At 38.6% G+C, this 136905-nt stretch overlaps 10 protein-coding genes, 3 long non-coding RNA genes and 4 pseudogenes across 17 annotated transcripts; 12 read left to right on the top strand and 5 right to left on the bottom strand.

Annotated features, from left to right (window-relative positions):
* Positions 1-1187: 1187 nt before the first annotated feature.
* Positions 1188-2926, top strand: LOC137709893 (high-affinity nitrate transporter 3.2-like). Its single transcript, XM_068448873.1, has 2 exons — positions 1188-1417; positions 2315-2926. The coding sequence occupies exons 1-2, from the start codon at positions 1285-1287 to the stop codon at positions 2794-2796; spliced, it is 615 nt and encodes a 204-aa protein (XP_068304974.1). The 5' UTR covers positions 1188-1284; the 3' UTR covers positions 2797-2926.
* Positions 2927-3360: 434 nt separating this feature from the next.
* On the bottom strand, positions 3361-11262 carry LOC137709892 (quinolinate synthase, chloroplastic). 2 transcript variants are annotated; one of them, XM_068448871.1, is made up of 8 exons: positions 10275-11262; positions 9682-9966; positions 9244-9462; positions 8941-9120; positions 8329-8829; positions 7843-8007; positions 7655-7752; positions 3361-4094 (listed from the first exon to the last, which is right to left on the bottom strand). In XM_068448871.1, the coding sequence occupies exons 1-7, from the start codon at positions 11058-11060 to the stop codon at positions 7672-7674; spliced, it is 2217 nt and encodes a 738-aa protein (XP_068304972.1). In that variant the 5' UTR covers positions 11061-11262; the 3' UTR covers positions 3361-4094; positions 7655-7671. The 2 variants fall into 2 exon arrangements, with proteins under 2 accessions (XP_068304972.1, XP_068304971.1); XM_068448870.1 differs by lacking the exon at positions 3361-4094 and having other exon boundaries at positions 7529-7752.
* Positions 11263-20703: 9441 nt separating this feature from the next.
* LOC137710486 (serine/threonine-protein kinase AFC2-like) lies at positions 20704-24286 on the bottom strand. Of its 3 annotated transcripts, XM_068449520.1 has the most exons (11): positions 24073-24286; positions 23088-23280; positions 22701-22881; positions 22536-22584; positions 22325-22439; positions 21979-22073; positions 21695-21851; positions 21544-21608; positions 21357-21454; positions 21161-21263; positions 20704-21044 (listed from the first exon to the last, which is right to left on the bottom strand). In XM_068449520.1, the coding sequence occupies exons 1-11, from the start codon at positions 24169-24171 to the stop codon at positions 20898-20900; spliced, it is 1302 nt and encodes a 433-aa protein (XP_068305621.1). In that variant the 5' UTR covers positions 24172-24286; the 3' UTR covers positions 20704-20897. The 3 variants fall into 3 exon arrangements, with proteins under 3 accessions (XP_068305621.1, XP_068305622.1, XP_068305623.1); XM_068449521.1 differs by lacking the exon at positions 23088-23280 and having other exon boundaries at positions 24073-24222; XM_068449522.1 differs by lacking the exons at positions 22325-22439; positions 22536-22584; positions 23088-23280; positions 24073-24286 and having other exon boundaries at positions 22701-22852.
* A 2091-nt stretch (positions 24287-26377) lies between these two features.
* LOC137710169 (cytochrome P450 736A117-like) lies at positions 26378-29167 on the top strand (annotated as a pseudogene).
* A 4467-nt stretch (positions 29168-33634) lies between these two features.
* On the top strand, positions 33635-35814 carry LOC137711285 (cytochrome P450 736A117-like). The gene is made up of 2 exons (XM_068450517.1): positions 33635-34664; positions 34954-35814. Exons 1-2 carry the CDS (start codon positions 33744-33746, stop codon positions 35560-35562), a joined length of 1530 nt encoding a protein of 509 aa, XP_068306618.1. The 5' UTR covers positions 33635-33743; the 3' UTR covers positions 35563-35814.
* Positions 35815-36091: 277 nt separating this feature from the next.
* On the top strand, positions 36092-38395 carry LOC137710981 (cytochrome P450 736A117-like). Its single transcript, XM_068450164.1, has 2 exons — positions 36092-37354; positions 37631-38395. The coding sequence occupies exons 1-2, from the start codon at positions 36362-36364 to the stop codon at positions 38240-38242; spliced, it is 1605 nt and encodes a 534-aa protein (XP_068306265.1). The 5' UTR covers positions 36092-36361; the 3' UTR covers positions 38243-38395.
* Positions 38396-46057: 7662 nt separating this feature from the next.
* On the bottom strand, positions 46058-46681 carry LOC137710168 (uncharacterized). Its single transcript, XM_068449116.1, has one exon. It carries the CDS (start codon positions 46679-46681, stop codon positions 46058-46060), a length of 624 nt encoding a protein of 207 aa, XP_068305217.1.
* Positions 46682-47385: 704 nt separating this feature from the next.
* LOC137710167 (cytochrome P450 736A117-like) lies at positions 47386-50258 on the top strand (annotated as a pseudogene).
* Positions 50259-52461: 2203 nt separating this feature from the next.
* On the top strand, positions 52462-54591 carry LOC137709862 (uncharacterized). Its single transcript, XR_011064943.1, has 3 exons — positions 52462-52621; positions 53131-53193; positions 53877-54591. It is a non-coding gene; the product is annotated as an uncharacterized lncRNA (long non-coding RNA).
* Positions 54592-58175: 3584 nt separating this feature from the next.
* LOC137709861 (uncharacterized) lies at positions 58176-59900 on the top strand. Its single transcript, XR_011064942.1, has 3 exons — positions 58176-58334; positions 58844-58906; positions 59590-59900. It is a non-coding gene; the product is annotated as an uncharacterized lncRNA (long non-coding RNA).
* Positions 59901-62293: 2393 nt separating this feature from the next.
* Positions 62294-64251, top strand: LOC137711153 (cytochrome P450 736A117-like). The gene is made up of 2 exons (XM_068450361.1): positions 62294-63367; positions 63554-64251. The coding sequence occupies exons 1-2, from the start codon at positions 62384-62386 to the stop codon at positions 64166-64168; spliced, it is 1599 nt and encodes a 532-aa protein (XP_068306462.1). The 5' UTR covers positions 62294-62383; the 3' UTR covers positions 64169-64251.
* Positions 64252-69276: 5025 nt separating this feature from the next.
* On the top strand, positions 69277-71323 carry LOC137711226 (cytochrome P450 736A117-like). The gene is made up of 2 exons (XM_068450452.1): positions 69277-70314; positions 70501-71323. The coding sequence occupies exons 1-2, from the start codon at positions 69331-69333 to the stop codon at positions 71113-71115; spliced, it is 1599 nt and encodes a 532-aa protein (XP_068306553.1). The 5' UTR covers positions 69277-69330; the 3' UTR covers positions 71116-71323.
* A 1644-nt stretch (positions 71324-72967) lies between these two features.
* Positions 72968-73953, bottom strand: LOC137710512 (uncharacterized). The gene is made up of 4 exons (XR_011064980.1): positions 73854-73953; positions 73685-73752; positions 73452-73524; positions 72968-73354 (listed from the first exon to the last, which is right to left on the bottom strand). It is a non-coding gene; the product is annotated as an uncharacterized lncRNA (long non-coding RNA).
* Positions 73954-75468: 1515 nt separating this feature from the next.
* LOC137710511 (rhodanese-like domain-containing protein 11, chloroplastic) lies at positions 75469-78731 on the bottom strand. 2 transcript variants are annotated; one of them, XM_068449553.1, is made up of 10 exons: positions 78423-78731; positions 78100-78195; positions 77662-77769; positions 77476-77572; positions 77198-77237; positions 77040-77114; positions 76332-76419; positions 76163-76219; positions 75930-76002; positions 75469-75832 (listed from the first exon to the last, which is right to left on the bottom strand). In XM_068449553.1, the coding sequence occupies exons 1-10, from the start codon at positions 78582-78584 to the stop codon at positions 75729-75731; spliced, it is 900 nt and encodes a 299-aa protein (XP_068305654.1). In that variant the 5' UTR covers positions 78585-78731; the 3' UTR covers positions 75469-75728. The 2 variants fall into 2 exon arrangements, with proteins under 2 accessions (XP_068305654.1, XP_068305655.1); XM_068449554.1 differs by having other exon boundaries at positions 75473-75832; positions 76163-76230; positions 78423-78729.
* Positions 78732-93736: 15005 nt separating this feature from the next.
* LOC137710302 (cytochrome P450 71A9-like) lies at positions 93737-95470 on the top strand (annotated as a pseudogene).
* Positions 95471-105997: 10527 nt separating this feature from the next.
* Positions 105998-107759, top strand: LOC137709894 (cytochrome P450 71A9-like). The gene is made up of 2 exons (XM_068448874.1): positions 105998-106888; positions 107148-107759. The coding sequence occupies exons 1-2, from the start codon at positions 105998-106000 to the stop codon at positions 107757-107759; spliced, it is 1503 nt and encodes a 500-aa protein (XP_068304975.1).
* A 20365-nt stretch (positions 107760-128124) lies between these two features.
* On the top strand, positions 128125-134320 carry LOC137710166 (cytochrome P450 71A9-like; annotated as a pseudogene).
* The last annotated feature ends 2585 nt before the right edge of the window (positions 134321-136905 follow it).

Raw genomic sequence — 136905 nt, 5'->3', positions numbered from 1 at the left:
GACTTCACACGTGGGCCAACTTGCTCTTGTACTATAAAGAAGTTGATGGCCCATCATAAAACCAATTGCTTATATGAAGAATAGCTCACCTACTTATAAGCACGTGCAAAGTCTCAACTCTTATCAATGTGAGATTTATTCTCAATATAATTCTATTTATTTCTTAAATTTAATTGCATATATCAACCAAAAGTAACAAAATTAAGTAGAAAAATGTGGATTTATCATTTCTTAATAGTAATGCTACATTTACCACATATTTATGCAGTCATTCATATCATCTCTCTAATAAAAATAAGATCCATCAATATATATGTGACTCATCTTTATTAAAAACATAGTATAAAAGATGATACAAATATATTGTAAGAGTACATTTTTTATTTATGAATCTCAACTCTTGTCTCCCACTTACATGGTGACTCGTACTGTTTGCCCTTTACAAGACATAAAGGACAAACAAAGAATGAACACATTAGGCCACCATGTTTTGCATATCTTTTCTTCTCACCTCTTCCCCCACCCCGCCCAACACCCGCACAACTAGGAACACATTAAAAAATGCAACCCGCATAAAGTCAACCAATAAACAAGGAGTAAAGCTAAAGACACCAAATTTTTTAAATTAAATTTACAAATTAAAAAATGTGGTTACAGATAATTGTATTATTAATTAAGTATCGATTAACGTGTTTATTTCTTATTGGTGACTCATCATTTAGTTTGCAACTTGATTTAAAAAATTTGATCTCCCTAACATTACTCATAAAGAAAAACCATACACATCCAGCACAGAAACCTTGAATTTTTAATACTTCTAACACCAAAATATTGGTTCTTATTACTACTGTCTAGTGATATTTTTCTTCGCTTGTACCTAAGAGTTCTTAGATTCGATCATTGCCAAAAACGAATTTGAACCACATTATTAATACCTTATTATGAACACTCTTTCATGCTCTTGGTATAGATAATATTTTTTTTTTTCAGAAGAAAAAAAAATTATACATGAAAACTCATAACCCCACCCTTTCGGTGCACTTTAGGGCCACTTAAACACTCCAATCAAATATTAAACTATTTTTTAACTAAGTTATCTGCATGTTTTGAATCCCTAATTTGGCCCTTTTGACCTCTTCTGCAAAAACCCAAATTTGAATTTTGGGACTTGTGTATAAAGGGCAGCAAATGCCAGTTCATAGCATCACCTCCAGAATCAGATTCTAAAGTGTTTCTCTCTCTAAAGTTTCAATCTTTTGGGGATTTGCAAGTAAAACTTCCGAGATGGCATCGCATGGGATTTTGTTGGCTTCACTTCTTGTGCTCTCTTGCTTATCCCAAACCTCCTATGGGATTGTCCTCTTTTCTTCTCTCAAGGATAGTCTATTTGTCACTGCTTCACACACAGAAAACCAGGGTAAATACAGACATTTAACTTAAAACTTTTTCCAACTTTCTAGTTCAATATCTTGATTCCTCATTTGGGTTTCTTTATAGTTTCATGGTAAGTCACGAATTTTACAGTTTTCGAATTAGGGAAGATAAACAAAATTTGATAGGAATATGATTTTCGCATTTCTTTCTCTCTTTTGCACTTTGTTCTTATCTTTGATTTGTTCAATCAAAATACGAAATAAGAGGGCAAGAGATGAAAATGCTAGTTTGAAAATTTCTTTCTCAATTCCGTATTTTGCAACAAGGTTTCCTATATTAATTTTCTGTCAAAACCCTTTTTTCTCTTTTTCAATTGGGTTTTTTTAATCTTTTCATTGCAAATTATCAATTTTTTTTTTGTTTCTATATATTTTTTTTAAAAGATAACAGAAATATGAAAGAAAAATGATTTCTACACTCTTTTTTCTAATCACACTCATTTCTTGCACTTTTTTCTATCCACCTGTATAAAGAAAACGGAAGCGTCAAAATTATTACTGAAAATCTCCAACTTTTTAATCCGGGCTAATATTAAGGAAACTAAATTTGTAAATAAAGTTTTGAAAACTAACGAACATAGAAGTTGATGAATGATTTATTACTTAAACGTTAATAAACGTGTTTATTCTTATTGGTGACACATCATTATCCTTCTTCAAATTTTGCAAATTTTTCCATTTTCTAGTCCAAAATCTTCATTTTTCCAATTTACTTAATGAAATTTACACTTCCCAAAGCTCACATAAACACATACACAAAAAGTCTCTAACTTTCGACTCCAAAACCCTAACTTCCCAACTGGGTTTTCTTTAATTTCTTATTTTAATTAACAAGGTAATCTAAAATTAGATTCTTAATCCTTGATAATTTTTTTTTGCAGTTCTGAAAGCAGGTATAGACAAGCTCACCGTTTCATGGGGTCTAAACCAGAGCTACGAAGCCGGCACCGACTCAACCTTCAAGACCATCAAGGTCAAGTTATGCTTCGCGCCGGTGAGCCAAGTCGACCGCGGGTGGCGGAAGACCGTCGACAAGCTCGCCATGGACAAGACATGCCTGTTCAAGATCGTTGAAAGGCCGTACACCAGCAACAAGTCCAACGACAGCTTCGACTGGATCATCGAGCGCGACGTGCCGGGCGCCACCTACTTCGTACGCGCCTACGCTTTCAACGCCGCGGGTCAGGAGGTGGCGTACGGTCAGACTACCGACGCTAAAAAGACCGCCAACTTGTTTGTGGTCGAGGGAATCACCGGGCGCCACCTGTCGCTTGACATTGCGTCGGTTGTCTTCAGTGCTTTCTCGGTTTTGTCCCTGGCTGGTTTCTTTATTGCTGAGAAGAGAAGGGCAAAGTCGTCATAAAAATAATATGCAGTGGTCAAGTTGGTCAAATGCTGGATTATAATTTGCATGTTTTTGAGTTTATTTTCTCTTTATTTTTTTTATTTAAAGAAAAAAAAGTATGTTAGAGTGAAAATAGTAAAGTTTACTTGAAAAAAATGTGATTGTACGTTTTGATGCAAACGCTATAAGATTCCGAACGTTAGAGTAAATGCGTAAGACTGGTGCTAAAGTTAATATTCTTAAACAATTGAGTTACAAGTCTTTTTTTTTTTTTTATCAAAACTGACTAAAATCGTGAATGCTATGATCTTTGACGTGTGTTAGTCTCACTATGAGATTCTCATACATTAATGGTTAAAAAAATTATGAACCATCGAAATTGCAGTCAGATTAGTTGTTCGATACTCGTTTGCGAAGTGTGCAAGATCGGACGTGCCTATCAACCTGCACTTTCTATGTCTACTTGGAATGGATGAACATAGTGAAAACTAGTATGAAATTATTTAGTCAAAGGTCAGCTAGAAGAAATTTGTGTTAAGAGTATTTGTCTTTACACCCGAGAGATGAGACCGAGGTCCTATGTTCGATTCACCTCTCCCACAACATAGCTTGTATCAAAATTACAACAAAAGTTCAGCTGGTTTTCAGGGAACAGACCAAGTTTTTGCAGAGCACGAATGCAAAGCAACAACACAGGTAATGACAGTCAAATAGTGAATTTGTATATAACGTTCCCCATAGGAGTACAGATTACAGAACATGATATGCTTGCCTACTCTCCCAAAACAATGCAGCGGGAAGAGAACTATTTAACAACGAGCCCTTTCGAGCTTTATGCGTAACTATTGTCGATAATCACACATCTCCAAATAACATACACAAAATTCAGAAGAAATAGTTACTAACTTCTTGATGCCGTTTATCTTGTACGTCTGTTTGAGGAATGAATTGCATGTCTGTGCTCGCCATTCGGTCAGTACCAGTAAGTGAAAGCTTACCATCATAAACATCTACGTATCCATAAGCATTTGTCCCGGGGATGGAGATTTAGAAGGCAAGACTCGGGAAGAATCTCAAATTCCTTGATCGCGGGATTGAATATAAAAATCGATGGTTATTATAACTTCCATTCCTATAGATCTCTAAACTCTGAACTATGCTGTGTGTAATTAAACCAGTTAAACTGCAAGACTGTCACGTATGAAAAGGAAATTGAGGAAATGATGCAACAAAGGTTTGGAAACGAATACTTTGCTTGAAGAAAAAGCCTCCCTCAGGATTCAGAATCTTGCTTGCAGTCCAAGGTTGCTATCATTATCTATTCTAAAATTGAGGAGGAATTGACTGTTCATTCAGCTACAGTCAATTGTTTGCCCCATGATTTCATCTCATTTACAATAAAACCATGAGATTTGGGCTGGGTTTGAAGGTTATTTATTTGAACTTGGAAGGGTAATTTTGTCCGGAGGGTTTAGGACTGATTACCCCTTGATTTCACCTTATTTGCAAGAAACCCATAAGATTTGGGTTGGGTTGGAAGGGAAATTTTGTCCTCTCGGTTTTGAGAGAATTTGGGGTTGCTGTGTAGGTTTTCATTTGTTGTCCTTCAATGAGGGTTTCGGGGGGATGGAGGCTCTGACAAAGAGAGGAAGAAAGATAGAGAGAGAGAGAGAGAGAGAGAGAGAGAGAGATAGATGGCGATGGAAAGAGAGTGAGGGGGAGGGGTATGGGTGATGGATTTCAAAAGTGGGAGAGTGGGGATGGTCAGAGAAAACCATACGGGTCGTCCGGATCTGCCTCTGCATGCCTGGATTTCCAAAGATAAGTTCATTTTTTTACTGTTAGCTTAGATTGTCATAATTTCTGCCTTTTTATTGTGGATTATTTTCGAATTTTTTAGTGTGTTAGGTTAGGTTTTGGGGGATTCATCAGAGATATTAATTTCCCTTATTTGTTTTGTTTTCTCTCATTTTAGACATTCATCTCTCTTTCTGTCTGTTTTTTCTCTGTTTTAAGGTCGGTTATTGGGGTTTTTCGTGTGGCTTTTTATTTATTTTTCCAGGTTATAGATCTGATGGTTTTTTGTATACCAATCTTGGTTTTGTTTTTCCTGGAAAATTGTTTTTATCTGATTGTGGGTTCGTGGGTTTTAATTTCTTTCGTTCGTTTCAGGTTGCAAAGTAGGAGGTTTTGACCTAAGGGTTCAGTTCAAGGTACTGTTATTATTATTTTTAGTTCTTATAGTTTAATGTTTCGAACTGATGTGATGATTTGGTTGTGAAATGTGGGATTTCTGTTCGGCTTATGTTGCCTATGTGATGTTCTCTGTTTTTATTGCTGGGTAGAGATTCCATATATTCTAGGTCTCTAGAAAACACCTCTTTAGTTCTACGAGAGGAACTAATTAACACATTTTTCCTGAATCCCATAAGCCTGCAAGAAGCAAAACAAGCTAAGAGTCATTTATACAATATAAATGCATGAACTCTGTTTGAATTCTTACTCTTATTCTCTCTATTTTTTGGCTGTTTATTTTGGACTCCCACGCAGCGTCATCATTTTGGTATGCTTATGTGGTTCTTGGTTTGAAGAACAAAAGTTACCCTTGTTTTGAAATTGCAATTTAGTTGCTGTTTGTGTCTGGTTGCTCCTTAGGGAGTGAGTGAGGGCACACAGTAAGCAATCATGGGACACACTCCATGCTGTTCTAGGAGAAATGAGAAAAGGGTTTTATTTTCTTTGCCAAGGAGAAATGAGAAAAGGGTTTTATTTTCTTTGCCAATCTCTGCAAGAGTTCTCAACTTTATTAATTTTTCTACACTTTGTGGGTTTGAGGTAGTGCGGGAAGAGGCCAAACATCAAACATGGAAGCTTCATTGAAGAGGAAGACAACATTATCTGCAGCCTCTACAACCAGATAGGAAGCCGACAAGTGAACAAATTTAAATGGTTATTTTTTTTAATTTCTTAATTTATAATCTGCAACATTTAATCCCTTTACATGATTTTGTCTAGAATTCGTTTAAAGATTTAAAATTTCTCTCCACTCTGTTAATGGGTTTGATTTTTCCCCATTTGTTTTGCATTTTGAGTCTATTGAGTTCTGTGGATTCACTCAATTGCAATCATCTCTTCTGCAATTAATCTCTACCTTCATTGTTAGATGTGTTAATACTTGGAATGTGGTTGATCATAATGCCATCTATTTTGCAGTTGGATGTATTAATACTTGGAATGTGTGTGATCATATTGCCAGTGTTTGCTTATTTTTTTACAGCACTTGCACTGTGAAGTCAATGAAATCGGGTTCCTTTTGTCCAGTTTATAAAATTTCATATCGGCGCAGAAGTATGAATCATGATAATTTTATGTTTGTGCTGGACTGTTAGAGGCTACAATTGTTTTATGTGAAATCATTTACTTTCATCATAATGAGTTTACTTCTAGGACAATGCAACCTTTAAAGAGAAAGGATATGTTCATTCCAACAAAAAAAAAAAAGAAAAAGGGAAGGGATACATCCATTCTTTTGTTTAAGATCAAAACTATTTGTGAGTCATATTTATAAGCAAGTGTTTATATTAGGAGGTGGTATGTTGACTTAGCTTTTCAGTTAGAAGGTGGAGGTGTCTTTGAGGTTTAATACAGTACATAGGTGGATTCTTTAATATTAGATTAGATTTTCAAAATTTTTAGTACGTTAGGTCTGGTTTTGGGGGATTCATCTCTCTCTTTATTCCCTTATTTGTTTCATTTTCTATTATTGTGGGGATTCACTCTCTATTTGTTCTTTGTTTTAAGGTCAGCTGCTTCTTTTTTTTGTGGGTTTTCAATTTGTTAATTTGTTTAGTTGTGGTTAATTTTACAGTTTAATTGTTTCCTCTAATCTGGATTGTTAATTTTTGGACGGTTTTTTTTCCCAAAATTCACATGAACTGAGCTTTAGTGCTTAAAGGAGACCTGTGTTTTATTCTGTGCTGGAGTTTATAATGTATTTAGATTGGGAACACAATCTTTGTTGAATTCTAAGTTTTTATCCACTTTTGCATTTTTCCCCTTCAATGGTTTCAATTAATTGTTGTTTTAGTATAACTATTGCTCTCTAAGCTGCGAAATTAGGTGTAAGAAAATCTTTTGTGTACTGATATGGAATTGTTGATTTCCATGGAAGCTAAGGATGTGTATAATTGTATTGTGGGCTTTTGGATCTGTTGGCTTTTATGTTTTGATCAAAATTGTTGATGTCTTGTGGAATTGAGTTTTGGCCTTGAATCGGAGACATGGGTGCTTGAGAACGTTTAATTTTTACATGCATTGTAAAGTGTTTGTAATTGTAAACATGTTTGAATCTTATACTTTCTATTTTTTTTTTCTTTTTTTGTTTGCATTTTTTAGGCAAGCAAAATGATGTAAACTAGCGATTTACGGTGGCTTTGAAACAGTGACTTGCTCTTATAAAGTTTTGAAAGATAAACTGCTTTAGAGCCAGAAGCACTCAGTAACCAGAACAACGACCTTTCTCTCCCTTATCGAAAAATGGGTGCTTTCAAGGTGAACCGCAATGCTCTTAATTTCAAGTAATGGGTTTTTGTTACTATGCAGATCTGCCGAACTTCGCATTTAGTTTCTTGGAATTGTTATTTTTTTTTTCAATTATATATTTTAGTGCTATTATGTTTGTCGTTCAGTGCTGGAAAATTAGAAAGCTCTGGAAACAATATAGTTTTTGAGCTAATGTGAAGATTTTGGGTTGAATACTTTGATTCCGTCTTTCTATTTGCACTTGGAAAAACAGAGGATTGTGGTTAATTATTGTGAAGTGAAGATTATTAATGGTTTGAAAACCCGCAGCAAAGCGCGGGCATTCTTGCTAGTTTGGGCTAAAGCTTTCACTTAATTCAACAGCATAGAGTTTCCGTCACCAGACGGATGAATGATCTGGGAAATAAGCTTCTCCGGCAGCTTTTTAGAGGCCTGCAAAGGATATCCACAAAAAGATGAATCCAAAATCTCAAGAAGCTACTTATGTATAGTGTAAGATGTTTACTATCCTGAGAAACTAACCTGGAAGTGCCTCATGTGCAGTATTGGTTCGCACCCAACATCCGCAACTGACTTTCCATTCGGAGTTTGCAGTTTGAAACGGCCTGCTTCATATGCGGAAAGGGTATTATTTGTCTCATCGGGCAGGTGGTGGCAAACTTTCAGGAGGGAGGTGAGAGAATTCATCTGGCATTTTACATTAAGGACTGCGTGAGAAACCTTAGCTCAAGCATGTCCTAATCACCAACTTGAATATATTTAATTATCTCTACTGATTTAATTTGTAATAAGAATCGCCAAGACAAACTATTACAGAAGAAAACCTGGTATAAACTATTCTTGCAACCATTAAGGGTGAAACTAACGATTTAGGTACTTTTCTAAGAATATCCTTGATTCGTACTTATACTTTCCAAAATTATTATCAGATATCATGCTCGAAAACATTTGGTATGTGTTAAACCTATGTAAATTATCAAAATCAAACCCAAAAAAGGAAACGCTGACCTTCATGTATGGACAGGATGCACAGCCGCCGTTGATGGAACATCCCTCCCCACTGGAAACTCCAGGTATGACAGGTAGTACAACATCACCTACTTTTACAGAGTCAAGGCCAGGGGAAGAACTTGACGTTGTCACTGAGTCTGATGAAACTGGAAATACAATTTCTACATTAATTTCTGCTCCTCCAGACCTCGCAGAACCTAACAAACTACGAACTGCTGCTACAATTGAAGTCACCATTCCAGATTCCGTTCCTAACACAAACTGAAGGTGCTCATTGACATTTCTATCCAAAGCCTCCTGAATTCTCTGTTTTATGAAATCTAGTATGTTCTGGGTAGAACCCACAACCCCCATTCCTCTTCTCTTTGCTTCCATTGCCAAAGAAAACATTTCTCCGGGGACCTCAAAATGAGCAGTTAGATAAGCGTCGCAGTACATTTCTTTTATCCTGTCGACAACTTCATTTCCAAATAAATGGTGTACTATGCATGTCCCATCCTGATACAAGAAATTTGCATCATCAGCGATAAATAAGCAGCAAGAGGACGACAATCAGAAAATGCAAGGAAAACTGCAGAAAGAAAATTTCTGATTCTATCCTTGAGTTACCTGAAAATAATGAAGGCGAGGTAGCAAAGATATGATTGAGTCTCTATTATGTTTTGGATGTATCTCAGCAATTTCTTCATCAGTCATCTTAGTCATCTGCTGAAGTAATTCTCGAATATTTGCACCCATGTAAGAATCAGGCCCGTACCATATGTTTGCATCTGGAACTTGAACAAAAGCCTGTATAAGACGAGGAACTAGACGTTATTACAATAGCCAGAAGAAAGAAAATGAGTACCAGTTGATTTTGTGGACATTGCGGAATTTCAATACGATTAAGATAAAGGTTTTAATTCCGGTAACCTGCAAAATGGTTTGGACAACATTTGAAGATGTACATGTAATTGTCGGCACAATCTCATGGGCGTATGCTTTTGTCTCTAGAGAAGTATTAATGTACACAACATGCAACGAATGAGGAGACCTAGAAGCTGCCTCAAGATAGCCCATATACGAAGGGCTAGATGCAGCATCTGCCAAAGAACATCCAATTCGTTCATTTGACATCCTGTACACACCAACCTGCAATCAAAGTATATGCAAAAATGAATATATTATCAACTGCTTCACCAGTTTGCGGCACCAAACCAACATCTCATTAACTCTACTATAATAATTTTCCAACGAACCTTTGAGATATCAAGCCATTCAATCATAAACGCCCTAGTCAAAACCAACTTAACAAGTGCAACATATATTTCGCATTTCTTACTAAAACCGGAATGGAAGCAAAGCAGCTACCTTTTCAAATCCAGCCTGATCAAGTATAGCTCGGACATTTTCCGACATAAAATCAACACCCAAGACTGTAATGTATTGGCAACCAGCTTTCGCCATGTTCACAGCAGAATCCGCCATGACTAAAGAATCAGATATATGGATGTGAGGCCAATGTTTCTGTGCAGCAGTTAAAATACCTTGAACCTCTGGGTCCATGTAAAAATGCGCAACAACCCCAATTTTCTTTTCCTTCAACACATTAAGAAGTTCCCCAACCTTCGATTCATCAGGAGACAAGTACCTCGCCTGCAATTTAATATATAAATCAAACTTGGAATCTAATACAAATGATTGAGGGCCTCTTTTGAACTGCTTTCCGAACTGCTAAAAGTGATTTATGACAACCAAAAACGCTTCTGACTACATTTAGCAATTGGGTCATAGAACCATTTTCTACATAAGCACTTTGAAGTGGTTTTGAGGAAGCACTTTGAAGTGCTTTTACAGGAAGCATTTAATATTTTAACACCAATTTCGAAACTTTTCTAATAAAGCACTTCTAACAGGCAATATAATCATATAAATCAACCAGAAACACAATCCATTATGCTAACCTGGGCCTCAGCGAAGCTGCCTTTTGCCTGAATTCCCTCGGCGGTGACGACGAGCGACGGGAAAGGCTCGAACGGCGGCGTACCATGCCGCTGGGCTACCAAAGCCTTAGTCTTTTTCTGCATACTGACCAGCACATTATGCCACGTGTTAATCCTAGACCTCTGCGCGCCTGGCAATCCCACATTGAGTGACGACAAGTCGTCGGTCTTGACCCGCAACACCTCCTCCGGCGACGTGCCGTCGAGCACCGAAACCAGGCAGGAGCAGAAGCCCCTGGTGATCTCGGAATCGCTGTCAGCCGCGAATCTCATCTTGCCCTCCTCGTCCATCTCGGCCTGCAGCCACACCCGGGCCGTGCAGCCCATGACCCGGTTCGAATCAACCCGACCCGAATCATCAAACGGAGGGAGGAGAGCCGCGTAGTGCAACAGGCGTTTAACTCTGTCGATCGGCTCAAGGAGAGATTGGAACTCGGAGATCAAAGTTTGGAGCTTTAAGGGGACGAGCTCGGAGGTTTGGGAGGAGAGGGTGAGGGCGGAGCAGGAGAAGGGGGAGGCTGAGCCAGGGTTTTGGGGAGGCGGCGGCGGATGCTTTAATGGGTTGGGATTGGAAGACGGCGGCGTTTGGATGCATTTGAGGGATTTGAAGGGTGTGGGCTGGGGAGGTGGCCGGAAAGTGCTGAACTTGAAAGGGAGTGATTTGTTGGGCTTGAAAGAAGAATAGGAGGCGGAGGAAGAGGAGGAGGAGACTCTGAGCGCCATGGTTGTTGTAGAGGAAGCATCCATTGGGGAGGGAAGAGAGAGAGAGAGAGAGAGAGAGCGAGAGGAGGGGTTAAAAGTGGAGGCTTTGATTGAGTGGTGAAGGCAGAGGGGCAGAAAGCTGAGGCTTTAAATGGATTTTGCTGCTCCAATGAACTTTGCCATAAAATTGAAAATTTAAGTGAAAAGGGGAATTTAGGCAACCAAGGTCCAAGAAGGCAAGAACCCAGCAAGTTCCTACCAATATATATGAAACTACGCGCCAATTATTAAAATAAGGATAAATAATACCATATAGCAGCCCATCCTCTCTTGAGCTCAGAAATTTGAGTCTCCTAATAAAATATCACACGGGTTGTTAAATTTTTATCTAATAACTGAAATTATTATAATTTTAAAGAGATTTTCTGTTTGTAGTCGTTTGATCAGAATTCAATTGTTCATGTGATTTGATCAGGAGATTCAGATTTCTAAATTCAGGAAAAAATCCAAATCCGCCCATCCTTTCACAATATTGGGCCCACAACATCTCCGTGGACGACAATTCAGGAGTTGGTAAGTGGACTCATCGGTTTCAGAATGACCAATTAAAGGGTATCCGCCTAGAAGGCTACTTTCATAAAACGATAATACTGTTATTGTAACGTTATATACTAATAATACATGTTAAGTATGATTATGTTTCATGCCATGTGGTATATGTAGCTTTTATATGAAATATGTATTATTAGTACAAAACACTACGATGACAAAATGTACTTGTGCTATAAAAGTTTCTCGCCAGTAAGGTAGGTCTCACGAAGTGGATCTGCAGGTGGTGTTCGGAAAACGGCCTGTTCTTTTCATTGTGTTTTTTTCCCCTTCTTATGGTGTTTGGATTTAATAATATCACTGAGAATTGAAAGGCAAAACAAATAATAGGAGTGCTTAAAAAGACAACAAGAGTGAAAATAATTTATTTGTTTGACGAGTTGTATCATTTCGTGTTCAAGTTCAAACATAAGATTGACTTTTACACTTCTTTTTTAGATTTTTCTTGTTTTTATGTTCTTTTTTGTGTTATGTTTTTTAGATATTTTCTTATTTTTATGTTTTTTGTGATACAAATTTCGATCAATTTTGACGAATTAATCAATACTAACGTGTATCTAATATAATATTTATCTCACGATCAAATTAAGATTGTGCAACCGATATTGTCCACATGTGTTTGATGACTTGAATACGAGTTTATCCGATATACAGATGGACATATCGACCCTTAAAACTAGTTAGATAAACATCAATCCTAAAACTAGTTAGATAAACATCAATCCAAAAGAATATGGGTAGCGTCAAGTCACGCTCGACAATTACCTGATTGGTACGATCTCCACACCGATGAATGTCTCTTTTTTTTTTTTTTTTTTTTTTTTTTAAAGGATAAATTATGACCACAAAAAAAAAAAGAAAATTAAAAAAAAAATCTAAGTGAGAGTCTCTACGAATTTTGTGTCGCTTTACAGTTTAATATTAATTTTCGTATCAATATCATATAAAAAATATAAGAGCATCTCTAAAAAAAATGTCAAAACTGACATATAGACATATAGTTATAAAAAATCGCACCAAACTTTGTCCAACTAAACCTTTTTTAGGTCATGCTAAGTCAATTAAAGGCAAAGCCTTCTGCCCTAAAAAAAAAAGGGAGCAATAGATCGTGAATTGAAGAGCCAGGTGAGTAAACTTATATTGATCATCGATTCGACAAGATGGACTCCAATGTGACAACAGTGTCAAATTTATTTATTGAAATTTTTAATGAATGTGATACAATATATAATAAATGTTATTTCGTATTTAAATATTTGGAGCAAAAAATTATACAAAATGTCAAATTGCAACATAAGTTATCAAATGTCATTTTGATGTTTTAAATTTGACATCTTCTTTTAAGATGCTCTTAATCATAAAATCTCACTTTAAGGCATCTTTTTATCATTTCTTAGAAAAAATAAAAATAATACAGGTTGATGCACTTTTTTTCCCAATTGTCGTGGTGTAAATGATGCAACATTTCCTATCATTGACCACCAAATCATGAATAATTTCGACCGGATTTGGATCCTCTCCTAAGCAGAGGATTTGAATCCTGCTGATCAAGAAACACGGACCGTTGGATGAAAATCCAACATTTATAATTATTATAATTTTTAAAATGTTTTTCTGTTTATAGCCGTTGGATTTTGATTCAACGGTTCGTGTTCCTTAATTAGCAGGATTCAGACCCTCTGCTCAGGAGAGGGTAGAAATTTTTTGTGACAATTATTCTTCCTTCCACTACAAAATCGAAGAATTATGTGGCTTGTATGCAATTTCTTGGCTCTTTGCACACAAGAAAAGTAGGAAAGTATAGTGTACATGTAGCCATGTAGCCAAGGGTGGAAGAAGTGGAAAAGTTCGTGATGTACAAGTAACGAAAGTCACATCGTGCCCCACATCAAATGCACTTTTCTTACCCTTTTTATTTTGAAAAGGATCATCTTCGAATCCATTTTGTAGAGATCTTAAAAATCTTCATATTCTAACCGTTTATCGTATATTGTGCGGTCAATTTTCGTTGGATACTATTTCTGTTTAATTTTAAATAAAAGAAGTCAAATAATTTATAACAACACGATACAGGATAAATGACTAAGATGTAGGGATCTAAGTGGATCCGACTGAGATGCAATTCCTTTTATTTTAGGAAAACTAATGAAAATGACTTGAAAACTTTGAGTTTCAATCAAAATGACAAAAATGTGTTATAAGTGAATAATACCAAGAGTGACTTTTTAGATTAAAAATGTCATTTTCATTAAAAATAAATAGTACCAAAAGTGTTTCGTTAAAACTGATTTGGGCTCTTCCTCTTTTAGTATAAAGGACCAAATAGGAAAAATTCTTGTATACACTTGCGGCTGTGCTGCGGCAGGTCCGACGCGAAGGGTAAGTGGTAATTAACTATGATTGTGGCATTGTGCAAAAATGGACAAGGCCAAGTCCAAGTGAATTCTTCTTGTGCATGGTGTAATTTGGTTAGGAATTGTGGAATGCTTAAGGATCCTTTAGATTATTGGGGAATTATGGAGAAGGCCAAGTCCAAGTGATTAACTATGATCCCTTCAAATTATTGAAGCACTAAAGGATTCTTTGACCAATTTGTCTCCGAGTGGACTAATTGTGGAGGATACAAAAGCTTTGCTTTCAATTACAGTTGAGGTTAGTTGTACTTGTGTCCGCCGCCAAGCTAATGGCATCGCTCATCGCCTAGCCCGTTATGGTTCCTCTGTCGAACTTCCTCGTGCTTGATTGGATTCTCCACCAAATTTTATTCTAGATTTACTCTTTATGGACTGTAACTCGACCTAAGCCGGCTTATGCCCCCATTTTGTGTATTTTTTCTTCTATGGTTGAACGAAAGTAGAGATGCTTGAGTTTTATTTTATTAGAAGTGTTAAAATTGTTATTATGTTTCGTTGTATGACATGCATCGGAATTTAATGATAACATATCCAATAACCAAAGATCTCGATGCCTACAATATTGTGGTGCTACTAGAAAATCTATAAAGTATATTATCAATCTATAATTTAGTTAGAATTGTTGTCACTATGTTGCTTTGTCTGTCTTCATTCGTTGGTTTTATTTTAATTGCATGTATCTAGACAATTGAATTTTGGTCAATTTGCGAATCGTTATGATGGTATTTTCAAAAGTGAAGATTGTCATGTTTACCGAAATGATGGTGGATTCCATTTCTCACTTGCCTTTAATTCATTTGTTACGCTAATCATTGACTATTTGGAAGATAACAATATTCCTCTTCATTTTTATATTCGGAAAGAGATTATAAGAAAAGAGATTTTAAGAAAGGCCTAAAAAAGACTCGAAAAAAAACGTTAAAAAAAGACACGAAGTACTTTGAGGTTTTAGGCCGGTTGGAGAAAACAGTTCACGAGTCCTCATAACCTCTGTGGCAAATTCTGAAGACGAAACCACATGAGTCGGAGCATGGCAGCAGAGGGCCATATTTTCCAGAGACAGCTCGAAGAGAGCGGTAGGGTTGTGTGTCTTGCTGGTAAAGGTTCCCAATTACCGGAAGCTTTGGCGGGGATGAGGATAAGTGAAGTTTGCCACCTGATTTAGTGAATGTCAACAAAACAAATGTGGTACCAATACGCCTGTTTCCTCTGCTTCTGATTAACAACAATTCGGTCCATTGCCGCTGAATTCGACATTTTTTAGTAAAAGAAGAGAAAACAGGAAGAAGAAAATAATAATATTTGTTAAAACTGCATGAAAGAGATGAGAGAGACGTTGACAAATGACAATGTATCATTTTATAAGGTTTTGTTTTATTGACATAGAAGGACTACAGTCTACGGGTAGCAAAATATGGTGTAGAGGAGGAGAGGAAGGAGGCTCGAGGTGTTTACTGTTTTTTTTTTGTTATTTTTATTTATTTTAAATATATTTATAGTAAGGAGAGATAAAATAAATTGGTATGGAACTTGTTATTTATAATATTCGATTTTAAAATTTCTCACTTATAAGGAAAAAGAATAGCATTATTTATATAGATGTAGTATTAAGTGTCGGAGGTGCTTGTATACTATTGATCAGTGGCTTTTGCGCTAGGAGATCATCAGCTTATGGCCTATGGCTTTAGACAGCACTCTGGTGGGACAAGTTAGTTATCATTTTGGTGAAACTGAAGTGAGTGAAGTGATATAACGTAGACTTACACAATTGTAAGATTGCTTAGGTAGTTTAGGGAATTGAGTTCACAATAGGTTTGCCAATCTACTAGTGAAGATAAGGGCACATTCTCAGAAAGAAACTCTAGCTCGACAAAGGGCCATAGAAGTGCGCTTAGCGCATTAATCAGGCTGTAAAGTAAGGTATTCCTATGATTTGTCTTGAAAAGCCAACAAGCAGCCCTCTTTATGTTGGTCTCGATTTAGCATCATATATCAATATGGAGAACATTTTTATTTGTTGTAGTGTGGATTAAAGAGTCCGCCCAAAAAGTTCAATGTTTTTTCTTGGTTGGACTAGCCAAACCGGCAATTTCCGTCTTCCTGAACTAGGAGAGCAGAGACAAGTAAGTCTCTCTTCTTTTTCACCGTTTTCTTTGTCTGTTAAGCTTCACTGCTATGCGACTTCCTAAAGAAAATTGCAATCGTAGTTTTTCAACCACTTACAAGACCAACGAGATCTTCGACTTTAAGCATACACCAGTGTATACATTAAAGTTTGTTTTGGTTCCAATTTGCTCTCAAGTTTGAATTTTCATGGAGAAGGGGGATGCATTTAATGTAGATTATCGTTGATGAAAAGGAATGCAAAAAAGAGCATATTAAATTAGTATGGAGGAGGGGGATGCATTGTCATGACTAGCCGGCTTCCAATCAAACCAGTATACAAAAGGTTGGCTTGGAAAGGCAATCGCATATATATTCAACTGCTGGAAACCCAAAGTTGAATGCAGCAGGGCAACAAATGGGACGTTAAATTCAAAGTCCTGGCCATTGATCCATTTTTTTTTTTTTTTTTTCGGTTCTTAAACCTAGTTCCGTCACCATTTCATGTTCGTCATTTCTAGCTTTAGGTATAACTTCCAGCACGATACCATGCCCTTAAATGACGCAAAAACGCGTCATAATACTTGATTTATGGCTTTTTTTTTTTGTGTGTCAATTATTATCTGTTTTTTGCATCATGATACTTAAACTATAAATCTTTTTCTCGTCATAAACTTTATCACACCTTCATCTACAAGGTTATTAACAAACTTGAACCGTTTCAACCTAGCTACTACATACGACAGTCCGCATACAAGAATCTCTCCATAAAACACTAATCCTGTTTCTCGATAGAATAATCACATTTTACGGGAACGCGTTTGTAGTACTCAGATTGGGGGTTCCCCCTTTTTCTATTAGGTTACAAATAGTGTATCCATTATATGGTAATGTGCACTTGTATAGTGCAGCAGTGATTTGAAGGAAAACCTGTTTTCTCCCATAACTTGAACTCATCCAAGGTTCGGCCACAGATAGTCAAGATATATTGTTTGGTCAACAAGTTAGCCTAGGATATATGGTGGCATTGGCAAAGTGTTAGTTGAAATGCATCAAAGAGTCTAGGCAAACAAGCAACTGCTACAATTTATACTTTGAGACCATATCATTAAGGAAGAAGATGGAGTATCATTCAATCATTATAGCAGAAAACACTGCAAAGAACTCAGTGACTATCCATTCCTTGACACCAAAGGATTGAAACCTACGAGAGAAAAACATTGCAAAGAAAACAGAAATCCATTAATTCAAAATATATCTGGGACCCTTATTATATCACGTAAACCACAAAGGGTGAAAAGAAACAGATACTCTAAAAAATGACTTGGAAATAGATGTTGAATATGACTGTGATGGATCGATCAGTCCACAACAACGAGACTTTGATACTCTTTGCCGGAGATGGCTGCTTCCATGACATGGTTCTGCCGGTCAACTTTCCAACCTTTTTCCCTGTCCCAAATATCCTTGAACGAAACTTGTCCTTTCTCCTCCTTAACCTCCCGGCTCTTCCAGCCGTTGTAGCCACTACAGGAGTACTTGTATAAGGGAGCCAAAACCTCTTTCCTCAGCCGGTCTACAACTCTGCTCTCGTAGTCTTCCTTGTATTCCTCCGCATATGTTGCTGGTGGGAAAACCTTCCGCGCAACGCTTTCCCACAGCAAAGTGGCCCGTGGAGCACGGGATTCATCATGGTTTCCGGTAAGGAAGCAGTCTGCAGCATGGGTTACCTCGGCATATTTCTGATCATCATCACCATCACTATCATCATCGATGTCTTCACGCACATAATATTTAAGGTAATCATGCTTGAATTGTCCCTTCAATTTTTGAATATCTGACTCCAAGCGCTTCACAAAAACATCGGTAACATGGTCATGTAACAACTTATAATCGGGGTCACCCTCGTACATCTCTACAGCCTTCTTGGTCAGTTTCCCGAGGGGCTGTACTCTCCCCCATCTACCGTCTTGGCCTTGTAGGAGGCGGTGCAGAATCTCTGCAAGGCTATGCAAGCACATATTCCCAAAAGACGCAACGTTGCACAACAGGGTCTTGGGGTGGTTTTGGTGGAGCCAAACCGCGGCCGTGTAGAACGCTTGTTCATAGGATTTTCCATTAAAGTCATTTAGGTGACATATGAGTTTGAGGGTGGTCAGGGGATTGTCGGACCATGCCAGCGGCAGCAGTTGCCTGAGATATTCACAGGAGGCCTCCACCTCCGCCTTTATGGCTGGCGGATGCCTTTTGATCGATCCAGTTGCAAACACGTAGTGCCCGTAGTTTACATAGTCAGCTGGTTCGACGATGTTGAAAAATATATCAAGGCAGGGGTCGGCCGAGGAGAGTTGGAAGGTAGATTCAGTAGTACTGAATCTCATTGCCATTAGAGGGGTTCTGCTCCTACTCCTACTAGTGCTCATTGCTGTTCTCTTGGCTGGAGCTGTCCCATTCTCGAATTTCGGAACCATCAGAGAGAGTGATCTGCCGGGAATTTTAAGGTTCGGAGGAACGACAAGAGCCGAAGAGTTCGGATAAGCCGTCAACCTCATTGCAAATTGTGAAATTTTGTGGGCTAGGTTTGTGTTTGCTGCTTTCATATAACTGACGGGAGGTTTTCAGTCTTTTTTTTTTACGGGAGAAGAGAATATTTGGGCAGAAGGTAAAAGCTGTTTACTTGGGTACCAAGGAATTTTGCAAACCCTAATCAATTAGGCCATATTTACTTATTTTTTTTATTTCAACGATTTCCTTCCATATATGTAAACTTTCAATACTTCATATCGTTCATTGCACTATTCCAAAATATTGCATCATTATCAACCGTAGGATGTTGCTAATCAAATCTATATTAATTATATACTGATAATTTAAACCAGCAAATTAAAGTAACTAACTATGGTTAACCTGCATGGCACATGTCAATCTCTTCATGTGGTGTAATGCTCACCACTAAGAGCAAATTCGGATTCGAATTCAGGATAAGAATTCAATTCCATCCAATGTTTGTATAGCAGAAACGGACTTGTAGTACTTAGATTGTCGAGTTCACCCTTCTTCTACTTCGGATTAGTGTTTCTATTAAACGGAAAGGCAGATACAAATTCTTTTTGAACAAAAACAACAGAACAACTAGATTAAGTGAAAATTAAGCACGAAATCTCTGGATGCCGGGATCAAGGAGAGTAGGCTACCGGCTCAAGAACCAGATGTGCTTTCTTACGGACTGTGAGCCCATAAACTTCAGTCATGTCCAAGGCCGGCCGCGGGCAATTCACTACCACTAGTACTAGGCAATTTCCAATCAAACCGGTACAGAATGTTGTTTGGCCGAAACAACCCCAAAGGCGATTCTCAGGCACCCCTTCTCCCAGAACCGAACGGGATGAGTTGGAAGTCCTGGCCTTTGAAATCAATGTAGCTGTCCTCGAACCTCTCCAGGAGAAACTCCTCCGGCCTGTCCCATACTTTGGGGTCCTTCTGTATGGAAAATGCACCGACCATCACTCTTGTTTTCGTGGGGATATCGTAGCCTCCCAGTTTTACGTCCGCGGTTGATTCATGAGGAATTAAAAGTGGAGCCGGAGGATGGAGTCTTAGGTTTTCTTTGATGACACATTTCATGATTTAATGCGGATCTGAAAGTCGCTCACAGCAACAAAAACAAGGTAGTGAACTAGTGTTTGTCAGCTCTTGGGAATGTCCTAGCGCGAGCAAGTGTCTAGTACTACATGTGGCGGTGTCATGATATAATATGGATATGAAAAAAGCTCACATCAACAAAAAAACAAGGTAGTGAACTAGTGTTGTCAGCTCTGGGGAATGTGCTAGCATGAGCATGTATTTGGTACTATATATGGCGGTATCACGATTTAAAGTGGATCTCAAAAGCGCTCACATCGACAAAAACAAGGTAATGAACTAGTGTTGTGAACTCTTGAGAATATGCTAGCATGGGCACGTGTCTAGTAGTACATGTGGCGGTGTCACGATATAATGCGGATTTGACAAGCGCCCACATCAACAAAAACATAGTAAACTTGTGTTGTCAACTCTTGAGAATGTGCTAGCATGGCATGTGTCTAGTACTATACGTGATGGTGTCACGATTTAATGCGGAAGTGAAAAGCTCACATCAACAAAAACGAGGTAGTGAACAGTGTTGTCAACTCTTGATGAGCATCTGCCTAGTAAAACTTGACATGTGTGGGCCAGAACATAAAATACTGCACACATTATTGTCCCTGGTTCACATGCTCGCACATCGGTGGCCCAAGAAGTAAGTTTGGTGGTGGTCCAAGATTCTTAAAAACAATTTTTCGCACAAGGGCCGATCAAATCGAAGAAACCCACCGTGGCGGACCGGCTGGTCTAGCTTAAGAGTGAAATTACAGTACTGTAGCTCATTTAACTTGAAGAACAAGGAAATGACCATTTAACTTGAACAAGTGATTCATTGGGGAGCAAGTGGTAAGAAGGTCATTACTTGGGTACTAAGGAAAGTCCATGTGCAAAGCAAGCAATCAAGAACCGTAATTGGACCAAAACTTGAAGACGCAGGATGATGATGAATTTATTTCTTACAAAATGTAGAAATGTCATTTCTGTACAATGCAGACTTTGGTTAGCAGACTTTTACACTACATAAATCGGCCGCGTGCAGTTCAACTGGAATAGCCGGTGTGTCCACCCCTCGCTCAGTAATAGTATATACAATGTACACTTCACTCGGCAGAACGCAAAAACGAGAATAAACTCATCTCCTTAGACTGTCCTTGGTGAAAAAAGAATGTCGGAGGGCTTCACGAGCTGAAAGCCTATCTGAGGGGTCGTACCTAAGCAGACCCTGCAGGAGGTGAATAAGGTCCCCGGCGGAATGGTCTACGTGCTGCATTATGAGATTCTGCAAAACAAAAAATGAGAAACAAGTTAGGACATTTAGGTATAAACATGACGTGGAGTTGGCTCCAACAGTACCAAGTAGGCAACAGAAATTCGGAAGGGCAGTAAACCACAAACCTGAAGCCGAGGAAGCTTCTGAACAGCTCTGATACTCTCTCTAGAAGCTGCACCCTCTGGCCAATCTAATCTACCCCTCCTAACATACTTCTCAGCATGTCGGCTGTAAATTTCGAGGTGCAAAGGTTACGTAAGAAAAACTTAGCAACTTCATGCTTCAAAAAAATTATGAACAAATGTTATTATCATCACATACTCTGCTCTCTTCAACATGTGCTGGGGAAGGGGACCAAGTACCCGTTCCATCATGGCAAGGTGCTCCAAATTCTCATGAGTCTGAAACAAGGCTTCACCCTACACCAAGCAGCACAAGCATCATAAATATGGCTTACATTATTAAAACAAGATATTGATAATCAAAAGCATATAGTTAGCAGACAAACCGTGCACAACTCCACCAGGATACAACCAATGCTCCATACATCGCAAGGGTAGGTCCATCCCAGCCCTACAAAACCATCATAAATAATTAAATATTATGTCTACCTACAGGCTTACAGCACAAAGACATCAGTACACAGTGAGTTCACTCACCGAGAATAACCTCTGGTGCACGATAATGCCGTGTTGATACAATATAGGTTTGATCTTGACGCTCATAAGTTGTGCTACCAAAATCAATAACCTTAATAGCACTCGACTTTGGTATTCTCTTAAAATAGGAGCTATCTTTGGGTGATCGAGATGAGCTCTGCAGCAGCAATTGATAGAACGTTACAGAAATTTCCACAAGTACAAGAGAAAGGAGGAGAGAATGCTCGAAAATCAAATAATCAAAAGACAAAATAAAGAAACTGAGAAAAGAAATCGGCAACCACCTTATTGTAATCAGGAACTTTAACATAATCCTGAGAAACAAGGAGTATATTCTCTGGCTTCAAGTCGGTATGAATAAGACGAAGATCATGCATAACTGCATAGAAATGAGAATATCAACAGAAAGCAGGACCACAATAAATAAAAAAATTGAATTAAGTCAACAAATCCTAACTTGATTGGTATGAAAAGAGCATATCTCTGCCCATACAATGTGTTTTAATAAAGTTTTAATAACAGTGAAAAAATCGTAGATATTGATATATCCCTCTTGACAAGGTAAGAAAAATATGAAGAGAAGCAATATATATTTGATAGAAAGGGACTAGCTTAGGTATTACTACACACATGCTACACATTCCAAGAGTTGTCTGCCAATCTCACGGACAAGGTCAATGGGAAATGAGCGGTAATTGTTTTTCTTGAGAAAATCGTATAAGCTTGGTCCAAGCTTCTCAAATACCTGTTAAAACCATTTGAATTTCACGAACAAGTTTTAACCCCCAAATTATTTGTGAATTGGGGAAATCAATCCATCACAAACTAATCTAATACTTACAATACAGATATGGTTACGATAGTCAAACCAGTTCCGTAATTGCACACAACTGCAAGGAATGAACCCATTTAACAATGCAAACAAGTAATGCAAAAAAGTTCAAGAAAAAGCTTATTCAAACACTCCTGGTCAGTAAAAAGTTGAAAATTAGCAACTACTACTTACCGGTTGCCACCTTTATCATGTTTACCAAGCTGTTGCAGCACTTCAATTTCAATCATTGCTGCTTCACGATATTTCTTAATGCCGCGAACAATTTTTATTGCAACCATTTCCTTTCTTTCTCTGTCCCAGCATTCCAACACCTGGCCAAAGGTACCTTCACCCATTTTGCTCTGAATTTTGTCTGGAAGAAGTGAAAACAACAATTAAACTCCACAACTTAAATTGTAAAGTTCACAAATTCCAATATAAAAAACGTATAAAGAATTGAGTTAGAAAACTGGCCAGCACTAAAATTCCTTGAAACATCAGAAACTAGAGGATTAAATAACCAGAAAAAAAATTGCAATCTAAAATGAACATAAGTTAATGTGTTGATTGTGTAATTACAGCGAGATGTTAAATTTTCTCCAAGCGAAAACATGTAATGTCCATCTTTGTCATCCTCTCTCCATGGGGGGGAACCATTTCGAGCCACTTCCTTATCAAATAGAGAAATAGTAGTGGGCTCTGAGGGTGCCACGAATGATGCAAAGCTTGTCACATTCCCAAGCTCTTGCCCACAAAATATTCCTACCTGAGCCTACACACATCCATCCATTCATGACAATTTAACATATTAATTCAAAATTCTGCCCACCCCAATACTGCATCCCAGTCCATACCCCTCAAGTCCAATCAGAATCTCATATAAATCATAACCAAAGCTAATAAATTACGAGGAAGACTAGAGAACAAACATTACAGGCAAATATAAATTTAAAACATTAAAGAATATAACCAACCGTTCCCAACAACAATATGCACATATATCAATATCTTCCTTCAAGAAATTCTCAAATATAAAATTACATAACACAACAATAAAAATCTTCAATAAATCAAGCTAATTACCTCTATATCAACTTACCATAACTTATCTAACCAAAAGGGTTTCTACGGATTCGCTTGTTTTACTGACAATACCAGATAAAAAGTACAGATTAATCCCTAATATTTTAAAATCCATGCTTCCTAAGATCATATTAGTAGCCTTTTGAAAATATTGAATGAAAATTTTCCTAAATTTACAAATAAGTTCCTAAATAGATAGATTTTCTCTAAATCGACCTAAAAAAACTGAAAACTCATAAATCACATATATTCAATCAGTATATCCACGCTCCGATCCAAAATCTGGAAATTTACATATAACCTTCCAACAAATTTCCCAATTTTGATATATTTTGAAACTTTAATATCAGATCTAGAACAATAAAATACATAAAATCTTTAAATCATCAAATATAATAGCATAAACCAGAAAATCAATTCATCAGATAAAACCCACAAATGTTTTGAATCGGACCGAAAAGTTGAAGAACAAAGATACTACCTTTGGGGCCTGAGGAACATCCCAGCCCAAACGCGCCCTCTTTCGAGGGCGGCGATCCAAGTGAGCGAAAGGAAACTCCGTCACGCGCTCAGTCTCCATGTTCACAGATCGGGAAATAAAAGATCTTCCAACAAAATTGACGAGAAATCGGATGAATTCGAGGGATTGGGGAAGAAAAGGTTTGGGATGCGTTAGCGAGAGGCCACCAGCTAACCCTAATTTTAACCTAACAAATAATGCGTAACACGGTTCGGTTGAGATCTGACCGTCCACGTGTTGCTTTCTTGTCCATATGTCTGACCGATCCTTTTGTTATCCCAGCTCATCGAGGGTTTTGTTTTGACCGTGGTTAGATTTTTGGGTTGAGATTTAACTGTGGTTAAGTTAGCTTTATTCTTCCGCGGAATATTATTTGGGGGGAGTTGGATATACCCGAGAAAACGAATCATAATATAATGGGTAAAAGACTTAATATTGGGCCTCAAACAATCAAGTAGGTGGCCCATTTGCCTCTTTTATTTTAAGATAGCGTTATTCAAACACTCATTTTCACTTGTCACGCTCTTGATTAATTTTCAGTTGTACGATCAAATGAATTGAAGAAGATCAATAACAAAAAAATTAACAGAGATTGTCAGAAATAAGTGTGTGAATTGCACTATCCTTATTTTTATGATACAGATGATGAGATAAGGGGAATTTTTTACTTTATTTTTTATTAAACGCAGTAATACTGCTATAAGGAATTTGAACTCGATACACAATGAGTTGAAAATAATAAAATTCCGCCACTTGACCCTGCATCTATTATGATCGGTATAGGTGATATAATAGGAAGGGAGATTATATTTACACATCCCAAATTACTTCTCTCACACCTTTTTAATTTTTTTAATATTGTTTCTATCAAGTGTTAGTTGTGTGTAGAAAATATTAAAAATTTAAAAAGGTGTGAGAGAAGTAATTTAAGATGTGTGAATATAATATCTGGGAAAGTCAACAAGCCAAAATTGCAATGTTTATAAATCTCATAAAAAGAATATTATATAAGGCACCAAGTCCTTGGCATCTTCCCTTTGATTATATTTATCTCCATCATGTTTATCGTGAAGTCAATTTTTTGGATGATTTTGTAGCTGTTAAAGGTCACTTAGTGGATAATGCTCATGCTTGTTCTGCTACTCGTGAAGTCTCCACAACAGTTGTATGTTGGTTGAGGTTGTCTTACATGATTTGTTCTGTAATGTTATGTTCCTTATGGAATAAGTGAGGAGCATTCAAACTCGAGACTTATTTAATATTAAAAAAGAGGTATTACTAAATGAAGAGCTAGTTGAAATCAACTCACATAGATTGAGTGTCTATCCATAATTTATGCTCTTTTGGAGCAAAAAAATTACATGAAATAAATGCATGTAATTTTCTATACTAGATTAAACAAATCTTCAACTTGATTTCTCGCGGTCTCCCTAGAAGGTGCGTAAAGCTTCGGCTCGAGTGTTTACGCCACCACCTCCTTCTTTCTCTTTGCTTTCGTTGGCACTAGCATTTGCGGGTTGGTTCTTCCCGCATGTTTCTTTCGATTTGTGGTGGAGATTTTAGTGCTGCTCTTTGGAGGATGTAAGTGTTTCTTCTTCATCCAATTTGGGGACCATGCTTGGCCTGATCTCATGCAATTGTTGGGGGCGACGGTCTAAGAAGGTGGGTAGGAAGCGGTCTGGCAACGATGGAAATTACAACTTGTTAGGGTTTGTTTCATTTTTTTGGTGTTGGGCCCAAAACCTGGTTTATGGATATTGTAATTGGACATTTCTCTTCTAATTATGTTGTCTTGGTAATGAACTAATCTTTTATCAAAAAAAAAAAATCTCAGTTCTCCAAGATCACATGCCATATGATATGACATAAACATGCTGAATAAATCATGTTTTGGTTTTTATAATATTTTTAATGGCTCGGTTTTTTTTTGTCACTTAGTACTGTAGTTTCGTGATATACTTTTTTTTGTAAGTAAAATATTTTAGATTCGATTTTCGTCAAAGTTAAATTTTAACCACAATATTATGGCTAGTCTAATGTAAAACTAAGTTCACTCTTCTACTCTTTTAATGTATATAATATCTTTTGTTAAAAGAAAAGGTTTTGATCTTTTTCTTTAAAGTTTTTTTTTTTGAGTAAGTTATATGATATGACATCAACGTGGTGAATAATATCATGTTTTGGTTTTTTCTTTTTAATATTCTAATGTCGTGGTCTTTTTTTTATTAATTATTTCTGGGGAAGTTCCATGCCATATGACATAAACATGCTGTTGCTTAATCGGCTGGTACGAAATATAAATTTTGAATCATCTTTGGATCTTAGTGTTTGAATTCTGACGACTAGAAAATTCGAACTTTTGGTTTGTATGAAAGAGAGATTGGAACTCTTGATTTATGTGAGGTAGGTTAGCTGAATGAATTAATAAGAACGGTCGGATTCAATTTAAATAGTAGTTTCAAATATAATATCATGGAGACGAAACTTCGATCGCTGCGAAAATTTTTCATAGCGCAAACGAAGGACCAAAATCTCACATGGCTCCGTTCCTAACTCTATTTTCTAATGCTACATTTTCAGGTGGCTGTACCCCGCACTACTTACATGGTAGGATACGCATCCCATGGATGTTCCCAAATAATAGTTGTGTTTGAAGACTGGCACTGTATTATCCGTTTTCAACTTATAATACTTCCATGACATCAATGTGTCCTCGTGTTTTGTGAGGAAATGAGTTGAAAGTTTGAAACATGAGAGAATTAAAAAAAAAAGTAATGTTATTTATATCATATTTTTGTATCACATTTTCATACCATTTTAGGTGGCATTTGACGTGGATAACACATCATTTGAATTAATCAGATTTTTAAATTTAGTTCATTATTTAATAAACTAATAATTAAGAAAAACTAATTAATTATATGATGATTGTGGTATACGAGAAGTCTTTTTCATTCATTTCCTTGGGTTTTGCAAATTTTTCAAATGACGTAGTTGTCCACATCAGATGTCACTAAGATGATATAGAAATATGGTATAAAAATTTAGTATGAATAACATTATTCTAAAAAAAATCTTACATTATAAGAATTAGACTATTCTCCTATTGCCGATTGGCTCACTTCAGATTAACAGAAGCAAAAAACACCTATATAGATGAATATGATTAGCATGACCAAATATTATAAAATGCAAATCAAACATTTGCACTGAGATCTTAGTTAGTGAGCAAACACTAGATATGTTGCACCCATTTCTAACTGTCCTTCCCTTCCTGATTTTCACAATCTACGGCTTTAGAGCACTACAATTTCACTGAAACACTTGCTTCCTTCACCACCAAGGCTCCCAATACTCGGAAACCTCCACCAACTAGGCACGTACCCTCACCGATCCCTACAACGACTAGCTCAGCGCTATGGCGAGCTCAAGGTACTTCATTTTGGAGCGAGACCAGTTCTCATCGTTTCATCTGCAGACGCCGCTCGTGAGATCATGAAAACAAATGATAGCATTTTCGCCAACAGACCAAGATCAACAATTGCCGATAGACTTCTCTATGACGCTACGAGTGTGTCCTCAGCTCCTTACGGTGAGCATTGGAGGCAAATTAGAAGCATCTGCGTGGTGCAGCTTTTAAATAGCACAAGGATTCAGTCTTTTCGAGCAGTACGAGAAGAAGAACTAGCCTTGCTGACTAAGAATGTGAAACAGTCTTCTATGTCGTCGTTGCCTGTGAATTTAAGTGAATTGTTTATTTCACTTACTAATGATGTGACATGTCGGGTGGCTTTCGGGAAAAAGTATAGTGGAGGCGAAGCTGCAAGGAAGTTCAAGAAGTTGCTTGGGGAGTTTGTGATCTTGTTGGGTGGTTTTTATGTGGGGGATTTTATTCCACGGCTCGGTTGGATTAGTCGCGTTAATGGGTTAGACACGAGTGAAGAAGGTCGCTAGAGAATTTAATGAGTTTCTGGATTCTGTAGTTGAAGAGCATATGTGTAGTGTTGACGCGAAAGGCAAAAACTGCGATAATAATTCGAGCGTTGAAGGTGAAGATAAGAAGGATCTTGTGGATGTCCTGCTCCAAATTCAAAAGCCAAACACGGCTGGCTTTTCCATTGATAGAGATAGCATCAAAGGCATCATCTTGGTAAGCCTCTTCCCTGTCTCCACAACTCCTTGCTAGCAAGAAACCTCCGTAACTTCACTTGTTTAAGGTACTTGCATCATGAACTTATTCTCTCCTTTTCTCCTTCTGCACTTATCACCTTGTTTTTGTCCCTTGATTTTCGTTTGATATATTCAATCCAAAGGCAAGAAAAAAGGGTGAGTGCACGGGGGACAAAAGGAGAGTGCGAAAATCAGTGAACTGTATAAATTGTATCTCTCCATCCATCGCTAATCGATTTTGGGTGAACTAAGGTCTTTTTCTTGTTTCTTGCAGGATATTTTTGATGGCGGAACTGACACTAGCTACACGGTTCTAGAGTGGGCAATGACCGAACTCTTAAGGCATCCAAGAGTGTTGGAGAAACTGCAAAATGAGGTGATGGGAGTTGCTAATGGAAAACCAGACATAACAGAAGGTGATTTAGATAAAACTCCCTACTTAAAAGACGTGATCAAAGAGACACTTCAGTTGCATCCTCCAATACCGTTACTAGTTCCTCGCGAATCAACTCAAGCAGCTGAAATAAGGGGCTACGACATAGCAGCAAGAACAATGGTCATAATCAATGCTTGGACAATTGGAAGAGACCGGTCACTGTGGGATGAGCCAGAGGAGTTTAAACCGGAGAGGTTTCTGAATTCTTCGGTGGATTTCAAAGGGCATGACTTCGAATTAATCCCATTTGGAGCTGGAAGAAGGGGTTGCCCTGGATCCTTGTTTGCCATGGCTACCAATGAGATTGTGTTAGCAAATCTTGTGCACAAATTTGACTGGACATTGCCCGACGGAGCAAGAGCAGAAGATCTAAGCATGACCGAATTTACCGGTCTTGTCATCCGTCGAAAAGTTCCCCTTGTAGTTATGGCAACACCAAGGTTTTCGTAGAACTTTCGTTTTCCCATTTTGTGGTCCTGTGAAGATTTACATGGTTAAGTATCTGAAATGTTTCTTTATATTTATTGTAGGAATAAACTTGTACGAATTTTTTTTTCTAGAAAATTTTGGCAGTACGAGCGGAATTTTGTTGATAACGAAAAATGAAGTTACAAGTAGTTCGTAGGGGGGAGGGTGGGAACATGAACCAGGAAAAATAGTAGACGCCTTGTGAAAGATAGGTAGGATCCCCAAATAAGAGATGATGAGTGTTGAAACTTTTAGAGTAACCAGGAATAAACTTCCTACCATAAATGATTCCAGAATTGATAGACATGCAAGATGATGAAAATGGATTGGCCAACCCTAAAAAAGAAACTTATTACGAGCTTTCCAAGCCTAAATAGTTGAAAGACGAGTGAAATTTAGAGATTGTTCAACTGTTGAGAAAAAGGCTTACATACGTAGATATCCAAAAAATAAAAATAGCCAAAGTATCTAAAAGAGGCAAGTAGGTACCAAACTGACATGCTAACCACCTCCAAATCTTCTTAGATATTCGACAACAAAAGAAAAGATTAGCAGTAGATTCCTCAGAATTATGATAGAACAAATGGATGCCAAAGAAATATCACAACGTTGGAGTGTACCTCGATGGGAAGTCTATCATGACAAAGCTACATGCCAAAATTGATAGGTGAGGCGGAATAAAATGTCGCCAAATAACCTTAATCCAAGCACAATCACTATGTTTCCTTTGAATAAGATGCTAATCAGAAGACAAGGAAAAGTTCCTAGTAGGTGAGGGCTCCCAAATCAAATTTTCATCCTCTACATTTAAAGCCAAAGGTAGACGTAATATTTGTTGCACCACATAAGGGAACAAAATTATAAATAATGAGCTTCAATAGCATCTAAATTCCGAGGAAGAACCTGAGGTGAAATGACAAAAGATAAATGCGTCATCCAACCGTTGTTGAACAGAAGGAAATTGACATTCCATCACCAATAATTCAACAACTATTATTATTTAGAATAGGCAAAGCACGCTTCAAACCATGCCACACATAGAACTGTAAATAGATATTTTATTTTTTGTAAGGCTAAAGAGGAGAATGCTGACGAGCAAAAGAACCCCATAAAGAAGAGCATAGCCGTCAAGTTTAAAGAAACTAAATCATGAAGACCAAGCCCACCATCATGTTTAGGTCCACAGCCCATACTCCAATCAATAGTTACCAACTCTCGGGAAGCCAAGTCCCCTCACCAAATAAAATGTTGGAGAGTTGACATTTTGTAATTAGTTTAGTTACCTATTTGAGTTCTTGTAATCAAATTGTAATTAGGTTATTTGATGTTTCTTTCCTTGTAAATCACTCTTGTACATTATATATTTTCCTCCTTGGTGAGAAGAATGATATCAGAAAATTAAACCCCAAAATAAGCTCTAATTAGCATAAAATTCCTTGCGCAAGTAGAAAGATGCTCTAAAAGTCAAGCTGACAATTGACAAAATGATAAACTCTGGATAAAACAAGCTTTGATAAACAGACTGTACCAATTTAAGTTGTCCAGCCATGGGGACCCCAAGATAAGTCAAAGGAGTAGCACCTAAAGGAAGGCCAAGATGTCTTGAGACATGCTCTCTAGGATGGGCAAAAAGTACTCTTAGTTGCATTTAACAAATTGTCCAGATGCACAATCATACTCATTCAAGAAATTTCGAAGAGAACGAAATTATGTTACCATACTCAGATAAAACGTTTTTGTCAATAGAACTTGGTGTTAGATTGAATTTTGATTTTTGTTGCAACACCAATGAGCTACTGAACTTCAAACTCAAAAGTTAAATGCTCTGGTTCCTAAAGCACTTCAAAATAACTCATTGAGTCCACCAACCCTCATGTGGCTCCAAATTGCTCTAATTATGTACTTGGGTGGTCCGGCTCCAAAATATATTTCATGATCCCAACCGTTTAATTTTTTAGTAATTATTTATAGATCATCCTTATAGTATTTCACTCAAATAGTAATTGTTTAGCCTTTTAGTTATTGTTGTGAAAATTTCATTGTTTAATGACAACACTATGTTCGTCTATTTGATATCTGATTTGGATATGCTCTTAGGTTTTCATGTCCCCCTCCCCTCTCTTTTTTTTTTTTTTTTTTTTAATATCATTCTTGTTTTCGGTTCTAGAGGTTAATGTTTATGTCCCCCTTCTTTTTCATGTATTCTCTTTTGTTTTTTTTTTTTTTTGTTGTATCAGGGGTGAGGTTTATGTCTATCCTGATTAGATGTGACTTCTTTTCCATTATCAATAAAATTTTCCTTGTATCGTCAAAGTAAAATATTGTTTCATACATCTTGTCATTCTCTTCTCGAAGAGGTATCATGGATCAAAAAAGGGACACCAAGAAGCCCAGAAGAAACACCAAAATTAATTTACAACATACCCTTCGAGCTTCCGCTAACATGATAGTATTATACACGTATCTCATTGCTTAATCAATATATAATTCACCGTCATGTAGCCTACCACATACTTGATTATTCGATATATGGCTCCATTTCTAATCACGACCAAGGGCAGAAACTTCTGCGGCTGCGAAAATTTCCCCGAGCGCAAACAGAAAATCACCATCATACGTGTCTCCATTTCTAACTTTTTTTTAGTAATGGCACGTAGGCTAAATTTGCAAATCAAATTATGTGTCGTCAATAAAGAATAAACATATTAATCTTAAGTAATAATCCAATCATACATTATTTAGTTTATAAAATTTTGTCCACAAATTTAGTCTTCCTTGCATTACCTTTGACTGTTTGTATGTTTTCTAGCCACTACATTTTTAGGTAGCTAGTCTGAACCAACTGGATTTATCTTTTGTTATATAAACTCCCAATATATATATTGAGAAACGTGGCATTTGTTTGTATTTTTTGTATCATTTTATTTTCTTAAGCATAACATAATATAGTGTATTCGTATTTTCATAAGAGGTATTAGCCAATTTTCGCTGAAGTTGTAAGGGCTGCCAATCTCTTCATTGGACATTAATTTTAGGGCTAGTTTGGAGATGCTTTGCTATGAAAATAATGCGTTGTTTTCAGAAACAGGGGTAGAGCTCTTCTACTTTCTACAGCAACCTCGCAGTAAACCCTAATCCATGATGCTACAAATTCTGTCACAGTAAACGTCCCTAGTATACCAATACTATATCATGGAGACTAACCTGCACTCGAAGACATTCATATGCAGCAGCAAGTTCGTCTTCTCTCCTCTTGTACTAACAGCAAGGTTTTCCAGACAACAATGGGGCAAGCACTCTAAAACCAGTATATATGTACCGGGAAGAGGGACCAACTTCTTTCTATGTTTTGCTAACTGCCTCCTCTCATTAGAGGGTAGTGGCCTTCAATTTGTCACCAAGTTAGCTGCTCCCTTAATTACAAATTAGCATATGCCTACACACCTTTTTGTTTTTATTTTTAAAATGGAAAGAAGGGAGGGAAAGACAACGTGGGTGGGGAGTGAGTGGGAGGTTTTTGTTTTTTTATTTTATTTTATTTTATTTTAATATTAATATATCTTAACATCACTTGTAAGTGAGGTTTCAATAAAAAACAGTAAAATTGAGATCTATGAAATTGCATTACTGGCTATTATTTTTTTGTGTGATAAAAGACTAAATAATCTTTTCGCCTTCTTTTAATTGACAAAAATAGTTTTATTAATAAGTAGTTTAGATATAGCTTTAATGACTTTTCCCTCTAATATGGTTTATTTTTTCCGGACATTAAAACCCTAATAAAGTCCAACTCTTCCTACAACTCAATTTACTTAGCTCTTGCACCTTTATAGTGTTTGATGAACTCACATAAGGAACTCTTACAGTGCCTGCAATTTTCTATACTAAATTGAACAAGCTGCCAAAATTTCCCCGAGTGCCAACGAAAGATCACCATCACACATGGCTCCATTTCCAACTTTTAGCCATATTGTATTTTTTATACAACATTTTCAAGTGGCTGTACCACGCACTAATTAACAAATTAACTCTTATTAGGTGGTGTGAGATAGTAGGCCGGATACGTTTCGTATGGATGTGACCAAATAATATTTGTGCATTGAAGGCCGGCACTATATTATTCCTTTTTTTTTTTTTTTACTTAATCTATATATATAAAAGGAGAAGGCAAAAAAGACGAAGCTTTCATAATACTCAAATTGTCCTTCTTAAGTGCCTTTTATCATAGTGATGGAAATGTGTTGACAAAAAAAAAAAAAAATTGCCTCTCTTTCATTAGAATTTCATCTATATATAGAGGGAGAAGATACAATAGGTGAAGCTTTCGTAGTACTCAAATTTCCCCTCTCCCATTAAAATTTCAACAGAAAAAAAAGATTATAAATACGTGTGGCAAGAGACTAGTATATAATAATTCAGAGACGGCCGCACCTCCTCCCACCCCATCAATGTGTTGTCCTCGTGACCTATATATGAATATGATTAGCACGACCAAATAACGTACAAGGAAAATCAAACATTTGACATTGAGATCATAGTCAGTGAGCAACCACTAGCTATGTTGCACCTGTTTCTAATTGTCCTTCCCTTCCTGATTTTCACAATCTTCATCATCAAACGGCTTTGGAGCACTACAATTTCACTGAAACACTTGCCTCCTTCACCGCCAAGGCTCCCAATACTTGGAAACCTCCACCAACTAGGCACGTACCCTCACCGATCCCTACAACGATTAGCTCAGCGCTATGGCGAGCTCATGGTGCTTCATTTTGGTGCGAGACCAGTTCTCATCATTTCATCTGCCGACGCTGCTCGTGAGATCATGAAAACGAATGACAGCATTTTTGCCAACAGACCAAGATCAACAATTGCCGATAGACTTCTCTACGGATCTAAGAGTGTGTCCTCAGCTCCTTACGGTGAGTATTGGAGGCAAATGAGAAGCATCTGTGTGCTGCAGCTTTTAACAAGCAAAAGGGTTCAGTCTTTTCGCGCAGTACGAGAAGAAGAACTAGCCTTGCTGACTAAGAATGTGAAACAGTCTTCAATGTCGTCTTTGCCTGTGAATTTAAGTGAATTGTTTATTTCACTTACTAATGATGTGATCTGTCGGGTGGCTTTCGGGAAAAAGTATAGTGGAGGTGAAGCTGCAAGGAAGTTCAAGAAATTGCTTGAGGAGTTTATGATCTTGTTGGGTGGTTTTTATGTGGGGGATTTTATTCCACTACTCGGTTGGGTTAGTCGCGTTAACGGGTTAGACACAAGAGTGGAGAAGGTTGCTAGAGAGTTTGATGAGTTTCTGGATTCTGTAGTTGAAGAGCATATGTGTAGTCTTGACACAAAAGGCGGAAACTGCGGTAATAATTCGAGTGTTGAAGGTGAAGATAAGAAGGATCTTGTGGATGTCCTGCTCCAAATTCAAAAGCAAAACACGGCTGGCTTTTCCTTTGATAGAGATAGCATCAAAGGTATCATCTTGGTAAGTCTCTTTTCTGTCTCCACAACTCCTAGCTAGCAAGAAACCTCCATAACTTCAATTGTTTAAGAACTTGTATCATAACTTTATACTCTATTTTTTCTCCTTCTGCACTTATCACCTTGTTTTTGTCCCTTGATTCTCCGTTGTTGTAATAAAAAGGCTAGAAAAAAGGGGAGAGTGCACGGGAACAAAAGGGGAGTGCAAAAATCTCTTCCTGTGAAAAATCTACCTCTCCATCCATTGCAAATTGATTTTGGGTGAACTAAGGTCTTTTTCTTGTTTCTTGCAGGATATTTTTGGTGGCGGAACTGATACTAGCTACACGGTTCTAGAGTGGGCAATGACCGAACTAATAAGGCATCCAAGAGTGTTGGAAAAACTGCAAAATGAGTTGATGGGAATTGCTACTGGAAAACCAGACATAACAGAAAGTGATTTAGATAAAACTCCCTACTTAAAAGCCGTGATCAAAGAGACACTTCGGTTGTATCCTCCAATACCGTTACTAGTTCCTCGTGAATCAACCCAAGCAACTAAAATAAGGGGCTATGACGTAGCAGCAAGAACAATGGTCATAATCAATGCTTGGACAATTGGAAGAGACCCCTCATTGTGGGATGAACCAGGGGAGTTTAAACCAGATAGGTTTCTGAATTCTTCGGTGGATTTCAAAGGGAATGACTTCGAATTAATCCCATTTGGAGCTGGAAGAAGGGGTTGCCCTGGATCCTTGTTTGCCATGGCCACCAATGAGATTGTGTTAGCAAATCTTGTGCACAAATTTGACTGGACATTGCCCGACGGAGCAAGAGCAAAAGATTTAAGCATGGTAGAATGCACCGGTCTTGTCATCCATCGAAAAGCTCCCCTTGTAGTTATGGCAATACCAAGGTTCTAGTGGAACTTTTATTTTTCCATTTTGTGTTCATGTGAAGATTTACATGGTTAAAGTATCTAAAATGTTTATATTCATTTGTAGGAATAATCTTGTACGAAATTAGATTGTCATCCTCATATAAAACGTTTGTCAATAGAACTTGGTGTTAGATTGGATTTTGTTTTTTCTTGCAACTCCATCGAGCTACTAAACTTCAAAGTCAAAAGTTAAACGCTCTACTTTCCTAAAGCACTTCAAAAGTTTCTTGTCTTTCTCCACAAGAAAATTTAACTAGTCGACCAAACACATCCTCTGAAGAAAAAAGAGAACAAGTTAAAAATCGTGTGTCCGTTTCACTGAGCGGACAAGAAAGAAAAGGCACCTCCGAGTATGGTGGGACTGGTAAGACCTTTATACTGTCTGAGAATTTCTTTAAGTCCACATGCTGGAAGATAAACAAAAGAAACAAACTCATTGAGTCCACCAACTCTTATGTGGCTCCAAATTGCTCTAATAATGTACTTGGTTGGTCCAGCTCCAGAATATATCCAATGATCCAAACCATTGAGTTTTTAGGTAATCATTCGTAAATCATTCTTGTACAAGTTCACTCAAATCGGAAATCGTTTAGCCCTTTAGTTAATGTTGTGAATATTTCATTGTTTATTGACTACATTATGTTCGTCTATTTGTCATCACTCATAAATCATGAAAAATATTTTAAAGTAGATCTAGATGAGTGATTACTGCGGCATTTAAGTTACTAGCGAGTTAGTACATCGGCACTCTTTGATATATATGTAAGCTTGTGAAATCATGGATGACCTATACCTTATATAAATACACAAGCGCCGCAAACACACCCACACTACGGGCCATAAATTTTCTTCTCCCAAATAGGACTATGATGCTGGAGAATGAAACCTCCTCCTTTCTGCAACCTTTGGCCTTCACAATGCTGGCCATTTTCATCATCCTCATATACAGATGGTACTCCTCCACCACAACCACCAACAAAACCTCATCACCACCTTCTCCACCGAAGCTCCCTATCATCGGAAACTTTCACCAAATAGGCTTGGACCCTCATCGCTCACTGCAAAAATTATCTCAACGCCATGGCCCTCTCATGCTTCTTCACTTCGGACGTGTCCCGGTCCTTGTTGTCTCTTCGGCTCAGGCAGCTCAGGAGATCATGAAAACCCATGACCACACATTTTCTGATCGACCCAGGTCCACCAACTTTGAGAAGCTTCTCTACAACTGTAAAGACGTTGCATCTGCTCCTTATGGTGAGTATTGGAGGAAGGTGAAAAGTATATGTGTCATACATCTTTTGAGCAACAAAAGGGTTCGCTCTTTTCGCTTTGTGAGAGAAGAGGAAACCAAATCCATGATCAGCGACATAATGAAATCATCACCATCAGTTTTGAATTTAAGCGAAATGTTTCTGAGGCTTTCCAATGATGTTATATCTAGAGTGGCTCTGGGGAGGAAGTACAGTGGTGAAGGTGGGATGAAGTTTGAGGGACTTTTGCGGGAGTTCTTTGAGTTATTGGGAACTACTAAAATTGGGGACTATATCCCATGGCTTTCTTGGTTGAGCAGTGTCAACGGTTTGGAAGCCAAGTTCGACAAGGTGGCTAAGAAGTTTGATGACTTTTTAGATAAAGTGGTCCAAGAGCATATGGATCAGAGTCCAAAGACTGGAGACGATGACCAAGCGGATTTTGTCGATGTTTTGCTTGCAATTCAGAAAGAAAACTTGCCTGGTTTTTCTATTGATAGAGTTACTATAAAAGCTCTCATCTTGGTAATCATCTCTCTCTCTCTCCCTGTGTTTCTGTTAGAAAGTTATTTAACAGACTGATTAGTACATATATAAGATATTAGATAGCTGAAAAACAAGAACTTCAGTGATATATAAACCACATTAGCATTGTATACTGTTATAAGTTAAGAAGTAAATCAAATCGGATACGTTGTCGTGCTTCCCACTGCTATTTTTCCGTTAAAACTGACTACAATTCTCCCTCCATGTAATAATATGTATTTGTAATACTTTAATTAATAATATAACCTGTTGCAGGATATGTTTACTGCTGGCACTCATACAGCATCTACAGTCCTAGAGTGGGCAATGACCGAGCTTTTAAGGCATCCTAGGGTCATGAAAAAGTTGCAGAATGAGGTACGTGAAATAGTCCGAAAGGAAGAACTCATAACAGAAGATGATTCGATTGAAATGCACTACTTGAAGGCGGTGATAACGGAGACTCTTCGCTTACATCCACCAGTTCCACTACTGTTGCCCAGGATTGCGACCCAAGATGCGGAAATAGGTGGATACAAAATTAAAGCCAAGACACACGTTATGGTCAATGCATGGCAAATTGGAAGAGATCCCAAACTATATGAAAATCCAGAGGAGTTCGAGCCAGAAAGGTTCTTGAATAGTGAGGTAGATTATAAAGGGAATGACTTTCGGTTAATTCCATTTGGTGCTGGTAGGAGGGTCTGTCCTGGAATTCAGTTTGGCATGACTGTTAATGAGATTGCCTTGGCAAATATCGTGCACAAGTTCGACTGGGAGTTGCCTGGTGGAGCAAGTGGGGAGGATTTAGATACGACTGAATCTACGGGTATAACAGTACACAGAAAATATCCTCTCAGAGCTGTTGCTATTCCATATTTATGTTGAAAGATAGAGGCCTTATCCTCTAATGTACGTGTATTGGCCTTTGTATTTTATGTCTAAGGCTCTAAGCCTTCTATCGTCACCTATTATGTTCGCTCTGCCCGTCGCTGCCAAACTAGCATAGCACAACATGCGTGCCATTATCATGAGTGTGAATTTTATGTGTTGTGTTGGGAATTTTTTAATTCATGGTATTTCCTTCAAGGGTCTGTTATCCCTCCAACAGGATCCTCTCTGGATTTTTTGATAAGGATTCTGAAAATTCGTAGATTGTATTTATTTATTGTACATTATGGGATTAATTTTTATCAATCACTATTTGTATTTAATTTTAAATAAAAATATTTAACATAATTTCTGATCGTATATATAATTTACAGATCTTTATAACCCTCACCAAGACAATCCTGATTCGTTATTCATCGTCCATGGCGGCGCGTTTTGTTGAAAAGTCTAAGAGAGAGAAATTCAGAAGATTGTGGAAGATAATCTGGGTAGGGACCGTAGGGTTAGGTTTTGAGCGCTTTCAATGGAAGTCTAAGTTCAGAAGATTGTGGGGTACCTGCAGTAACAATAATGGTATCACCTTTCCTAAATTTTTAGACAGTCAAACTAAAAATCTAAACCACCGAAAGCTGTTGGTTGATTGGTATTTCTTTTGAAAATTTTAAATAGGTCCAATTTTATAGATCATTTTTGAAATAAGTTTAATTTTCAGTGATTTTTAACTTTTGAAATAAGTTCAATTTTTAGTTACTTTGTACCCATATCAAAAAACATCTTTCTCTTTTCAACAATGTTGAAAGAAAGTTTCAAACTGGAATCTCTCAGTCTCATACCTCTTAGATTTAGGCTATAGCTTATATCATAAATGTACCTGTGTATTTTGTTTCAGATTTGGATCCCAGATCCAAGTTGTGAGGATTTTCAACTGTTTATCGTACATTTTATGATCATAAATTATTTTAAATTTATTTATTTAAAATTAAATATAAATAAAACAGATCGTACAAGGTATTATAAATGGCCAAAATTTAAGAATTCTTAGAATTTTCATAAAAAAAATCTGGAAAGGATCCTCATCCTTTTGTTTCTATATAGGCTATAGCCTGTATCAAACAATTGATCAAATCATTTGTCTATTCCATAGCTGTACCATTCAAAAAAGACAGCTGCGGTATCTAAGGTATCGTTTGGTATGCAGACGGGACGGGACAGGACGGAAAGGAATGGAGCGGGAGCAAAGATGCCCTCTGATGGAAACAAGGAGGAAGAAGAAGGAGACGGATAGGTTATAATTTTGTGTTCCACGGATGTGGAACGAGTCGTTCCAGGGAGGTGAGGTGGAACGAAAATTCACCCAAAACTCGTCCCGTGGAATAGCTCGTTCCACCCGTTTTAGGTGCACCAAACGTGGGACGGAACGCCTTATCCCACTTTGTTCCGTCCCGTCCCACGTACCAAACGGTACCTAAGGGAAAAATCTAGAGTAAGGAAGGTACTTAATTTAGACAAGGGATAGGCTTTGATTTCATTTAATGCAGGAGAAATGCTAAAAAGACTATTTTAAAATAGAATTTTCTAGTACTTCATAATTTAATATTAATTTTTATGCTAACATTATAAATCGTTGTACCAAAAATATATATTTTTTTTTTTTTTTTTAATTTGGCCACAAATTCCGTCCCACTCCAGCATTGCTATCATGGGAAGAGATCTTAAGGAGAATTTATTGATAAACAAGAAAAATACAATATGTCAGGGGGGGGACATGAGGCTAAACCCAGACTATTAAATAATTCATAACAACAATTGAAAACCTCTTTTAGCAAAACTTATAACAAAGAGGCTTAGAAAGGTTCTGAGAATAAGTATCTGCATCACAAGGAGGGCATGAATCCCACCAATGGACACCAGGGTGCTCAACACCATAATTGGCTAAACAATTAGTAACTTGATTACCCTCTCTAAAAATATGAGAAATTTGAACCTGCATGGAGGATATTAAAACTCGACAGTTATGCCAACTGACCAAAAGCCTGCATGGGATAGATGTCAAGGAAGGTGAGGATGAAGAGAGAAGATGAACAACCAGTGAGGAGTCACATTCAATCCATAAGGAATGCCAACCTTTATCCCAAGCTAAAGATACAGCATGAATAACAGCATGTAGTTCGGCATCCAAAGAAGTGGTCAAGCCTATTGAACTCGCAAAACAACCAAGAGAATTACCCGTAAAATCTCGAAAGATACCACCAAATGCAGCCACACCAGGGGAACCTTTTGCAACACCATCAGTATTCACTTTGATCCAAGACTGAGAAGGCGGACGCCACAACACCTCAATAATTTTTGGAGCCTTAGCAGGACGTCCACGAACACTAATAGAATGAAGAATGCAAAGCTTTTCCACATAATTCTTCATACAGCCGGAATTGAGAAAATCAATTTCAAGGAGTTGACATTTAATAGACCTTACAACATAATTGATGGAAACAACCTCCTTATGAAAACGAACAGCGTTGCGAGCATGCCAAATAGAATAAAAACCAACTCCAATCATACCCCACCAAAGCAGTTGCACTTGGGTACCAAAACCTTGTTGTAAAGGATAATGGAAAAAGCTAAAAATATCTTGAAATAAATATTGAACTCTGAATAATTCCAAAGCAGAAGACCAAATTTTACATGCAAAAGAGCACTCAAAGAAAATATGTGAAGTAGTTTCCATACCTTCACAATAAAGAGAGCACATAAATGTTATAGCAAAACCTCTTTGCTGCAAGAGATCATCAATTAACATCTTACCATGTAAATACTTCCACAATGTAACCGAATTACGAGGGCGAAAGCAAGATTGCCAAACCCATTGATCCCATTGAACCACTGGTTGTTTATTATGTTTAAAATCATAAGCCAAAGACAAAAAAAAGGTCACCATTTGAAGCAGACAACCAAACTATTTTGTCATCAATCCCATTCTTTGAAGGAAGCCCAATAGAAGAAATATCATCCCAAATGGGCACTAGCGATGAATGTAGAGTAGGTGGGGGAATCCAACAACCATCCACAATAAAATCAGAAACTTTAGCTTGAAAAGCCTTACATAAATTTGGTGGCATACCAAGCCTATCAACTATTGGAAAATCTAACCATCTCGCATGCCAAAAATTAATATTTTGACCATTACCTATCACCCATTTTGATCCATGAAAAATATCTGAAAAAAGAGGACGTAAACCAGGCCAAATGGAGGAACTCTTGTATGTAGAAGACAGTTGTCCAAGACAATTAAAAAACCAACCTTGAAAAAACCGTGAAGCCATAGATGAGGTAACCAAAATGTCACATCCCGGCCCGGGGTAGATCACTTCCCGGGCCCGCTCCACCACCGTAGCACGATATTGTCCGCTTTGGGCTTACCATTCCCTCACGGTTTTGTTTTTGGGAACTCACGAGCAACTTCCCAGTGGGTCACCCGTCATGGGATTGCTCTAACCCCCTTATCGCTTAACTTCGGAGTTCCAACGGAACCCGAAGCTAGTGAGCTCCCAAAAGGCCTCGAGCTAGGTAGGGATGAGAATATACATATAAACTCCCCTGGGTGATGTGGGATGTTACAATCCACCCCCTTAGGGGCCCGACGTCCTCGTCGGCACACACGCGACCAGGGTTAGGCTCTGATACCAAATTGTCACATCCCGGCCCGAGGTAGATCACTTCTCGGGCCCGCTCCACCACCGTACCACGATATTGTCCGCTTTGGGCTTACCATTCCCTCACGGTTTTGTTTTTGGGAACTCACGAGCAACTTCCTAGTGGGTCACCCATCATGGGATTGCTCTAGCCCCCTTCTCGCTTAACTTCGGAGTTCCAACGGAACCCGAAGCCAGTGAGCTCCCAAAAGGTCTCGTGCTAGGTAGGGATGGGAATATACATATAAACTCCCCTGGGCGATGTGGGATGTTACAAAAATATCCCAAAACTTTTTCAATAAAAATGCCTTATTTAAAGCTGAAAAATTACGAATGCCAAGACCTCCTTCATTTAAGGGAACACAACATTTTTTCCATGCCACAATAGCAAATCCCCAAGAATCAGCACATCCAGTCCAAATGAAATTTCAATTCCAACTACGAACATGTTTTAATATCGTAGGTGGCCAAGAATAAACCGAGAAAGTATGAGACAACATGCTTACCACAATTGACTTGACCAAAGTAACTCGACCAGCCATTGAGAGAGAGCGACCTTGCCATTGAGAAAGACGAGAACGTATTTTATCTGCTAATGCTTGAAAATATGCCCTCTTAGGTTTGCCTTTAAAAATAGGAACCCCTAAATAAGTAAATGGAAGCTCACCTTCAGAGACATTGAGCCAGGATAAAATATGCAATCGACGCGCAGAAGCCGATTTCCCAATATAAATACGAGATTTACCTTTACTAATACATTGACTAGAATTCACACCATATTCTTCAATTAAATGCATAAGGTTCATAAGGCTGTGCTTGTCGCCTTTGCAAAAAACCATTATGTCATCCGCATAGAGAATATGAGAAGGAGTAGTCACTCCCCGAGGAGAAGAAATGGGTTTAACCTTTCCAGAATTTACAAGATCTACTAGACTTCGACTAAAAACATCTTCAGCAAGACAAAAAAGGAGAGGGGATAGAGGATCCCCCGTTGTTCCAAAAATATGAGACGACAGAAAATTCAACTTTTGAAAAATTCTTGTTAGCATTTCTCTTACTCCAAAATTAAGTCAAAGAAAGATAAGTTAAAAAACAAAAAATAAAGAAGAAGAAATCATTGCCATATATTTTACTCAGTTAATTGTGCTTAAACTTGTAGATAGGAAATGAAAGAAATTGATGGTTCACCATAAAAGTAAGAGAGAGGATCTTTGCTGGATCCTGAGGATTCCGGAGATCCTTCAATTATATTCGTTCATCATATATTGTACGGTCAGTACCGCACAATATACGATGAACGAATGTGATTGAAAGATCCTTAAGATCCTCTTCGTAAAAGTAATTGGTGATATGGAGAGAATAGTACCTTAACTTCATATTAGCGACATTCTTTAGCTTTCTTCTCGTAAGCTTTAGATGCCAACTGATGGAGGAAAGAGTCAAACCCTAATCAAGAGGAGTTTCTGAACATCCCTTAACCCGAGTTTATCTTGTGTTATGTGTTTGTTCTCGAATTAGAACCAAAGGTATGTACTACCTGAACTGCCGTGAAAGGTACGAGTTCACATGGATCGGTGTAACCACGTACACCTTCGAATAGTTTTCAGTTCATCAAACTACGGGATTAGCACTACTTGGATCTTCAGATAAACCCTTTTATATACTTTCCACTTATAGTTTGGAAGGTTGGGCGTTTGAAACTGCCATGGAGGGCGTTTATGTGCTCTAAAGTTCCATAACATAAGCGCAGTTAGGGAGACACAAGATCGTGACTGTTTGCAAACATACTCCAGCTCCAAATTTTGTTTTGTTTTCTCCCCAAGAAGATTAAAACAGGTGGAGTAGCTAACTAATCTCTTGCAGAAAGTGAAAGAAAATTTTAAAATTAGTGTTTGTTTCTTTAGCTGACAAGAATCTGCAGGCCGGAGCTCGACTATGGTGAACCATGCACACTAGCTAGTGGACTAGCTAACTAATCTCTCTAGTGGACTAGCTAACTAATCTCTTGAAGAAGACAAATTTAAAATTAGTGTTTGTTTCTTTAGCTGACAGAATCTGCAGGCCGGAGCTTGACTATGGTGAACCAGGAAGATTTTGCCGATGTTTACCAAATTTCTTTGAACTGACGTGTTGCTAAAAAGAATTGAGTCCTCTAACTTGTATGTGGATCCAACTTTGCTCTGACTATGCAAAGTAGCAAAAATTGTCGTTAATTTTTCGTTTCTAGTTGGTGAAGGTTATGTGCACACACGTAGATGATAATGTTATCTAATTTCAGATTTTATTCGCCTCGCGACTAGTGTAAAAAGGAGATATGCAAATAGTTCGGTACTATCCAACCGAATTTTAAATCATATTCGGCAGATGATTGCTGAACAGGTAGGAAAACATAAGCACTCTCATTGGCAGAGGAAGATAGCAATTCTGTATAAGGCCTAAACAAGCAGTCTTCTGGTTTGCCAAAAAAAAAAAAAAAAAAACCAGCAGCCTTCTGAGAAACAGCAATTAGACTTTGAAACATTTCGTTCCCATCAACAGCTTTAGGATTCAACTCTGTGTTCTTAGATATCTAGCCAGCCATGGATGTGGAATTCTGATTTAGGCAAAACACAAAATATCATGGATTTTCTATAACCTACAAGTTGACGCGTGTGCTGCTAGTGGTGGGGTGGTTGGGCAACCTGACCCCTGTAAATTTTTATTAAACATTTATCATTTTTTAAGTTTTGATTCTCAAATACGAATTTAAATTACATTATTGCTGGATCAGTATGATGTTTAGCCATTCCCCTACTTCCTTAGTGTAGATATATCGTTTGCTCAAAAAAAAAAAAAAAACAAACCTTAAACGGTGTTTGTACGTTTAAAATCAAAGATAATACATATACACAAACATACTAATATTATAGGTTTTTTTTTTTTGGTTAAATTAAACGTAGCTGAAGCTCATTGGTATATTTGAAACCAAATGCATGTCTTCATATATAAAAAAGGGAATACGATTCTCTCATCTCTTTTTTTCTTTTTCTTTTTCTCTCCTCTTATTTGAATGGTTACGGTTAAATCGTGTCAACATCTTATATTAATTTTTATAGAAAGAGAAAAACAAAATAAAGAATGTGAGAGGAGGGGATGAAAGGAAATAGAAAGAGGAAATGAGAGAATCCTAATCCATAAAAAAAGTACCCATCTAGTCAGTTATAAATAGAGTAAATTGTAGCTATGATCTCTTAATTTTAACTCAATTGGAGCAATGATCCCTTAACTAAAAATCCATTACAATTGGTCTCTCAACTCATCAAAATGTGTAGTTATGGTCCCTTAACTAAAAATTCATTACCATTGATCCCTCAAGTTTAATTCAACTAGAGAAATGATCCCTTAACTTTAACCCAATTGTAGTAATGATCCTTTCAACATAACTCGTTTTGACAACATTTTTGACGTAGCTGACGAAAATGACCATAATTACACACTTTGATGTGTTGATGGATCCTTATTATATAAATGGTTATTCTAACATAACTTATTTTGACAAAATTTTGACGAAATTAATGAAAAAGACTATAGTTACACATTTTGATAAGTTGAGAGACCAATGGTAATGAATTTTTAGTTGAGGAACCATTACTCCAATTTAATTAAAGTTAAGGAACAATTACTACGATTTATTCTTATAAATATACAAATCGAAGGTCATTTATCAAACACACTCATATAACCAACATACAATTACACGTACTCATAGTTTGTACAAAAAGAAAGATACTTGTACTATTAATGGCTTTTTTTTGCTTAAAAAAATAGAGGAGCAATTCAATAGCTACAACGATCATAACCAACAAAAGTGCGAATAAAATAGATGTTAGCATCATGTACACTATATATATTGAAAGAACAAAAAAAACTGAGCAAATTAAACCTCATTTGAAGATTGAACACATAAGGATCGACTGAAATAGTCTGAATTAATGGTGTATGGTAGAAATAGGAGGAAGAAAGAAAGATGGAATGACATTAGAGGCGTTCACCTTCAGTATCTACAATCAATTAGGATAGTAATACAAAAATTTATCTCCGATTATTTATTTATTTATTTATTTTTGTCAAATAGCAAACTTTATTAAATTTGGATTGGAATGTTTACATCTTTAGCAAGAACATTAAATACAAACTCCGGACCAATAGTATTCCAATGGAAGACACCTTCATGTGAGGCAACATATGAGGCTACAACATGCACAGCGGCATTTCCTTTCCACTTGACAAACCCAAACCTCACCCCTTGTAATTGAGATACTAACTGACCAATATCATGAATATAGCATTCCAAAGTCGCATCCACCCCATATTTCCCATTAAGCATTGTAATTATCACCTGAGAATCCGACTCAATCTCCACATCCACATAACCCAACTCCAAACAAACCAATAAAGCCGCACGAATAGCTGCAGCTTCCGCCATTGCCGCCGTATTGAAAAACAGTCCACCCTCTCCCCCAGCCACTTGCAACAACCCAGCAAAATCCCGCATAATCCATCCATAACCACCTTTGCATGTCTTAGCACACCATGCACCATCACAGTTGACCTTCATCACCCAAAAAACTGGCCGCTTCCAGCGTACAGGCTGCCCATCAAACACAGCCCCACCCACGGCCCCATTCCCCCCAGATTCTTTATTTGCCGCAGAGGTGTAGACTTTAAATTCCAATAGTTGCTTCCTTACCAAGTGAACCATCTCCATTGGATCATGTGAAACTTCACGAAAAAGATACCATATAGAGAAATAGATAGTGGCAGACAGAGAAGAGTAGGGAGAAGCCGTTTGTATTACAAATGAATTTCTTGGATGAGATCCATAAAACCTCCATAATTTGAATCCGGATGAGATCCAAATACAATTTTCATCACTTGGATGCGAGTCAATGGACTGGCCATCAATCATCATATTTATCCTGATTTGTTTATTCATCAAAATAAAACTACAAATACTTGTAAGTTAAACTATTAAACACTACATGCTAATATACATTGTTGATCGTTTTTTACCGGACCTTCTTTATAAGTGATTCTGAGTTTGATCCTTGTTTCCCACTTCTTTGTTAGTTATTAGGGTGCAGGGTGGGGCTACACCTATATGTTCCTCTCTCTCTCTCTCTCTCTCTCTCTCGCTCTCTCTAGAGAAATATCATGAACATTAAAAAAAATTAAAAACAAGGAAAGAAAGAGAAAGTCATCACCTTTGCAATGGTTGACTATAATATGGTTAGGGGAATCAACTGGTATGGTTCTCCATGGCAAATTTTGTGCATCCTCGTATATATCTAGAATTGGTCAGGTATCAAGGATTGGATTAAGATAGATAACTTTTAAAATTCCACGTGCATTAAGGGTAGAGAAAAATGATTTTTATTTTCTTATTTGGAAGGGATTGCAGACGGAGTAGACATGAAAGAAACCTTCACCTTTCTCACCCTTCCATTTTACGAAGAATTGAATAGGTAAGTATTTTTTATTAATCCATCTCCTACCCACAAGTTGGCTTAATTTTTGTTTTTCTTTCCTTTAACAAACCATGAAAATAGTGACCTATTTGTTTCAATCCAATCCATTACACCAAACGGGACCCCAGCTAACATATCTAACGCAAAGTAGAAACTTCAATTTTATGTGGCTTCTAATTTGTAATGGAAACTGCAACATGTTAAGCAGAAAATGTAGACACCTCCAACATATGAAGCAGAAAATGCAGACACATGGCCTATTTAAGACAAAATTTTTATAAAAGTTTTAGGACGTCATATGTTGCAATCACCGATTTCCGGGCGGTGGTTTCATTTTTTATGATACATTGGTGCATGAAGATGTTTATTTAAACAAGCTTCACAGAAGGAGATGCGCACACATTTTCTTTTGCTAATATTGCTAGAGTGATGGATAAAACCTCCTTGTTTTTGCTACCTTCGACCATCACACTGTTGGCCATTCCTCATCCTCCTACACAGATGGCACAACTCCGCGTCAACCACCAACAAATCCCCCTCACCCCCTTCGCCATCAAAGCTCCCTATCATCGGCAACTTTCATCAACTAGGGTTCCACCCTCATCGCTCACTTCACGCCTTATCTCAACGCCATGGCCCTCTCATGCTTCTCCACTTTGGACGTGTCCCGGTCCTTGTAGTCTCTTCATCTGAGGCTGCCCGCGAGATCATGAAAACCCATGATCTCACATTTTCTGACCGACCCAAGTCCACCAGCGCTGAGAAACTCTTCTACAACTGCAACGATGTTGCATTTGCTCCTTATGGAGAATACTGGAGGCAGGTGAAAAGTGTATGTGTCCTAAATCTTTTGAGCAACAAAAGGGTTCGCTCTTTTTGCCCGGTGAGGGAAGAGGAAACCAAATCCATGATCAGCCACATAGAGCAATCATCATCATCAGTTTTGAATTTAAGTGAAATGTTTGTGCGGCTTACTAATGACGTGGTATGTAGAGTGGCTCTGGGGAGGAAGTACAGTGGCAGAGATGGTGAGAGGACGTTTAAGCAGCTTTTGGGGGAGTTTGGAGAGTTAGTGGGGACTATCGATTTCGGGGACTATGTTCCATGGCTTTCTTGGTTGAGTCATGTCAACGGTTCAAAGCAAAGTTGGACAAGGTGGCTAAGCAGCGGGATGACTTTATAGACGGAGTTATTCAAGAACACATGAACTATAGTTCAAAGAGTGGAGATGATGAGCAAAAGGATTTTGTGGACGTTTTGCTTGGGATTCAGAAAGGAAACTTGACTGGTTTCCCGATTGATACAGTTACTATAAGGGCTCTCATCCTGGTAACTCTGTATCTCTCTCTCTTATATATATAATTATATATATTATGTTAGAGGTTTATATATATATATATATATATATATATATGTATGTCAGAGGTTAATATCTTAATCAACATAAATCATTCATGTAGGATATGTTTGCTGTTGGCACTGATACAACATATACAGCCCTAGAGTGGGCATGACTGAGCTTTTAAGGCACCCAAGGGTCCTGGACAAATTACAGACTGAGGTACGAGGAATAGTCGGTAATGGAGCACACATAACAGAGGATGATTTGGTAGAAATGCACTACCTGAAAGCGGTGATTAAGGAGACTCTTCGCTTACATCCACCAGTTCCATTACTAGTGCCCAGGGTGTCGACCCAAGACGTGGAAATAAGTGGTTACAACATTGGAGCCAAGACGCAAGTTTTGATTGTAGGAATCCTTATTGGACTCAACTAGTATTGATAATAATGAGTCAACATATTTGAAATTATAAGTCAGTTGGGGTTTTTTAAATACGTGGAAAAACCATAGCCCATAATTGAGGAGCTTCATCCATAGTGCTTGCGGTTTGAAGCACGTATCAGGTCCACTACATGCACGATGGAATTAGAGGCAACGGTGGAATAACCATGTTCCACGATAGATGGAAGTTGGGGAACACTAACTCTATAAAAAGGATTCCCTGCTCACAGAGAATTTCTTCTTCGATTTGGGACTATCACCATAAGAATATTCAGATCTCTAGTGAGTAGAAGAGTCTCTTTGAAACACGACCATGTCTTCTGCAGGTTATCTTCATCTATGTAATTAAAAACTATGATGTGTTCGAAAATATTTGATTTATTCCAACATTTGGTATCAGAGCACACTAAAAAGACCTGGAACCAATATGTTTGTGTTTAATTTTTTCTGTATGATGAGTTCTGCAATTTTAAATTAATATCATCATGCACTTTTTGCATTATTTAAGTTGTTTAAATTATATATGTCATTCTCTGGTGATGAGATTCATGCAACGTCCACATTTTTCTCAAAAGAAAGTATGTATGAGCAGGCAAGATATTTAAATCACGCATGGTGTCTTTGTTCAGCATAAACTCTTGTCCAAAGGCCTGAGATATGAGTATGAAAAGATTATCCTTTAATGGCAGTCTGTACCTCTTGCTCATAAGTGTGGTACAAACATGCATTGGTTAGTTACTAACAATAATTAGATGTCTTCTGCAGCCATGAATTTCTCTTCGATTGAGCCTTTAAGTGGAGGAAATTTCAAGAAATGGAAGCAAGACATCGAGATTGTCCTGGGCCTGATCGACCTCGAGATTGTCCTGTGCACCAACTGTCAAAAGTAGAAAACCAGAAAGGACAATTAATGGACTATAAGAGCATTATCATATTGCTTTATTAATTTGTCATGATGTTGAATTTTACAGACAGAACCAAATGTATTTATTCTGATGTGGCTATATATCGATGAACGTTGAATCGTTCAAATCTTGCACTACCGATAAATGTTGAATACTTTGTTTCCGTATTAGTATTCCATAAGGGTAATGATCCTCGAGTTTCTTTCTGTGGAGCTCGATAATAGTTCTGCATGTTTCTCTATCTCTCACTTATTTTTGGGACCACAGCGTGTATCATCATCCGTTACTACACGGCCAACCAGAAAAGAAGATGAGGATTTGCCTGGCATATTTCTGTTAGTAAAACAAGGTGGAAAATCTGAATGGTACAAAGTAATTGAGGTGGCTTCCTTGCCGATTGACGACTAGTAGGTGCCACCGAAACCAAATCTCAGTATATTGAAATTGATTACGACAACTAGGGGTGCCATACCAGAAACTCCGATGCACTGAATTTTGGTTTCCAATGGCTCTACTTCAATTGCTAAAGGAACACTCTTTGCTTCTTGCATTCAGTTTCCTCATATTGTTGCTCAAGTTTATCTTTGAGGATAAGTGACGGAAAAGAAAACTCAAACTTCCACCAAGCCCTCCAAAGCTACCTGTCGTTGGTAACCTTCACCAGCTGGGAAAAAACCCCTCACCTATCTCTTTGCGGATTGGCAGAGAAGTATGGCCATGTTAGAGAAGAAGTTGCTCGTCTGGTTTGTCGGGTTGCAGAGTCTTATCCTGGCACCACCAATCTGACCAAGATATGCTTGCTGTATTACGTTCAGAACAGCAACCTTTGAGCTTGCTCCAGCTCAACTTCTGCATAGCTTGGATTGGGAGCTTCCTCCGGGTATACAGCTAAAGATTTGGACCTGGAAGAAATTTTTGGTATCACAATGCACAGGATAGCCAATCGGAATGTCGTTACCAGACTGCGGTTTCCGTGAGACGAGAAGACTCACGCATTGCCTTTTGCCTATATCTCAGAAGCAGACTCACGCATTGCTCGTCTGGTTTGTCGGGTTGCAGAGTCTTATCCTGGCACCACCAATCTGACCAAGATATGCTTGCTGTATTACGTTCAGAACAGCAACCTTTGAGCTTGCTCCAGCTCAACTTCTGCATAGCTTGGATTGGGAGCTTCCTCCAGGTATACAGCTAAAGATTTGGACCTGGAAGAAATTTTTGGTATCACAATGCACAGGATAGCCAATCGGAATGTCGTTGCCAGACCGCGGTTTCGGTGAGACAAGAAGACTCACGCATTGCCTTTTGCCTATATCTCAGAAGCAGACTCCTAAAGTAAATGGAAGAAAGAACAAGATGATTCCCCGCTTGCCACGGCATGCGTAAGAAGTTATTCAAGTTCTGCGCAATATATAATGATTGATAAAAGAAAATTACTTATAGCAGAATTCACAGGACAAATACATTGCTAGGCCAAAAAACCGCTATGAGAGAAAAAGAAGAGAAAAAACTAGTACTAGACTAGAACGTGTTTTACTAGGCATAACTGTCCAACAAATTTTGCTGGCTCAGTGGCTCATCTTGTTTGGGTTAATATTTGAACATTGGGCTGCAAATATGAGAAAGCCCAGAGATGCCAATTAAAAGAAAACTTGCCTGAAGCCTAGCACCAGGTCCAGAGACAAATTGGCGCCTCCCCATTAATGCATAGACCATGTACCTATGATTTAATGACAAGTGATGGAGACTAACTCACAATCAGCCAAAAAACACTTTTTAGTGGCAATAAAAGTAAAAAGCTGATGACTACCCTTTAGATGCTTTCAGGCAAGAACAAAGTTGCAGCAGTCGGGCTAATTGGCCTATCAAAGCAGCAAGAGGCCTCAGAGACAATGTGTAAGAACCCGTCCCGGGTTTTATGTAAGAAAATGGGTATTTTTGTATTTTCACTAAGTTTGGGAGATACCTTCCTTTTTAAAATTGTTTTTGAACCTTAATTGGTGAGCCCAAGGGGCCCACCCCCTGTTTTGTCCCCCGTTCCCTCTCCCTTTTCTTTTCTTTTTCTGAAAAGTCTCTCTCTTCTCCCTCACTCTCTCTTCCCGTGCTCTCTCTCCTTTCCCCTCCTCTCGGTGCTCCTTCCTCCGACAAGAACACACACACACACACCCATGCCCACACCTATAACTCTTTTCTAACCCCGTGGCTGTGTTTTAGACGTCAAACCACGAAGAAATCACCTCGAAGACATTTCCCATTTTTCCGGCGAGAACCGTCCCTTTCGAGGAGATTTTCGGCCAAACCACGGCGAGTTGGCCGGCGTGCAAGGTATCAATCTCTTCGTCTCGCTGAGTACTACAACTTTCCTTTTTGTTTCATCTAATTTCATTGAGTATTGAAGAAGTTATACTCATTTGAATCTTACCCAGTTCCGGCGGACACCCGTGGCTTCCAGGCTGTTTTCCGGCCAACTCCGACCACGATGACGGGAACCAAGGGTATATTTCGATTCCTTACCTTCGGGGCTTCAATTTGGTATATTGAATGACATGTTTTGGTTGAGTTTTGAGCTCCAACGGAGCTTGGGAAATCTCCGGCCGAAGTCCGGCCTTCTCCCTCCTTGGAATCCGGCGAACACCCAAGGCCTTTGGGCCTTTCCTGCCAAGCCCAAACCCATTACCCTTTTTTTTATTAGGCCTTTGGGCCATGAGGTTTCAAACCCAAACCCACTTTCCTTTTAACCCAAACCCACTTTCCTTTTAACCCAAACCCAATTACCCTAACCCAAAACCCTAAAGCCCAAACCCGTGACCCGTTGACCCGTGACCCGTTGACTTTGACTTTGACTTTGACCGGTCAACGTTGACTTTGACCGTTAATTTTATGGATTTTCGTGTGGGACCCCTTCTGGGCTAATTTCGACGTTCTGAACCCGTTTCCTATGTCCGTTTTCCCAAATTCAATCGTTTGAGTAGAGTTTGACTAAATGTACCGTTTATGTGCTTAGGGGCGATTATCTGTGGCGTTTCCTTCTTCGCTAGATGGCGTGGCTTTTCGAAGGCAAAGTACTGTGAGTGGACCCCTTCTAAAAATGCATGTTTTAATGGTAGAATTGCATACATAGAAAAGCATGATTTTACGATTATGTTTTATGAAACGTTTTGAGATAACATGCTTACTAAGGCTAGTTTGAAGTATTACTATTTTTCCTATAACCCATGTTCTTATAGAATATCTGATGGATGACGATATGATATTTAGAACATGTTTAGAACACTTCTTTATAGTATAGATGATGGATGACTTTATACTATGAAGTTGATTTTCAAGATATGTATGTTCACTGGTTTTATACTTACCTAGTGGTCCTTTCCGCTACGGGACGAAGGGATAGATCCGGTCCGTCCCGGGCGACGGTTTGGTGTTGGCATAGGGCCTGGAGTGTGTTTTCCTCTGACTGTCTGCTCAGAGACGGGGAGCCGGCAAGGGGCCTGAAGTGCATTTTCCTCTGACTGTGTGCTCAGAGACGGGGAGCTGGCAAAGGGCCTGAAGTGTTATATTGGACATTCACTAGTGATTATTATTGTTTATGAGAATGATGATTTGAGACATTGCACGACATGCTAGATTTCGGAAAACCTATGTTTCTCATTATACTTGTGTTTTCATAAAAACTGGGGGTTAGTATGTTGATAACTATTTTATTATATATATCAACTTGGTCCACTCATGTTTGTTTTGCGCCCCCTTCAGGACTTAGAATCGAGGCATACAATCCCGACGTCCAGGCACTTCCGCATCGGCATCTTCGAGTCCTCTCGGTGTAGGACCCACTCCTTTGTTTCATTCAATTTTATATTATTTTCTTTTAGTGTTCTAGATTAGAGGTGTGCTCTGAACACGGTCCTTATTTGCATATTCATTATTCTTTTATATTTATAAGCCTTATTTATCCCTTGTTTTCAGCATTTGCACTCAATAAATGGCTTTCGTCACCCTCGGGTGTCGGCCAGCACGTGCCTATCCTGGTATTCGGGGAATATCGGGGTCGGGGCGTGTCAGATTGGTATCAGAGCGTGGTTTTGTTCAGAGCATACTTAGGACTTTCTGTTACTGTAGTAGTGTGTCTGTCATGACATCATTTGGATGTCACGACTTTCGAATTTGGTGTCACTTGGCATAGTTGTGCAAACCTTTCTCTGTTTGAATTTTCACCTTCTGGTTGAAATACAAGAATTCGTGTCGGGATTGTGCCTCAGTGGTGATGAAGTGGATTGTTGGATGACTTTCGACATCGGATCGATACTCTACATCGTGCATTCCCTGGGAATTTCGGACATAATTGGATCTACCTAGGAGTGTTGAGAAATGGAAAAACCCTAAGTGAGTTGAATTTGGAAGATATGAAGCGGTTTTGTACTTTACGACGTGCATTCTCAGGGAATGGCGGGCACAGTTAGTGTTACTTGGAAGCGACGTGTTCTAGAAATCTCAGTTTAAGGAAGTCTGGTTGAGACCAGCTGTAGATACGAAATGGCGATGCCACTCTGCGACATGCGTTCCCTAGGAATGGCGGGCAGAGTCGGCTCTACATCGAAATATCGAGAAACGGAAAAATCTTAACGGTACGAGTTGGTTGAGATCAACTAGAACCCTGAAATGATGACATCACTCTGCAACATGTGTTCCCTAGGAATGGCGGGCAGAGTCATATTGTAGTGGCAACTACTTGAAATATTCGAAGTGCGTGTTTGAGAAAGCAAGTAAGCGCTAGTGGTGATGACGATTAGTAAGTGGTAGTTGACGAGAGCAAATCAATGTTCTCAGGCTCATTACCATTGAAGAAACTCGTGTGAACCGATAGAATGAATCTTCGATGATTGTTCTATCAGTAACCTTCTTGCTTACCTCAACGGCGAAGTCAAGCTCCTTAACCTTTGACTGTTAGCTCTATACCAAATTCTTCGGGCGTTGACTTCATTTAAATTAGTTAATTTCTTAAGTGACTCTTCGGTAGCAGACGTTATTCCCACCAATTTTCCAAAAGGAGTTGCAATTCTTTTTGTTGTTGTAGCTGGATTTGGTTGATGAAGATCCATACTTGTTTGGATAAACAGACTTCTTGAACTTCACCTGGATTTGGCACTAGATGGTAAGTCCTAGCACCTTGTCCACATACTTTCGGTGGAGGTGAACTTAGCCTCTTGCGTGTAGCCCAACTGACCAGTGCCCTTATCCACTAACTGTTCAGCTTTGTAATTTTTCAATGTAATGGCTTGAGATTACCATATTCATCATTGTACGAAGATCGAGCTTTACTTTGAACTTCTCTGGACTCATTGAACTTTGGTTTGCTCAAGGGCATCACTTTAAGTTAGCCAATCGTGTCACTGCATGCTTACACAGACTGCTTTGTATATTTCTTCTTCGTCATTCTGTTGGTTTAGAGGTTCTATGTTTAATTTTTGAACTTTGATACAGCTTATAACGTGTTGTGAATTTCGAAATGTCTTTGACCTCGTCTAATCTTATTAATAGTTCTTGACTATTCTCGAGCTTATACCTATTTCCTTTTGGGCTAAGGAACCAGTCAACCTTACAGTGTTGATTAACCAAATAATCATAAAAAGTGATTTCTATTTCTGCATCTTTACCTTCTTTCGCTCGTTTGTTCTTGGCATGATTTCTCTCTCATCCAGATATCTTGTACTTTAGTTTTAATAAACTTGTTTTGATCCTCAAATTCTTGAGTGTTCTTTTAGCCTTCTTTACATGGTTTCTCGCTCAATCAGTGACGAATTCACGATCGATCAATTCGGTGGAAGTATGCGCCCAATTCTTATCTTTTCAGACAGAAATGTTGGGAGCATAATCTTTTCACAAGCTTACCCTACTTACCAGAAAGAGTTCCACGTGGGTGTGAAGTTGGAGTCGTCTTGTGGTAGGAGGTTGGTGAAGATTGTGGTGCAGGTAAGCAGCAGATTGCATCATTATCTTCACGCTGAATTGAATGGTCACCATTCATTATCTTGCTACAATTCATAACCATCATATCGTACTTTGGTAGACCTTTTCGATGATGTGATGTGTTCGCCTCAACGTAGCTTTCCACTACTTTGGCATTAGGATTCTTCGGTTTGTGAGCACGTGAGCGTGATGTTTGTGCGATCTTTTAGTAAGAGTTGGATGAAGGTTTGAGTACAGAAGGTCAGCGGATTGTATCACCATCTTACTATAATTCATAGGCATCACGTCGGTTCTTTTCCAATGTTATGTGCCGTCTCAACTCATCTTTTCATTGTTTCGCTTCAAGACTCTGTTGTTGTGAGTACGTGGTTATTGAAACACTTCTAGCAGATCTGTTTAGTGTACTCTGGGTTGGCACCTCAGCGCGGTCGAGGTGAGAATCAGAAAATCTTTACACTTCTCTCGAAAGGTGTGTACTCTCATTTATTTTTCGGTTTATCACTTGAGATGTCCTTCTTTCCATCAACGTTGACCTGGTTTCACTAGAAATCTGCAACTAAGCAAAATTGGAGAGGTGGTTTGAGCACTACAATGATTCCCAAGAGATACTGCTTGTTGGGAAATGTGACTTCTCGTTTTCTGCTTGCTTGGCTCAAGCTTTTGGGTCTACTATTAACATGATAGCCACTTCCTTTGAATTCCAAGGTACAGTTTTCAAATGGGTTATTTGTTGGCAAAACACTGGAGTAGTTGGTCACATTTGGAAGAACTGAGGATGATAGTATGCTTGATACTGGATAGAGTTTTATGACGACAGTTTCTGTTTTGTTCGGTTTGAGTACGCCATTTTTTGCGGCATGGTACGAAAGTTCTACAGGCAATACTGGTTAGCAGAGGAGTATTGTGAACTGGTATTCGAAAGATTGAATTTTCGACGCGTGAAATTGTGCACCCTCAGCAAATTATCGCTTGCTTATCGAGACAACAAATGTGTGATCGATATCACGGGCGGCCGACTGTGGTATTGAAAACTTATTCGTTGGATTCGTTAAGCAAGTGGGTAGGAAGATTCGTCTTTAGCAGTTGGCACAGATTTGCTATTGTTAGGACTTGACCTAGAGACGCATCTTTTCTCGGAGTACGTGACGTTCGTATGCTTAGGCGAGACCCACTCTCATTTTTTTTCAGCTTTGAGTTTCAGTTTTGATTTTCAGTAAGTATTTTAACTTCATTTTCTTTAATTATTTGTTTTCGACGTTACAAACGTTTTGGGGGAAGTATTTCTATTTTCAGTTTAAGTTAAGCGTGAGTTTTCGACCTATATGTTAGTACATATCTATTTTGACTATTTTAACGCTATAGTATTTTGCGTACTTATTTTTGAACTTACGTCTATATATGTTTTGGACTTATTATCTTATTAAAGTATGTTTCTACTTTTACACTGATGGGGAAGAAAGTAAGAGTTTGGAGGCATGATAGAGGATTTGGCAACCCGCTCGCGACGGTGTGGCATATTCTCTTTGATGCACCCACTCTGACTTGAATTCTCTTTATACATATATTCTTCTTCCTATTTTCGAGCATTTTGGTTTAAGTTGTGATTTTAAATTTCGGGACGAAATTCTTTTAAGGGGGGTAGATTGTAAGAACCCGTCCCGGGTTTTATGTAAGAAAATGGGTATTTTTGTATTTTCACTAAGTTTGGGAGATACCTTCCTTTTTAAAATTGTTTTTGAACCTTAATTGGTGAGCCCAAGGGGCCCACCCCCTGTTTTGTCCCCCGTTCCCTCTCCCTTTTCTTTTCTTTTTCTGAAAAGTCTCTCTCTTCTCCCTCACTCTCTCTTCCCGTGCTCTCTCTCCTTTCCCCTCCTCTCGGTGCTCCTTCCTCCGACAAGAACACACACACACACACCCATGCCCACACCTATAACTCTTTTCTAACCCCGTGGCTGTGTTTTAGACGTCAAACCACGAAGAAATCACCTCGAAGACATTTCCCATTTTTCCGGCGAGAACCGTCCCTTTCGAGGAGATTTTCGGCCAAACCACGGCGAGTTGGCCGGCGTGCAAGGTATCAATCTCTTCGTCTCGCTGAGTACTACAACTTTCCTTTTTGTTTCATCTAATTTCATTGAGTATTGAAGAAGTTATACTCATTTGAATCTTACCCAGTTCCGGCGGACACCCGTGGCTTCCAGGCTGTTTTCCGGCCAACTCCGACCACGATGACGGGAACCAAGGGTATATTTCGATTCCTTACCTTCGGGGCTTCAATTTGGTATATTGAATGACATGTTTTGGTTGAGTTTTGAGCTCCAACGGAGCTTGGGAAATCTCCGGCCGAAGTCCGGCCTTCTCCCTCCTTGGAATCCGGCGAACACCCAAGGCCTTTGGGCCTTTCCTGCCAAGCCCAAACCCATTACCCTTTTTTTTATTAGGCCTTTGGGCCATGAGGTTTCAAACCCAAACCCACTTTCCTTTTAACCCAAACCCACTTTCCTTTTAACCCAAACCCAATTACCCTAACCCAAAACCCTAAAGCCCAAACCCGTGACCCGTTGACCCGTGACCCGTTGACTTTGACTTTGACTTTGACCGGTCAACGTTGACTTTGACCGTTGACTTTTTGGATTTTCGTGTGGGACCCCTTCTAGGCTAATTTCGACGTTCTGAACCCGTTTCCTATGTCCGTTTTCCCAAATTCAATCGTTTGAGTAGAGTTTGACTAAATGTACCGTTTATGTGCTTAGGGGCGATTATCTGTGGCGTTTCCTTCTTCGCTAGATGGCGTGGCTTTTCGAAGGCAAAGTACTGTGAGTGGACCCCTTCTAAAAATGCATGTTTTAATGGTAGAATTGCATACATAGAAAAGCATGATTTTACGATTATGTTTTATGAAACGTTTTGAGATAACATGCTTACTAAGGCTAGTTTGAAGTATTACTATTTTTCCTATAACCCATGTTCTTATAGAATATCTGATGGATGACGATATGATATTTAGAACATGTTTAGAACACTTCTTTATAGTATAGATGATGGATGACTTTATACTATGAAGTTGATTTTCAAGATATGTATGTTCACTGGTTTTATACTTACCTAGTGGTCCTTTCCGCTACGGGACGAAGGGATAGATCCGGTCCGTCCCGGGCGACGGTTTGGTGTTGGCATAGGGCCTGGAGTGTGTTTTCCTCTGACTGTCTGCTCAGAGACGGGGAGCCGGCAAGGGGCCTGAAGTGCATTTTCCTCTGACTGTGTGCTCAGAGACGGGGAGCTGGCAAAGGGCCTGAAGTGTTATATTGGACATTCACTAGTGATTATTATTGTTTATGAGAATGATGATTTGAGACATTGCACGACATGCTAGATTTCGGAAAACCTATGTTTCTCATTATACTTGTGTTTTCATAAAAACTGGGGGTTAGTATGTTGATAACTATTTTATTATATATATCAACTTGGTCCACTCATGTTTGTTTTGCGCCCCCTTCAGGACTTAGAATCGAGGCATACAATCCCGACGTCCAGGCACTTCCGCATCGGCATCTTCGAGTCCTCTCGGTGTAGGACCCACTCCTTTGTTTCATTCAATTTTATATTATTTTCTTTTAGTGTTCTAGATTAGAGGTGTGCTCTGAACACGGTCCTTATTTGCATATTCATTATTCTTTTATATTTATAAGCCTTATTTATCCCTTGTTTTCAGCATTTGCACTCAATAAATGGCTTTCGTCACCCTCGGGTGTCGGCCAGCACGTGCCTATCCTGGTATTCGGGGAATATCGGGGTCGGGGCGTGTCACAATGACATTCAACCAATCAAACAAACAAACATATAAACTCTGCTCTCAAGCCAGATTTGCATCCAAAAGCTGAAATCAACCTAGATTCAGTCGTTTTTAGGACAAGCTATCTGTCTCTCTAGTTTAAAAGCTCTGCTATCTCCTTCAGTGGCATAGTATCGATTCCCTTGTGTAAACTTGTTTACCATCCATCACTTTCTAGCATACAAACCCCTATAATCACAAAGAGAAGTGACTGCAAGAAGTTCAACCTTGACAGACAAAGTGAAATCTTGCCTGAAGCTCTTTTTTTGTTCTCTAAATTTGGGTAACGCATTCTCCAATATGTATTCAAGTCATATTCACCTGTTTTCCTACTTTAAGAGTCTCATTTGCATCTGGATATGGTTAGTTTAATGGATATGATATCATTAAAATCAATCAAGAACCAAGCAAACGACTAAATGGCTTAAAGGGGATCTGGATTCACTTCATTCGAACATACAAGACTATGAACTAAAAGTCCTTGTTTACAAGGCAAGAAAAAGAACTTAATGTGAACTTAACCCATCCACGACAATCCTTTGATAACAAGAAGTCTGAGTAACTTGGGGCGCAAATAATCGACTTAAAACACACTTGTTCTACATCTGCTATACTGAGATAGCAGTGGCACGCCTAGCACTCAGTTAGTTTTGATTGCGAGCCTCAAGGCCTACACCTAAGGCCCCACAAAGGCACCTTTCAAAACTAACTCTGTCATCTTCTTGTAGCACATCAGCAAGCAAGAGCCTGACTACACATCTAAAGTGCCAATCCCTAGGGGAGATGTGCTGAGGTGCTGAGGATCCTTCCCCACGGAAATGTTCATCACCAACAGATCTACTTCTCATACAGAGCACGCACGCAATCTTCTTTTTGAGGTACTCTGGCTTCCAAAATTATTATCCTTGGCAAATCTATTCTCTGGTGAACCAGTACTGCAAAATGTTGTACCTTGATATTCAATCACGTACTTCAAGCACAAGTGTTTAACCTCAGAGCGACCATATATCCTGAAGATAATGTCCGAATTGCTGAGCACCAAGAAACAAGGCATCATGAACAAGTTAATCAACACATTATATGTTAAAGGTTAACATGTTAATCAACACATATCATGAACAAGTTGCAGACTGAGGTACGAGGAATAGTCGGTAACGGAGCACACATAACAGAGGATGATTTGGTAGAAATGCACTACTTAAAGGCGGTGGTTAAGGAGACTTTTCGCTTGCATACACCAGTTCCATTACTGGTGCCTAGGTTGTCGACCCAAGATGTGGAAATAGGTGGTTACAAAATCAAATCCAAGACATAAGTGGTGATCAATGCATGGGAAATAGCAAGAGATCCCGAGTTATACAAAAAACCAGAGGAGTTCGAGCTAGAAAGGTTCCTGAATAGAGGGATAGATTATAAAGGGAATGACTTTCAGTTGATTCCGTTTGGAGCTGGTAGGAGGGTCTGCCCAGAAATTCAGTTTGCCATAGCTGTTAATGAGATTGCCTTAACAAGTAACGTGCACAAGTTCCATTGGAAACTGCATGGTGGAGCGAGCGGGGAGGATTAACTGCTTAAAAGTTAAGTGCACTGCTAAAAATTGGAGGCACATTCTTGTAAATTTTCGACGCCAACTGCTGAGCAAAGACAAAGTCAAATCTTGTGTGCGCGCGCGCGAGCTTGCTCTTGTGACATAAACATAAACATTATGTCTCCATAAAAATTAGGGTGTGATATCCATACACCCCTTTTCACTTCTTACACATCTTGAGTTAATTTTTGTCCTTGGATCTTCTTCAATTTATCCGATTTGACAGCTGAAAATTGGAAGGGAGTGCATGGATATTACATCCCTAAAAAATATCATCAGAGGTGTTATTTTTTAAATTTAAGCTTGATGATATCACCTTCAGATACGAGTTTACATCAAATAGCTTTTCTCTGATCAAACTACAGGATTCGTATGCGTTCCAGTTTTAGTTGGAAGGCTGGGCGTGTGAAGATGTCGATGATATCTGCTGCCGAGGACGACATCTGTTTTATCTATAGTTTCATTACGTAAGCAAAAACACGAAGATATGTAAAGATCATGAAATCTGTGACCTACTTAAGAATATCCAAAAGATCTTTGTATATTTACAAATCCAAGCAAAAATAAAAGTCCAAGTTTCATAAAATTCGTCGACATCTGATTTTTCTACAATCTTGTGAGGTGAATCCAAGATCTCTGTCACAAATAATGTAGTTACAAGGTCAATGTCAGCAAGTTGGAAAAGCTTTCTAGTTGTATAGAATTGGTGTGGTCTACATACGGACAATTCAGCCTTTACGTTGTTTGCTTTTGGGATGATCCTATTCCGCACGATACCAAGACCTAAGATCTGTATTTAAACAACAAACAGACACAATTTCCTTCAGTTTCCTAATTAAAACACTTGTTACTGATTCAAAAAGAAGAATTAAGATGCTAAGACATCTCTTACAAATGCTACAACTACTTGGAACCTCCGACTTGTTGCAGCCTGTTTCCTTCGCGCTTGTGGCCATTTTCCTAATCCTCCTATACAAATGGTCATCTGCTAGTGCAACCACCGCCAACAACTCCTTACCGCCATCTCCACCAAAGCTCCCCATCATTGGAAACTTTCACCAATTAGGCTTGCACCCACATCGCTCACTTCTAGCCTTATCCAAACGCCATGGCCCTCTTATGCTTCTCCACTTCGGAAGTGTCCCAGTCCTTGTTGTCTCTTCGGCAGAGGCTGCCCGTGAGATCATGAAAACCCATGACATCGCATTTTCCGACCGACCCAAGTCCACCATCTATGAGAAGCTTGCCTACAACTACAAAGACATCGCAACAGCCCCTTATGGTGAGTACTGGAGGCAGATGAAAAGTTTATGTGTTTCAAATCTTTTGAGCAACAAAAGGGTTCGCTCTTTTCATGCTGTGAGAGAAGAGGAAACCCAGCGCATGATCAACAAAATAAAGGACTCTTGTTCTATATTATCCTCTTCCTCCTCATCATCATCAGTTTTGAATTTAAGCGAAATGTTTTTGACGCTTACCAACGATGTGATATGTAGAGTGGCTCTAGGGAGGAAGTACAGTGGTGACGAAGGTGGGAAGATGTCTAAGGAGATTATAAAGGGGTTCGTAGAGTTATTGGGAACTATGGATATCGGGGACTATATCCCATGGCTTTTTTGGTTGAGCCATGTCAATGGTTTGCATGCCAAGATAGACAAGGTTGCTAAGCAATTTGACGACTTTCTAGAGAGTGTGGTTCAAGAGCATATCGATCAGACGTCCAAGAGTGATAATGATGACCGCGTTCATGTCGAGAACAAGGAACAAAAGGATTTCGTGGATATTTTGCTTGGGATTCAGGAAGGAAGCTTGGCTGGTTTTTCTCTTGATAGAGTTGGCATAAAGGCTCTTATCTTAGTAAGTCTCTATATTTGCATCTGATTTGCATATGCATGTGACATTTACATATAATTGGAACTAGAAAGTTTACTATAACTGCTTGTAAACGTTGACAAAATGACGGAACAAAAAATGAGCTACTGAATCACAAGACTTTTGGATGATTTTACCTGATCAGCCTAAGTTTGGTAATTGTTCATGTAGGATATGTTTCTTGGAGGCTCTCATACCACATATGCAGTGCTAGAGTGGGCAATGACTGAGCTTTTGAGGCATCCGAGGATCATGAGAAAATTGCAGAATGAGGTACGGGGAATAGTCGGAAACATAACAGACATAATTACAGAGGATGATTTGGTAGGCATGCACTACTTGAAGGCAGTGATCAAGGAGACTCTTCGCTTACATACTCCTGCTCCATTACTAGTTCCCAGGGTGTCGACGCAAGATGTGAAAATAAATGATTATGACATTAAGGCCAAGACACTTGTTATGATCAACGCGTGGGGAATCGGAAGAGATTCTGAAATGTATGAAAACCCAGAGGAGTACGAGCCAGAAAGGTTCTTGAATAACAGTCTAGACTATAAAGGGAATGACTTCCAGTTCATTCCATTTGGAGCTGGCAGGAGGATCTGCCCGGGAATTCAGTTTGCAATATCTATAGATGAGATTGTTCTGGCGAATATCGTGCACAAGTTCAACTGGGCATTGCCCGGTGAAGCAAGTGGCGAGGGTTTTGACCTGACTGAATCAAATGGTGTAACTGTAAACCTAAAGTATCCTCTCAAAGCTGTTGCTCTTCCTTATTTAGGTTGAAAGATAGAGGCTACATTGTCTATGTACGCGTATTGGCCTTTGTATTTTATGTCTAACGTAAGGTTCTAAGCCTTCTACCGTCACCTATTATGTTCGCCTTGTCTGTCGCTATTGCCAAAATAACTAGCACATGCAGTGCCAAAGTATTATGTGTGTGAATGTATGCTTTTTTTTTTTTTTTTTTTTCTTAAACAAACGATATTATTTACACTAAAGGAGTGGGGGAGTAGACTAAGCCTCACGCTGACCATAATAATGCGGTTCAAATTTGTCTTTGACGATAATTGAACCTAAGACTTTTCACTTACAAGTGAAGAGGAATACCACCAGACCGTTCTAAGTGGCGTGTAACTGAAAGAATTTAAGAAACCACTTACAGTTTATATTGGAGAGGGAAAGCTCCCTTGTTGATACAAATTGACAGCACGTAGGGTGGGACGAAAATCCATTATTCCGAACCCTGATTGTCGTCTCTTGTGCACCAATTGTCAAAAGTAGAAAACCAGAAAGGACAATTAATGGACTATAAGAGCATTGTCATATTGCTTTATTAATTTGTCATGATGTTGAATTTTACAGACAGAACCAAATGTATTTATTCTGATGTGGCTATATATCGATGAACGTTGACTCGTTCAAATCTCGCACTACCGATGAATGTTGAATACTTTGTTTCCGTGTTACTATTCCATAAGGGTAATGATCCTCGAGTTTCTTTCTGTGGAGCTCGATAATAGTTCTGCATGTTTCTCTATCTGTCACTTATTTTCGGGACCACAGCGTGTATCATCATCCGTTACTACACGGCCAACCAGAAAAGAAGATGAGGATTTGTCTGGCATATTTCTGTTAGTAAAACAAGGTGGAAAATCTGAATGGTACAAAGTAATTGAGGTGGCTTCCTTGCCGATTGACGACTAGTAGGTGCCACCGAAACCAAATCTCAGTATATTGAAATTGATTACGACAACTAGGGGCGCCAAACCAGAAACTCCGAGGCACTGAATTTTGGTTTCCAATGGCTCTACTTCAATTGCTAAAGGAACCCTCTTTGCTTCTTGCATTCAGTTTTCGCATATTGTTGCTCAAGTTTATCTTTGAGGATAAGTGACGGAAAAGAAAACTCAAACTTCCACCAAGCCCTCCGAAGCTACCTGTCATTGGTAACCTTCACCAGCTGGGAAACAACCCCTCACCTATCTCTTCGCGGATTAGCAGAGAAGTATGGCCATGTTAGGAAGAAGTTGCTCGTCTGGTTTGTCGGGTTGCAGAGTCTTATCCTGGCACCACCAATCTGACCAAGATATGCTTGCTGTATTACGTTCAGAACAGCAACCTTTGAGCTTGCTCTAGCTCAACTTCTGCATAGCTTGGATTGGGAGCTTCCTCCGGGTATACAGCCAAAGATTTAGACCTGGAAGAAATTTTTGGTATCACAATGCACAGGATAGCCAATCTGATTGTCGTTGCCAGACCGCAGTTTCCGTGAGACGAGAAGACTCACGCATTGCCTTTTGCCTGTATCTCAGAAGCAGACTCCTAAAGTAAATGGAAGAAAGAACAAGATGATTCCCTGCTTGCCACGGCATGCGTAAGAAGTTATTCAAGTTCTGCGCAATATATAATGATTGATAAAAGAAAATTATTAATAGCAGAATTCACAGGACAAATACATTGCTAGGCCAAAAAACCGCTACGAGAGAAAAAGAAGAGAAAAAACTAGTACTAGACTAGAACGTGTTTTACAAGGCATAACTATCCGACAAATTTTGCTAGCTATCTTGTTTGGGTTAATATTTGAACATTAGGCTATAAGTGTGAGAAAGCCCAGAGATGCCAATTAGAAGAAGACTTGCTTGAAGCCTAGCACCAGGTCCAGAGACAAATTGGTGTCTCCCCATTAATGCATAGACCATATGCCTATGATTTAAATGACAAGTGATGGAGACTAACTCACAATTAGCCAAAAATCACTTTTCAGTGGCAATACAATTAAAACGTTGATGACTCAATACCTTTCAGATGCTTTCGGGCAAGAACAAAGTTGTAACAGTCGGGCTAATTGGCCTATAAAAGGAGGAAGAGGCCCCAGAGATAAGGACACTCAACCAATCAAACAAACAAACATACAAACTCTGCTCTCAAGCCAGATTTGCATTCAAAAGCTGAAATCAACCCAAATGCAGTCCTTTTTAGGACAAGCTATCTTTTTCTTTAGTTTAAAAGCTCTACTATCTCCTTCAGTGGTGTAGTATCGATTCCTTTATGTAAACTTGTTTACCATCCATCCCTTTCTAGCCTACAAACCCCTGTAATCACAAAGAGAAGTGACTGTAAGAAGTTCAACCTTGACAGACAGTGAAATCTTGCCCGAAGCTCTTTGTTTGTTCTCTAAATTTGTAGATCTATTACGTAATGCATTCTCCAATATGTATTCAAGTCATATTCACCTGTTTTCCTACTTTAAGAGTCTCATTTGCATCTGAATCTGGTTAGTTTAATGGATATGATATCATTAAAATCAATCAAGAACCAAGCAAACGGCTAAATGGCTTAAAGGGGATCTGGACTCCCTTCATTCGAACATACAAGACTATGAACTAAAAGTCCTTGTTTACAAGGCAAGAAAAAGAACATAATGTGGACTTTTATCCACGACAATCCTTTGATAACAAAAAGTCCGAGTAACTTAGGGCGCAAGTAATTGACTTAAAACACACTTGTTCTACATCTGCTATATTGAGATAACAGTGACACACCTAGCACTCAGTTAGTTTTGATTGCGAGTATCAAGGCCTACACTTAAAGCCCCACAAAGGTACCTTTCAGAACTAACTTTGTCCTCTTTTTGTAGCACATCAACAAGTAAGAGCCTAACTACACATCCAAAGTGTCTTCGGGAGCTGTGCTGAGATGCCGAGGACCCTTCTCCACGGAAATCTTCGCCACCAACAAATCTACTTCTCATACAGAGCACGCACGCAATCTTCTTTTCGAGGCACTCTGGCTTCCAAAATTGTTATCCTTGGCAAATCTATTCTCTGGTGAACCAATACTGCAAAACGTTGTACATTGATATTCAATCACGTGCTTCAAGCACAAGTGTTTAACCTCAGTGCGACCTTATATCCTGAAGATAATGTCCGAATTGCTGAGCACCAAGAAACAAGGCATCATGAACAAGTTAATCAACACATTATATGTTAAAGGTTAACATGTTAATCAACACATATCATGAAAAAGTTGCAGACTGAGGTACGAGGAATAGTCGGTAACGGAGCACACATAACAGAGGATGATTTGGTAGAAATACACTACTTAAAGGCGGTGGTTAAGGAGACTTTTTGCTTGCATACACCAGTTCCAATACTGGTGCCTAGGCTGTCGACCCAAGATGTGGAAATAGGTGGTTACAAAATCAAATCAAAGACATAAGTGGTGATCAATGCATGGGAAATAGCAAGTGATCCCGAGTTACACAAAAAACCAGAGGAGTTCGAGCCAGAAAGGTTCCCGAATAGAGGGATAGATTATAAAGGGAATGACTTTTAGTTGATTCCGTTCGGAGCTGGTAGGGGGGTCTGTTGGGGAAGAAGTTAGAGTACACAACTCTAATATAAGTGTTGGAGAGACAACACAAGTAAACAAATTACTTGTATTACACACACAAAATATTACAACACACAAACTCTCAAGAACACTCATTGAAGCTATGACACTCACTCTTTCTAGAGACAAACTCTAGACCACTCACACTCCTCACAAGACTACTCCTACTTCTCACTCTCACTTAGTCTTCTTAATTGATTGATTTATTGTTGATACAAATGGTGTGGATGCCTTCCTTTTATAGGCATGGATGGAACCTTGGAGAAGTATGGACACATCATGCTAGAGATATCTAGATAATTCCACTAACTTCCTAAGCTAGAATTATCATCTTGCATGTTGGTGGAAACCTCATCATTCTTCTATACTCTTCCACCAACTTAAGAACAACATTCTAGTCATTTCTACAAAGGACTACTTTAACTTGGATAATCTAGCTAACTAAGTTTAGTGAATGTTCTAGAATTCTTTATTCTAGATTTGTGTAGGTCTGTCAATGAGATGGGGTTGATTTCTTTAACAGGGTCTGCCCAGAAATTCAGTTTGCCATAGCTGTTAATGAGATTGCCTTAACAAGTAACGTGCACAAGTTCCATTGGAAATTGCATGGTGGAGCGAGCGGGGAGGATTAACTGCTTAAAAGTTAAGTGCACTGCTAAAAATTGGAGGCACATTCTTGTAAATTTTCGACGCCAACTGATGCGCAAAGACAGAGTCAAATCTTGTGTGCGCGCGCGAGCGTGCTCTTGTGACATAAACATAAACATTATGTCTCCATAAAAATCAAGGTGTGAAATGCACACACCATTTTTTACTTCTCACACATCTCGAGTTAATTTTTATCCTTCAATCTTCTTCAATTCATCCGATTCGATGGTTGAAAATTGGAAGGGGTGTGAGAAGTAAAAAGGGTTTATGGATATTTCACCCCTAAAAATATCATCAGAGGTGGTATTTTTCTACATTTAAGCTTGATGATATCACCTTCAGATACGAGTTTACATCAAATAGCTTTTCTCTGATCAAACTACAGGATTCGTATGCGTTCCATTTTTAGTTGGAAGGCTGGGCGTGTGAAGATGTCGATGATATCTGCTGCGGAGGACGACGTCTGTTTTATCTATAGTTTCATTACGTAAGCATATCCATTACGTAAACACGAAGATATGTAAAGATCATGAAATCTGTGACCTACTTAAGAATATCCAAAAGATCTTTGTATATTTACAAATCCAAGCAAAAATAAAAAGTCCAAGTTTCATAAAATTTGTCGACATCTGATTTTTCTACAATCTTGTGAGATGAATCCAAGATCTCTGTCACAAATAATGGAGTTACAAGGTCAATGTCAGCAAGTTGGAAAAGCTTTCAAGTTGTCTAGAATTGGTGTGGTCTGCATACGGACTATTCAGCCTTTACGTTGTTTGCTTTTGGGATGATCCTATTCCACACGATACCAAGACCTAAGATCTGTATTTAAACAACAAACAGACACAATTTCCTTCAGTTTCCTAATTAAAACACTGGTTACTGATTCAAAAAGAAGAATTAAGATGCTAAGACATCTCTTACAAATGCCACAACTGCTTGGAACCTCCGACTTGTTGCAGCCTGTTTCCTTCGCGCTTGTGGCCATTTTCCTAATCCTCCTATACAAATGGTCCTCTGCTAGTGCAACCACCGCCAACAACTCCTTACCGCCATCTCCACCAAAGCTCCCCATCATTGGAAACTTTCACCAATTAGGCTTGCACCCACATCGCTCACTTCTAGCCTTATCTAAACGCCATGGCCCTCTTATGCTTCTCCACTTCGGAAGTGTCCCAGTCCTTGTTGTCTCTTCGGCAGAGGCTGCCCGTGAGATCATGAAAACCCATGACATCACATTTTCCAACCGACCCAAGTCCACCATCTATGAGAAGCTTGCCTACAACTACAAAGACATCGCAACAGCCCCTTATGGTGAGTACTGGAGGCAGATGAGAAGTTTATGTGTTTCAAATCTTTTGAGCAACAAAATGGTTCGCTCTTTTCGTGCTGTGAGAGAAGAGGAAACCCAGCACATGATCAACAAAATAAAGGACTCTTGTTCTATATTATCCTCTTCCTCCTCATCATCATCAGTTCTGAATTTACGCGAAATGTTTGTGACGCTTACCAACGATGTGATGTGTAGAGTGGCTCTAGGGAGTAAGTACAGTGGTGAAGAAGGTGGGAAGATGTCTAAGGAGATTATAAAGGAGTTCGTAGAGTTATTGGGAACTACGGATATCGGGGACTATATCCCATGGCTTTCCTGGTTGAGCCATGTCAATGGTTTGCATGCCAAGATAGACAAGGTTGCTAAGCAATTTGACGACTTTCTAGAGAGTGTGGTTCAAGAGCATATCGATCACATGTCCAAGAGTGGAAATGATGAACGTGTTCATGTCGAGAACAAGGAACAAAAGGATTTCGTGGATATTTTGCTTGGGATTCAGGAAGGAAGCTTGGCTGGTTTTTCTCTTGATAGAGTTGGCATAAAGGCTCTCATCTTAGTAAGTTTCTCTATTTGCATCTGATTTGCATATGCATGTGACATTTACATATAATTGGAACTACAAAGTTTACTATAACTGCTTGTAAAAGTCGACAAAGTGACGGAACAAAAAATGAGCTACTGAATCATAAGACTTTTGGATGATTTTACCTGATCAGCCTAAGTTTGGTCATTGTTCATGCAGGATATGTTTATTGCAGGCACTCATACCACATATGCAGTGCTAGAGTGGGCAATGACTGAGCTTTTGAGGCATCCGAGGATCATGAGCAAATTGCAGAATGAGGTACGGGGAATGGTCGGAAACATAACAGACATAATTACAGAGGATGATTTGGTAGGCATGCACTACTTGAAGGCAGTGATCAAGGAGACTCTTCGCTTACATACTCCAGGACCATTACTACTTCCCAGGGTGTCGACACAGGATGTGAAAATAAATGACTACGACATTAAGGCCAAGACACTTGTTATGATCAACGCGTGGGGAATCGGAAGAGATCCTGAAACGTATGAAAACCCAGAGGAGTACGAGCCAGAAAGGTTCTTGAATAACGGTCTAGACTATAAAGGGAATGACTTCCAGTTCATTCCATTTGGAGCTGGCAGGAGGATCTGCCCGGGAATTCAGTTTGCAATATCTATAGATGAGATTGTTCTGGCGAATATCGTGCACAAGTTCAACTGGGCATTGCCCGGTGGAGCAAGTGGCGAGGGTTTTGACATGACTGAATCAAATGGCACAACTGTAATCCTAAAGTATCCTCTCAAAGCTGTTGCTCTTCCATATTTAGGTTGAAAGATAGAGGCGACATTGTCGTATTGGCCTTTGTATTTTATGTCTAACCTAAGGCTCTAAGCCTTCTACCGTCACCTATTATGTTCGCTTTGTCTGTCGCTATTGCCAAAATAATGTAGCACATGCAGTGCCAAAGTATTGTGTGTTCTTTCACCAAAAAAATAAAATAAAAAGTATTATGTGTGTGAATTTATGTTTTTTTTTTTTAACAAACGATATTATCTATACTAAAGGGGTGGAGAGTAGACTAAGCTTCACACTGAGCAAGCCATAATAATGTAATTCAAATTCGTCTGTGGCAAGAATCGAACTTAAGATATTTTACTTACAAGTGGAGATGAATACCACTAGACCGTAGTACTAAGTGGCATGTAACTGAAAGAATTTAAGAAACCACTTACAGTTAATGTTGGAGAGGGAAAGCTCCCTTCCCTCCCTTGTTGATACAAATTGACTGCACGTAGGGTGGGACGAAAATCCATTATTCCGAACCCTGATCGTCGTCTCTTGTGGACAATTAATGGACCGTAAGAGCATTGCCATATTGCTCTATTAATTTGTCATGATGTTGAATTTTACAGACAGAACCAACTATATTTATTCTGATGTGGCTATATATCGATGAACGTTGAATCGTTCAAATCTGGCACTATCGATGAATGTTGAATACTACTTTGTTTCTATATTACCATTCCATAAGGATAATGATCCTCGAGTTTCTTTCTGTGGAGCTCAATAATAGTTCTTTCGATGAATGTTGAATACTACTTTGTCTGGCATATTTCTGTTAGTAAAACAAGGTGGACAATGGTACAAAGTAATTGAGGTGGCTTCCTTGCCGATTGACGACTATTAGCTATTGGATTTTTGGATCAGCGGGTTCGATGGGCTCCACTTTAACGGCGTCGATATTGTTCTTAACTTTACCACCTGCCCAATCTATCATATATAGGATTTTACCACAAAAGGCCTCGGTATGAGTTAGAGTAGGGTAATCATTTTTAAGCCACCTTTGTTGACTTCCCCCACCGATGTGGGACTGCTAAGACGCCCCCTCACGTGTAATCCCATTTAGTGGTTTACATGTGAAGATCCACACATCGACAATTGAAACTCAGAAGTCAGCTCTAATGAAGTTCAGCCTTGTTTTCAACCTTTTCAAGAAGTGACTCTTAAGAACTCAGATGCTGACTCTATGTTAAGAGTCCAAACTTATTTCCAAGCCCACACTTTCTGGTGACAAGCCTTTGGTTTGCACAAGCCCATAATCGTGGACTCTGATACCATGTCGAAATTTATTTTAGATCGATAAGCCCAGGGGGCCCACTCTAACAACACCAATATTGTCCCCAACTTTACTACCTGCCCAATTCGTCAGGTGTGAGATTTTACCACAAAAGGCCTCAGTTTTAGTTAGAGTAGGGTAACCATATTTAAAGCCACCCTTGTTGACTTCTCACACCAATGTGTGAAGCCAAATGACCACACGCTCTCCACATAATTCCGTTGTGTTGTTTACGTGTTAGGCTCAAAAATTTTCCACATGTGAGGGAGTGTGTTGAGAGTGAGTCCCACATTTGATGGAATGATGAACTTGCATGAGTTTATAAGAGGTTAGACTATTCCTCATATTGCTAATTGGTTTTACGGTAGAATCCAACTTTCTTCATTAGATGCCACCAAAAGCAAGTCTCAGTCAATTGAAATTGATTACGACAACTGGGGGGCCGTACCAGAAACTCCGAGGCACTGAATTTTCGGGTTTAGGCAACGCAAGGAAGAACAAGATGATTCCCTGCTTGCCACGGCATGCGTAAGAAGTTGTTCAAGTTCTGCGCAATATATAATGATGGATAAAAGAAAATTATTAACAGCAGAATTCACAGGACAAATAAATAATGAGAGAAAAAGAAGAGAAAAAACTAGTACTACTGTACTAGACTAGAACGTGTTTTACAAGGCGTAACTGTCCGAAAAAATTTGCTGGCTCAGTCACTGATCTACTTCTCATAGAAAGCACACACGCAATCTTCTTTTTGAGGCACTCTGGCTTCCAAAATTGTTGTCCTTGGCAAATCTATTCTCTGGTGAACCAGTACTGCAAAATGTTGTACCTTGATATTCAATCACGTACTTCAAGCACAAGTGTTTAACCTCAGTGCGACCTTATATCCTGAAGATAATGTCCGAATTGCTGAGCACCAAAAAACAAGGCATCGGCAAGGACAATGACTCCGACCTGTGCCAAAACATCGTTCAAATTGAGATTAGACGCTTGAAAGTGAGGTGACTAAAAACCAGACCACTTTAGCAAACATGTTGAAGAGAATAAGTACCAGCCGGGCAGAGAACACTAATTGGTAACTCCAACCTTCTTTGGCAGCTGCAGCTCTTTGCTGATCTGTCCAACTGTGGATTGGGGATTGAGAAATAAATGCACTTACTGATAAATTTGTATAAGAACTGTCTTAAAATTGTATTTTAATATGCATCAGAATCAAAAGTTAGTGCTCATCACTAGAACGTAGATACCAATTATAGCAAAAAGTGAGCAAGACCAGATAGTTACCCGAGGAATTCTGAAACCCCACCAATTCCAGCAAACTTCAATGGCTGAGGTCCTTCTCTGACAAGATCCTGCTCCCACATAAGATTCGCACCAAAAGCACCGAAAAAGAAAATCTATGTAGAAATGATAGGTAAAAAAAGAATACCCAAACACTAAAAACCACAACTACCTCTTCTTCAGCAGCCTCTAAACCTCCTTGAACCCAGAAAAGGTTTTTGTAGCCTGCGTTGTACAACTGCTCACAAGCGGCCAGAGATCTGCCATGAAAGTATTGTGTGTGCTTTCACCAAAAAAAATAAAAATAAAAAGTATTATGTGTGTGAATATATGTTTTTTTTTTTTTAACAAACGATATTATCTATACTAAAGGGGTGGAGAGTAGACTAAGCTTCACACTGAGCAAGCCATAATAATGTAATTCAAATTCGTCTGTGGCAAGAATCGAACTTAAGATATTTTACTTACAAGTGGAGATGAATACCACTAGACCGTAGTACTAAGTGGCATGTAACTGAAAGAATTTAAGAAACCACTTACAGTTAATGTTGGAGAGGGAAAGCTCCCTTCCCTCCCTTGTTGATACAAATTGACTGCACGTAGGGTGGGACGAAAATCCATTATTCCGAACCCTGACGTCGTCTCTTGTGGACAATTAATAGACCATAAGAGCATTGCCATATTGCTCTATTAATTTGTCATGATGTTGAATTTTACAGACAGAACCAACTATATTTATTCTGATGTGGCTATATATCGATGAACGTTGAATCGTTCAAATCTAGCACTATCGATGAATGTTGAATACTACTTTGTTTCCGTATTACTATTCCATAAGGATAATGATCCTCGAGTTTCTTTCTGTGGAGCTCAATAATAGTTCTTTCGATGAATGTTGAATACTACTTTGTCTGGCATATTTCTGTTAGTAAAACAAGGTGGACAATGGTACAAAGTAATTGAGGTGGCTTCCTTGCCGATTGACGACTACTAGCTGTTGGATTTTTGGATCAGCGGGTTCAATGGGCTCCACTCTAACGGCATCGATACTGTTCCGAACTTTACCACCTGCCCAATCTATCATATATAGGGTTTTACCACAAAAGGCTTCGGTATTAGTTAGAGTAGGGTAATCATTTTTAAGCCACCTTTGTTGACTTCCCCACCGATGTGGGACTACTAACACGCCCCCTCACGTGTAATCCCATTTAGTAGTGCACATGTGAAGATCCACACATCGACAATTGAAACTCAGAAGTCAGCTCCAATGAAGTTCAGACTTGTTTTCAATCTTTTCAAGAAGTGTGTAACAACTTGTCCCGGGATTTATGGAAGAAAATGGGTATTTTTGTATTTTTACTAAGTTTGGGAGATACTTTTTTTTTTTTTAAATTGTTTTTGAGCCTTAATTGGTGAGCCCAAGGGGCCCACCCCCTGTTTTGTTCCACGGTTCCTTTCCCTTTCCCTTTTCTTTTATTTTTTTTTTCTGAAAAGTCTCTCTCTTCTCCCTCACTCTCTCTTCTCTACCCATGCTCTCTCATTTCCCCCCTCTCGGTGCTCTTTTCTCGGACAAGAACACACACACACACACCCATGCCCACACCTATAGCTCTTTTCTAACCCCGTCGTGTTTTGGACGTCAAATCACGAAGAAACCACCTCGGATACATTTCCCAGTTTTCCGGCGAGCACCGCCCTTTTCGAGGAAATTTCCGGCAAAACCACAGCGAGTTGGCCGGCGTGCAAGGTATCAATCTCTTCGTCTCGCTGAGTACTACAACTTTCCTTTTTGTTTCACCCAATTTCATTGAGTATTGAAGAAGTTATACTCATTTGAATCTTACCCAGTTATACTAGAACGTGTTTTACAAGGCGTAACTGTCTGAAAAAATTTGCTGGCTCAGTCATTGATCTACTTCTCATAGAGAGCACACACGCAATCTTCTTTTTGAGGCACTCTGGCTTCCAAAATTGTTGTCCTTGGCAAATCTATTCTCTGGTGAACCAGTACTGCAAAATGTTGTACCTTGATATTCAATCACGTACTTCAAGCACAAGTGTTTAACCTCAGTGCGACCTTATATCCTGAAGATAATGTCCGAATTGCTGAGCACCAAAAAACAAGGCATCGGCAAGGACAATGACTCCGACCTGTGCCAAAACATCGTTCAAATTGAGATTAGACGCTTGAAAGTGAGGTGACTAAAAACCAGGCCACTTTAGCAAACATGTTGAAGAGAATAAGTACCAGCCGGGCAGAGAACACTAATCGGTAACTCCAACCTTCTTTGGCAGCTGCAGCTCTTTGCTGATCCGTCCAACTGTGGATTGGGGATTGAGAAATAAATGCACTTACTGATAAATTTGTATAAGAACTGTCTTAAAATTGTATTTTAATATGCATCAGAAACAAAAGTTAGTGTTCATCACTAGAACGTAGATACCAATTATAGCAAAAAGTGAGCAAGACCAGATAGTTACCCGAGGAATTCTGAAACCCCACCAATTCCAGCAAACTTCAATGGCTGAGGTCCTTCTCTGACAAGATCCTGCTCCCACATAAGATTCGCACCAAAAGCACCGAGAAAGAAAATTTATGTAGAAATGCTAAGTAAAAAAAGAATATCCAAACACTAAAAACCACAACTACCTCTTCTTCAGCAGCCTCTAAACCTCCTTGAACCCAGAAAAGGTTTTTGTAGCCTGCGTTGTACAACTGCTCACAAGCGGCCAGAGATCTGCCATGAAAGGTGACGGTGATGAAATTTGTGATTGATTCATTCCAATGCAAGTGATTCTCATTGCCTTCTTTTCCTTCATGTATTTAGATCATAGTATGCGGTAGAACTAAAAGTTACAAACTACTCTTCTCCATTCGAGCTGGAGGCAAAAAATTCAACCTGGACCAAAAACATGGGTCCGATGTCTAGAACTTCGCAAAAGAAATCAACGGGTGAACTACGATTTCTCCCTTTTAACCCTTTGACAGTCTCCTCCTAATTTATGTTATCACTTTGTGAGGAGAAGATAGCAAATGATTGGTATAATCTTCATAATTTTGGGAAAACATCTTCATTATAGTTTTCTAAAAGTCTTCCAGTCTTCGAGTCTACTGTTAGCCAATTATGAAAGCGAGGAGACCCATGTATGGATTTGCTACGCACGCTAAATATAGCATGATATAACTACATAATAATTGCAATTACAACCTCAATCCTATGAATTATATGAAAACCAAAATAGAATTACGTCATACAAGAACTTCCAAATGTCTCATTATAAACAAGTTATAACTGCCAAATGTCTCATTATAAACCAGTTATAACTGAAACTACAATCTTTGTAACATACAAAGTACCTCAATCCCTTCTGACATGCAACAATAAGATCTGTATCTTCTGGAAACTTCTCACTAACTTTGTCCACGAACTGGCTGGTGAAAAAACAAGCAATCAATATGAAATTTATCACATGAACAAAGCAAATCACAAGAATAATATGGTTTTTCTGACATACGTGTTATACGACAACATAGGAACGCCACTCCACCAACCCCCTACACAAAATATTATGTCATTTAGGAGTTTAACCACCACCAGGTTCAAAGCAATAAGAGGTTACAGTTCAAACGTCATTTAAGTAGTTTCCCTACAACATATTACAAATATCCTACTATGCTTTGACTATTGATTGAAAACCTATTAATTTGTTAAATTGTATCCAAGAACAAAAATAAAAAGCACATTAGCAATGCATAAGTTAAGAAAGACAGGATAGCAAGAGTTGTCTGATACCCATTGTGAAATTCATGAACTTTCTGGAAAGAGTTCCAGCGTCGAATTCATTACCAACGTCAAATATCGGAATCCAGGTTGATCCTTTAACCCATGCCTATAAAACAAGGGGAAATAAGAGATTAATTCAAGAATCATAACAAAGAATACTACAGAGAAGGGGAAAAAAAACATTAAGCTGTGTACCTTTTTGTGTTCTGTAGAGGGACGAACATCAAGAAGGGTTTTGTTAGATAGCTGAATTGCATAGCCGGCTTCCCTTGGTGTTAAAGCTTTAACCTTTCCTTCCCTAACCTGTCCTAACCGGTTAAAACTCCAAATGAACCACAGTTTAACATATCCTAATGAATCAATAAAATTAACAAATCCCAAGTTCAAATCCCTCTATCGTAGTTTAGGTTACTTTCGTGTAGACTATTGCTCGAACAAACAATAACAAATCCCAGTAAGTTCAAACTTAGCATATGCGGAACAAATCATAAAACCTCTACAAACAAAATGGTTGAACTAAAAGAATGTTACTTCTCTTCTTAATTGCCCATTAAGTAGCACACTTAAACAGATTTACACAAAAACTCATTTTGTTTTTTGGTCTTCGAATTCCGAAGGAATCGAGAAACATACCAGAGCTTCCCATCTCTTTTTGGCTGCAGCCATATCCCTCATTTGCTTCAACTCGTAATCTTCACTGTCAGCTTGCATCCGAGTGGCACTCCTCCGCTGAATCAAAAAAGAGAACAAGAATAACCCACATTACAAAACAATCAAAAACAAGAAAATTAAAACAAACCCAAATATTAAAACATGAAAAAGGTGCAGAATTCACATACAAAATGGTAAGTTAACATCAAGGACAAGAACAACCCACATTAGAAAATATACTCAAAACATGAAAATTACCATAAACCCAATAGTTAGAACATGAAAAAGGTGGAGAATTTACATACAAAATTGTAACTTCTGTGAGAGGGTGTGAGTTTTAGGGAAGATGGAGGTGAAATGCTTGAAAAATGTGTTCTTTGACATGGTGGTTTGGTGGCTCTTCGTTTCTGAGAACTGGAGCACGAAATTCTGTGAGTATTGAGAGAAGGAAATCCCAGAGCTTCCATTGCCAAAGAGCTCTACGAAACTGAGTTAGGAACCGATGAGAAAATTGGATAAAGTTTTCGGATTTGTGGTATCTTGTCTTCTGCTGCGATTCGTTTGTTGCCAGTCACAGTCCACCACTGGTATGAAACACTGCGTTTCAAGGACAGAAATAAGTGAAAGTTTTGGATATGGGGTTTTTTTCTTTATTAACATGTATTAATACAATCATCCTCGAGAGTTAGATGTTATTTTATTATATTTATTTATTTTTTGAATAAATGATACTATCTTTATTAAATGAATTTATAATGAGTTGAACTTCACAATGGATTAGTAATAATATGATTCAAATTTACCTTTAATGATAATACAATCTAAGATCTCTCACTTATAAGCGGAGAGAAATATATTTAAATAATAACCATACATGCAAGTATTATATTCAATATTGAGATATGAGGAATGCTAAGGGGACTCTTCATGGACTCTTTGTCACCTAACAATTGAGATTACAAACATTATGGAGAGTTCCACTTTTAAAACAATCAATTCTCGTGCTAACATTATAAAATATTAGGTAAAAAAACATGAGATTACAAAGAATCTATGAAGAGTCTCACTTTTAACTTAAAGAGAGTCACTTACCATTTCTCATTGAGATATATATTGACAATAATTTATTTCTGGAAAGTGTTATCAACACTTCAAAAACCTAATTCTACGCTTAAACTTTTTATACTTAAAAAGAAAAATGCTCTTATGAGCAATGCACAATTAGAATTTTGGAATGTTAATTCTAAAATAACCAACTATAAAAAAGAAGTTCACATTATGTAGTTTTACAAACTGATAGCGTTATTGAGTTAAATAGTTAGTTGTTAGAAGTGGAATTGATAGTTATTTTCTGCAACTGCGGTAAAGCGCCATCTACTATATTATATAATTGTTTAAAAATACTCTCTTGTAATGTAACAAAGATAATTCAAATTTTTATGTTTATCTTTTATTATTATCATTGGCAATTATTAAATGAGTTTCCATGCAAATTTGTTTTGAATGCAACAATATGAGCAAATTTTGGTAGGGGTGGGTTCTGTTCCGTTCGGTTCGGTTTTTTGCGAAAACCGGAAACCGAACCGAAATTACTGTTCGGTTCGGTTTTCTATCGGTTTGTGTTCGGTTCGGTTTGTATTCGGTTCGGTTTTCTCGGTTCGGTTTCGGCCCGGTTCGGTTTTTTTTTTTTTTTTTTTTTTTTTTTTTTTTTACTCTATACTCGCAAGACTGATAATAAGGAAAAAGTAAACACAACTTCTAATTTTCAGAAGCAGGAAATGCAAAGAAATATATAGCCAGTTGAACCTTGTGACCTTTCACCAAGTATTTCAACTAAACTCCCAAACCATCTGTTGAAAAACAAGAATCTATGAAAACAATCAATGCTTACGGAGATTATTCAGGCTTCTCAAATTCATAACCAAGACATATAAAAAAGCTTACCGCATCAACGTGATTGAAGCAACCCAGCAGAACAACATTACTTTTACTAATTCAATGATTTATGTCAAGAATAACAATAATTTACCTTCCCGAGGCATAGGCATAATGCAACCCTCTGCAACTCTCCACCAGAGAGATTCAGAACTTCTTGATCCATTAATTGTTCAATAAGAAGAGGCTTCATCACATCTGACATGAATTGGGGATGAGTATATGAATCACGAATTTTTGAATGTAACAAGGCTCTGACAGTGGATGGAAACTTTGGACTGATTTTCTGGGGCTTGTAAGAAACATTGAATTCAGGTATCTCCACATCAGAATCTTCTACAGAATCAGGTTTCAATAGACCAGCCTGAAAATTGGGCAATATGCTAACTCAACATCTGAAGCTGCAAAGTAACTATGACTGAAGAAAAAGAAGATGAAAAATAAAGAATACCAGCATACGGATGAATGTTGTCTTCCCTGTTCCATTCTCTCCCAGCATTACAATAATCTGAGAATCAGTAAATTCACCTTCAACCGCATGAAGCCTGAAGTTTCCCTGAGTTTTAGTCATTGATGGGTATTTATATCGTGCATATGTCTCAATTTCCTCAGCACTTTCCTGTGAAGTCTTACACCGGCGGCTTTAGTTACAGGGTTGTTATTTGTTAAGGCTTAAGGGTTTTGTTAAAAAGATTAAAAAATTAAAAATAACCTCACAAATCCTGGAGGCATGAGGGTTCGAACCCATGCCTCCATCTTGTAAAGTTTCATTGAAACCAACTTGGCAACAAGTTCTGTTTTGTTATGATTGTATGACTTAAACTATTTATAAATATTCAAAAAAATTATATATATATATATATATCGGTTCGGTTCGGTTCGGTTTCCGAGCCTCAAAAACCGAAACCGAACTGGTCAGATTCGGTTCGGTTCGGTTTGATAATTTCGGTTCGGTTTTTTTACGGTTCGGTTTTTTTCGGCCTCGGTCCGGTTCGGTTGTCGGTTTTTTTCGGTTTTCGATTTTTTGAACCCACCCCTAAATTTTGGTTTTTCAATCTCTTTTATTGACAATAAGATGAAAAAGGATATGAATAAAAAAAAGAGGCATAGTTTCAAGGGAGGCCTAAGATACGTCCTCCTTCGCCTTTAGGCCAGCTTGAAATAAGTTTGATTTCGGTGTGACCAAACTTGTTTTTCTTCTCCTACCCATCACATCAGCCACTAAATTCCGGTTCTAGCAATTCTATTAGGACTTTTCCACTTGATCTTAATGGATTGGGATCAAATAATCAATTATCATATCTGTGGAGTAAAAAATAATCACAACATGATACGTGGATTTTTAGATAAAAGAGGATAAAAATATCCTTGAGGCATACCAGAATTCCTACGCGCGAGCAGCAGGCAATCATCACTCAGCCAAGTCAAAAGTGCCCAAACTAGGTAACAATTCAAAACTTATTTCATCCATGCTCATCCAATCTTCTCCACAAGGTAAACTCCCGAACCTTCCCTTTTTTATTATATTGATTAGCTAATCAATTAGGTAATTATTATATTAATTAGCTAATTGATTAGGTAATTATTCCATAACTCCCAATTTAACACAAATCAAGAACCTAGCCCACAAAGGGAGCTAGATGGCCGGTCCTTTCTCATCCAAGGAGCCTGGCCACTCTCCTATTTAAACCCCATCATTCTCCTCAAAGTTCACTTCCAATTCTCTTGCAAAAATACTACAAAATTCTCCAAACACTTTTCCCTCAAAATTCTAACTTTGGCATCGGAGGTTATTCGTCCAAAGCCGTCCCCTCCGCCCCCCCCCTCCCCCCCCAAAATTCATCATGGGCGCGTAAGGCTTTTGGCCTTGACCTTAGGTGTGATTTGTTTTGTAGGTGCAATTTTGTCCAAGATCAAGGAGGAAGAAATTTGCATCCACAAATTGGTGCTTTCATTGAGAGTTGAGTCCCACACTCGTAGAAGACTCTCGCATCCAAGGTTTTTCTATTTTCTTGTCCATTTGTAGATTTTTCGTACGTTTTTATTATTAGAATTTTTTTTATTTGCAAAAATTCTTTGATAAAACGTAAAAGAGAAGTATAATGGCTAGAAATTTAGAAAATTTAACAAGTGAAAATTCCAATATTCAAGAGATGGGACCGCGGCGATCCACGAGGCTAAATGTGATAATAAGTGGAGTGGCACCACCACCACGAGTTTCCACCATGGGAACCCCTGCGGTGGCTACCATGGTGGCCACCTGCAGCGAGGTCCATGGTGTCACCACCACGGACCGAGCCATGCCATCTAAGCAAGCCCAAGTCGTGCCATCTAAGGCCCACGGCCCAAGCATGTCACTCCAAGCCCAACGCGAGCCCAACGCGTTGCCAAGCTGAGCCCTAGCCTCGCACCCACATGCGCCATACACTGAGCAGCCCACTCCCGTGGCCCAGTGATAGGAGCATATTTAGGTGACTTAGTTAGCTTGTTTTCTTACATTTATGTTGTTAGTTCTTAGTTATTTTAGTATTTTAAGTTATTTTCGTGTGTTTGTAGATCCAATTGGTTAAAGTGGCAAGAAAATACAATTTGGAGCAGTTTTGGGCTTGGAATGGTTAGCACATGCTTGGAGCAAGGTGGATGGACGAAATTGAAGACCAAAGGAGGCTAGGAATCTGCTAAAGAGATGGAAGAAATTAATTCAAGACTTGGAAGAAAAGGAATCAACCACAAAGAAGGAAACATGAGTCAAACTTCCTTGTTTTGACTTAGTCAATCCTAATCTTTTCCTACTTATGTTCCAGCTATCAAAGGGGTTCCTAATCAATTTAGGACACCTAAATATAAGTTCTAGAAGCCTTAATCTCAGCCAAAGAGGTATGCCACACCTCATTGTCCTTTCTCCCTTCCTTGCCGTGCAAGGGAAACACTTTTCCTATTTCCTAGTCCTTATCGCAAGTTTCCTATCCCTTTTCCCTTGGGATTCTGATTTTAATTCTCCTTTTCCTTGTGGATTTGGGTTCCAATTCTTTCCTAAAACAATTAATTAAAGTCATGATCCTTGCCCTAAAATATATACACTTTGTCGCACTCATACACACATCCATTCATTCATATACACAATTCAGCCATCATTCATCTTTACACACCCCCATCCGCAGCCTTCATCACCCTTCATACACAATTCCGCACTCTATCCTCCATCATACTTCCCTACCATTCATCAATCCTTCACCATAACGCACCACAACCCAATTTCACACCATTACTCCCTTGTGTCGTAGCCTAGCAAGGAAGAAGGAGAGGAGAAGCAACCTTGGACGTTTTTCCATTCAAGTTGGATTGTTGGAACGTTTTTTAGGTGTAATCTATCTTTTGTTTTCAATGTTTAATTTAAATTCTCTTGGTTTTGCTGTGAACATGAGAGGCTAAACTTGTTTTAGCTAGAGGAGATTTTGAAACCATGATTATATTTGCGATATGAATTGATTAATTCCAGTTGTGATTTCATAAATTGTGAATGCAATTTACTTAACCGTTTGATTAAGAACTTATTCTTGTATGTTGATTAAGGAGGCCTACTTAGTTTGCATACATGACTTTGATGCTAGAATATGAGGGAGTTTCACATAATCGTTACAAACTTATATTCACAAGTAGTAAAGGTTGCTTATCACAATCATGTTAAGTTATATTCCTAGCATGAGTATCATGATGTCATAGTTACGAATGCCTTGTCAATGCTTATGATTTTCACGAAGCTTAATGATTTTTGCTTGTGTTTTTATTATGCAGTTCATGTAGAGAACTTGGGAAGAATAATTTGGTTGCCGATGCGTTGTCCATCCAATTCAATGACTTAAGGAAAATCTGAGGGTTAATTAGTGATGTCACGGTTAATCTGGGGTGTTGAGGTTCATGGTTTATTGAAAAAGCAACTGGAAATCAATTTGTATGCAAGTATGTCATGTGTGGAAAAAGACCCTTTAGCTAGCTTATCACCCATCCATTCACCCAATTTTGTGCCAAATTTGGTTTAAGTCTTTAAGTTATTTGTCTTTACTTTAAATTCGTCCAAAACCCAATCCCCTTTACTTTGTTGTGTCAAACTAGTTAGAATCTGTCCTAATTTGTGTTTTTAAGTGCTTTGAGTCAAAACCAATTCAATTTTCGTCCAAAGTAAGTCCTAGAGTCTATTTTGAGTCTATTTGACTGTTTTGTGCTGTTTTGAGTCATATAAGTTTAGTTAAGTGTTTTCAATCTTAGTTTTGTGTTTTAAAGTCAGTTTTAAGAAGATTAGCAATCCCTCCTAATCCCCGGCCTAGAACGATCCCTACTTACATCTTCACTACATTGTCAATAAGAGGGTTTAATTTGAGTGTTATTATATTTCACATCACCCAACCTGCTCCCGCCGAGCAACCCACTCTCGTGGCCCAGCCTGCTCCTGCTAAATAGCCCATTCCCTTGGCCTAGCTTGCTTTCGCAGCCTAGCTTGCTCCCGTAGCCCAACCTGTTCCCATAGCCCAACCTGTTCCCGTGGCCCAGTCTGCTTATAGCCTTCCAAGTAGCCAGACCGACGATCGATCCGAGAGCATTTTCACCATATTTTTTTGTGGATTTGACATTTTCCAACTCAAATCTCGCGCCCGAAGTCTACCACACTTCCACTGCTCAATAAGACTCATTCCTTCCAAATTATTCCAACCCAAATGGAGAACACGTGTCTCGATAAGTCATAGAGTTAACGAACGCCTTCACACATCAGATGACCTTGGTGAACTAGCTCTTGCAGCACACCAAGATACAATGTGCCCCAGACGAGGTGTCCTGAACTAGAACAAGGGCAGACAAAGAACCTCTCCAATAACATCCCAGTAAGCAGCTACTCGACCAGCCATGAACCGAATGTTCGGGTAATGTACACTCACGATTGGGGTCACACTCTGATAGTCAACATGAGCAACCTTCCAGGCAAAGTGTTGGAGCATCTTCCACCTCACATCGGAGTAAGCAGCATGACGTACGAAGAGAAGCCGGCTCAAGTTCAACGGCAGCCTGCAAAGAACTCGCTCATCTGCTAAGAATGCACCACAAACACCATATTCGCAGCATATACGAGCCAAACATATGGAAGAGCAGCCTAGACCAACAAGTCACGGCTTAGGGCAACCGAGAACTCTGTTACCCCCAACAAAGGCAAATTCAGGAAGAAGTAGAGAGACTCTTAACAAAACGATTGCGTAATTTCCAACACAACGAGGTCACTGACGAGGCACTATGACGGAACATAGCCAACATAAGTAGGTCACCCTTCACGGACAAGATCGAGCAGGCAGAGCCTCTATGCGAGTTTAGCATGCCACATTTCACATATTTCAAAGGGGATGGAGACCCGAAGAGACACTTAAACCACTACCGAAGCGCAATGATCCTTTATCGAAACAACGACGATCTTATGTGCAAGATATTTGCCACCACTCTACAAGGTGAGGCGTAAAATTGGTTCTACACCATGCTGCCATAATCCATCCAAAGTTTCGATGAACTTTCTTTGGTTTTCACCAAAGAATATTCATCCTATCGCTCGATCAAAAAAAAGTTCGACCATTTGTTCAACGTCAAGAAAAACCCAGAGGAATCGCTTTGCGACTATGTGAAGAGGTTTAAAGCAAAAAAGGTAAGGTTAGTCGGATGCAACGACTCGAGCCTTCAAAAAATGACTTCCAGCAGACCACCTGCTAGCAAGGACCTGAAGAAGTACCCGACATCACCTCCCTAATATCCAAACCGGAAGCAGTGGAGGACTTATTCGCATATTTGACGGCATCTAAAGCAGCAATAAGCTCTACCATCATACGAGAAGAGCTGAGGGCCCGACTACTGATAGGAGCATATTTAGGCGACTTACTTAGCTTGTTTTCGTGCATCTATGTTGTTAATTCATAATTGTTTTAGTAGTTTAAGCCATTTTCGTGTGTTTTTAGGTTCATATGGCTAAGGAAGCAAAAAGATGCATTTTGGAGCATTTTGGAGCAAAATTGGGCTTGGAATGGATAGCATATGCTTGGAGCCAAAGTGTTGGACGAATTTGAAAGCCTTGTATGCACTTTGGACATAAAACAAAGGGCCTAGCCCAATCAAACAATCCTTTGAGCCATGCAAAACCTCTAGCCCAATCAACAACCCTTAGCCACATGCATTCACATGCATCACAACCCCAAAACCATCAAGAAACACCATTCACACACACATGCACTTAATCCTTCATCATTACACCACCTTCTCCATCTTTATTCCACATGCATTCATCATAATTCACCCTAGCTACCACCATTCACACACACATGCACTTATTCTTTCATCATTGCACCACCATTCACACACACATGCACTTACTCTTTCATCATTGCACCACCAATTCAACACATGCATTTCCACCTTCCTACTTCATCATTTCATCCACATGCATTCTCAATCATAACAACCACATTCACTCTTAAACAATCACCCACATATTCTCCCATTCCCCCTATAAAAACCCATGCATTCATACACAAAAATCTCATCTCATTTTCATACACAAGACACCACAAACACATCCAATCTTCCCCTTTGCCGCAAATCCCCTTCCATTTCTACACAATCTCTTCTTGGCTTCATTCCATTCCATACACTCTCCCATTCGCAGAAACCATTCAACCTTAGCCGCTCCACCTTCATTTACAACACACTTGGAGCACCAACACCGAAGGCAACTCTTAAGGGATTTCGACATCAGTTTTGCTTCAAGGGTTCTTTCTTCTTAATCCTATGTTCACTCATGTTATATATTTTTATGTCAAACCTTTTGTAAACATGAAGTGTAACTAATCTCTCTCTAGGGATTCGATGTAGCCTTGCAAGATTGCCATGTAGTTAATTCAGAATTCTCATTTAATCTATCTATTTCTTGTTTCATTCTTCGTTTTAATTGTGACTTAGTGTGTTGATTTTAATGCTTGATCATCATTTGAATTAACCACAGGTTGTTTAGCCAAGATTAAAGCACACATCATGCATAATCTTGGTGGATATGTGAATGAATGAAGGGAATGTTTTGCAAACATCCTGCCGAGTGTTCCCTTTGGTTTTGTGAAAGTTTCTTGTGCACTATATATTCTTGATTAGGAACCAAAGTTGCACATCACAATTAGGCTCATGATTAGAGACATTTGATCAAATCCACACATCATATGGTTGATCATATCTAAGTGAAACAAACTCAAGAAATAGGTAGATGGATGAGTATAATCTGATTCAATAAGCATGGCCTTGGGTTAGCAATGGTAAAATCGAATCCCTAGCTTCATCTCCATTGGTACTATCTCATTTTATTAGCTGTTGATTCATTCATTTTGTGTTTACTTCATTTCCTTATGCTTTCAAGTTACAACAACAAATTTGCCTACATTGATTAGTTTTATTTCTCTAGTAAAGAGTTCTTGCAAAACAAGTGATTATATAGGTCCAATTAGTCCCTGTGGATTCGACACCCTTACTTGTGCCATTATACTAAACATATTCTAGCATGAAGAAGGAAAACAACAATCAACTACCTATATTCCACGGTTCAAAAGCTCTCCTTGATGCTATCTGAAATTCAAAAGCTAACTTTAGCGATAGTTGTTGCAACCCAGAAGCTCAAGTTTTACCTTCAAACGCACACAGTCATCCTCATGATGCACTATTCCGCCCAATCTAGAAGCGTGATGATAAAGGCGTAGACTTTGGCGAATGCAAAGTTTTTTGACAAACGCAACAACTCAGCCCAAAAAAACACGCCAAAGGCAAATGAACACTGGAATGACACACTCGGAACCAAGTTTTGTCATCGTCGCCCCAAAAGATTCTACATAGGAGCAACATGTACTAGCAGTTAAGCACCACCCTCTGCTGCACGTGGTCTAGAGTGGTCCAATACCGGTAGTTGAGCATTTCCTACTATATGTAACATGGCCCCAGCTCCACGACTCCCTACCACACATTCACGACGCAACAAAGCAGCCCAAAGACGCCCCGAAGGTAGACGAGCACGCCCTAGCCGCGCATGCTCCACCGAATGGAGATTTCTGGCATTTGCAGGTCGACGACGCATCTAACTACAAAGGTTCGAGAGCATGCGTAGTCCTTATCACCCCAAACGATTCGATACCCAAACAGGCGATCACTCTAGGCTTTAAAGCATCCAACAACAAAGCAGAGTACTAGACCCTACTAGCAGGCCTCCGAATAGCAAAAGACTTGGCAGTGAAAAAGCTCACAATTCATTCTGATTCCCAGCTAATCACTAGCCAGACTACTTGAGGCGTTTCAGACTTACACCCTCACTTAAGTTCCACAGGCAGATAACGCTCACGTGGATGCACTAGCCGGCCTAGGCTCCGCCCTCAACCACCAACTTAAAAGCTCTATTCCGGTGGAGCATCTAGATGAGCCAAGCATAAAGGTGAAGCCAGCAGCCGAGGTGTCACAGGTTAGTATAACTTCAAACTGATAAGATTCCATTGTAAACTACCTGGTCAATGACACATTCCTCATGAAAAGATTGGAGTCTAGGAAGCTCCAAACCAAGGCAGCACGCTAGAACATGTGGAGCGGCATTCTCATCTGAAAATCCTACATCGGATCACATCTCCGCTGCCTAGCGCCTCCAGATGACTTAAAGGTTCTAAGCTCAATCCACGAAGGCATTTATAAAAATCACTCCAAAGGTCGATCCTTAGCATCGAAAGCTCTTAACACATGCTACTGCTAGCCTACCATGAACCGAGATGCTAAGGAGTTAGTACAAGAGTACGACCATTACCAACGCTACAAGTTTGTACCATCATTGCCTGCCAGAGAGCTACACTTGTAAACGAATCTTTGACCATTCAAGCAGTGGGCAAACGACCTAATATGACCTATGCCGCCTGCTACTGGGGGCAAAGGCATGATGATTGTGGCAACCGATTACTTCACTAAATGGGTAGAAACAGAGCCCAAGACGACCACGACTCAGAATGACATAGAGCACTTCATATGGAAGAACATTATTTGCCAATTTGGCATCCCTCAATCCATCGTCACCGACAACGGCCCGCAATTCGTGGGCAAAAATATGGCGAAGTTCTTCCAAAAGTATGGCATCAAGCAGCACATGTCCAGGCCGAGATATCATCAAGGTAATAGGCGGGCTGAAGCATCCAACAAGATGATCCTTGACTGCCTCAAGAAATCCCTCACCAACAAGAAGGGAAAATGGCCAGACGAACTATCCATATATCTATGGGCATATCGCACCACCAAAAGACGAGCAACTGGTGAGACTCCTTTCTCTTTGGCATTTGGCTTAGAAGCAATCATTCATTCCAATGTCATCAAGCCAAGTATCATCGCTCTAGTACCAAGCATTGAGCAGAATAGTAAGAAGATGGCCACAAGCTTAGATCTGGCAGAGGAAAAGCACGAGCAGACCATCACCCACGTCGTAGCCTACCAGTAACAGCTCTTCTCCAGCTACAACAAAAAGGCCAAGATTCGGCAGTTTCTGCCCAAAGATCTATTCCTAAGAAAAGCCTTCATCACTGCCCGCAGAGAAGGCTAAAAAAAGATGGATCCGATCTGGGAAAGTTCGTACAAGATCACCAGAGTAGGAGGCAATAGTAATTACACATTTGCCACCATGAAACGACAAAAAGATCAAAAAACAGTGGAGCGCCTACAATCTAAGGAAGTACCATGTGTGACCTGCCACTACATTAAAACCCGAATACTCAAGCAGCTCGACGGGCACAACTTCACAAGTCGAGGATTATCCAGTTGTTATGCAGTTCTTATCTTACAGCTAAGTTCTCGTTCGTTTCCCTTGTTTTTCAATGAGGAATTTAGAAGTAATCACAAGTTGGCTCGGCTGCATGCTTAGAACAATTGATCACTCCTACACTTCAAAAGAATATCGTGCCCTTCTTAGAAACTCATTGTAGGAATTGCGCCTCCCGAATGACCAACCATGCTCTCCAGTGTGAGAGGGTAAACCAATTCCCCGACACCCACATGGGTCAGCTCTCCAAGACGGGAGGATAAACTCTACACTCCGAATATCCAGATGTGGATGAGCCTGGCTACCTTAGTATAACTAGATGCACGATGGCTTGCTCTGGGATTTCTAGAAGTAGCCACAATGGTCTTTTTCAAGGCTTAGCTAACTAAAGGATTTTTGGTCTCTTAGCTTAATCCACGGGGAACCGGGCCCTAGAGACGGAGGGGGCACATTGCGCAGTACGCCCTACAGACGGCTACCCTGGAACCCTAAAGCTGCTACCGAGTGCACTAAGATAGCCTACGGTTTCCGGAAGACTGCCTACGGCTTGCCCTTCAAGCAGTAAAGCTGCGCTAAACTTATACAACTGCATATTCTTGTGAAAGGTTAAACAAGCTAGCATACATATATGAAGCTTTATCCACTGTCGACATGCTACGTAGTCGATAAGCTTCACCTCTGCCAAGCGCAGAGCAACCTACACCAAGTTCTAAAATGTTGTGATACTTGCTACGTAACCTACGGAATTAAAGAAAGCCAAGGTTAATAGCCTAGTAGTTACGCGGACTTGTCTGCTTCTATAAGTAAGGCATCTAGTTGCCAACCCTATGACTAACAACTTTGCAAAGTTCTACACCAACATCTATGGTTGTATAGGCTACGTGGGCATGTCTGCTTATAGAAAAGTAGCATGTCTACCACTGGTCTATAAAGTCTAAAGGTTAGGGTATTAACAAAAGAAGCGAAGATGGAGAAAAACGAAGGAAACAAGTTTATTAAATTTTCTAGCAAAATTGATAAGCAACTAGCAAAGACCGAACGAGTTCAAACAAAGCAAAAGCAATAAGGAACTCAAAGAAAATCCTAAAAACTACCTAGAAGACTACTCCTTGACAACCTAGACACTCCATGACTACTCAGTCGCCACACCTTCAACAGCCGCGACATTCTCAACAGCGGCATCATCTGGTGCTTCACCTCTGGCTACTATAGCCTAGGCACCAATCTCTCCGACTACTTCACCAATAGAAGCCTCAAAAGTAAAGGCAATCAAGCCTTTTGGAAAAATCAAACGTCCAAATCTTCAAGCAAATCTGGTTTCAAAAGCGCACAGATCTCAGCAGGCGAATCAATCTCAGCAGCAGAAGAAGTGGGCCTTAACGCCACTTTAGCAACAGAGTCAAACTTATTGCTTTTCATAATAGCAAGCCTCTCCAAAGGTGAATCAGACTTAGCTCCTAACGGATATTTTGGTACAAACTTCGACACTGGGGACATGACAGAACCTCTACGTTGATCAATCATATCAGTAATTGCATTAGCCATTCTCGACATGGTATGAGCCACAAGCTTAGATCTAGCAGCCTCATTTTTCTTCTTATTGAAAGAAGTCATGTTAATCACAGGCCTCTCTGCAGCAGGCGGACCCTCACGAACATCGGAGGAAGGCTTCAGTTTTTTCTCGACCGACATCTCTTGAGCAGGCGGGGAAGATCTCTTTTTTCCACCTTCATTCATAGTAGGCTCAACGACAGTGATCAAACGAGCCAATGCATCTGCCTTGATCGTCTTTACCTAATCTTTTAGGAATAGCCCACTTTTCTCCCAACGAAGAGAACTAAGCAGCCAATGTCATTCATGGTACTCAGTAGGGGAGCTCAACCCATACTAACTTTTCCTTTGTTTTTTCTCTCGGACTAACAGGTGGGAAACCTGCATGCCCAGCATTCTGGTAGCCCATGAAGCTCGCGACCTCTTCATTTCTCTCAATAGTCGGCCTAGCCCGCGTCAGGTATAAAAGCCCAAAAGACATAAACCATGCGGCTCGTCTAGCATTGCGCCCCAACGCCTCAATCCGCAGCCCCAGCAGCACAAGCGACCCTTGGCTTTAGCCAAGCCATGTAGCCCAAGCAGTGGTCCTTGCCACAACAATTCCTCAGCCCATGTCGAGCCGACTCCTGGCCCCTGCCAGCTGACGTGCCGCACCACCCCGACAGTTGCCCCGCGACAGCATTAACCAAGAAGAAGACAAAAAAATTAAATTTTTCTTACCTCGGTGCGGCGAGGAGAAGACAAAGCAAGCAACGAAAGGCGATCCTCTGCACGGGTAAGATGTAGAAGATTGCTAAAGAAGGGGGAACAAATATCTTCTAAGCTTTCTCTCTCTTGTAGGGTAGAATAAATTGCTTTCCAAAGTTGATTTAGTAATCCACTTAAGATGAACTTAAATAAGTTTTGAGAGAAATTTATTTCCCTTTCCTAGAAGGATCCAATTTCTAATTAAAGAGGGAATCAACATCAAAATAAGAAACAATCCAAAGTTGCCACAAGCAAGAAAATCTCTAAACCTGTTGGCCTTTTCTGCGAGCAGCTCAACAGGTGTGAGGGCATTTATGAAGCCAAAAATAATCACAGGATGACACGTGGATTTTTGGGTAAAAGAGGACAAAAATACCCTTGAGGCATACCAAGATTCTTATGCGCGAGCAGCGGGCAATCATCACTCAACCAAGTCAAAAGTGCCCAAAATAGGTAACAATTCAAAACCTATTTCATCCATCCTCATCCAATCTTCTCCACAAGGTAAACTCCCAAATCTTCCCTTTTTTTTTTATTATATTGATTAGCTAATCAATTAGGCAATTATTCTATTAATTAGCCAATTGATTAGGTAATTATTCTATAACTACCAATTTAACACAAATCAAGAACCTAGCCCACAAAGGGAGCTAGATGGTCGGTCCTCTCTCATCCAAGGAGCCTGGCCACTCTCCTATTTAAACCCCATCATTCTCCCCAAAGTTCACTTCCAATTCTTTTGCAAAAATACTACAAAATTCTCCAAACACTTTTCCCTCAAAATTCTAACTGTGGCATCAAAAGTTCTTCGGCCAAAGAGCGCCCCGCGCCGCCGCCCCCCCCCCCCCCCCCCACCCCCCAAAAAAATTCAACATGGGCGCGTGAGGCTTTTGACCTTGACCTTGGGTGTGATTTGTTTTGTAGGTGCAATTTTGTCCAAAATCAAGGAGGAAGAAATTTGCATCCATAATATCATAAGAAGAGCAATAATGAGTTTTGTTTTTCACAAACGATAAGATAATCTAATAAATTGTGATGAAAGAGTTTCTCGGGTACATAATGAATACTCTTAGCCAACTGAATTATATATAAACCACTTACGTGCAGTGTTTTTTAAAAAGTGATATTAGAAAATAGAGATTTAGGCTAAGCTATACAACAGGAAATACCTTCCACTTATATGAGTCAAACTTAAAACCTTATACTTACAAGATGAATACAAAAGTCATCCACCTATGTACTAAGAAGGTGGATAGCACCTCTCAAAGAGAAATGTGTGACACTTGCGGGAAACTAACGTGCAAATCTTTTTATAGGATTCTGTTTATAAGGATTATGTTAATATGAGGTAGTGAGTGACATGCATCCCATTTGAAGTCGTTGACCTTTTTCCCATCAACAATTATACAAATTCCGGTTGATCTCAGTGACTTCCATGCGTAATATTTTAATATTTCCACAATGGTCAACTTGCCATTTATATAGACAATATAACTACTTATACCTACTAGTATCCCACTTTCCATCATCAGAAACTTAGCCATGGCGTCTCAACTCCTCCTCCTCTTTGTTTTCCTCATACCCGTTATTTTCTTGCTGTTGATCAAACACAGAAAGAAAAGTATTGCTTCTCATGCAAAGAGACTGCCTCCTAGTCCTAGGAGGCTGCCTCTCATTGGCAACCTTCACAAGCTTTCCGGTGGGGGCTTACCCCATCACGTCCTTGAGCGCCTAGCCGCCAAATATGGAGATCTCATGTTTTTACAACTAGGCTCAGTATCCACTCTAGTGGTCTACTCATCTTATAGCAAGAGACATCTTCAAAACACATGACCTCATTTTTTCAGGTAGGCCGGCCTTGTATATTGCAAAGAAGTTTAGCTAACTATGTTAATCTGACATTTACTCCCTATGGGGAGCATTGGAGGGAGGTCAGAAAGATTGTGATCTTGGAACTGCTTAGTGCGGTTCAAATGTTTCAGTCTGTGAGGGATGAAGAGGTTGGATTTTGCTTGAATCTATCGCGCATTCTAAGGGTCCGGTCAATATCAGTGAACTCACACTTTTGTTGGCAAACAATGTTTTGTGTCGTTCGGCGTTTGGTATAAAGTATGATTATGGAGGAGGGATTGGAAAGAGCGGGATTCATGAGTTGCCTGAAGAGGCAAGGGCCCTGTTGGTAGAATTTTAATTTTGCTTGTCAGACTTCTTACCGTGGATAACTTGGCTAAACAAGTTCAATGGCCTTGATCAAAAGATAGAGAAATCTTCTAAACGCTTGGACAATCTCTACGACAGAGTGATTGAGGAACATCTTGATCCGAAAAGGCCTAAACCGGAGCATGAAGATCTTGTTGACGTACTCCTTCAAGTTCAAAACGATCCAAGTCAAACAATCGCCCTCACTAATGACCAAATTAAGGGTGTTCTAAGCGTATGTTGCATATTTTTTTCTTCTTGCATTTGAACATATGTTACTTAATTGTTATTGTGATTTTGTTTTTCTTTATCCAATCACCACAATGATATTGTGTTAGCTTAATATACATTGTTAGCTCCTTTCCACACAAATTAAGCTTTTGGAGTCCCATCCTATGGTTTTACAGAATTAATTCAGCCGCCTTGGGAGATGGATAATAATTGTGAAATCTTTTCTTGTAGGACATGTTTTCTGCGGGGACTGATAGTTCCTCACCCACACTGGTATGGACAATGGCTGAATTGATTCAGAATCCCCGCGCATTGAGGAAAGCTCAAGACGAGGTGAGAGAAGTTTTGGAGGGAAAAGGGAAGGTGGAAGAAAGTGATCTGTCCGAACTCATGTACCTAAAGTTGGTCTTGAAGGATAGTTTTAGACTTCATCCACCGGTGCAATTACTAGTTCCAAGAGAAACCTTAGAGAGTTGCAGAATCGAAGGGTACAAAATTCCTGCCATCACAATGGTGTTTGTGCATGCAAAAATGATAGGAAGTGACCCGAAATGTTGGGAGAATCCAAAAGAATTCTTGCCCGAGAGATTCATAGACAGCTCAATTCAGTTGACTACAAAGGAAACCATTTTGAACTTTTACCATTTGGCACCGGAAGGAGGGGTTGTCCTGGTATCAACTTTGGTATGAAGCTGATTGAGCTTGCGCTAGCGAATCTGCTTTATTGTTTCGACTGGGAAACTGCCTCACGGGGTGAGAAGCGAAGACTTGGACACGGAAGAGGCTGCTGGCCTTACAGTTGGCCAAAAAGTTCCTCAATTTCTAGCTGCTCGACCTGCATATTGACAAGCTATGTTGCACAATAAATAGGTCTCGTCTGCACGGTACAAAAATTCATTCGAAATGGTCCAGAAGTAAATTATTCTAGAAATCAACGGTTACTATTGTTATCATTAAGTCTAATAAATTATGATATCACGAAACGTTCGTCAATTTTTAATCCTTGAACCTCAAGTCTAGGAATTAGTATTGTTTAATTACTAAGTTCTAGCGTGTGAGAAATTAGCCTCTGTCAGACCAAACCTAACCTTGGGTTAAATCCTATTTTTAAGGTTTTAATCCCACCCCCACCCCCCCCCCCCCCCAACAAAAAAACCCAACTCAACCCATACTAAATGTGCGAGCTAAAAGCTAAAAGCCAAACAAAAGCCAAATTCCTCCTAGGATTTAGCCCAGAAAATGGTGTGGGCACCACCAATGGGACCCCACCCACATGGGCATATCTCTTAAAATTTATTGAATCTAACGGCTGAGATTGAATATAATCAAATATAATGGTAAAAAAAAAAAAAAAAAAAAAAATTTAACGGCCCAAATTAAATTCAACAGCTAAAATAATTAAAAAAATTATTTAACTCAAAATTCACTCATATTTAGTGATTTTTCAATATTTATCAGAATTTAAATATTTTTAGGTTAAAATATTCATGAAATTAAATTATGATAGTGTACTTAATTTTTTTTTAAATTACTTTAAAAATTAGCCTAAATTTATTTTTTAATAATCTCAGACTAAAAAATTTAGGCCTGAAGGGTTGGAGCAGAAAAACTATTTCTGGGCTAAAACCTAAATTTTTTGAGCTAAAAATTTTAAGTTTTAGCCCAATGGTTGAAAATGATCTCATGAATAAGACATGCACTGTATAATACAAGAACTGTGAAAATTTAGAGGTGTTGTATATTTTATGTAAAGAAAACTTTACAATGACTCAAACATATATAAAGGATAGGAATGAAGAAACATACTTCAATCACTCCCTTAATCACTCCTTGAAACACTCCTAATCTATTTACAATAACAAGAAAGCAAAGTTCCTTAATTGAAGGAAAAGAACATCACGACTAAGTATCCAAGTTATGCGGGAATTTATACGCACACAAATTAAACCCTCTTTTTGTCAATTGTAGTATAAGTATAAGTAGGGATCGTTCTGGACCGGGGATTAAGAGGGATTGTTAATCTCTTGGAAACTGACTTAAAAACGTAAAAACAATATAAAACACTAAACTAGACTCAAAGAATGCGAAACTAAACGTTAAAACACTAAGACAAACCAAAAGACTCAAACACTTTAAAAACACAAACTAAATTGATTTCTAATTAAATTGAACAATAAAGTAAAGGGGGGGAGAGTTTTGATTTGACGAAAATTGAAATAACAAAACAAGTTAATAAACTAAGCAGAATGTAAATATGAATTTGTGATAGAATGAATGGAATGAAGGCTAGCTAAGGGGTTCTTCTCCACACATGTTACACTTGCATACAAGATTGATTCTCAGTTGGTCTTTCGATAAATTATGAAACTCAACACTCCGGGTTAATTAGGTCCGCTTAAATTAACCGTCAAGTTTTCCTTAAGTTAATGAATTGGATGGGTTTGCGCAACGCAATTCACAACATTCTCTAAAAGTCCTTTATGTGAACAGCACAATAAAGATACAATCAAAGATCATTAAGCATTATGAAAACTATAAGTGTTGACGAGGCATTCGTTACTATGATGAGCATGAAACTCGTGCCAAGAATTCATTTAACGCGATTGTTTATAAGCAACCTCCACTACTTGTGAATATAAGTTCATAACGATTAGGTGAAACTCACTTATATTCTAGCGTCATATTCATGCATGAAAATTAAGCGCGCATTCTCAATAAACATACATAAATAAGTTATCAATCAAACGGTTAAACAAATTGAATCCACAACTTATGAAATTCCAACGAAAGTTAATCAATTCATATTGCAAACATAAACATAGTTTCGAATCACCCCCTAGCTAAAGGGGGTTTAGTTCCTCATAACTTTGAAATCAAAGAAACACCTAAACATTCCAACAACTCAAACTTGAATTGTATGAACGTTTAGGCACTCTTCTCTTCCATTCCTCATACGTACAAAACAAAGAGAATTGAATTTAAACATTGAAATCAAAGAAACACCTAAACATTCTAACAACTCAAACTTGAATTGTATGAACGTTTAGGCACTCTTCTCTTCCTCGTTGTTGTAGCACAAGGTTTAAGGTGAGGTTTGGGGGATTATGGATGATGTAGAATGATAGGTTTTGTGGAAGAAAGAAGGAAGTGATGGTGTTTGGATTGGTAGGGAATGCACGGCACAAGGGCAGTTTTTGTGTTGTGTGTTGTGTTGTGAATGGAATGAATGAATTGTGGCTGCAATGCATGCTTATTTATAGGTAAATGAGAGGGAACATGACAGCTAGGAATAGGTGGAAATGTGGCTGCAAGTTTGGTGAATGATTATGAGTGAATGCATGTGAATGTGGCTAGGTTGGAAAGCTGGAATTGCATGTGGGAATGCTGGAAATGAATGGGAATGCACGGCATGGGTGTGTTTGTGTGTTGTGGCTGATTTGTTTGTTGGTTAAAGATGCATGTGGATGAATTAAACAATGGGAAAGTATGTGATTGACAACTAGGATGAATGGTGGCTGCAATGATGAAGTGTAATGGCTGAAAATGGGATGGATTTGCAAGGGCCACGACAAGGATGGAGAAATGATGGCAGGTTGTGTATGTGATTGATTTAGGGTGAATGTGCATGTGATTTAGGTTGTGAAAGCATGTGGATTAGGTGGAAAGAGGTGGGTGTGCATGTGAGTTGAAATGCATGTGTTTAAATGGTTGAAATGTGTAGATGATTATGAGTATGATAAGTGATAAGTGTATGGTTATGATAAGTGATAAGTGAATGATATGATAAGTGATAAATGAATGATATGTTAAGTGATAAATGAATGATTATGATAAGTGATAAATGAATGATATGTGGTGATAGGTGGTTATGATAGTTTGGTCTTTAATTTCGTCCATTCCTTTTGCTCCAAACATAAGCTATCCAATCCAAGTCCGATTTTGCTCCAAAATGCATTTTTTTGCTTCCTTAGCCATATGAACCTAAAAACACACGAAAGAAGCATAAATGACTAAAATAACTAAAGAAACATAACGTAAATGTACGAGAACAAGCCATTTAAGTCGCATGAATATGCTCTTATCACCAAGATAAAACCCTAAACCCTTGCAGAGTGTTATATGCTGGGTAAAACACTAACCCTAACTAACAATGATTGCAGCAATGAGAGTCCCGATAACCTCCAACTTCCAACACTCCCCCTCAAGCTAGATCGAAGGGATTCCTTGAGCCAAGCTTGGACAAAATCTGTAAAAACTAAGTAGTAGGAAAAGGCTTGGTGAAAATATCAGCCAACTGATCATGACTGCGTGTATAGTGAGTGACGATGACTTTGGATTGCACTTGTGCTCAAACATAGTGACAGTCGACTTCAATACGTTTTGTTCTCTCGTGAAAGACAGGATTAGAGGCAACATGCATGGTGGTTTGATTATCACAGAACAAGGACATTGGTTGGTTATTAGAGAACCCTAAATCAGAGAGAAAACTTTTCATGTAGACTTCCTTTTATAACTCACCATCTAGGAAGACGTTCTTGACATCCATTTGATAAAGAGGCCAAGACTGATTCACTGCAACTGACAACAGTACTTGTACCGTGTTCATTTTGGCAACTGGGGCAAAGGTTTCTTTGTAACCCAAGCCATAAGTCTGAATGAAACCACGAGCTACCAAACGAGCCTTGTGTCTTTCAACAGTTCTATATGAGTTGTATTTGGTTTTATACACACAACGACTACCTACTGCCTTCTTTCTTTTAGGTAGTCTAACAACACTCCATGTATTATTATCATGAAGGGCCTCCAAACTTCATGCTCATTGGCTGCTTGAAATGTTTATGGCTTATACGAACTGTCTAAGGCACGGAGGAAAGTTACATGAGTGGGTGAAAACTGTTTATAAGTGACAAAGTCTGTAAGAGGATACTTGGCATTGTAAGTAACATAGTCATGAAGCCTCACTGGTAGTTAACGTGCCCTTGAAGGATTCCTTCGAGTTTCAACTTGAGATGGTGGATTAGGTACATAAGATGTAGGCGCATGTATCACAACTAGGGTGTCGTGCACTGCCTAATTGTCTTGGCAGAGATGAATACTAGGCAAAAGGAACAAGTCATGTAAGGACTCCCCCTGACCTTCATCATCCACTTTTCTTGAGAAATAAGGAGTTGTTTAATCAAATTTAACATCCCTTGAGACAACAAGCCTTTTAGTGACCGGATTGTAGCATTTGTATCCTTTTTGGGTAGATGAATAACCCTAAAAGCACAATTAATTGCCCTAGGATCAAGCTTGTCACGGTGAGGTGATTGAATGTGAACAAAGCATGTAGAACCAAATACCCTTAAGTGAGAAATGTCGATCTTTTTGTTCTTCAGTACTTCAAGAGGAGATTTGAAACCTAGCACCTTACTATGGAATCTATTGATAAGGTAGGCAGCTGTAAGCAATCTTTGTGACCAGAATCTCTTTGGTACATGCATATGAAGCATAAGAGCCTTTGTCTTTTCAAGAAGGTCTCGATTTTTCCTCTCGGCAATCCCTTTTTGTTAGGGTGTACCAACACAAAATGTTTGATGTAAAATGCCATGAATGCTTAGGTATTGAGACATATTATATGCTTAGGTATTGAGACATATTATGATACATATATTTAGTGCCATTGTCGGACCTTAATATGCAAATCTTAGATGAGAATAATACTAACAAGTTTATGAAAGTCTTGGAAGACATTTGCAAGCTCACTCTTAGATTTCAAAAGATATAACCAAGTAATCCTTGTAAAATCATCAACAAAGGTTACAAAATACTTAAATCCATCAAATGACTCAAGGATTGGACCCCAAATATCTGAATGTATGATTTCAAAAGGATTACTAGCCCTAGACAAGGAGGGATCAAAAGGTAGCCTAGCAAACTTAGACAAGTGACATACGTCACATTGCAACTGGTCTTTACACAGCTTGGGAAACAAAAAAAACATCACTTTTTCATAAGGATGTGCTAATCGTTGGTGCCAAAGGTATTGGTTCTGAGCTACACATGAACTAACTTGGAAGGCCTTGAGTTGCTTGAAGTCTTTAGCTAGATAATATAGTTCATTAAAAAAGAAACCTTCACCAATCGTCCTCTTGGTGGTGATGTCCTGAAAAACAACATTATGGGGAGAGAAAATGGCTAGGCAATTTAGAGAGTTTGTGATGGTTCTAACAGATAACTTGAATGGAAAAGAAGGAACATAAAGAGCTACTAACTCAAGAAAGTTTGAAAACAGTTTTTCCTTTTCCTACAACTGGTGAACCTTTTCCATTGGCTAGTCACACTTGAGAACTAATGGACATTTTCTTAAAATCATGCATGTTAGTAAGTTGGTTGGTCATGTGATCCGTGACACCTGAATCTATGATCCAATAATCATGCTCACTACTAACATTAAGGGCAGTTGAAAATGCATTCATTATACCTAGAACATCTTTATGTGGAACACGATCACTTTCAGCTAGAAAACCAGGAAACTTTCCCAGCAAGGTAGTGTGGTTCTTTTCTTCAGATACGGGAGCTTCTTCACACTCATTGTGCACCTGCCTTTTTTGGAGAAAAGCAGCAAATTGATTAATTAGCTCTGCAGGAATGGCTGTGAAGTTTGCCGTGAAGTTTGACATTCTCTCAATTGTAGAGATTGCTGCATGGTTGGCTCTATGAGAAGAATAACTCGGACTCCTTTGGAAGCCCTTATTCTCCCTTAAGGTCTTAGGTTTTAGCTCAGGATGAAGGATCCAACACCTGTATCTAGTATGCCATATGGTATCACAATAATTACACTTTAAGTCAGGCCTTTTTCCTTTGTAGGTCTTCGCATCAAATCGATTGTTGCTAAAGATGTAAGCCCTAGTTTCAGATATACTAGTCTTAGTCTCTTGACTCATAACTTTCTTCCTCACTTCTTCCCTTTGGATGATGGCACAAACTCTAAAGAATGAAAAAAGCTCAGAGTTCATCAGAATATGGCTTCTAAGGTCTTCGAACTCTAGACCCAAACTTGCCAAGAGTTAGAAGATCTTGTCTTCCTAAGCATGCTTGATTAAAACAGTAGCATCAGTAGTATGAGGACGATAAACATCAAGCTCATTCCACATGCTTGTCAGGCTACCAAGGTGTTAAACAAAGGGTTTTCCTACTTGTTGCAGACTTGAGATGTCTTTCTTGAGTTGAAAGACATGTGCATCATTGTTTTGGTTTCCATACACATCTCTTAGACTTGCTTCCATAGGTGCATAAATGATTCTGAATAGCTGAATATTTAAGCAATTCTACACTCCATATTGGTCCTTACATAGCCACGACTCATAGGTAGGAGAAGTAGTTTCAGGTGCCTTAGGGCTGGTTTGGTATTGATGTGCTTTGAAAAAAAGCTGCTTCTGCTGTGCTGTGAGAATAAGTAGCTGTGAAATAAAGCAGCAGAGTGTTTGGTAAACTTTTTTGTAAAAGTGTTTTTGAAAAAAAAAAAGCAGTATTATAGTGTTTGGTAAACTTTTATGTAAAACAGATATGAAAAAAAGCCAGTTTTTCAAAGCTGGGTTTTGCAGCTTCTTGTTTTTGGCTTTTTTTCACCAAAAACTGTGAAAAAAAGCTGAAGCTGAATGTTTACCAAACACAAAAATAGCTCCCAGCTTTTTCTGATACCAGCTTTTTTCAGAATCACCTCAGTACCAAACCAAGCCTTAATAGCACCATTGATATAACCTAGCTTGCATCTTCCTCCTAGCGCAAGAGAGATAGCCCGAGCCCAGGGAATGTAGTTGAATTAATTCAACAAAACAGAGCTGAGATGTTGGTTAGGGTTAACTTCAACGTCAGATTGTGCTCAGGTAGCCAATGAGCTTTTAGCTTCAGAAGAATTGTCTTCAGCCATCTTGGCGTGAAGAAAAATGAAGAACACACAGCGGGAACAACAAAGCCATGAATTTAGGGTTCATGCTCTGATACCACGTGAAAATTTAGAGGTGTTGTATATTTTGCATAAAGAAAACTTTAGAAGGACTCAAACATATATAGAGGAGATGAGTGAAGAAACAGACTTCAATCACTCCTTGAAACACTCCTAATCTATTTACAAAACTAAGAAAGCAAAGTTCCTTAATTGAAGGAAAAGAACATCATGACTAAGTATCCATGATAAAACCCAAAACCCTTACCGAGAGTTATATGCTCGGTAAAACACTAACCCTAACTGACAAGGATTACATCAATAAGAGTCCCGATAACCTCCAACTTCCAACAAGAACTCATTTCTTCTCCAGAAAATGCCTTTTCTTTTCGTACTTGCTTGTCATTTTTTCGTTTTTGTCATGAATAAGACATGCGTTGATTGAAAAATCGTTACAAATGAAAAGCCAACTGGCTTAAATAAACAGATTACAACCCCCTAGGCATCTTAGAAGGCTTAGGTGATTAAAACAAAAACAAATGACATTAATCGGACTGAAAACCAAGAGTCCGATTTTAATTAAAAAATGTTAAAATGCTATTTTGGAAGCCTAAATGATTGTGTTTGGCCTTAAACAAGTTGTGACACGTCCCGATCCCGATATTCCCCGAATACCAGGGTAGGTATGTGCTGGCCAACACCTGAAGGTGACGCAAGTCATTTAGAACGCATGAGAACAAGAATAAATAAGACTTATAAATTTAAATATAATTAATATGCATTTGAGGAACGTGTTCAGAGCATACAACTCACTAGAACACTAAATTAGGCAATATAAAATAGAATGAACAAGGATTGGGTCCTACACCGAGAGGACTTAAAGATGCTGATGCGGAAGTGCCTTGTCGCCAGGATTGTACGTCTCAGTTCTAAATCCTGAGGGGGTCCAAAACAAACATGAGTGAACCAAGTTAATATATATATATATATAATAAAACAGTTATCAATATATTAACCCCCAAAATTTTATGAAAACTCAATAGTATAATCTGTAATAGGTTTTTTCGAAAATCCTAGCACACCATAAAACCTTTCCAAAACGTATCTCGTATATAGTGTGCTAACTAGTGGTATCATAATCGACCCAAATGCCCCTACATCACCCTACCCGAAGGCCTAATATATAAATCTTCAATCGACTCGAAGGCCCTTACATCACCTGACCCGAAGACCAATATAATATCTTCAATCGACCAGAAGGCCCCTACAACACCCGACCCGAAGGCCAATAATAATATCTTCAATCGACCCGAAGGCCTCTACATCACCCGACCCGAAGGCCAATAATAATATCATTACCCAAAGGCAAAACAGTAATCACTAGATACGCACAAAACATTGAATATAGTCTTTCTAAACATAAGCACATATATCTCAAAAGCCATCTTCATAGTATAAAGTTATACATCAGATACCCTACAAGAACATGGGTTCGATAGAGAATATGGTATTCCAAAATAAGCTCAGTATAGCATGATAATCAATTTCTCATAAAATGTTCACAAAACATATTCAGTAAATCATGCTTTTCATGTATGCATTTCTACTAATAAAACATGCATTTTAGAAGGGATCCACTCACATATACTTCATTGTCGAAGAGCCATGCAAACTAGCGAAGACGGAAATACCACAATAAATTGCCTCTAAGCACATAAAGGGTACAATTAATAAAACACTATTAAAACTATTGAATTTGGAAAAACGGATTCAGGACGTCGAATTATCCTAGTAAGGATCCTAGGTAAATTTCGTAAAAGTCAACACAAGAATATTCCTTGGAATGTTCCAGGAATATTCTTGGAAGGTTCCAGCCGGATTTGGGCTGGTGGGTTTGGGCCGAAAGGCTGCTAGGCCCGAAGGCCTGATTTCAAAGGGTTTTGGGTTAAAGGTTTCTAATGGGTTTGGGCTTGAAAGCCCGGCCCACAGATCTTTGGATTTCAGAAAAAAAAATCAAAATAAAAAGGTTAACGGGCCTAAAGCACGAGTCCTATACGGCCCAAAGGCCAAACTAAAAGGGATTTGGGTTAAAGTCTAATTGGGTTGGGTTTATAGGGTTTTGGGGTAAATGGGGTTTGGGTTTGCCACAAGGGCCGAAAGCCCAAGCTCAAACGGCCTGAAGGCCTGGGCTGTAGATTGGATCAGCCCGGTACAATTCTTGGGTCGCCGAAATCAACGGTAGAGAAAGCCGAATTTTTGCGCAAATCTCCCCGGCTTCCATTCTCATCCAAAACATCACCAGATTTAGTGATTTAAAAACCAAAATAAAGCTAGGGAAATAAGGATTCGAATCTTACCCTTAGTTTCCTCAACCGTGGCCCGATCTCACCGGAAAAAGGCGTGAAGTCGTCGGACCTCGCCGGAAAAGCTGGGAAATGGTTTTACTGAGTTGGTTTCTGTATAAAACTCACCCAAACACGTGTGTAAGCTCGAGATCGTACCAGAAATTAAAAAACTAAAATGAAACGACATGATACGGTCCTTACCCAAAGTCGGGGATACGAGGCTTGTCGAGAGATTCGTCGGGGACGACGGCTCTGCCGCGATGGTGAGTACTGAGTTGAGTAGTCGGGGTGATAGGGGTGAGTGACAATGATGAAGTTCAAGAGGGGTGGGGGAGAGGAGGCCCACATGGTGGTGGTTGGGTGTGTGCTGCTCGGAGGGAGGGAAAGAAAGACAAAGAGAGATAGTGAGGGAGACAGCTCGGGGGGAACATAAAGAGAGAAGAAGAGAGGGAGCTCAGGGAGACTGCCATGCGGCAGCTAGGAAGAGGCGACCGGGGACAAACAATTTAGGGGTGGGCTTCTTGGCACACCATTTAACACCAAAAACCAAATTTTAAACAAAAAGAACCTAACCAAAGTGAAATTACAAAAATACCCTTTTTGTTTCGTAAAATTCTGGGACAGGTTGTCACAAGTTGGACTCAAGGTATACCATGAGTCTTGTTTGGCTCACAATTCTCTTCGAAATCAACATATTAGACGCCCAACTCTAACACGAAAATAATTTTTGCTACCTTTTTTGTCGCCATATCAATTGAATGCGATATTTCTCAACTTTAATTCTTCTTTTCCAAAATTTAAAACATTTTATTTTCTTCATTTTTATTTGTTGGAATTGACCCGTATTTGATCCTACATCATCGATGAAAACATGCCAAAAATCATTCCACTTTTGTATCGGGTTAGGTAGAACAAGAACAGACAGATCAGGTAGAACAAGGGCCGACAGGGAAATAAGTTGTGCGATGTGCCATCTATCTACATTTAGCTACTTAAAACTCATCTTTGCGCTTGGGGCAATTGAAGCAGCTAATGACATCTATTGCTGGTTGAAAAGTACAAATAACTCGTATCCCTCTTTCCATCCTCAGAAAGTTAGCCATGGCTTCTCAACTGCTACTCTTTGTTTTCCTCATACCCTTTATTTTCTTGCTCTTGGTCAAACACAGAAAGAAAAGTATTGCTTCTCAAGCAAGAAGGCTGCCTCCTGGTCCTAGGAGGCTGCCTCTCATTGGCAACCTTCACAAACTCTCCAATGGCGGCTTACTCCATCACTCCCTTGAGCGCCTAGCTGCCAAATATGGAGATCTCATGTTTTTACAACTAGGCTCAGTATCCACTCTAGTGGTCTCCTCTTCTCATAAGGCAAAAGAGATCTTCAAAACTCATGACCTCGTTTTTTCGGGTAGGCCGGCCTTGTATACTTCAAAGAAGCTTAGTTATGACTGTGCTGATCTGATAATTTCTCCCTATGGGGAGTACTGGAGGGAGGTAAGGAAGATTGTGATCTTGGAACTGCTTAGTGCAAAGAGGGTTCAAATGTTTCAGTCTGTGAGGGATGAAGAGGTCAGACTTATGCTAGAATCTATCGCGCATTCTAAGGGTCCAGTCAATATCAGCGAACTCACACTTTTCTTGGCAAACAATGTTTTGTGTCGTTCGGCATTTGGTAAAAGTATGATGATGGACGAGATTGCAAAGAGCAGGATTCCTGAGTTGCTTGAAGAGACAAGGGCCCTGTTGGGAAGATTTTGCGCGTCAGACTTCCTACCGTGGATAAGTTGGCTAAACAACTTCAATGGCCTTGATCAAAAGTTGGAGAAGTGTTTTAAAGGCTTGGACAATCTCTACGACAGAGTGATTGAGGAACACCTTGATCCGAAAAGGCTTAAAACGGAGCATGAAGATCTTGTTGATGTACTCCTTCGAGTTCAGAATGATCCAAATCAAACAATCGCTCTCAGTAATGACCAAATTAAGGGTGTTCTAACCGTATGTTGCATTTTCTTTCTTCTTGCGTTTGAATATATGTTACTTTATTGTTATTATGATTTTCTTTTTCTTTTTTCGATACTTCAACAATATTTTGGTAGCTTAATATACATTGTGAGCTCATTGCCAAACAAATTAGGCTTTTGGAGTCCAATAGTTGTGTAACAATTTGAACTTAAGACTATTGTTGGTATGGTTTTATAGAATTAATTTAGCCAGCTTGGGAGACGGATAATAATTGTGAAACATTTTCTTGCAGGACATGTTTATTGCAGGGACTGATACTTCCACAGCCACACTGGTATGGACAATGACTGAATTGATTAGGAATCCCCGAATATTGAGGAAAGCACAAGACGAGGTGAGAGAAGTTTTGAAGGGAAAACGGAAGGTGGAAGAAAGTGATCTGTCCGAACTCGTCTACCTAAAGTTGGTCTTGAAGGAGAGTTTTAGACTACATCCACCGGCGCCATTACTAGTTCCAAGAGAAACCTTCGAGAGTTGCACAATTGAAGGGTACGAAATTCCTGCCAACACAATGGTGTTTGTGCATGCAAAAATGATTGGAAATGACCCGAAATGTTGGGAGAATCCGAAAGAATTCTTGCCTGAGAGATTCATAGACAGCTCAGTTGACTACAAAGGAAATCATTTTGAACTTTTACCATTTGGCACCGGGAGGAGGGGGTGTCCTGGTATCAACTTTGGTGTGAAGCTGATTGAACTTGCGCTAGCGAATCTGCTTTATTGTTTCGACTGGGAACTGCCTCACGGGGTGAGAAGAGAAGACTTGGACATGGAAGAGGCTGCTGGCATTACTGTTAGCAAGAAATTTCCTCTATTTCTAACTGCTCGACCTGCATATCCTTGACAAGCTATGTTGCACAATAAACAGGTCTCGTCTGCACGGTATAAAAATTCATTCGAAATGGTCCAGAACTCGCAAGTTATTCGAAAAATTAGTTGTCAATATTGTTATCATCAAGTCTAATAAATTTATGATATCACGAAAAGTTTTAAAGTCAATTTTTATTCCTTGAACCTCAAGTCTAGGAATTCGTATTGTTTAATTACTAAGTTCTGGCGTGTGAGAAATTAGCCTCCTGTCATGAATAAGACATGCATTGTATAATACAAGAACTCATTTCCTTTTTTTTGTACTTGCTTTGCATTGTTTCGTCTTCGTCATATAATTGTGAAATTCATGAACTTTCTGGAAAGTGTTCCAGGGTCGAATTCATTACCAAGGTCAAATTTCGGAATCCAGATCCATTGATCCTTTAACCCATGCCTATAAAACAGGGAGAAATAAGAGATTAATTCAAGAATAATAACAGAGAATACTACAGAAAAGGAAAAAAACACACATTAAGCTGTGTAACTTTCTGACATAATTGTATTCCGTAATTGCGGTAAAGCGTATGATATATTATATAATTGTTTAAAAATACTCTCGATGTAATAAAGATAATTCACTTTTATTTATTATCAGTATAAATTATTAAATGAGTTTCCATGCTAATTTGTTTTTAATGCAACCATATGAGCAAATTTTGGCTTTCAATCTCTTTTGTTGAGTATACGATTGTTAAGAATACTATGAATAAGGATATGGAAAAAATATTCGGCATAGTTTCGAGTGAGGTCTAAGATACGTCCTTGTTCGCCTTGAGGCCAGCTTGAAATAAGTTCGATTCGGATGTGACCAAACTTGTTTTTCTTCACCTACCTCTCACAATCCACTAATTTCCGGTTCTAGCCTGTTTTAGGCCTTTTCCACCACAATTGATTGGGACCAGATAAACAATTATCATATTATAAGAAAGAGCAAGAATTATATAGATCAAGTTTATCAGTACTGTAATATAATATTAAAATACGGTGAGAATTTTGCTTTTTTTTTTTTAATAAACGATAGATAGTTTATATAAAACTACGGAGAGAGATTCAGACAAAGGTTATAGGGTATAAAAGTAAATACTCTCAACTAACCGAGCTACAAGCTACTTATGTATAGTTTCTTGATATAGTGATATTAAAAATAGAGATTTAAGCTAAGCTATACAACATGAACGGGGAAATTTTGGAAAATAACCAATTTTAAAACCATGAATTGAATTTTAACCGAACTTTTTAATTTCCTATAATTCTAACCAAAAACCAATGTAAAAAGTCCTAATTGCCCTTTAGTAATACTAATCTTCCCTTCCCCTTTCCTTTGTCACAAGCTTGGGTCGCTAGAATTGTTACGATAGTTGGGCAGCAAATATTGATCGTAGTCCGGCAGCAGCCCTTTTCAATTTTTTTTCTGGGATCATTCTGCAATTAACTCACAATGGTTCATTCATGCAAATAACTCAACTATTAAAATAAAATAAAAAAAGAAACCAAGGGTTGAATTAGACTTGTACATGGTATTCACAATCTTTGATTCTTTGCACTCGACATCAGCTCGTCCTTTCACTTGGTGATGTTAAAATTCACATTTCACTTTTTTCGACCCGTGAAGCCCCCAGAAGAACATAGAGAAAAAAAATGAAAAGGAAGTGGGAAAAAAATGGTTCTATAAAGGATGAGAAAAGGGCTCTACTGGCCTAGGACCCGCGCTGGCTGCAAACTAAGAGCAGTTCCACCGGGGGTGGGAAAGGCCAGCACCCAGCCAAAAAACCAACCCGGCACCCAGTGAAACCACTCCAGCCAGCATTTTGATCGGCACCCAGTCCAAGCTGGTCTCCAGGCCAGCCCAAAATCGACAGAGGCGTGAGCCAACCCGTATGACGCCATGCTGACGCTAGCGTGACGTCGTGGGCCTTTTTTTTATTTTTTTTCTGCAATCTCCACTTGCACCCTCACCGCAATCTCCACCTCCATCACTCTCCGTCGCACCTCCGACGCCTCCTGATCCCTGGAACCCCATCTGATACACCCGTATGCCTTCTTCATCTACACCCCATCTCAAATCCCTCATTCCTCTTCCCGATTTCCACTCCGCCAATCCTGGGGCTCCGGTTGCTTCGCGCAAGGACCGCGTAGAGATAGCTCTCTCTGATTTGAAAACAAGAAGAAAGACCTGCTGGTCTTTCGATCCAAATGAAATCAGGTGCATAATCCGCTTCCTCATTTGAAGAAGAAAACATGGAGAAAAAGGGGAGAAAAAAAGAGTGGGGAGAGAGACAGTTGGTCGGAGAAATAAAGGGAGAAAGGACTGGAGAAGGAATGGAAGCAGTGGGAAGGAAACAAAAATGGTAGATCGTTCGAGAGAAAGGAAGAAAAAAGAACAAATAAATTAAATGATAAAATATTAATTGATATGAATAAAATAATATAATATTAGATGGGCTGGGTGCTAATGGATTTTTAGGAGTGGAAATGCTTTAGCCTATTATTGTACACCGAAATCTATTACTGTTCATTTGAGTGGATAAATGAGTTGGGTGTTGGCACAAAGTCTTTAGGGGTGGAATTGCTCTAAAGGAGAGGGGAAGAGAAGATAGTGAGGCTTAGTATTACGGATTGTGGAGAAATTAAAGGAGATTGCACATATGGCTGCTAGCTAACCCTTCACAATTAATGCAGCAGTAAGGAGGGTTATGGGAGGGCCTGCCATGTGGAGAAATTGAAGGAGATTGCACAGTTGGCTGCTGGCTAAACCTTTACAATTAATGCGGCAGTAAGGAGAGTTATAGGAGGGCCTGCCATGCAACTTGGTATCTAGTCGGTTGCATGGGTTCCATATTTGAATGGCATGCAAAACCACATGGAACAATGGGATAAAGGTGAAATTGTGGGATAGTGATGTGATGTGATGTGATTAGGATGATTATATCTAGGCAAAAGAGGTAGTAGGTTTCAGCCTATGAACATGATGATGGGATAAAGCCATCATTTTTTGCCAGATTAAATATTAAAGATTTGTGGCGTAAGGAGACTCAGGGATTACTCTTGGTAGTCGTGATACCAGAGATTATTCTCTAGTATCCGTGACACATCAGGAGTGTTGGAAATATGCCCTAAAACCAATCATATGATGATACTTTACGGACATTTCACAAAGTTAAACTAATGTAGTTTAAATGTAAAGGGCAAAGATTATTGTTTGAGCCGTCTCATATAAATGTTATATGCTTAAACGATAAGTCCAAGGAATATGTGATTGGAAGAATGCGATCTAAAAAAGTTAGATTCATGAGACCATTCTTTCGTTGACACATCCTAAACGTTCCTGATCATATGATTGTCAATTGGGCATTGACAGTCCGTTAAGATCAGTACGTGCTATGTCTTCTCTCAGGGAGAGTGACTAGTCTCGAGTCATTGGTGTGTGTGACATCAAGACAAGTACGTAGATCAATAGAGAATGAGTTCACTGAACACGATCAACGAAGAGTTCTCATATTCATGTCATATGAGAACTCATGGTTGGGATAATGCAAATTAGTCTTTTGACCTGAGGCATCACAGTTGTCTTGTGGTTAGGTCCTTAATCTTTGATTATGTCAAAGTCACTCCATCAGGAGGGTGTCCACGGCATCGTTGGGGTTAAGCCACTTAGCCATGGAGGCAAGTGAATGCGCAACAAGGGATCTCTAACCTTCAAACTGTTTGAGGGAGAATACTCTATGATATGATTAAGAATCTTTGGCCAAAGTATGAATGAGATTTAGGAATGTGTTCCAAATCACATTCAAGGTAATCATATAAGCACAAGACTCACATTGGATAGTAGACATGAATAAACTATCAAACCAAACAATGTGGTCAAGAGTATTGTATTAGAGAAAGACCGTATTGCATTTGTAATCCTAAAAATGAATAGGTTCTCCACCTCTTCTGATTAGCTTGGGTAACCATGACATGCTGCTAGGCGTCAACCATGGTTTGTGGAAGCCCTAAAAGTGTATTATCACTAACGGGAGAATTGAAAGTAAGTTTCAATTCACAATCGATTAGAAAGAGTTTTAATCGCCCACTGCCTTGCTAAAAGGAACCTAATGGATCATTCACCGAGTAAGGTAGAGTTTGAAGAAACAACGGAGATGAGTAAGAATAATTAAATGGTTTAATTATTTATCTAAGGCTAGGATTAATTAATATGTTAATTAATCAAACGAATAAGTTCGTTAAAGACCTCGGGTTAGTTTTGGGCCACAAGGCCCAATGGGATTTGAATGTCAAGCCCATTAACTCAAGTTGTATGACAACTTGAATAAACAAAGGGCTTGAAAGCCCAATAAACCCTATAGGCCGGCCATGTTAGAAGAATAGGGCTTTTGGTCCATTTGGTCACTTATTTGAAGGGACTATATAAAGGACTTTATAGCCTAAAATTCATTAAGGGTTGTTTTTGGGGAAAGGATGAGAACACAAGCTCTCCTTTCTCTCTAAAATTTCGGCCACCTTGGAGGGATCATCTAGCAATCAAACTCCTCCAAGGTCACTCATTTCTTCTTCATTATGCCTTGGTGATGAATCATTAGAGATTCTCAATTTTGGGAACTTTGGAGAAACCTTTTTCATCCATCCAAATCCATAGATCTAAGATGCAAGGAATGAAAGCCCTCTCTTTGGGTGATTAGCCTTTGTTTAAATACAAAGAGTAATCTACAAAGGTATATATTTCAACTTACTTTGTTTTGAGTTGATTATTGGTTCACCATTTTACTAGGCTTTGAACATTCATGGGTAATGTTTTGTTTCTAAGTGCATGCTAGCATGATTCCGCCTTTAATTTGTTAATTGCATGCTAATGATGTTGCTTAAATGAACATGTCATCTTCCAAAATAATCCTTCAAGTGGTATCAGAGCCTAGGCCTAGTTTATGGTGGATCCTTTTGGGTTTTGTGATTTTTCATATTTTGTGATTTAAGTGTTGTAAATGTTACAAGCTTTGTTCTTGCTTTGAATATAAATTTTGCTTGAAAATTTAACATCTCAAATGTTGTAGATGTATTTCATTAAAGCATGAATATCGAAATACTCAATTCTTTCTTCTTCCCCAAAGATGATACCAGATGCCTGGAGTACAGATGACCCAGGAGGAAACAGCACAACAAATACATGTGCTGATTCATTCACCGCTTCTTCAAAAGCAAAGGTATCTCATATCATCAAGGTCAAAAGCAAAAGTATCTCATATCATGCTCTTTCCCTGTCTTTTTCTTTGTCCTTGTTCTTACTCGCATGGCAAAGTAAAAGAAGCAATCAGCCGGCACTTGGAGTCAGTCTTCCGATCTGGAGCCAACTGCCTGGAATCTATTCCTGATTGCTTACCTAGCGTTGCTCTCGAGTAGTCATCTTCAACGGTTGATACACTTCCAGAGAAGGGACCACTTCTGCAAAGGGGAGCGAGTAAGGCAAGTGAAAATGATACATTGAAGCATGTGGAGACAAACTTAGGCTGAGTTATCCTCCAACCCTTTTCAATACGAATTGGAAAGATTGAACAAAGAAACAGACCAAAGGAGTAAGCTCAGACCTTCGGAGGAGACCAAAAGAACCATCCTGCTGCCCAGTTCAAGAAGTAGCACAAAGGAAAATCAACGATGGGCAGAAACCAGTTCAAGAGTAAGCCTGTGGAATCACAAAGATCAAAGCCTCAATGCAATTACCAAGGAGAAGATGAAATTTACACTCTATAACCAGATTTGCGTCTCTAAACTCTTCTCTTTGTTAATTACATTATGCCATGTTTAATATGTTTAGTTGCTTTTTGTGTGTTTACTTATGTTTTGTGTGAATCTATGCTTAAAACATTGAGGACAATGTTTGATTTAAGTGTGTGGGGGGGGGGGGGGGGTAACTAAACTAAAGTGTTTTGATGCAAATTCGTAGGATTTTATCACCCATAACTTCTAATGTTGTTCCTTGCTGTTTTAAGGTGTTTTTAAGTTGTTTTAGAGTGTTTTAGTGTGTTTTGTTTTATAATTCGAAAATCCCATAAAAATTTGAAAAATTGTTTTGAAAAACCCAAAAAGAGTTGTTTTAAGAGTCGTTTTTGTGTGTTTGTGTCTTAGGGTACCTTCCAACACAATGATAAGGATTTGGTTTATAATTGCATGACGGTTAGAAAGAGTTATAAACATAGAGAAAAGTTTGATTTACTCTTGGTATATGCTTGGTTATGGTTATAATGTATGACTTCACATGCAATCATAAAAGAAAAAAAAATTCGTTTTTGTAACATGCTTGAAGGAAGGAACTCAAACAAACGCTACAACCCTGAGAGACTTGAGCCTATAACGTTCTTTGGAGAGTATAATCTGTGATTTCTTGTTTTCTAAAGTCGTTGCATGATCTCATTATTCTTTGCTTGGTTACTACTTAGAAGGCGTTTCATCATATAGTTCCAAATGCTAGAACTCATGCCCATTTCATTCAAAGCATGTTATTGATTTGCATAACACATATTCAAGAAGAAGTTGTGTAGTGACCACCACCATAGCCAAATAGCCTTACTTCCCATACTTCGTATATGTTGTAAGTTTTAACCCCGTTGAGCCTCGTTTTGCCTTTATTCCTTGTTTACCCACATCACCCCTTACCTAGCTTAGAGTAGGACTTTCCCATACCCTTGTTCTTAAAGTTTAGTGAGCATGACTTAAATGAATTCCTTTTGAGTTACATTATGCAAGAAAATGAGTGTGGGGGAGTAAAAGTTTGTTCTTACGTTTATATGTATGTTTTGAGATTTAAAAGAAAAAGAAGAAAAAAAAAAAAAGGAGTGAAAATAAGTAAGAATGAACTCACGAGCGTTGATGGTTGAAGAAAGGGTCCAAAAAGTTGAATATGGCCCTAAGTTTTGTGTGATTTTCCCTTGGGTGTTCAAAGTTGACTTCTGCGTTCTTAAGGGAATTCTAAGTGCCTAATTCAATACTTTGCTCACTATTGCTTTAAGAATGTTTGTTTATCCTTCACCTTTCATTGTTAGCCAATACCCTAGCCCCGTTACTACCCTTTGACTTCTATATTGAGTGTTATGTATTTCAATTGTGGAGTTTGAACTTGGTATGAGCTTATGGTGTCACTAGTTCTCGCGTCTAAGTAGTAGCATTCCATTCATGAGATCATATCTAAACATGCTTATTAACTCCAGAAAATGCTTTCCTTATTATAACATATGTGAGTGTTCGTCTACATGTTTACATCAATCTTCTCACATATACCTAGTGTAGGGTGTGTAGTCAGAAAATCTGTGTGAAAAACGAGAGTACATCTAGTAAGAAATTGAGGGAATTCTCTAAAGGCATGTTACTACATTTGAAATGTGTTTTAATTGCTTAATTGTGAACTAGTATGTGGTGACTATGATTAAGAATGTACTTAAGTGTAAAGATGGCTCAAATCTGTGAGAATAATGATTTTTAACTTGTCATGTGCATTGGAAGTCCCTGATACGATTGTTGGAAGGTGTAGGTTGTGTTTTGTTCTTTTTGTTTTGTTTTTCTGTTTTGCTCGAGGACTAGCAAAAGCTAAGTGTGGGGGTATTTGATAGGAGCATATTTATGCGACTTAAATGGCTTGTTCTCGTACATTTACGTTATGTTTCTTTAGTTATTTTAGTACTTTAAGCTATTTTCGTGTGTTTGTAGGTCCAAAGGGCTAAAGGAGCAAAAAGATGCATTTTGGAGACTTTTGGAGCACTTTTGGGCTAAGGACGGATAGCTTATGCTTGAAGCCAAAGTGTTGGACGAAATTGAAGACCTAATTGGAGCCAAAGTGTTGGAACCTTGTTCTCTTTAGTTTTAGGACATTTAAACCTTTCCTAATCCCAATCATGCCATGCATAACACACATCCATTCTAACACATTGTCATTGCACATGCATTTCCTTCATTAGTTAACCCACATGCACTTATCACTTATCATCACCACATATCATATCACTTAATCACTTATCACTTATCATCACCACTTAACCACTTATCATATCATAACCACATATCATATCACTTATCACTTATCACTTAACATATCATCCACCTACTTCACCTACAACATCCACCTACTTCACCTACAACATCCACTTCACCTACAACATCCACCTACTTCACCTACAACATCCACTTCACCTACAACATCCACCTACTTCACCTACAACATCCACCTACTTCACCTACAAATGACATAGCCATATGTTCCCTCCACTACTCCTATAAATACCCTTGCATTCATTCATTCATGGACATCTCATTTTCATACACAACACACCACAAACATATCCCTTTCTCTCTTAGCCGTGAGTCTCCCTTAGAATCCAAAAACCATCTTTCCATTTCCATCACTCCTCACTCCATTCCACACTTCCATTCCCCTAAACCAACTATCCTTAGACCTTATGCTACAATAAAGAGGAAGAGAAGAGGGCCTAAACGTTCATACAATTCACGTTTGAGTTGTTGGAATGTTTACGCGTTTCTTTGATTTCAATGTTTAAATTCAATTCTCTTTGTTTTGTAATATGAGGAATGGAAGAGAAGAGTGCCTAAACGTTCATACAATTCAAGTTTGAGTTGTTGGAATGTTTAGGTGTTTCTTTGATTTCAAAGTTATGAGGAACTAAACCCCTTTTTGGCTAGGGGTGATTTCAATACCATGATTATTTATGTGATATGAATTGATGAATTCCGGTTATGAACTCTTGATTCGTGAATGCAATTGGCTTAACTATTTGATGATTAACTTATTTGTGTTTGTTGATTGAGGGTCGACACTTAATTAGCATGCATAAATATGAGGCTAAAGTTTAAGGAGGTTTCACATAATCGTTACTAACCTATACTTGAAAGTAGTAAAGGTCGCTTGTCACGATCGCGTTAAGTTTAATTCTTAGCATGAGTAACATGATGTCATAGTTGCAAATGCTTTGTCAATGCTTATGGTTTTCATTATTCTTAATGATCTTCGATTGTATCTCTATTATGATGACATGTAGGGAACTTTTGAGAATGTTTTGGGTTGTCGAATGATGACATCCAATCCAATAATATAAGGAAAATCTGAGGGTTAACTAGTGATGTCACGGTTAATTTGGGGCATTGTCGTTCATAATTCAATGAAGGAATAACTGGAAATTGATTCATATGCATAAATATCATGTGTAGAGAAAGAACCCTTAGCTAGCTTCCCATCCATTCATTTCCGTCAAATCCATATTTACAATTTGTTTTGTTTCCAAGTATTCATTTTAGTTTAAATTCGTCCAAATCCAATTCCCCCCTATTTCGTTGAAGTCTTAGTCTTAATCTTTCTTATTTTTAGTTTTGCTTTCTTCGAGCATTAAATAGTGTTTTATATTGTGTTTTTATGTTTTTAAGTCAATTTAGAAGGTTTTAGCAAGCCCTCCTAATCCCCGGTCTAGAACGATCCCTCACTTATCCATTCTACTACAATTGTCAAACGAGGGTTTAATTTGAGTGTCAAGTAAATCTCGCATCAAATTTTGGCGCCGTTGCCGGGGATTAGCAACTTTGCTAATCCCTTGGTTCTTTTCTTTTTTTTTTTTTTTTTTGGTTTAGTTGTTTTCGTTTTAGTTTCTAACTTAGTGTTGTTTTCTTTGTTTGTTGTTACTTTTGATATTTGATTTAGTTCTATTTCTTTGATTTTAGGTACTAGAGAAGTAAGATATGGATTTTGCTAGCATTCAAGCTCAATTGGCAAATCTTACTTCTAAATTGTTGTCGTATGCCGAAAGGACCACAATGCAGAGTGTCCCTACATTTGGTGCTTCATATAGGCAAGGATTTCAAGCCAATCAATGTCCACAAAGAGATTGGAGGGATCATTCAAACTCTATATGGTGGGAAGATCAACAAGTTCAACGTGAAGCATATTGGCAACCATATGAGGAGTTCTATTCAAGACCTATGCAGCCACCACAACTTCATATGCAATATGCTCAATTAAATTCAAGTTCGCCAATAGATTATATTCAAATTCTTAATGAAATAAATTCTTTGGCGCAGGGGTCACAAAATCAAGCCAAGGAGGCTCAACAAGAAGCATATTGGCAACCATATGAGGAGTTCAATACAACACCTATGCAGCCACCACAACCTCCCCCACAACAATTCCAATCAAGTTCAAGTATGTCCATGGATAATGATAAAAATTTTCAATTACTAACCTCTTTGACGCAGGACGAACAAAATCAAGACAAGAAGTTGGGTAAATTGGACGAGCAATTTGGGCAGATTATGGAGTTCATGAAACAAATTCAAGAGCAAAGTGAACTCTCCAACTCAACTATTGAAAACTCGAAGGAAGATTTTGAAATCCATAATGCTATCACTTTGGGAAGTGCTATGGAGGTTGGAGCTGACCTAAAAATGTCCAAACATAGCCTAGAAGTGGATGAAGAGCTGCTAATTGAGGAGGAGGAAGAAGACATGCACACGGCAAGGGTAGAACAACCCTTGCCGCAGCCCCCTAAGCCCTCTAAACCACCCACCACCAGTAAGGACGTCCCAATTCCATGTTATTCTGATGTTATTCCACCCAATGTCCCTTTTCCTAGCAGGTTTTTGATTCCCAACCAAGAAGAGAGTAAAAAGGACATCGTGGAAGCCTTCCCAAAGGAGCAAAATGCTATTCAAATTCTTGGTGCAACACAGCAAGTTTTAGATGGTGTTGAATTCTTCAAAGGACTTTGTACACCAAGAAGAATGATTCAAGAGAAGGTAGTGGCTGGAGAAGATGTAGAAGGCATCAAAAAGGACATATTTGAAACCACAATTCCCAAGGAAGTTGGATTTTATGACACGGGACAAATCATAACTTTCGGAGGGGTGTTTATTCTAGAGTTCATTTTGGAGCACACAGGTAAGCCGCATCCCCGAATTTCAATTTTCTTTTATACTAACATGTGGTTAATGATTCAGGCACCCAATCTGGAATTTAAACTATTACCGGATCATTTCAAGTATCACCGCCCATTCAAAGATAAATTCCATGCCGTTTGATTTTATTTATGTGTAAAAAAAAAAAAAAAAAAAAAAAAAAAAAAAAAAGATACTAAACATGGAGAAAGGTGGAGCTTCACAAAGGTTGTTTACGTGAAGCCCCACTACGAGGCGCAGAAGCGGAAGGCGCAGAAGCGGGAGGCATAGAAGCGGGAGGCATCGGAGCGGAAGCCATCGGAGCGGGAGCATTCCAGGCCTCAATACTTGGCCAAGCGCTGGATGACCCAGGAAAAAGGTGCCTTTGGAGATAAGACGCAAGCCTTTGACGGTCATTGTGAATTCGACCTTCAGATTCTTGCAGCTCATCAAGCTTCCTCTTCATGCCTGACGAATAGTTATTTGCAAGCACATGCAAACTTCTATTCTCATACTTAAGCTGCTGGATCTCCTGCTTGAGACTTTCCACCTCTGCCATCAATGATTCCACCTGACGGGAGCGGGCAAGCAGGCGTTGGCCCATGTTGGACACAGAACTCGCACACTGAACACTAAGTGCGAGGGACTCTTGAACGGCCAACTCATCGGACCGTCCTGACAGCAGCCTACTATCTTTTGGAGTGAGGAGGTTCCTAGCTACTATTGTAGCTGTTGTGGCGTCCTGCATCACAGAGTCTTCACCTGAAAGAGGACCGTTAGAAGAAAAAAAAGAAGGGCGCCATACATTACCTTGACGGGGCGCAACCGGATCGCTGCTGAGACTCAAATCTAAGCTAAGGTTCGATGAGTTTGCCATTTTTTTCAAAAGTGTTCAAAGAGAATGGGTGGATGGAGTTAAATTTCGAAGGGCCGGAGACGATTTTCAAGAATGGGAATTCTTCAGAGTGTGTTTGTGGCGGTGATCGATACCTCAATAAGAAGCCAAGGCGACGCGTCCACCGATTCAAAAAGCCGGAATTTCCGGCGTAATTTAGGCGACGCTTTCTCAGTTTTTCAGAAGACGTGTTCAACTTTGTCAAAAGAGTTCTTCTTTTCAGACAACACGTGGAGGCCATCATCGCAACTACACATCTTTAGCCGACAAGCGCAAAGTTCGGCGACGCTTTCTCAGCTTTTCAGAAGACGCGTGCAGCTTTGTCAAAAGGAGCCGCATCTGCACTACCACGTGTCGTTCAGAAAGCGAAGGGGCGTCGTTCAGAAATCGAAGGGGCGCCTGCTCAGAAATCGAAGAGGCGTATTCAAAGATCGAAGAGGCACCACTATTTCAAATAGCCGGATTTGCGGGATCAAAACGTTTGTCGACAAGGGTAAAAAGTACCACCACTTGATATTATCTCTATATATGTCGACCTTCGTCTTTTATGGCAGGGCAAACTTGAAGAAAATGCCCAACTCTCCCTCACCTCTGAGGGCGCACTCCCAGCAAAGCCTTTCGAAATACTCAATTCTTTCTTCTTCCCCAAAGATGATACCAGATGCCTGGAGTACAGATGACCCAGGAGGAAACAGCACAACAAATACATGTGCTGATTCATTCACCGCTTCTTCAAAAGCAAAGGTATCTCATATCATCAAGGTCAAAAGCAAAAGTATCTCATATCATGCTCTTTCCCTGTCTTTTTCTTTGTCCTTGTTCTTACTCGCATGGCAAAGTAAAAGAAGCAATCAGCCGGCACTTGGAGTCAGTCTTCCGATCTGGAGCCAACTGCCTGGAATCTATTCCTGATTGCTTACCTAGCGTTGCTCTCGAGTAGTCATCTTCAACGGTTGATACACTTCCAGAGAAGGGACCACTTCTGCAAAGGGGAGCGAGTAAGGCAAGTGAAAATGATACATTGAAGCATGTGGAGACAAACTTAGGCTGAGTTATCCTCCAACCCTTTTCAATACGAATTGGAAAGATTGAACAAAGAAACAGACCAAAGGAGTAAGCTCAGACCTTCGGAGGAGACCAAAAGAACCATCCTGCTGCCCAGTTCAAGAAGTAGCACAAAGGAAAATCAACGATGGGCAGAAACCAGTTCAAGAGTAAGCCTGTGGAATCACAAAGATCAAAGCCTCAATGCAATTACCAAGGAGAAGATGAAATTTACACTCTATAACCAGATTTGCGTCTCTAAACTCTTCTCTTTGTTAATTACATTATGCCATGTTTAATATGTTTAGTTGCTTTTTGTGTGTTTACTTATGTTTTGTGTGAATCTATGCTTAAAACATTGAGGACAATGTTTGATTTAAGTGTGTGGGGGGGGGGGGGGTAACTAAACTAAAGTGTTTTGATGCAAATTCGTAGGATTTTATCACCCATAACTTCTAATGTTGTTCCTTGCTGTTTTAAGGTGTTTTTAAGTTGTTTTAGAGTGTTTTAGTGTGTTTTGTTTTATAATTCGAAAATCCCATAAAAATTTGAAAAATTGTTTTGAAAAACCCAAAAAGAGTTGTTTTAAGAGTCGTTTTTGTGTGTTTGTGTCTTAGGGTACCTTCCAACACAATGATAAGGATTTGGTTTATAATTGCATGACGGTTAGAAAGAGTTATAAACATAGAGAAAAGTTTGATTTACTCTTGGTATATGCTTGGTTATGGTTATAATGTATGACTTCACATGCAATCATAAAAGAAAAAAAAATTCGTTTTTGTAACATGCTTGAAGGAAGGAACTCAAACAAACGCTACAACCCTGAGAGACTTGAGCCTATAACGTTCTTTGGAGAGTATAATCTGTGATTTCTTGTTTTCTAAAGTCGTTGCATGATCTCATTATTCTTTGCTTGGTTACTACTTAGAAGGCGTTTCATCATATAGTTCCAAATGCTAGAACTCATGCCCATTTCATTCAAAGCATGTTATTGATTTGCATAACACATATTCAAGAAGAAGTTGTGTAGTGACCACCACCATAGCCAAATAGCCTTACTTCCCATACTTCGTATATGTTGTAAGTTTTAACCCCGTTGAGCCTCGTTTTGCCTTTATTCCTTGTTTACCCACATCACCCCTTACCTAGCTTAGAGTAGGACTTTCCCATACCCTTGTTCTTAAAGTTTAGTGAGCATGACTTAAATGAATTCCTTTTGAGTTACATTATGCAAGAAAATGAGTGTGGGGGAGTAAAAGTTTGTTCTTACGTTTATATGTATGTTTTGAGATTTAAAAGAAAAAGAAGAAAAAAAAAAAAAAAAGGAGTGAAAATAAGTAAGAATGAACTCACGAGCGTTGATGGTTGAAGAAAGGGTCCAAAAAGTTGAATATGGCCCTAAGTTTTGTGTGATTTTCCCTTGGGTGTTCAAAGTTGACTTCTGCGTTCTTAAGGGAATTCTAAGTGCCTAATTCAATACTTTGCTCACTATTGCTTTAAGAATGTTTGTTTATCCTTCACCTTTCATTGTTAGCCAATACCCTAGCCCCGTTACTACCCTTTGACTTCTATATTGAGTGTTATGTATTTCAATTGTGGAGTTTGAACTTGGTATGAGCTTATGGTGTCACTAGTTCTCGCGTCTAAGTAGTAGCATTCCATTCATGAGATCATATCTAAACATGCTTATTAACTCCAGAAAATGCTTTCCTTATTATAACATATGTGAGTGTTCGTCTACATGTTTACATCAATCTTCTCACATATACCTAGTGTAGGGTGTGTAGTCAGAAAATCTGTGTGAAAAACGAGAGTACATCTAGTAAGAAATTGAGGGAATTCTCTAAAGGCATGTTACTACATTTGAAATGTGTTTTAATTGCTTAATTGTGAACTAGTATGTGGTGACTATGATTAAGAATGTACTTAAGTGTAAAGATGGCTCAAATCTGTGATAATAATGATTTTTAACTTGTCATGTGCATTGGAAGTCCCTGATACGATTGTTGGAAGGTGTAGGTTGTGTTTTGTTCTTTTTGTTTTGTTTTTCTGTTTTGCTCGAGGACTAGCAAAAGCTAAGTGTGGGGGTATTTGATAGGAGCATATTTATGCGACTTAAATGGCTTGTTCTCGTACATTTACGTTATGTTTCTTTAGTTATTTTAGTACTTTAAGCTATTTTCGTGTGTTTGTAGGTCCAAAGGGCTAAAGGAGCAAAAAGATGCATTTTGGAGACTTTTGGAGCACTTTTGGGCTAAGGACGGATAGCTTATGCTTGAAGCCAAAGTGTTGGACGAAATTGAAGACCTAATTGGAGCCAAAGTGTTGGAACCTTGTTCTCTTTAGTTTTAGGACATTTAAACCTTTCCTAATCCCAATCATGCCATGCATAACACACATCCATTCTAACACATTGTCATTGCACATGCATTTCCTTCATTAGTTAACCCACATGCACTTATCACTTATCATCACCACATATCATATCACTTAATCACTTATCACTTATCATCACCACTTAACCACTTATCATATCATAACCACATATCATATCACTTATCACTTATCACTTAACATATCATCCACCTACTTCACCTACAACATCCACCTACTTCACCTACAACATCCACTTCACCTACAACATCCACCTACTTCACCTACAACATCCACCTACTTCACCTACAAATGACATAGCCATATGTTCCCTCCACTACTCCTATAAATACCCTTGCATTCATTCATTCATGGACATCTCATTTTCATACACAACACACCACAAACATATCCCTTTCTCTCTTAGCCGTGAGTCTCCCTTAGAATCCAAAAACCATCTTTCCATTTCCATCACTCCTCACTCCATTCCACACTTCCATTCCCCCAAACCAACTATCCTTAGACCTTATGCTACAATAAAGAGGAAGAGAAGAGGGCCTAAACGTTCATACAATTCACGTTTGAGTTGTTGGAATGTTTACGCGTTTCTTTGATTTCAATGTTTAAATTCAATTCTCTTTGTTTTGTAATATGAGGAATGGAAGAGAAGAGTGCCTAAACGTTCATACAATTCAAGTTTGAGTTGTTGGAATGTTTAGGTGTTTCTTTGATTTCAAAGTTATGAGGAACTAAACCCCTTTTTGGCTAGGGGTGATTTCAATACCATGATTATTTATGTGATATGAATTGATGAATTCCGGTTATGAACTCTTGATTCGTGAATGCAATTGGCTTAACTATTTGATGATTAACTTATTTGTGTTTGTTGATTGAGGGTCGACACTTAATTAGCATGCATAAATATGAGGCTAAAGTTTAAGGAGGTTTCACATAATCGTTACTAACCTATACTTGAAAGTAGTAAAGGTCGCTTGTCACGATCGCGTTAAGTTTAATTCTTAGCATGAGTAACATGATGTCATAGTTGCAAATGCTTTGTCAATGCTTATGGTTTTCATTATTCTTAATGATCTTCGATTGTATCTCTATTATGATGACATGTAGGGAACTTTTGAGAATGTTTTGGGTTGTCGAATGATGCCATCCAATCCAATAATATAAGGAAAATCTGAGGGTTAACTAGTGATGTCACGGTTAATTTGGGGCATTGTCGTTCATAATTCAATGAAGGAATAACTGGAAATTGATTCATATGCATAAATATCATGTGTAGAGAAAGAACCCTTAGCTAGCTTCCCATCCATTCATTTCCGTCAAATCCATATTTACAATTTGTTTTGTTTCCAAGTATTCATTTTAGTTTAAATTCGTCCAAATCCAATTCCCCCCTATTTCGTTGAAGTCTTAGTCTTAATCTTTCTTATTTTTAGTTTTGCTTTCTTCGAGCATTAAATAGTGTTTTATATTGTGTTTTTATGTTTTTAAGTCAATTTAGAAGGTTTTAGCAAGCCCTCCTAATCCCCGGTCTAGAACGATCCCTCACTTATCCATTCTACTACAATTGTCAAACGAGGGTTTAATTTGAGTGTCAAGTAAATCTCGCATCAACCTGCGCGCCACGCAATCTTGGTAGTTTTTAGGGTCAATAGTTACCAATAAGAAATAAGTATGTTATTCAACACTTAAGTAAAAATCTAATTATCAACTTCCATGTTATTAATTACAAATTTTGTCTACAAATTTAGTTTATAGCATTACCCTCTAATTTATATATTTCATTGACTTCCACCCATAATATTTAGGAAACTTTAATGAAAAAAGTTTGGGCTAAATTTATTTTAATAAAAAAAATCATCCTATAACTTTATTTAATATAAAGGGCTTGAGATTTAATAAAAAGGACATAATACAATATAACGAGGAAAAAAAAATTTAAATCCTTATAACTAGAATACAGGCGCACATGCAAAACCAAAACTTTTTTTTTCCAACCTTGCTCTTGACGAAAGCTCCATCCCGTCAGTTAACCCACTATCTCATTAAACACGAATGTGATGAAGCTTCCGGTGCTCCACCATCTCAACAAAACTTTGCCTTTGTTTAAGAGCAAGTCCACTTTTAAAAATGCGCTAGCACACAACCTATTTAATTCACATAAATGAATAGTGATTGAGCCTAATGAACAGTAATTGGCCAAATGCATCTTCACATCTAAAAAATGCACTGGCACAAATGCATCTCCACCTCTAAAAATTGCGCTTGCACCCAACCTATTAAAATATTATTAATTTTTTTTATAAAATAATAAAAAAAATTATTTTTAATTTCGGATAGGATTTTTAACCAATCTTGTCACGTCATGTGTCATTATCCGAAAGTGGAAGATGATGGTTAGGTATTTATAAGAAAAAAATAATAAATTTTTTTATTTGTCTGTATTTTTAAACAATTTTTAGTAATTTTTTATTAATTTTTATTAACTTAATTAATCTGGACCATTGGATTTGAAAAATATTGAAATTCAACAGTCCAGATTTGGACACATAGCCAACGGTCATAATTCTAACGGTTTGCTAATTTTTTTTATTGTTTTTTGGCCGAAAATAGTGGACCGTTGATCTAGGAATAGGACGGCTCAGAACGTGCCATGTCACTAGCTGTTGGTTTTGGATTTCAAAATTTTTTTTTACCATTGGGAATCCAACAATCCAGAAAACTAGCTGTTGGAAATCTAACGGCTGAAGAGGCACCACGTGTCATCTCCCCACTCCACTTTATTGCGCTAAAACGACATGCCTATTCATCTTTTTTCTGTCGAGAACGTGCGCCCAACCACGCATTTGACGGAAAAAAAAAAAAAAATCAGTCCGCCTATGCGATGTCATGCTGAGACATTGCTCAGCACATTTTGGGCCAGCCTACAAGCTGACTTGGGCTGGGTGCTAGCCTATTTGGCTCGACTGGAGTGGATTTTGGTGGTTCCAGCCTATTTTTCAGGCTTTGGACCAGCCTATCTCCATGGGTTGGAGTTGCTCTTAAGGAAACTCCCATTTTCTTTGCGTGGGCCCTAACCAATGTTTTGACAAAATTTATTTATGTATTTTATATTCATATATGGGGATTCCATAATTAATTTATTATGTATACATGTGAACATGAATGTCAACATATACTGTCTATGTCCATTCATGGCAGACACAAGATTGTGCAGAATCCCAAAAGGGCCATGAATACAAAAAAATATCAAAACATATTTATATTCTATGTTTTCTGAAACAAAAATAAAAACCACAATTTTGCATGTGAGAGAGAACAGAGGAGAGAGGAGAGATGACTGAAAACTTCATGTAATTCTCCCTGATATTATTCATGAAGTTGGATTTTATGTTGTTATATATAGCCAAATCGAAAGTAATTCATCTATAGATTCTACTATTAAATAGCAACATATAAGATTACCATTTTGTAGAGAAAGACGGGCAAACGATATTAGAATCAAGATTGAGTTATTTTGTCAAAACTCTCTTTATTTTGTTCATTTTTAGAAATAGTGTGTGTTATTTTGGTTCAATTTCAGAAATAGTGCTGGTTAGTTTGTTGTAGTTTCAGAAATAATGTGTGTTATTTTGCTGTTGTCTCAGAAATAATATTTATTTTTTCTACTAGAAATAGTGTGCGTTATTTTGATTCAGTTTCAAAAAAAGTGTGGGTTATTTTGTTGTAGTTCCAGAAATAATGTAGATTATTTTCGTTCAATTTCAGAAATAGTGTGAGTTATTTTGCTGTAGTTTTAGAAATTGTGTGGATTATTTTGGTTTAGTTTCTGAAATAGCTGGGTTATTTTGCTGTATTTTCATAAATAATTTTGATTATTTTGGTTCTATTTCATAAATAGTGTAAGTTATTTTATTGTAGTTTCAAAAACAATTTTTATGTCGTGCCGTTCCAGAAATAATGTGAATTATTTTGTTTATGTTTCAAAAATATTGTGGATTATTTTGGTTCTATTTCACAAATAGTGTGAGTTATTTTGTTGTTGTTCCAAAACTAGTGTGTATTTTGTTCATTTCCAAAAATAGTACGAGTTATTTTAGTTCAGTTTCAGAAATAATGTTTGTTATTTTGTTGTAGTTCCAAAAATAGTGTGGATTATAAAGTCTTTAGATTCCCTGCAAATTGCAATATCCACCGTCATGTGCAACTCTTTTTTTTTTTTTTTTTTTAACAACTTATGAAATTTATGCATCTAATACTAATAATAATACGCTATACAACTTATCTTCCCCAATTATATCCAACTATATGCTTTGCCATTTTTTATTGATTTTAAAACAATTTAATATTTTTTGTGGATTTTCGATGGCATTTTTGTTAATGGATTTGTGCTAAAAATTGCATCGATGAAGAGGAAAAGCAGACGGGCGGACATAATTTGATGCTATGTAGATTGTCTGCAATTTCCACTTATGTGGAATTGTCTCTGGGGATTATTTGTCGTTAGTTTTGCAAAATATTTTCATATTTTTCTTTTTAAACTGAATTAAATTGAATTAGTAGTTAATAGTTTAATTATTTTTATTACGTGTTATTCTGTTGGTGCAGTGATGGTGTTGCACTAATATATGTCTGGACATATGAGATTAAAACAGTGATATCATATGCAACCTTTCTGAGCTCCATTTGTAATTTGTCGTAAAAAAAAAAAAATATTATATCCAACAATTTCAAATTAGTCACAATTATTTCTTTATTTAGTTTAAAAAATATATACATTTGAATAGCATTTTTGACAAATATATTCGGTCATATCATGACTATAATGATATGTGAGAGACGTGTGTGAGTGATAAGGGTATGAAAATCAACTCCTGTCCCTTTTTTTTTATGAATAGAGGAAATGCAGCAGAGGTAAGAGGAGAGAGGGACAGCATATGTTCATTTGCTGTTAGGGGCAAATAGGAAACTTATTATTTGGATTTATTTAGTGTTGCGCTTTGTCCTAAGCATTAAATAAAGTTATTACATGATTTTTGGTTAACATTTAAAATTTTGAAACTCTTTTCATTAGTTTTCATTAATATTTAATAAGATGGTGTTATCTACACATTCTTTTACTTCTCACACACCTCTTGTTAATTTATATCTTTTGATCTCGATCAAACACAGAAAGAAAAGTATTGCTTCTCAAGCAAGGAGGCTGCCTCTCATTGGCAACCTTCACAAGCTCTCCGTTAGCGGCTTACCCCATCACGTCCTCGAGCGCCTAGCCGCCAAATATGAGAGATCTCATGTTTTTACAACTAGGCTCGGTATCCACTCTAGTGGTCTCCTCATCTCATATGGCAAGAGAGATCTTCAAAACTCATGACCTCATTTTTTCAGGTAGGCCGGCCTTGTATATTTTAAAGAAGCTTAGCTATGACTATGTTAATCTGTCATTTGCTCCCTATGGGGAGTCTTGGAGGGAGGTTAGGAAGATTGTGATCTTCAAACTGCTCAGTGCAAAGAGGGTTCATATGTGTCAGTCTGTGAGGGATGAAGAGGTCAGACTTATGTGTTGGATTTGGTATGAAATTAGAATTGTATTCCTAACTAAAGTAGGAATCCTAGTTGTAATGAGTATAGGAAACTTGGACGCAAGTTTCCAGGTGGTGTTTGGATTCTAACTTAGTTTGGGATTAGGTTTGTGGCTAGGTTGTCTAGTATAAATGTGTAAACCTTAACGATAGGGTGTGTGAATTTGAGAAACTTGAGAGGCAAGAGAACTATTGTGAAGTTTATTGATTAATAAAGTGAGCTTCCGTTGTTCATATCTTTGTGATTGTTTTGGTTTAGTCATCTTGCTTATGTTCCAACAAGTGGTATCAAGAGCTTGGTTCAGTGATTAAGCCAAAACAATGACAAAACCTAAAGACTCCAGCAAGAGTGGAGATGATTAGGGCACTGAGGTAACCAAAACATCGGTGCAAAGTGCTAGGTTCGAGATCGAGAAGTTCGTCAGGACCAATAACTTCGCTATGTGGCAGTGCGAAGTTAAGGATGTGTTAATACAACAAGGACTACTTGTAGTACTTGAAGATATGCCTATGTCGATGAAGGAGGAATGGCAGCGGCTGAATGCGCATGCATGTTTCACAATTCGGTTATGTCTTGGCAAAGCACAAAGGTATGGTATGATGAATATTTCATCGGCCAAAGAACTATGGGATTCACTGGAGTCCAAATATTTGAAAAAGAGTGCAGAAAATAGACTTTATCTTAAGAGTAAGCTTTATCGTTTCCAATATAAGGAAGGAACAAAGATGATTGATCATCTCGAAGAGTTTAACAAAATGATTGCTGAATTGTTGAATTTAGAAGAGACGATCAAGAATGAAGGCAAAGCGTTCATCCTGATGAATTCTTTGCCTGAATCCTATGAATCATTTGTTACGACATGGATTTATGGTAGAGAAACTATTAAATTTGATGAGATCTCAAGTGCTGTGATGAATCATGAAGTTCGAAATCTTGATAGACAAGAGAGGAACAACTCTGAAGCACTAATGGTGAGAGGAAGATCAAAGGAAAGAAAGTCTGCAAATAGGAAGAAAAGCAAGTCTCGCACAAGAGGTAACTCAAGCAACAGAAAATTCTTGGATAAAGATGAGTGCGCTTTTTGCCATGAGAAGGGACATTGGAAGAAGGATTGTCCTAAAATCAAGGCTAAAAACAAGGAAAAGAAATATGAGGATTCAAAGGCAAACATTGTTGAAGCTGATGATGAGGATTTTGTTTGTGCCCTAACAGCAGCGGAAAGTATAGACTATGTAAATCAATGGGTGTTTAACACTGGATGCACTCATCATATGACTTCCCAAAGTCATTGGTTCTCATCTTTCAAAAGTATCACTGGAACTGTATATATGGGTGACGATAATCCATGTTCAACGCGAGGGATTGGCAGTGTTATGATTAAGCATCATGATGGTGTAGTTCGAGAGTTACAAGGAGTAAGATATGTTTTAGACCTTAAGAAGAATTTAATTTCCTTAGGCACCCTTGAATCCCAAGGTTGCAAATTTTATTTTGAGAATAATATACTTAAGGTAGCTAGAGGGGCATTAGTGATAATGAAGGCTCCAATAAGAGGTTTGCTTTACTTGTTGGAGGGCAAAATCATGGAAAAACAGGTGGCTATGGTGGCAGAAGGTGATCAAGAGGATACATCTTCTCTATGGCATATGAGGTTAGGGCATGTGGGAAATAAAGCACTGCAAGGGTTGATTAAACAAGGGATTTTAAAGGGAGCCAAAAGTGGAAAAATAGATTTTTGTGAACACTGCGTTCTTGGCAAACAAACAAAGGTAAAATTTGGCACTGCAATACATCAAACTGAAGGTATATTGGAGTATGTACACTTAGATGTCTGGGGACCTGCAAAGAATAAATCTTTAGGAGGGAAGAGATGGTTTGTGTCCTTTATTGATGATTACTCACGAAGATCATGGATTTATATGATGAAGCACAAACATGAGGTGTTGAATATTTTTTTTGGAATGGAAAAACACGGTTGAAAAGAAGACTGGCAAGAAGTTGAAAGTCTTAAGAAATGATAATGGTGGGGAATATACTTCTAATCCCTTCTTCAAGATATGCAAAAAGGAAGGTATTACTCGTCACTTTAGTGTTAGAGAAACTCCCCAACAAAATGGTATTGCAGAAAGGCTGAATCGAACATTGCTGGAAAAGGTAAGATGTATACTTTCACAAGCAAAATTGCATAAAAGATTTTGGGCAAAAGCATTAAATTATGCATGCCATACTTTGAATCGTCTACCTTATGCATCTTTAAATGGTAAGACTCCAATGGAATTATGGTCAGGAAAAATAGCTCAAGACTATGAAAAACTAAGGGTTTTTGGGTGTGATGCTTACTACCACGTGAAAGAAAACAAACTGGATCCGAGAGCAAGGAAAGCTATCTTTTTAGGGTTCAATAGTTGTGTCAAGGGATTCAAGTTGTGGAGCACAGAACTCAAGAAGGTAGTAGTGAGTAGAGATGTGATGTTTAATGAATCCCATATGAAACTTAGATAGGACAAGAATGTTGTCCATGAGGTGGAGCTATCAACAGATAATTCTCAAAAATCAAGCATCGAGAATGACGAACAAAATTGTATCAACCAAGAAGAAAGATAAGGTGAAGAAGCTGTGGTTGATGATATTCAAGCTCAAGAAGAGTGCATTGCCAAGAGGAGAGGAAAAAGAGATGTTGTGCTTCCTGCCAAATTCAAAGATTGTGTTGCATGTATGGCATACGCGTTACCAGTAATCGAAGTTGATATCCCTATAAGTTTTACTGAATTAGCGAGTAGTGGAGAAGCAAAGCATTGGCATAAAGCTATGGATGACGAGATGTTGTCACTCAAAAAGAATAAAACCTAGGAATTGGTGGAGTTGCCTAAAGGAAGAAAGGCCATTGGGTGCAAGTGGGTATATGCAAAGAAGGATGGAATAGATCATGCAAGTCCAGTGAGGTTCAAAGCCAGACTAGTGGCTAAAGGTTATGCTCAGAAGGAAGAAGTAGATTATAACGAAATTTTTTCTCCTGTAGTGAAACACTCATCCATCCGAATTCTACTTGCATTAGTGGCACAATTTGATCTTGAGTTAGTCTAGTTAGATGTGAAAACTGATTTTTTACATGGAAATTTGTCTGAAGAGATTTACATAAGGCAACCTGAAGGGTATGAAGAACAAGGAAAAGAGGGTCTAGTCTGCAAGCTCAACAAGTCACTATATGGTTTAAAGCAATCACCGAGGCAATGGTATTTGAGGTTTGATAAGTTTATGAAGGATCATGACTACACTAGAAGTCATTACAACCATTGCGTGTATCACAGGAAATTAAGTGGAGATACATATGTCTACTTATTGATTTATGTGGATGATATGCTTATTGCCTCTACTGATATAACCGAAATTACAAAGCTCAAAGCTCAGATGCAGAAAGAGTTTGAGATGAAAGATCTTGGTGAAGCAAGGAAGATTTTGGGGATGGAGATCACTTGAAACAGGAAGGAGAGACTGGCGTATTTATCGCAAAAACAGTACTTGGAAAAACTGCTACGCAAGTTTGGCATTAGTGAGGAAACCAAATCTGTGAGTACACCTCTTGCTCCTCATTTTAAGTTAAGCACTCAACTATGTCCTGAGCATGATGAAGAAAAAGCTAGGATGAAAGATGTTCGTTATTCCAGTTTGGTTGGAGGGTTGATGTACGCTATGGTATGTACTCGGCCCAATATTACTCATGCAGTGGGAATTGTAAGTAGGTTTATGCATAATCCTGGAAAAATGCATTGGGATGCTGCTAAATGGATACTGAGATATCTTCATGGAACAAGGAATACAGGAATTTGTTTTGAACATAATGCCAGAGAAATTGATAAGTTCTCCATTGGTTATATGGACTCTAATTTTGCTAGTGATTTAGACAAAAGAAGGTCTACCACAAGGTATGTATTCACTATGGCAAAAAGGTCCTATATGTTGGAGATCAATACTACAACCAACCGTTGCTTTATCAACCACAGAAGCTGAATATGGCGATGGCTGAGGCTATTAAGGAGGCTATTTGGACACTTGGTTTGATAGAAGATTTGGGTGTAAATCAACACAAGTTGGATGTGTATTGTGATAGTCAAAGTGCCATTTACTTGGCAAAGTATCAAGTACATCATGTGAGGACCAAGCATATAGATGTGCAATATCATTTTGTTCTAGAGGTTATAGCTGAAGGTGAGATTCTTGTTAAGAAGATTGCTACGGCTGATAATCCTGCTGATATGTTAACAAAGGTAGTTGGTGTATCAAAGTTCAAGCATTACTTGGATTTGGTGCACGTTAGACAAGTTTGAAACTTGACAATGGTGGAGCAACGGAAGCAGATGAAGTCTCTGATGGAATTTCTTACCAAGGTGGAGATTGGATTTGGTATGAAATTAGAATTGTATTCCTAACTAAAGTAGGAATCCTAGTTGTAATGAGTATAGGAAACTTGGACGCAAGTTTCTAGGTGGTGTTTGGATTCTAACTTAGTTTGGGATTAGGTTTGTGGCTAGGTTGTCTAGTATAAATATGTATAAACCTTAACGTTAGGATGTGTGAATTTGAGAGACTTGAGAGGCAAGAGAACTATTGTGAAATTTATTGTGAGTTCTTTTGTAATCCTTTATTGATTAATAAAGTGAGCTTCCGTTGTTCATATCTTTGTGATTGTTTTGGTTTAGTCATCTTGCTTATGTTCCTACATTATGATCGAATCTATCGCGCATTCTAAGGGTCCGGTCAATATCAGTGAACTCACACTTTTCTTGGCAAACAATGTTTTGAGTCGTTCGGCATTTGGTAAAAAGTATGATAATGGAGGAGAGATTGGAAAGAACAGGCTTCCTGAGTTGCTTGAAGAGACAAGGACCCTGTTGGGAGGATATTGTGTATCGGACTTCCTACCGGATAAGTTGGCTAAACAATTTCAATGGCCTTGTTCAAAAGATAGAGAAGTGTTTTAAAGGCTTGGACAATCTCTACGACAGAGTGATTGAGGAACACATTGATCCGAAAAGGCCTAAACCGGTGCATGAAGATTTTGTTGACGTACTCCTTCGAGTTCAGAACGATCCAAGTCAAACAATCGCCCTCACTTCTGACCAAATTAAGAGTGTTCTAACGTATGTTGCATTTTCTTTCTTCTTGCATTTGAAGATATGTTACTTAATTAGTATTATGATTTTTTTTTTTTTTCCTTTTTTCAATTACTTCAACGATATTGTGTTAGCGTATACATTGTTAGCCCATTTCCAAACAAATTAAGCTTTAGGAGTCCAATAGTTGTGTAACAATTTGAACTATTGTTGGTATGGTTTTATAAATTAATTTAGCTGGCTTGGGAGACGGATAATAATTGTGAAATATTTTCTTGCAGGACATGTTTATTGCGGGGACTGACACTTCCACAGCCGCACTGGTATGGACAATGGATGAATTGATTCGGAATCCCCGCGCATTGAGCAAAGCACGAGACGAGGTGAGAGAAGTTTTGAAGGGAAAACGGAAGGTGGAAGAAAGTGATCTGCCCACACTCATGTACCTAAAGTTGGTCTTGAAGGAGAGTTTTAGATACACCGCCGGTGCCATTACTAATTCCAAGAGAAACATTAGAGAGTTGCATGATAGAACAGGAGGCAATACGCCGGCATTCATCATCAGGAGGCAAGCAAAATAAATTCAGTCATACATGAACACAGAGACAAATTCCAAAGGGCTAAATTTCACAGGATTCAGATCAAGAAACAACGGAATAAGTTTGGGGGTTGTCAGCTATTTACCTTCCTTTTGGATTTGCAAATCGTGGAATCTGCCAACACTTTTCTTCCTCAAATCGGTGTTTGAGTTCTCCTTGTCACTCGAGTTTTCCCGGGCACGGATTTGGACATGCATGAGTTCGAATTTCAGATATCGCCAGGTGGAGACCACAATCGCAGAGAAAATGCACGATGGTGACAATCTGGGCTGGAATCAAAGACCACCATGGCTGGGTTCGGCTTTTGACAGAGATGGAAATGAACAGAGATACAGCTATGGAGGCACGGCTGGGCATCTGTGTTTGGGTTCGACAAAATCCAAGACCATTGGAAGATTTGGAATGACTAGAGAGCTAGGTAGGAATTGTTCGGGGTCTTTGGTGAGGGCTGAGATCAATGAGACACGGCCCTGGGCTCGAGGCAAAAGAGAGAGCGTCCCATATGCTAGGGTTTTTGAATTGAAACATGAAGCTGCTAAATCAGGTTATATGTTAGCTGTTGTTCAACATCGACACAACTGTGGACTCGGGCGTGTTGGTCCAGCGCGTCTTCCCCTGGTCACGAGTTCGATCCTAGCACCCGACAATTTTCTGTCTCATTTTTCTGTTCACTTTCCAGCGCCTTTCCCCAGCTTCAGGTCCTGTCTTCGAATCCCAGGTGTGTCAGTTTCTTTGTCTTCTGCTTTCTTTCTTATTTTATACTTTCTTTTATTTTATTTTTTTTAATTTCATTTTCTGTTTATATTTTCTTCATCTGTTTTCTTTGTCTTTGTTAGCTATTTTAAGTTTTTAAGGTTTTAATATTTTTGTTTTCTTTCTTTATTTTCCACACCTTGAGGACAATGTTTGATTTAAGTTTAGGGGTGGGAAATAAAAATTTTTAATTTTTTTTAATTTTTGAGTCAAATAAAAATTTTCAAATTTTAAGTTAATATCCATATTTTATTTTAAAAGTTAGAACAAATAGACATGGTGAAAGTTAATCCCACAGTAGAGTATTTTCTATTTATCGTTGCTTAGACACTAATTCATGAGTTATACTTTGACAATTTGCACAATCACATCAACATAGTTTGTGGGGAGTGAACACTTGTTTTTAGTTTAAGTGCATTTTAATTTTTGTTCGTAATAAAGTAAAGTTAGTATGTGTTATAAAGTAATAATTGTTCCACCCGAGGCTTTGCCTAGTAACCGGGCCAATCCTGCCTAATCAGCAGTGATTCTCGTATCAAACGGTAGAGTCTTGGCATGGGGCAGGGTGGTTAGTTGGTTTCGTAGCCTATTTAGGTCGAGTTAATAAGTCCTTAGGAGTGTTCTACACCTAGTGCCCTAAAGCCTTTGTGGTTTGGGAGTCATTGACCTAAAGCTCGTTACATGGGTTGGATCGAAAGCTTAAGTGAACTAACATTGCACGACCACTACTATTACTGAAGGAAAAAAAAAAAAAAAAAAAAAAAACAAGAAGAAGAAGAAAAAAAATCAAAAAGAGAAAAAAAATTATATAAAGTTAGTACGTGTGGAATAAAAAGGACAAGAAGTAAGGGTTTTAGTCGAGTCTCTTTAACTATATTGGTTCACTTTACACCAAGTGAAGTTTATGAATTATGTTCTAATTGATTCTAAATGGCTTAGACTCTGTGGTGGGATTAATTGGAACTTTTGGAAAGATGTTCTAATTTTTAACACTATGGATTGCAAGTTGAAGATGAAAATTTTGTCTTAGTTGAGTTTTAATAAAGTTCTTAAGTTTGCTAGTTTTTATCTTTGTTTTTGAGTTTTGTTTTGCTCGAGGACGAGCCAAAAGCTAAGTTCGGGGGTATTTTGATGAGTCAATGTTATATATTTTACTTTATTCTTAGTATTAATTTATTAGTTATTTTGGTAGAATTTTGATACTTTGTTATATATTTTCAATATAAGACATTCGACTTCCTCTGGAGCAAAAAATGATCAAACAGATGAATTTTGCTATGATTCCAATTGGAGGCTATTCGTGTGCCTTTCAAGATGATTGTATCAAAATTCCAGGTTTTTCTACCAAGCCGTTTGACCGTGGCGAAGAAATAAAGGCCCAGCGCGCAGCTTTCCAGATTGATATTTTTGAACATTTTAGGTATTTTGCAGGTCAAGATGGCGTACTTTGAGGAAGATTCATTCTGAGAATTTGTAGGAGACGTCATCAGCTTTCAAAACAGACCTTTTGGGACCAAATCGGAGTTGATTTGGTCAGTCAAAAGTGTGATTTTCTGAGAACTCCGAATTCTAGTTCAAATAGGAAACCTTTTATTTTCTGTTTTATCATTTAATTATGTTTCCTAGTTTTATACTAAAACCTTTTCAAGGTAGGGTTTTATTTTCTAGTAGTATAAATAAAACTTTTTAGCCATTAGATGAGAGGGTGGTTGAACGTATGCAACTTTTGAGAGAATAGTTTGGCTAAAGCATGAGATTTCAAGACTTATACTGTCAGGTGTTTTCATCCTTTTTTTTCTAATTTAATACAATTATGTTGATTTTATTTAT

Source organism: Pyrus communis, chromosome 12, assembly GCF_963583255.1.
Source record: "Pyrus communis chromosome 12, drPyrComm1.1, whole genome shotgun sequence".
Taxonomy (NCBI): domain Eukaryota; kingdom Viridiplantae; phylum Streptophyta; class Magnoliopsida; order Rosales; family Rosaceae; genus Pyrus; species Pyrus communis.
This window is presented reverse-complemented; position numbering and strand designations above follow the sequence as displayed.

Excerpts from the sequence above, each read along its gene's own strand:
- LOC137709892 (XM_068448871.1), bottom strand. The coding sequence starts at position 11,060 with ATGGATGCTTCCTCTACAACAACCATGGCGCTCAGAGTCTCCTCCTCC. Across the intron at positions 9,967-10,274 it reads GCAGCTTCGCTGAGGCCCAG|GCGAGGTACTTGTCTCCTGA; the intron begins GTTAGCATAATG and ends ATTAAATTGCAG. Across the intron at positions 7,753-7,842 it reads TGCACATGAGGCACTTCCAG|GCCTCTAAAAAGCTGCCGGA; the intron begins GTTAGTTTCTCA and ends TATCCTTTGCAG.
- LOC137711153 (XM_068450361.1), top strand. The coding sequence starts at position 62,384 with ATGCTAAGACATCTCTTACAAATGCTACAACTACTTGGAACCTCCGAC. Across the intron at positions 63,368-63,553 it reads GCATAAAGGCTCTTATCTTA|GATATGTTTCTTGGAGGCTC; the intron begins GTAAGTCTCTAT and ends TTGTTCATGTAG.
- LOC137711226 (XM_068450452.1), top strand. The coding sequence starts at position 69,331 with ATGCTAAGACATCTCTTACAAATGCCACAACTGCTTGGAACCTCCGAC. Across the intron at positions 70,315-70,500 it reads GCATAAAGGCTCTCATCTTA|GATATGTTTATTGCAGGCAC; the intron begins GTAAGTTTCTCT and ends TTGTTCATGCAG.
- LOC137709893 (XM_068448873.1), top strand. The coding sequence starts at position 1,285 with ATGGCATCGCATGGGATTTTGTTGGCTTCACTTCTTGTGCTCTCTTGC. Across the intron at positions 1,418-2,314 it reads TTCACACACAGAAAACCAGG|TTCTGAAAGCAGGTATAGAC; the intron begins GTAAATACAGAC and ends TTTTTTTTGCAG.
- LOC137710981 (XM_068450164.1), top strand. The coding sequence starts at position 36,362 with ATGACCTATACCTTATATAAATACACAAGCGCCGCAAACACACCCACA. Across the intron at positions 37,355-37,630 it reads CTATAAAAGCTCTCATCTTG|GATATGTTTACTGCTGGCAC; the intron begins GTAATCATCTCT and ends AACCTGTTGCAG.
- LOC137711285 (XM_068450517.1), top strand. The coding sequence starts at position 33,744 with ATGTTGCACCTGTTTCTAATTGTCCTTCCCTTCCTGATTTTCACAATC. Across the intron at positions 34,665-34,953 it reads GCATCAAAGGTATCATCTTG|GATATTTTTGGTGGCGGAAC; the intron begins GTAAGTCTCTTT and ends TGTTTCTTGCAG.
- LOC137709894 (XM_068448874.1), top strand. The coding sequence starts at position 105,998 with ATGGCTTCTCAACTGCTACTCTTTGTTTTCCTCATACCCTTTATTTTC. Across the intron at positions 106,889-107,147 it reads AAATTAAGGGTGTTCTAACC|GACATGTTTATTGCAGGGAC; the intron begins GTATGTTGCATT and ends ATTTTCTTGCAG.
- LOC137710486 (XM_068449520.1), bottom strand. The coding sequence starts at position 24,171 with ATGGAGACTGAGCGCGTGACGGAGTTTCCTTTCGCTCACTTGGATCGC. Across the intron at positions 23,281-24,072 it reads ATGTTCCTCAGGCCCCAAAG|GCTCAGGTAGGAATATTTTG; the intron begins GTAGTATCTTTG and ends GGATGTGTGTAG. Across the intron at positions 21,045-21,160 it reads AGAAGCTTCCTCGGCTTCAG|AATCTCATAATGCAGCACGT; the intron begins GTTTGTGGTTTA and ends TTTGTTTTGCAG.
- LOC137710511 (XM_068449553.1), bottom strand. The coding sequence starts at position 78,584 with ATGGAAGCTCTGGGATTTCCTTCTCTCAATACTCACAGAATTTCGTGC. Across the intron at positions 76,003-76,162 it reads GGGGTTTCAGAATTCCTCGG|TTGGACGGATCAGCAAAGAG; the intron begins GTAACTATCTGG and ends CCCAATCCACAG. Across the intron at positions 75,833-75,929 it reads TAGTGTTCTCTGCCCGGCTG|GTCGGAGTCATTGTCCTTGC; the intron begins GTACTTATTCTC and ends GTTTTGGCACAG.
- LOC137710168 (XM_068449116.1), bottom strand. The coding sequence starts at position 46,681 with ATGGAGATGGTTCACTTGGTAAGGAAGCAACTATTGGAATTTAAAGTC.